The sequence below is a fragment of the Sinohyriopsis cumingii genome, chromosome 4 (genome assembly GCF_028554795.1).
Source record: "Sinohyriopsis cumingii isolate HCF-2022 chromosome 4, ASM2855479v2, whole genome shotgun sequence".
Lineage (NCBI taxonomy): Eukaryota > Metazoa > Mollusca > Bivalvia > Unionida > Unionidae > Sinohyriopsis > Sinohyriopsis cumingii.
In genome coordinates this window covers 21393722-21537900 of record NC_142964.1, presented here as the reverse complement: position 1 = coordinate 21537900, position 144179 = coordinate 21393722, and the positions used below count along the sequence as shown (strand labels likewise).

The following is a 144179-nucleotide window of genomic DNA, read 5'->3' as shown; positions in this document are numbered from 1 at the left end:
TTGGAGTACGCCACTTTGTGCTATTATTGTACAAAGATTTTAAGGTTGTAAAATTGTATAATATCAAATTGCAAAATTAGGAACACTTAATTTGTTTATTATAATCATCATCATCATCATCATCATCATTATTATTGTTGTTATTATTATTATTATTATTATTATTATTATTATTATTATTATTATTCTGATAAATAGTTTCAAAGAAGCATCATAGAGAGGATTGTACATTTTTAAACTGAACAGTATTTTTTGTAATAATATTCATGTCAATTTTCTACAATTAATAAATAATATAAAATTTAGTTCCATTTTTATAGGGTTAGACAATTTCTATTATATATACAGCAGAAAGAAAAGGAAAGGATAAGACAGCTGCATGTATGAAAACAGTTGCCACTGAGAAATTGAAATGACCAAAAGCCTGTTAGGCAAAATATGTTATACTAGGCTTGTCCAAACCAGCTTTGAGTGTGTGTTTGTGACACGCCAAAAAAGGAGTGTTTTTCGTATTTAATCAACTATCATACCTTGTTTTCATGTTTGATCATGTATCATGTTTTATATTATTGTGCATACATCTGTGTATCTTTTAACATATAAATATGACAATACAATTTTATGAAAGAAAAAGAAGGAAAATTTGCCAATAAGATATTGGAAAGGCAAATTGCTAACGCAATTAGTAACAGTACTTGCACATTTCCATAGATACAAACAAACATCCATTTTTTCTAAGATTCTGTTTCAATGATAGTTTTTACAAGGCTCACCGCTACTAAGTCTCTCATCCTCTCTCTCCGCTCTGCTTTTTATGCCTGCCTTGTATTTTGCTGTTTAATGTAATTCTTCATGACGTCCTGTGCTGAGTGTGATGTAGCTGTTCAATGTAGTTCTTCATGACGTCCTATGCTGAGTGTGATCTAGCTGTTCAGTGTAGTTCTTCATGACGTCCTGTCCTGGGTGTGATGTAGTTCTTCATAACGTCCTGTGCTGAGTGTGATGTAGCTGTTCAATGTAGCTCTTCATGACGTCCTGTGCTGAGTGTGATCTAGCTGTTCAATGTAGTTCTTCATGACGTCCTGTGCTGAGTGTGATGTAGTTCTTCATAACGTCCTCTGCTGAGTGTGATCTAGCTGTTCAATGTAGCTCTTCATGACGTCCTGTGCTGAGTGTGATCTAGATGTTCAATGTAGTTCTTCATGACGTCATGTGCTGAGTGTGATGTAGTTCTTCATGACGTCCTCTGCTGAGTGTGATTTAGCTGTTCAATGTAGTTCTTCATGGCGTCCTGTGCTGAGTGTGATGCAGTTCTTCATGACGTCCTGTGCTGGGTGTGATGTAGTTCTTCATGGCGTCCTGTGCTGAGTGTGATGTAGCTGTTCAGTGTAGTTCTTCATGACGTCCTGTGCTGGGTGTGATCTAGCTGTTCAATGTAGCTCTTCATGACGTCGGGGTTGAGTGTGATCTAGCTGTTCAATGTAGTTCTTCATGACGTCCTGTGCTAGGTGTGATGTAGTTCTTCATGGCGTCCTGTGCTGAGTGTGATCTAGGTGTTCAATGTAGTTCTTCATGACGTCCTGTGCTGGGTGTGATGTAGTTCTTCATGGCGTCCTGTGCTGAGTGTGATCTAGATGTTCTTATAGGTTACTGCATTTGTATGGGAAAATATGAACGAGTTTTGGGATGGAATACTGCACGACCTTGGGAGTGCAGTATATCCTTCCGACTGAACGAGTTCATATTTTCCCATACAAATGCACTAACCTTTTTATTATATGCTCATTTTTAATTCTACCTAAGGTTTAATTATATAAACACAATGCACTACAAGAAACAACGTAAAGGAATGTATGCCGCATTTCAAACTAAATACACAAGCGCATATTCATCATTACACAAATCAACATTATTACTGCGCACGTAACTCCGCCCAGATAAATTTGAACTTAGTCGCGCACTCGACATAACTTTCGAAAAAAAATGACGTGTCTAGTTAAAATTGAAATTTAGAGTCATATTGTGAATGAATGTGCATTGCAACCACTTTTCCATTTGATCTGGAATGAATATATTTGGGTATTTTTCTCGATTCTAGGAAATTTCGTGATTATGGACTGGATTTGTATGTGACGATTCCACATGAAATACATGAGATTTAATAAGCTAGGGAGAAGCGTGTTCACATCTGCAAATGTGTTTCTGTTTCTGTCATTGAATGTTTGAAATCATAATGTGGGAAAAATATGAAGTCTTTCAATTGCAATTATCAAAAAGACGCTATGGAATTTAATGCGTATTTCATTTTGAGTGCAGTAAGGAGGATGCAGTTGCACTTATCATCGAAATTACAGCACAATTTCGAAATGTGTAATCCAGATTAAAAACCTATGACATGGCTCATGTAATTCGGATTTGCAGAATTAAGAAAATACATTTTGAGGAAATTCAGAATGTAAAGTTAACGGGGAAAAATGAGCATATAATAAAGTGTAGTTCTTCATTACGTCCTGTGCTGAGTGTGATCTAGCTGTTCAGTGTAGTTCTTCATGACTACCTGTGCTGGGTGTAATTTAGTTCTTCATTACGTACTGTGCTGAGTGTGATCTAGCTGTTCGATGTATTTCTTCATGACGTCCTGTGCTGGGTGTGATATAGTTCTTCATGAAGTCCACAACCTGTGCTGAGTGTGATCTAGCTGTTCAATATATTTCTTCATGGCGTCCTGTGCTGGGTGTGACGTAGTTCTTCATGAAGTCTACAGCCTGTGCTGAGTGTGATCTTCACTTCAGTTTTGCTTAGATTTGAGCATTTATATGATGATTCTACTGCTTCCTCAGTGTGCTCATCATTGACAGCCAAAGCCCTTTTCCAGGATATACTCATGACTTTTGACATAACTCTAGGATCGTCTCCAAAAATGTTGTCTAGCTCTCCTTTATATTCGTATGTCTTTAGATTATTTCCACTCTTGCTTTTGTGGTCCTTCACATTTATGTAGCCTCTAATGAGTCTCCCATACCACTGAAACCTGACTAGCATAAAACCGTAGCCACTGGCATGCATACTAAGTGCTATTGTTTCCAAAACTCTGCTTCCTTGTGCTACACATTTAACTTTCTCCTTGTACTTCCTATACTCTTCTAGGAGGAAAAGTGTTGCCTCCTTACTCCAGATACCTTTGTTAGAAGTAGAAATGGTGCTGGAACTTGTTTCTGTCTGTCACGGAATGGTATAAATGTTATTCATTAAATACATGTACTCGGGTTTCGCTTTTTCGCTGTACAACGATGCCCGAGGGTGATTATGTATATGGTCTATTGTATTTCGAAATCGTGAGTACGATTCGTCCTATGCCACACGTGCAAGGTGCTTTCGATACGGCAAAACGAAACGTCTAAACGTATAAATATTTTACTGTATGTAAAGGGTCTGCACAATACTAATGGTTTTGTCAGCAAGCGGCTTGCTTAAAGGATTCGCACAACTCCAGCTGTAGGGGTAGGTAATTTTTCGGTCTTAAGTGATAACTAGTGTATTACCATATTTACCTTTGCATGTTTGTTATATAGTTTTTTTTATACAGCATAATGCGTGCATTTTTTTATTCTTGTTGCAACGTAGTACAGGATTTATATTGGTAATGTAAAGCTACATTTTTTTAAAGAATTGTTTACTATAGTCTTATCGAGCAGGGTTAGGTTTACTATTGAACCTGTCATTTTGTAATTGCCATAATAATATGATCTTTATAACTTACCATGTATGACGTCCTTACGTTATTATGTCTGTATCAAGTTTAGTACACTGTATCGGGTATATTTTCAGCTGTCTGAGGGTAGGAATATCCGGGGTGTCCGGTGTTGTCTGAGGGTAGGAATATCCGGGGTGTCCGGTGTTGTCTGAGTGGACAAACGTCCGTTTGTCCGGAGCGTTTAAGGTGCCGGAGTGTCTAATGTCAAGAGTGACTAAGGTGACCCAGCTGTAGAGCCGTCAAAGGACCAGGGTGTCCGGAGGGTCTAATATTTGGAGTGTCAGGAGGGTCTAATGTTCCGAGTGATCATAGTATTCCGAGGGTCCGGAGTCTGTGGCAGTTGTGAGATTGATTCGTAGCTGTGGAGCGGATATGGTGCACGGGTAACGGAGTGTATCTACATACATGTATTTTATTAGCTGTAGGCTAATTTTGGGTTAGTAAGACCCAGTGTATCATTCAGGACTGGACAGATAGATGGTATATCCGTTCTTGTGTTTAGCAACATAATTTCGCTACCTGAGCGAATACATTTTTACTATGAGTAAAAAGCTTACATCGTTTACTATCTGAGTGAACTATATTCATCTTTCCATTATTGAATCATTTGTGAATCATTTATCCTGTTTTTTTTTTTGTTTTGTTTTTTTTGTTACTGAACTAATTTATTCGTATTTTTATTTCCATCTTTGAATCTGTGCGTTTTATGTTAAATAAATCCAATATTTGGATTATAAATACGCACACATCTTCATAATCTACTGCTCATATAAATCACCACATTAAACCATATATATATACGTGTCGTCAAAACGTGTTCTGTTGTCAATCCGAAATATCCCACCCGGTTATCTTGTTACACTGTCTATGCCTCAATCTAACCTGGCTCTGTTAATAAACAAAATTATAATACGGCATTTACATTAAGTACAACCTTTACGAAAGTCAGCATTAAAAATGGACCATCCCAAAACATTGAATATACAGTGGGGGTTTCTTTATTAATATAAATATTTATCTTTATGCAGTGTTTTTAAAAAAATCATACCAAATACAAAACTTTGCCAAATGGTGTGACAGTCTAAAGTCAGCTAGTTTCTGTTCAATGTTCTATAGGGATTACACACTCACAAACACACAGCAAGCCATTTTGTATTCGATGTTCTACAGGGATTATATATAGATATACAGAGCAAGCAGTTTTCTGTTCAACGTTATATATATATATATATATATACACACACACAAACTCGTACACGCACCAAAAAGCAAACTATTTTGTTTTGAGCTCTCTTGGAATTGATTAGTATCATAACATACTTTCATTTTCCTCATCAGAATAAATTGACACCTATTGTAGTTTTTGCATAGTATTTTAGCTATCCAGAACAGGCGTGAGGTTATACTAACATATATGGGAGAATCAACATTTTGATCAGATTGTAAACAACGGCAATATATTACCATTTACGTTGCATAATTGTACTGATCTATATAGGATGAGTGTGCATTTTAAAGCAAAAATGAAGGAACATCTATCCTTTTAAATTAATTTAAACAAACAACACTGAAACAACATTAAAATGAAATATGTAGATGGGCATTATCATTCTGCTGCACTGTCCATCCATTTCAATGGAACTTATTTAAGCATCAACAGTAATTTCTCTGGCATTACCTATCAAATCATCAAAGATAAAATGATACTAAGAGATGCTCCTTACCCCTTTTGCACGCGTGTTCTGTCGTAGCCTGGACTATACAAATTATGCTCTGCAAGAGTGCGTCGAAGAAGCCATCTTTATTGTGTCACTGTGTTGCCTGCACCATCTCTTTAGGACTCATGGTACTATCGCAGCTTTCATAATAAACCTATGCAAACACCACGACATAAAAAAATTCAATAACTACCAATTTCTGAGTGCTCATTTTCAAAGCTATATTTATCAGTATAGAAACATCCTGGATGACAGCTTCTGTGTAGCGAAAATCATAATAGCCACGGCAATCTCTAGATCCACGTATGTTTCAACCATGTCCTTTTAATTCCACAACAAAGAGTCGAATGCTGATTAAAGTAATGATTTTTACAAATTCAGGTCTGTTAAAAAAGTGATATTCCATCAATAAAATAACGTGTCTGTGTTTTTTCTAAGCTACAACTGGCTCTCAGAAAGATTATTTTTACTAAAGGTAAAATCTTACTTTCATTGTCAACTAATATCTGTTAGTCAAACCCATATATATTATTTTTTATCTTCACCCATTTTTAGACTGGTTCCCATTTTTCCACATCATTAGTATCGGGTTTCGTATATCCACCCTTGATTTACTTGACAGAACTAGAAATGGTGTGTGTGTGTGTGTGTGTGTGTGTGATTTTTATGTAACTTTAACAATTTTTCAGACATATCGCTATGATGTCAGCGGTGTAGCAGTTTGTTGTGATGATCACCATTGAGTCATCATGCCGCAGACATGTAGCAATATGTCCCATCTAGTCACATTATCCTGACACCAGGCCGACCAGTCCTAAAACTAACTTAATGCAGAGTGCCTATTGAGGCAGCTGTTAGTATCATTTTTATAAGTCTTTGGTATGACTCAGCTGGGTTAGAACCCGCGACCTCCCGCATCCGAGGCTGACCTTAAGTAGTTCAATGCATAAGCAAACAGAGTGCATAGTTCTGCTTGTCAAAAATACATTACTGAATATTAAATTATATCGCAAGTGCAATTACAACAATAACATCAATGATACATTTAAGGCAACATCTAAGTATTTAAGCTTCATTTAAGAAAATTAGAAGAAAATAACATTAAAAAAGCAGTCTAATCAAGAGTTACCTTTTTATTATTAACTTTTATCTCTCTTCAATTTTAGACTGAAATATATTACCAGTCTTGTTATAGTATTTAATAAATGAGATAAAGGTCAAAGTGACTATCTGTATTTGCGCATATTGCTACAGAAAAGGACAGAAATTACCTAAAATTCCCCAAGAACAAACATTATTTAAAACTAAAGAAAGTAGACATAAGCCAATTTAATTACGAAATATGAAGCTTCAAAACGTTCACTGAATGAAATTGGTGGGACACAGAATAACGAGGCTTCATCACAATTAAACATGGTGATAGAGACTTACGTGAAGTAAATGTTTCAAAACAAAACTAGGAAACCAAATTGCTGACCATAATTACTCTACAAATGATAAACTGTATAACCTTTATACATCTAACTGCACAGATATTAACCAATGTGCCAAACACTCAATGTGCATAGTCAAATCTTCATACTCAACACTGCACACCCACCCCTTCTCGTTAACATTAGCCATATCTAAATCTGTGTTTAATATCCCACTTAAAGTTACTCTGAGGTTTACAAAAGGTATTAAGTTTGCTTCTTATCCACAAATAGAACCATATTTTGCATTTACAGTAATGTTAATTGTACATGCATAAGTGTAATCACTGTATTGCTGTTGAAATTTTTAGGACTTGGGTACTAATTCAGTTCCCATGCGAAAATTAGTCAATCGTATGAAAACAACCTATTAAAAAATTCAATAACTTTTAAATTCTGAGGATAATAAACAAAACAAAGATATAATAATATATAAGAAAGTGTTTAGATAGAGTTGTTTTGCTAAATATATGTATCATCCATTTAACTAATTTCAGCATTCCTGGCTTCCATAGCTTACCAGCCAACTGAAATCAATGTCAACTGAACTTTAAAACACATCTGTCTACTTCAGTCCGAACTTGAAAAAAAAAAGTATTAAAAAAAGTACGTTAAAGTAGGTGAAGTCCTGATAAAGCAAGATGACTTTATTTTATGGAAAAACAATGATATGCGCTCCTGAAAACTATGACTCCCCTGACAATCAACCGGGGAACACTGAACACAACGCCATTATTTAGGCAGTAAGTCAACGCACCCAAAAACATAAATATCAAGGTAGATGACTTTCACTATAGGTACAGGGGTTTCCATCTTACATTGTAGGACTTAGTGGGGACAGGTCCAGAACGCTGTTCCAAGTTATTTTATTCATGTTCTAAATGTGCTGCACATTTTGAATGGCCAATCGAGCTTGCCTCAAACGTATATTCCTATAGGTATCAAGGTACCAACTGTACAACCTCAGGTGGGCGGAGCTTAAGGTGTAGGGAAATTGTATTCAGATAGAAACAACACTAACTGTGATTGGTGCATTATGTAAGAGTTACATTTTCCGTTAGGCTTAAAAAAGGTGAGCCTCTTGGCAACATGTGAGATTATGTTAATTCCTATCTAGATCAAACTTTGTTACTGTTTTTATTCTTTTCAAATATATACACATACGTTTACAAATACATACACACATATCATTTACACATGCATCAAAATACACATACATACATATACGTAAACCCATGCATCTACATACACATACATATAAATCTACACATACATCTACATATACATACATGTATATACATTTAAACATGCTTCTATACATATATACATATACACATTCATCCACATTCACATATATACAAATACATATGCATCTAAATATACATACACATATGCATCTACATCCGTATATATAGATATACATATACAAATGCATCTAATTACACATATATACATATACATATACACATGCATCTACATACACACACACACACACACACACATATATATATATATATATATACATGCATCTACATACAAATATATACATATACATATACACATGCATTTACATACACATATAAACATAAACATATACACAGGCAACTACATACACATATACATATACACATGCATCTAGATACACATTTACACATATACATATCCATCTACATACACATATATACATATACATTTACACATGCATCTACATACACATATATACATATACATTTGCATCGACATACACATATAAACATATATATGTACACATCCATCTACATGCACATATACACATGCATCTACATACACATATATACATATACATTTGCATCGACATACACATATACATATACACATGTATATACGTACAAATATATACATATACACATACATCTACATACACATATAAACATATACATATGCATATGCGTCTACATACATATATAAATATATACCTATACACGTGCAGCCACATAAATATATATACATATACACATACCTCTACATGCACATATATACATATACATATACACATGCATCTGCATATAAATATATACATATAATATACATTTACACATGCATTTGCATGCACATATATACATATACACATGCATCTACATACACATATATACAAATAAATATACACCTGCACACACACACACACACACACACACACACACACACACATATATATATATATATATATATATATATATATATATATATATATATATACATGTAAACATGTATCTACATGCACATATAATATATACATATAAACATTCATCTACATACACGTATCTACATTTTAAAGTAAACATGCATCTACATACACATATATTTATATACATATAAACGTCCATCTAAATACACATTCATATGCATATACACATACATGTACAATTACATTTATACATAAACTTATACACATGCTTCTACATATACAATAATACTTATATATATACACATGGATCTATATATATACATATACACATGCATCTTCATATACTTATACACATGCATCTATATATTTGTATATATATATATATATATATATATATATATATATATATATATATATATATATATATATATATATATATATATATATATATATATATATATATCTACACCACATATATCTACACATGGAATCTTTTTTCTTTACATGTCAATATAATGTAATTTTGTTTACTATAAATTTGATATTTTCCAGAAAATTGAGTTTGACCCGAGTTTCAACTTAGAAACATAATAATAAAAACATTTGGTTTTATTTTTGAAATAGTTCCTGGCCTTGATTGAGGGTCAAGTAAACAACTTTTTCATGCAGTAAAATGATTGGTTCTTATCAAGGACATACAGGAGCTATGTGACGTTTACATGTAAACATGATCACGATATCCTCTAATTTGCAATCTATTTCGCAATTAGCCATTTCCGAAATTGCGAAATACTTAGTATTACTAGTGATGTTGTGAGAGAGAGAGAGAGAGAGAGAGAGAGAGAGAGAGAGAGAGAGAGAGAGAGAGAGAGAGAGAGTCCGAGCTTTTAAACACTTGATGTCAAGTTGGTTTTTCTGTTGTGAACAGAAATGAACTTTTGAGTTTTTGAGTTATTAGTTAATTTTTCCCAAAATTATTTGGACTCTAAAAGATTAATTGGTTTCTCTGGAAATATTATTGTATTCACACAGAATTCTAGAACAAGGACATTTATTGAAAATTTTGTTTGGCTTTCCAAGACCGGAGGATAAATTATTGTGTTTGTACAAGTAACTGTAGACGTCAACACAGTACAGGCTACAGCTTTCGTCATCGCCTTCCATCTTGGATTCAATGTACGGACTCAAACTTGAAATCATTAGAACATTTCAATATTAGGACTGCAAAAACTTTATTCGTAGATTATTCTTGTATTAATTTTAGATTTGATTCTGGAAACCGTAAGTTCTCATATTTTTCTATTTTTACATTAGTTTTCCAGGGAAATAAATTATCTGTTATATTTTCCAAAGCTTGTTGTTTTCACTCTTTCTTGTGTTACTGTTCTATCGAGCCTAAACACGTAACATAGAACATATACATACACATACACATATACGTACACAGACACATATACATACACATGTATATACTCATATACACACATATAGAGAGATAGGGATACATACACATAAACGTACACAGACACGGACATATACACATACACGTACACATAGACACGTATACATACACAAACGCATAGACAGACAAATGTACGTTCACATTCAAATACGCATATACATACACATATTCGTTTACATAGACATAAAAATATATATACATATAAACATAAACATACACATATACATACACATACACATAGACATACATATATACGTACTCATACACAATCACATTTTGTTACACATATACATATATACAGATATATACATATACGTAAACATACACATACACAGACATGCACATAAACATACACAAACAAACAGACATACAAATATTCATACACTTACACATAATCATACACTTCTACATACAAAAAGACATACACATATACGTACACATAGACATACGCACATAGATACACATATACATACACACATACATACACATAATTACACAACCACACATACGTGTACATACAAACACAAATCCATATACATAAATGCACATATACATACACATACACATATACATACACATAGACATACAAATAAAACATAGCAAACCCATATTCATGCATGTACACATACACACATGTATACACACACATATATACAGGGGCCCCGAGTGGCCGAGTGGTCTAAAGCGCTCTCCGTTACGGATCACTGCCATCTCACCTCTGTCTGCGTGGGTTCGAGTCTCGGATTCAGCCAATGTGGATATGTGAGAAAGCTTGCCAGTAGCTTCTCGTGGTTTTGTTAAAATGTGTTTTCCCGGGTTCTTCCTCCACCATTAATACTGGCCGCCATGTATAGCCTATCGTGTGCTGAAAAATGGCGTTAAACCCCATTACAACACACACACACACACACACACACACATATATATATATATATATATATATATATATATATATATATATATATATATATATATATATATATATATATATATATATACACATAATACACATACACATATGCATACACATGCACATACATATACATACACATACATATATATACATAGACATAAACATATACATAGTCATACACATATACATATACCTATAAATACATATACATACACATAAACATACATGTACATACATATGCATACACATATACATATAATTACAAATACATATACATACAAATATACATATACATACACAAACATGTACATATATACACATATACATATGAAAAATTATCATGTAAAGCAAGTGTTAAATCGCAACACGAAAGCAAACCAACACTTGCTAATAAAAGGACTGAAAATCTTAAAGATTTCCTAACTAATTCTAAATTAGAAAAAAACATCATATAAAATAGGATAATCAACTAAATGTAATAGACCTAGATGTTCGCACTGTTCATTTATTAATGAAAATACTTCTTTCAATAATAATAATATGAAAGAAACTTTTAATATACGTTGTGATACTAATTGTGCAACATTAAATGTTATTTATTTGATTACATGCAAGAAATGTGGCATCAAAGATATTGGACAAACCAGTCAACAAATATCTAAATATATGAACCAACGTAGATCAGATATTTAAAAAATGATATCGATCAATTATTTTCATCTCATGTTGCCGCACATTTTAACAAAATTTCCCATACTTTGCAAGATTTCTCCTTCCAACCTATTGTTAAAGCTGATTCTGAGATGGAACGTCTGCTAAAGAAAACCTATTAGATGCACCGTCTTAATACGGTATATCCAAAAGGTCTAAATTCAAAAGCAATATACGATATTCATTAATCCTGTTCTTGTTTTTCGCTTTTAATTATGTCCCCTGTTTACCATTAGTTAAGAATATTTTTATATTATTCTACTTTGCAGAATAACTTAATTGGTGAAAGTATAAACTAATATTCTAAAAATAAGTTGACTAATTCTTTAAAAATGAAAGTGCATTTTTGAATTAATTCTCAATATATTAGGATTAATTATTTATAAAATACTTCATAGTAGGTATTATGCACGCCATAATTTTTTATTACATAAATTGAGCTCTGATGAAATATTGAACAATCGTCAATAATATATCAAGATATTATTATCTATTTTTTTAAATGTATATACTTATTTATTTTCTATATCTTTAATAAGTGTGTATTATACATAATAAAAATATTAACAAAACTGTTTATCTCAATTTAGCTATAAATTTTATACATACACATATGCATGTAGTTACACACACAGAGACAAACACACACACACACATATATATACATAGACTTACATTCACATACATTTTCATATACATACTCATATACATTTACATACACATACAAATACATACACCTTTCATACAAATACATATACACATATGCATATATATATACATACACATACACATGTAGTTATAGTTATATATATATATATATATATATATATATATATATATATATATATATATATATATATATATATATATATATATATATATATATATATATATTTACATATACATACATGCATACACATAGACTTATACATACACATACATACTCATATACATTTATATACATATACATATAAATACACATATTCATCCAAATACATATACATATAAATATGCATATACATATATAAACATACACATATACATACACATATTCATACAAATCCACATACATGTGCATACACATATGCATACACATACATATTCATATAATTACAATTATATATACATAATCATACACATGTACATATAAATACACATACATGTACATATACATACATATACAAATACATACACATATACATGAGTACACATAAATATACATACACATACATATGCATATACATACATGTACATACACATATGCATACACATATACATAGATATACATTAACATACATATGCATATACTAACACATACGTGTACATACACATACACTCACATATCCATACACGTACACATACATATGCATGCACATACGTACACATACATACATATTCATACACATACATATACATGCACATACATATACATACACTTGTACGTACATGTTCATAAACATATACATACACATACATATACGTATACATACTTACATATGCATATACAAATACACAAAACTATACATATCCTTTTACACGTACATATATGTATATATATATATATATATATATATATATATATATATATATATATATATATATATATATATATATATATATATATATATATGCATGCATACATACACACACACAGAGTATTTATGTAACCTTACTTTTATTAAACGATATTAGATTTGAAACCAAATTTACCTAAAAACATTAACTTACGATATCATGAATATTCATGGTTTTCTTTAGTTTTGACAATCTGTTACGTCGATTGCTTTTTTCAATGGCTCCGTCGATGAGAACGCCGCCCGCATGCTATCAGCCACACCCTCGCCAATATGCGTAGTACGTTCATGGAGCATTTTAACCGGAACTACGCACTGGTGGGCTACACAACAATATTAAAAAATGTCAAGTATCTTGATGATTTAACAATATCACAGTTCAACGACGGTAATGTTGCAGAATCCTTCACGTTTACATTAACATGGTTGCTTTTCGCCGGAGATGAAATTCACTTTGAAGGATGCAGCACATCTCAGGACAGATACTTCTTATTCGTCTATGGTACTGGTGTTCATGATTAGATTACATGACGGATTCTTACGCGATGAAGATATACGAATTTGCAGACGGGATGTTGGACCAGCTGACACTGGATGTTAATATTGGTAGCTATGATGTTCCACTCGTCAACGAAGATCACTTCAGAGTGATGTTATCAAGCCCTCGTATACTGCTGGCCCTGATGTTTCTGAAATTATGAGCACAGTCACTGTTATAGGTACACAAACTGAGGTATTTCTATAGCAACCGTTATCGCAGACCTTTCTGGTAAAATAAACTACATATGGTTGTATTCGCGAATACGTGTTTATTCGAAGTTCTCGCGATGGCACAATGTAGGCTCAGTAAGATTAGTTGCTCTCAATGAAGAGCAAGGATAAAACGATTAGCATGGGCGAGTTCGAAATGGAGCTGGTGGAAATGGAAGACCACTGATGACTCAGAGTATAGGTTCGGAATCAATGCGTCAGTCACCCCCAAAAGAGGCAATTTATTTACAAGCAGAGAAAAATAGAGTAACTGCTCCACCAAGTATATCAACTTCGCTTTTGGGCGCACACGGGCGTGGGGGTGGGTCTTACCACGAGTTCGCGCGCTTACAAATCATGCATGTGATTGGAGGATGAAATCATGGAGTACAAAAGGTTTTACCTATATCAAACCTATTACTGTAAGTCGCTAATTTTAAACGGTGCGTATGTGATTTAAATTTGTAACGTAAATTTAATAATTTTTCAGTCATATCGCTGCGATGTCTGCGGTGTGACAGTTTATAATGATGTCTAGCACGGGGCATCATGCCGCAGACATGTAGCATCATGTCCAGCCCAGTCACATGATGACACCAGGCCGACCAGTACTAACATTAGCCTCTTAATGCTGAGCGCCTAGCGAGGGTAGATGTTAGTATTTTTTTTTATAAGTAAATGGTATTACTCCGCCAGGGTTCGAGCCACGACCTCACGCATCCCAGGCGGACGCTCTAACCACTAGGCCACTGGAGCGGTCTACTTTTAAATAGAGGACTTCCGTTACATAGCCCAAGTCTTCTGAGCTATAGGCACGTGCTTCCTTCCTCTTCTTGTACTGAGAAAGACTTGGTTGATTTAGGTGATACTACATTAAACTGGATTAAGGGGATGAACACAACTTGCGAGATAGTGATAATCGTGTTCCGGTTTTAAATTTAAGAGCAAAAAACAGTATCTCTCTAAATACTGAATTAACTAAAAACAATTCACAAGATACCTGAAAAACCTATTTAAGCAATTAACTTTGACGATACTTAAATGATTTCAATTAAGCTGATACTGTATTGTTTATACTGAAGGCAGTGCTACAATGAAGCTGTCAAACTATGCCACTCTAACAAATCATTTTCTCTTAGGATCTGAATTCGGATTGTATCTTATTATTAGAGACACAAATTGTACTTCGTAACAGAAAATATACAACATGATAAAGGCTCTGCGGGATGAAATCTCTCCAATCCAAAACAGTATATGAGTGAAGGTATGCACATGTACTTGTCCACACCAATTAAACGTACTGAAAAGGTGGTATTATTTAAGAAGAAAAAATGCATTTATGGGAAATTTTCCATTACATCTCTGAGACCAACTATTGGAAACAAAAACTGTGGTCTGAGGGAATGTTAGTATTTTTTTACCATTCAAATTCCGACTTCTTATAGGCTAGTAAAGAGTTATGTTCTCTGATCCGCTGCTCAAGTCTGTCCTTATGTCGTATACTGTCCACGGAGAATGTCCAGGTCTTGCTAATAAATTAAGCATTCTACCTTTAGTGGAAATACCATCATATCGTCCGCCCTGCCCAAATGTATACAGTCCCCTATGGTAGTGCAGGGTTATAAAAAAGAAAACAGAAAGCAAAGATTGCGTATACATTTTACAGGCTGATAGTACGCCATTAAAGATGGCCAATAAATGAGATGAAAATAATGAAACAGACAATGAACACATCATTACAAATGCATCAACTCTTTTGTAAGGCTAGGCTGACTAGGTGAAAAGTAAACAGTTATTTGGTATTTGCGTACAACTACATTGATTCATGAAAATGCAACACACACACACACACACACACACACACACACACACACACACACACACACACACACACACAAATTAAACCCCTGACAAATTCCTCCCAAAATTAATGCAACTTTGGGGGAGTTCTGACTCTCAGCTGTTATTTGCCATCCCTATTTTATGAGAGACATACTGGTCCTAAATCCTAAACAGAAACGCCGTCTAAATAGCTTTTGATAGCTGAATACGATAGTCTGGTCCTTTAACCTACAACTGACTTCACAAGGAAAAACAATTTGTGTGAGTGTAATGGAGGGGAGGGGGACAGAGAACCATATTTCCCACAATGACTTACGAAGGCAACAATGGTATTGTTGGAACAGGTTACAAAAGAAACAAGAGTACCCTGAAATATACATTATTTTCAAGCCCCATGTTTAACACACCTCAATGTATGCATTAGAAGGGCATGGTTGACCTGGCAAATACTGACCAATGCGTCTCAGTGACATTGACCAATGTTCATATTTTCCTTCGAGTCACATCACCTTTGTAAAACAAAGTCAATAGGCATCATCCTTACCTGAAGTACCAGCTTTCCATGAACACTAGTCAAGGTACGTGTTTAAGTTGTCATGTGAAAACAAAATTACTCTTTCACTGGTATTGACTCTGACCACCGGACCCTTGGACCTCAAATTCAACAGGATTCCTTCTCAAAAGCTAGTTTATTCCATAAACAAATTTTAATGAAGGTACGTAGTCGAGAACTAATTTATGTGCATAAACCATTGTTCATTTTTCAGTTACCTCGACCTCTGACCCCAAAAGCAATATGCCTCTTCCTTACTTCAACCGCAAACCATCCACAAAGCTTAGTCGGTTTTGTTATGTGAAACTAATGCAAATATGTGGAAACCCTTTTTCTTCTTTCGGTCAGTGGCATTGACCTGAGGTCATTTTAACCCCCAAATCAGGTCTTCTTCCTTTCGTCAAGTGTACGCCATTCGCAATAGTTGGTGAAGGCTGACATTTCATGAGAAACGTTATTGTGCAGAAATGTAAAAGATAAAAGGAAGCACAGACTGAAAATAACAATGCACCACATTTTCCTATATCACCTGCCCAATAGTGTCTTAATAATTTGAATCTTATGGCTATGCTCATCTGTGACAATATATATACTACAAAGGTCAGATGAACATTTGCTCACGTGTCACGGTCTGTCCCTAAAAATCGGACAAATCGCCATTTTCTCAATCATGGTAAAGTAGGGGTGCACAACCTTTCTCGGCCAAGGGCCAGATTGTATTTTCTAAGACCACTCAAGGGCCGCAAACACTAATTTCTTAAATATAATTACTGTTCACTAGCCAGATTTCCGTGTTGTTCTAATTTTTGCCCTGAAGGCCGGACAGAACATGTTCGCGGGCCGGATCCTGCCCGCTGGTCGGGAGTGAGAAACCCCTGTTGTAAGGTGACAAAGGTACTACAAAAATGACACCTCAATCTAGACATAACAGATAACACTGTCTAAAAGCAATGCAGACCAAATAAGTCACCAAATCTTAAAATGTTGAAAAATTCAAAACCTCAAATTAAGTCATCTACACGTGCTTACAAACGCATATGCCAAATTTCATTTGTCTATCTTTAATTGTTTTTCTACAGTGTACTAATTCTGTGTCCTAAAAAAGTCGAAGTCCATAAAAGCTCAATAATGTGCTTTAAGAAAACAGAATGGTAATCAGGACACATACCAAACTTAACCTTTTTACCAGAAAAATATCAAAATTCAAAATGTTTTAAAATCTGTTTTTAAACAAAAGTATCCAAACAAAGTGCAGCAATCGCCATAGAAACTATTCAGGTCATCTATCATATTAATAAAACCAAATTTCATCTGACTACCTCAAATGAATTTTTGCTTTATTGTGCTTAAAATCATTTTGGCAAATATAACCAAATTCAAAAGGTACAAACATCGTTAACAGATATCTGAAATACTGCTATTTGCTAAAATGGTCTGAAAATCTGACAATCAGGTCATCAATACAATGCAAACAAGCGTACCAAAACGTATGTCTTCCTAAATTAACTATTGCTTAAACACGCTTATAAGGTTTGTGTTAAAAAGTTTAAAGTCACAAAAGTTGTAAAATGTGTTAAAAATTGAAAAATAAGGTAACAGCAACCAGAAACTACAGTGTGTATTCAGGTCTTGGGATTCGCCCACAGGTATCAAAATAGCAATTTAGTCTAGTTTTGCTCAACAATTTATGAATGACCTCACGTATGAAAGTGTGACGGATAGTTGGACAGCAGAATATGCTGTATCCGGTCTCCCTCCTTTGGGGGGAGGGTAGGATAGAGATGTAATTCTTGTTTCCATACATAGTCATTTCTGTATGTAGACAGAGTTTTGGTATTTACAAACCATTGTCATTTGTTATGTACACAGTTTTTGAAAGAAGTGTTACTGTATTACTTATCAGCCTGATCCCCTGTCCATGTTGACGGTAAAGTACATATCATGTACCACAAAACTAATAATCGACAATGCAATCACTCACGGCAAGCAATCAAAAGAAATCCTACACTCAACCAATTGTACAAATTAACAAGACAGTACAGGTCTCATTATTAAAACAGCACACCATATTCATTTTGAAGAGTGTCATCATGAAAACTGTTTCTGAAAATCTTTACCATTTTATTAGGTCTCACTGAAACCTTTTACATGAGAAATTTAAATGTATATGTATTACAGAACAAAACTATCTTCACAAAACTTCATTACTTGAGTTTAAAAAAGACTAGGAACAACATAAATAAACTATTAGCTGAGTTGAAAATTGTCAAGATCATAACAACAGCAATATAAATAGCAATTTAAAATGTAAATGCAAACTTACTTCCCAAGTACATCTCAATTTAACTCTTTATCAAACATTAAAAGGCACATATGTCACTCCAAATATTATTAGTGCATGATAATTTGTTGACATGGTCTAAGCCAAAGCTTTGATTATATCCCATCCTTCCTTTTCACATCTCTCCATGATTTTTACAAACAAAACTATTAAACCAGAATCATCATCACAGCTGTGTGTCCGTGTGTGTGCTCTTAAGAACAAGCCGATGGAATGCAACTTTCCCCCTTTAGTCCTGAGGATGTATAAAACAGGACCAATAATACCTTCTGTAAGTTGTAAAATGTGAACAATGAATGCTGCAATGGTGCAGTGGATAGCATGCACAACTTGCGATTGAAAGGATGCAGAGTTTTTTTATTATTCAATCACTGGATCAGCTCCTGTCATTTTCTGTGGTGTATCCTTGGATGAGAAACTTAATTCCTACTTTCTTGGTAACCTATTTGTATTGCTGTGCCATAAACAGCATTGAATACATTAAATGCCTTCATTTGAGTGGAATACAAACTATATGTAATCAGTTTTTAAATAAATCAAAGACCTATTTTTCTATAAATTAAACTGTCAATAGCTTAGAGTATATAAACTGGGCAAAACAGATAAGGTAAAATATACATTTATCACAGGTTTGTAATTCAGTCAGCAATAAACTAAATATATAGTTACCCTTGAAATTTCAGCTTGTGCAATACTTGTCCTGTAATATCATATTCAGGCAACCAATTTTCCTTATTAACTTAAGTTCCACCATCTCTTACACAGAATCTATAACAATTTATCAAAATGTTTAAAATTCTATGTCCTATTCATTGTAGCTCAGTGAAAATTTCCAAAAGCTGACAAGAAATTATTTTCTAAGTCATTTTCATTCTAAGCTACTACATAGTGCCTACCGTATCTACTCATATACAAGTCAGACCTACCGTATCTACTCATATACAAGTTAGACCTACCGTATCTACTCATATACAAGTCAGACCTACTGTATCTACTCATATACAAGTCATATCGAACTGCAAAATACATTGATCCAGATCTTCTTTTACATGACGCACCAGCAGATGTAGGTTCATAAAGTTTGATCGGATTAATAAGTAGAACAAACAAAACAGACCCTGATCTGGCACTGCAATATGCAATGGTAGATTGGGGTCTATGTTATTTGCAGTTAGACCAAACTTATATGCAACTATATATGGTATATGTTAGCCCAATTATAAAACCAATTCTTACAAGCTGACTCACATGAAGTATCTTTTCATGAGTATCCATATGATGCTAATGAAATGATTTTGATACATTTTAGGTAAAACTGATGCACAGTTAAGATTCTATCGTGATATGGACTTTACATTACTATACGTACATGCTGTGTGATGTTGATAAGTGTTACGCCATAGTGTGGCAAAATATTTGCATGTTTTGATATGAAATCATGATGCTAATAATAGTAAGCAGTATGTGAGAGCAATTATGTTAATGCTGACAGCATATGTCCTACAGAAAGTGAGACAGGGAATGCTAATGTATGGTAGGCTGATTTACATGTTTAAAGTTCATTGGGTACAGTTAAAGGACTGTTGGTCAATATGTGGGTGTGTTTTGACATTATAAACATTTGGCAATATCTAAGAATCAAATTGATTCTATTTTATTAAACATCCCTGCAATATACAAACTCAAAATAATAAAACTGCTGATGTCATTTCCAAAACAATTCTACTTAAAGATAAGCAAGGATTAATTGAACTGCAGAAAATTAAGTGCCAAATAATTCTTAAGTAATGTGGACTTGCTTAACTAAGTTATGTATATGTGTTATGTTTGAATTTGAAAAAACAAGTTATTGTGTGCTATAAGATTTTATTTGTATGTCAATAGCTCTCAGACTAATGAATTCACAAAGCTGGCAAAAAAAACTGTATACAACTGGACCAACATTAAAATTTAGGGTGAAATTGTAAGCATATACCAGGTACTGATGATACGTTATCATGATACACAATTACTACATGAGACATATTTTGATAAAGAATAATGAGGCAAATAACTAATATTTTGCCAACCCTATGGTCAGTTTACAACAAATGTTATCCAAGAAATCATGTAGAGTATAACAACGTTATAAAATTAAAAAAAGTTCAATGGCATCATGAAAATTTCAGTCTATTTGAGGTTAACATATGAAAGTTCTGCAATTCTTGTTTTATTTTAAAATTATAGACCACCTGGGACTTGAACATGCTCAGATGTTTTGTGATTATGAATAAATGTTCTCCCTGATCCCCAATTTCCTTGTACAGCTGTTATTAGCCTCAAGTACAAAAGATGCCACAGTCAAGTTACTTTGTGCTTGCCCTTGGGAAGCAAGATATGCTTTAAGGTCACAATTTCATATTATTTAAAAAATTGCACAAAAGTACAGTGAACGGTACATAGTAAACCTGCCTTATCTTTACAAGTCCTCTATAAAGATGCTGGCAGGGTATGTTTACACTGGAGATTATTGACCAATAGGTCTCAACGACCTCAATGTTTGGTCAAGGTATTTAGTCTACAACTAAACTTTTAAATTTAATATGACAATAAACTTTGACCTTTAGACCCTGAGTCAGTATGTTTCTTTATTTCTGAAAGAAGCTATGAACAAGGTTTGGTCAAGGAACTCTATAACAAAAGTTGTAAATTATAAAAAATAACAATCCTTCTTTGGTCCCAAATGACCTTGAGCTTTGAATTTTGACCCTAAAATCAATAAGCCTCTTCCAGACCTTAGGTGCAAGTCCTCTAGAAACAATGGTCAAGGTACATAGTATACAAAGATATCATTCAAAACAATTTTTCTTTCTTCATTTAATGATGTTTACCTTTGACCTTTTAATCCCAAAATATTTGTTGAGATGTTAGTCAGCTACCATCTTTGATAAAGGTAAATGGTCGATAACTAAAATTTCCGTGCAGAAATCATTTTCTTCTTTGCAGCAGTTACCCTTGTCTTTATCCAGAAATTCAATTTACTTTCTCTTTCCCAAAGCTCAAGATATCCACAAAATTGTGGCCAGAGCTGGGATGTACAGCTATTATTTTTGTGTGGTAACCACCTTTTCCTTTCCATCACAATGAGCTTCACCTTTGAATTGAAATCAAAAGGCATCTACCTTACTACAAGAACAAGCCATCTACAAAGTTTCTTCAAGCGAGTCAGTTCGTGAGAACTGGTTTCACAATTTGGACTAAAATATACCATGTTAGTTGCTGGATATTTCTCTTATTAAATATTAAAAGTCACTTTTGAGGTTTCTTTGTATGCTTTCATCAGACAGTATATATAGCACTATGTTTGCATAAGGTTCAAAAGCATGTCAGCACAAACATGGCTATATAGTGCCACTTAAAAGCAAAGTTGCAGAAAGTACTTCTCTGCTTTCAGTCCCATTGGCAATGACTCCAAAATAAACAGGTCTTTTCCTTACCCCAAGCACAAGCCAGCCATAATGTTTGGCCCAGGTCTATGATGTAGAACAAATGTTATTGTTACAAAGAAAAAAAAATCTAATTAAAGTCAGTGACACTGAACGATAGCACCAAAATCAATAGGCTTCTTCATTAGCTCAATCAAAAGCCACCCATAAAGTCTGGTAACTGTAAATGTTGGAGACCTCAAATTATTGTACAGAACAAGCTTTTCTTCTTTCAGTCAGTGTTCCTAACATTAGAACTTTCCACCCAGATACAAGTATGGTTCTTCCTTACTCCAAGTGCAAACAATCTACAAAGCCTGGTCACTGTAGAAGGTGGACAACTCGAGTTATTGTGCTGAAACAAAATTGGTGACAGATGGATGGGCAGACATCGTATGTTCCACATTATGATGGGCATACAAAAAAATTGCAAAAGACTGTAGGTTTCTACAAAAATAATATATTCCTGACACACCTTTCCCTCAACAACTCAAGAACATTGGGGTTCCAGAAACATATTCCACACTATAAGCAAGGACGCAAGTTACTGAGGGACCTCAAAAAAATCTGCTAGACATCAGAAAACCATGGAGGGTTGGGGTGGGAACTGGACTCTTTATTACTGAATCCTCGTTTTATAATCATGTTGAGAATAATTGCCAATAAAGCACTTTTTCTAATGAAGTTGTTTGCTATTCTGTATAAATTACATTTATTTTCAAAATGTCCAACATCTGAAAGACAGTTAACATTATTCCAACTGGTTTCAGCAACCATCATGTGTGCGCGAAAATATTTGTGTATTATGTTGATGCTTTTTGTTTTCTTGATTAGTTTGGTTCCTTGAGTGGTATATAATAGTGTGTAGCTAGGAACCAGACAAACTGCTGATACACAACCAAACAAGATTCCTTTTTTCTAAAAACTAGTGACAATTATTTCAAGAGGCAATCGTCTACGTTGAAAGTCAATTTTTGTATTGTTCAGTTAGTAAAATATTGATAATGTGATTTCATTGCAAGAAATAGTGAAACTTCTTATCATCCTTGAGAATATCTCCAAGTGCCAATTCAGGAATTCTCTGAAACTCATTTCCCCCACAATGGTTTGTATCTGTGAAACAAAGCTCTTTATTTTTACAAAGTATTCATTTCACTTAGTTGCCTTGCTATCCTTGATCACAGTTATGACTGAGTAGGTTAATTTAAGGTAGTTATGTACACAATAACATTTATAATAGTATTTGATTGATGAAACAAAATGAGTTGACTCGACATATAAACGGGGCCACGAGATCTTATGCATGTAGGATTTGCATGACTTATAACTTTTCTTTTATTGCTCCTCCTTTCTTTGATTCAAAAGACATAGTTAACGTGATAATATTAAGGAGGCCAGCATTTTAATTCAATGCAAGAAAATAAATATTTCTGTTGTCAGTTATCAAAACAGTCGGCACTTAATTTGGTTATCAAAGAAACGCTCGCATAGATATTAAAGTAGATTGACACATTTTACGTTTAAATACAAGAGGACACATTGCATTTATGATGAATAAACTTAAAAGGAATGATAGAACTAAAACACAAATTTCACTTGATAAAAAAATTATTTATTTATTAAAGTAATGTCTCCACTAGGCGTTACATTTTCACTGAACAAAATTCCTTGAATATCTTAATTACAGTGTACTAAGAATGTCATTGGGAAAGAAAGTGTTAACAAATTATGACTTCTTATTAAAAGTTGATAATTTCATAACGATGATTACAATTTCCAGGTCCCATCTACCTTGTTCAACTATAACACATGCGATATATCAAAGTTTCCATTACCAATTTTGATCACAATTTTCTTCAAGTTCAACAAAGAGGGATCAAATTTTTGTTATTTTCTGGTCAAAGAAAAAAACAGGATCCATGCCTGACCCCGTGTTGTAAGCAGGTTCGCAAGTTATCAGGGCACAAATTGTTGAGGGAGTGGTGTATGTGAATTCAATACATTATAGAAGAATACAGGTTTGAAAGTGAAATAATACAACACTGCCTCTAGTATTTGTCAGTGTTACTGGATTGGAACGGTATTGCTTAAGAGACATATATGCAGGCACTAGTTGGGCATGGTTGACTTCTGATTACTGACCAATAGATCTCAATCACCTCAACCTTTGGTTCATGAAAGAGGACTTTAATTAAACTTGCTGTGCAGAAAGCACACTTTCTTACTGGGCTTACCATTAATTTGGATTCGCACCTGTATACCCGAAAAATATATAAATTTCCTTCTTCCCCCATGTGAATGCCATCTATAAAGTTTGGTCAAAAGACTTACCACAACAAAAAAGCCCTTGTGCAGAATCCATATTTCATTAAGTCACAGACACCCAGATTTGTCAGACCTCCAAATTGACAGGCCTATTCCTTACCTGCAAAAATCCTCAACAAACCTGGACCAAGGTATGTAGTCCAGAACTAAAATGGTTACACAAACAGCACTTTGTCCCCGTCCAGTCCCACTGACCTTTTCCTCTGGAACTCCAAATCAGTGTTTAGTTTTTAACAAAGTGTAAGCTACCCAGGAGGTACATGGCCAAGAACTGACTTTGTATAGAAACCATTTTCATTATTTTTAGCCAAAGTGACTTCAAGTTATGGACCATTAAACCCAAAATCAATAAGTGCCGTTCTGATCTCAAATGCAAGTCATCCACAAAGTTTTGTAATGGGTTGCTGTACAGAATGTTTTTTGAAAACCATTTTCCTTTATGGTATTTTTGACCTTCACCATTGACCTTTTAACTCCCAAATCAATAGATGTCTTCCATTTCTCAAATACAATGTTTAGTCAACGCTTGTGGCACAGAATTCTAGCAGTTCTGTGAAAATCGGTTTTCTAGCTTTGGGTCCATGTAACTTTTACCTTTGACCAATACAATAAGCAGATTTCTTCCTTGTCTCAAACAGAATAAATTCAACTTGAACTTAAGCCTTAACCTTCTGAGCCCCCAAATCAACTGGAGTCTTTATCTTGAAAGAAAATAATTTATAAAGTAATGTGTAAATTTATTTTCTTTTTTTCACAGTCCCTGTGACCTTGCCCTTGGACCTTTTAAGCTTGGAATCAACATGTTTGCCCCAAGCTACTTACGAAGTTTGGCAAAGAATGATGGGATAACTATAGTTACTGTGCAGCAACAAACAGAGAACATACATCATAACATAATGTTCTCTGCCTTTGGTGGGTTTATATAAAACCTGACAATGATTAGGATAATTTTTGTATTTACCAATCAGTCATGACAAAGTCAGATTTCACATCAGGGCCCATGATGCTTGCTTCAACTGCAAAGAGGAAAGACCCCATTCTGCTGTCAATGATGGGTTATCACACAAGGTCATTTAAAGACAAATCACACTAAAGTTTATGATGTCAAATGCTTGTCATCGAGTCAGTGGTTGAAGGACATGCTGTTATGGCCAGTGAGGTCAACAGTTTTTCAATTATAAAAGATAAAGGGGTAGCAAGTGAATTGGCAACTGGGCATTTATTTTGCAATTTTTGTTGTGCAATATACAGAAGAGCCATATAACATTATTCAGCTAGTCTGAGTTCTGATGACTATGAGAATTATAATTGTAGAATGAAGATCACTGCAAATTTTTCATAATAAAAGATGGAAAATACAGTATGACCTCTATAACGCAAGAAAGCAAGACAGTACTCTATCTATTCAAATTTCACTGATATGGTAAAACACTCAGTTCTCTTTCCTCTCCCCCAACACCATTTTCAGTTCCCACTGTTAAATATATTTTTCCTGTTTTAATTCATCAATCCATTAAAAAAGCTTCCAAGTATAAAGTAGTAAAGACATTATCCCTTGAAGGGGAGATAACTGCACCAAACAAATGATGCCCAATTACAATATTTCACTTTTATTTATTTTTAAGTCTGGTGACATATCAATTTTCTCTGGTCATTTTAATCAACTTGTTATTATCTCACTATCCTGCGGCATTTAAAAAAATTCCAGTTTCTGCATCTTTTTTAGTATTGCGCATTATATGTACTTCTTTCATAGTCCAAACTCTGCAGAAAGATAGTTTGGAATTTTTAAAATACTTTTTAATAACTATAATAATCACAAAAGTGTCATTTTAACAAAAGAGAAGTGTCAAATTAAGAAGATAAAAACTACTTTTGTCCAGATCACCATATTAAAATCTGTTTTTCTTCATTTCTCCAGCTCTTACTTCCTCCAATTGTCCTTGGGCAAATTATAGCTGGCCCATGGTATTTTGAAACAAATGTCAGTGACAGTTATTAATGCTGGGGGATTTCACAGAGCTATCAGCACACAATTCATAATTTCAAGAAAACTGCAATTTAAGATCATAATAGTGCAATTTGTCCTTAAAATTACAAGCAGAACAAATGAACGAGACTGAACTGCTGGCACCATATGCAGCAACAATTCTACCCTGTTAACAACAAGGCATGATATATACACTAACAAATATATGATGCTTCTAATGGGTAATGAGGAGAGGTTATCATGATAACAGTATGACGCGGATAAAATGGTACAGACACCTTTTCTTTTAAGCTAGTCCACAAATAAAGCTATGAAATATGGCCGATTTAAATGACTAGTTCTTTGAGAAATACAAATATCAGCCAATAGTTTCTTCATAAATACAGGACTCTATTATGAACCAACATGTACACATTAACCAGGTTTACACATTATCTTCTATATACAGTTTAAAAGTGATACATAACAATATTTTTACTAATAACATCAACAAGGGTAGAAGACGATAACATAAGCACACCTATGAAAACATTTACATAAAATGTACTTGTGAAAAAGGTATAATGATAAAAGATGAGCATGAAATATATCATTCATTCAGGACAAAACAGACAACTGCATCAAGATAAAGCAGATATTACACATGTGCTCATTTGATACGATATTTACGAAATGAGTTGAATAATGTTATTTGCCATGGACTGCTTGCAGTATGTAGCACAATGAATCATTCAACAAATGTCATAAATTTCATAACAAATTAACATGATTTCAAGATGCTATTTAACAAATAAGAATTTTGCATTACTCAAATAAAAGTGCCATGTGTTAGGCCAGTGTGGAGAACAATTTTCACGATATCATGACACTAAAATGTTTGAGCATTTTGTGATAAAAACCAGTCTTTGATACTATAATGCCACCAAAGCCATGAAAATAAAAATAGCATGTAATAATTATTTCTGACAAAAATAAGAATTTCACAGAAAGCAATGTATTGCCTGCTGTGTAAAATCAAATTATGAATACCCAGCAAAGTTACTGGAGCATGAAAACTAGGTCACTCTGATTTACTTTTGATTAACTGTACTCCAATTACATTTCATAACTATATGCAACTGTAATGTTTATGCCTATGCCAACAACAACAACAACAACAGTTTTAGAAGAATGACACCCATGTATTGTCTAGGCTTTGCAGACACGGCAAAAATGCAATAAAGAACAATTATTATTAAGAGGCATGGAATAAAGTGCATTTCAGTTAATTCCTTACTGGCATTATAGAGATCTTCTGCAGGACGTTATGTCTGTTTCTACCAGCTACCACAATGTTGTTGTAGGGTTTAACGCCATTTTTTCAGGACAAGATAGGCTATACATGGCGGCCAGTATTAATGGTGGAGGAAGAACCCGGGAAAACCCCGGAATAAACCACTGACCCACGAGAAGCTACCGACAAGCTTTCTCACATATCCACACTGACCGAGCCCGAGACTCGAACCCATGCAGACAGAGGTGAGAGCTACCACAATGAAACCCATCTATAAAAGAAACCCCAAGGGATACCATTAATCTATTTCAATGTCTTTTTGGATATTGTGGGTGAGAATGAAAGACTGCTTGCTGACCTTGTGAGCCCTACGTACTTCAGATGATACCACAATTATATCTATCAGTACAAAAACTTTAATTTATTCTCAATTTCTGAAATATGGAGTTGTATTGAAATTGCTTTTCATGGAACTGACCTATTCTAAAAACAAAATTTACAATTAAATCATGCATAAATATGTTGCATCACGATATACTGACATGTTACCAAGCAAGAATTTTACAGGGTCCTACGTATACTTAAACAGCAACCAAGAAAAGTTTAACTGTGTCCAACATGAGAGAAATATAGTGGATTATTCCAAACAACATATTTACATAGGAAGTCATGCAAGGGGTGTATAAAAATTTGTGTCTTTGTGGGCAGATGTCCTTTATAAACAGCTTAATTATGTAATATAGATGGGATTCATAGATGTTCTCTCTGCACTGGGGTTCTTTATAACCATGTCTTTTAAAACAGGTTTCACTCTCCTGAACTTTTAATAATAAATGTCCCTCATATTTTGGACTGATTACAAGAATTTCAGTCCACTGGACCAAAACAGAAACAACCAATCATCTCAGGAACAGTGTTAAAGAGTCCTAAACAGTTATTACTGGCTGTGGCCAAGTCTGTGTTTATCTTCAGTCATGAAGAACCGCCATCATCAACACCCAGAAAGGCTTAGCATTACCATCATTTTTCTCATTTAGTGATGGCAATATTTGTCCATAAAAATCACTATCTCCTTAACATATTTCATTCACATTATCTCAGACTGATTTCCTAGTATTTAAAATACTTAACCATGTCAAATACCCCTCCTTGGAAGTTTTCTAAAGAACCAGTGTTATCAAAGGTTCAAGGTAAAATTAGTTCAGATTTTCCCACGATTTCGCTCACAAGATCATTAACTCCCCTCAAGATCCTTTTTATGTCCTTACCATGGTCTGACACCCTTTCAGAAACAAACAAGCTTTACTATGTCTCTCCCTTAGGAATCCTCTGCTTCATCATGACAGGGTTCTGAAACCTCGTTATATCTGTACAGGCATGAAGCTAGGCATGCCCATCAAAACAATCAGGAATGCAACTGCCTATGCTGATAACTATTCAGATGTCTATTATCCAAGTAAAATCATCCACATTAAAAGTATTAATGGAACTTCTGATGCCATATTGGCCACCTGCTTGCTATTTATGCTGGTACATATGTGATTTTTGCATAATTATCTCCCAATTGATAAATCATGAGACCCTAAAGTAATCGCCTACCCTCCCGTTTGTTTGTACCCCCAGGTTTTTAAAAACTAAAAGCATCAGGATATAAAAAAGCAAAATGCTTTAGTCATTTCATTCATAAATTTATAATTTCTAACCAAACTGTCCCCAGGTGGCCTCTAACACTGATCTTATTTGTGTTTCAAACCAAATGGAAGCTGTCACTGCAAACAATCAGACTTCTTACTGTCCGTTTCCAGTTTCTAGGACAGCCTATTTTCAGGAAAGACTCATCTGTATCCACTATTTGCAATGCCTAGTTTTAACAATTCTAAAAAGAACTTAACAAAATAAAGAAGTAACTTTATATGCATTTTTTCTAAGGGATGTAACTCCAAAAAGTGTGTATGTGTGTGTCCTAACCATGGTGTGTGTGATTTGGATTTTTAACGTAGCTTTAACAATTTTTTTCAGTCATATCGCTAAAATGTGTGCAGTGTGGTAGTTTATAGTGATGCCTAGCACTGGGGCATCTTGTCACAGACATGTAGCATGATGTTCCACCCAGTCACGTTATACTGACACCAGGCTGACCAGTCCTAACACTAACCTCTTAATGCTGAGCGCCAAGCCAGGAAGCTGTTAGTACCATTTTTGTAACTCTCTGGTACGACTTGGCAGAGTATCGAATCCATGACCTCCTGCATCCAAGGTGGACACACTAACCACAAGGCCACCGGAGCGGTCAACTCCAAAAAGTAGGAAATTTAAGGAATTAGAGCTCATCAAACTTGGCGAACTACATTACATCTTTCGTCCTTAAAAAAAAACTTGGCCTTGCAGTGCTAATAAACCAACTTTAATTTCGTTTTAAATGTGCTGAAGATGACAGTGTACAGGCCCCCCGTGGTGACAATCAGGTTAGAAATTACAAATTTATAAATGAATGACCAAGCTTTATGCATTTTTACATCCTTCATGCTTTTAGTCTTTTTTTAAATTGGTAGCAGAGAGTACAAAAAGAGGGGAGAGTAAGTGAATACTATGAACCAACTTATTAATATTGCATTTTCTGATGAAATGAAAAAAGTCTCTTAAAAAAAAAAACATTTTTTTACTACACGATTAGAGGTTCATTTTTGGTTGGTAGTGAAAGTCGCACACATCTGGATGAAAACTAAACAAGCCATTAAACATTAAATTTACATGTGATATATAGTGTAAAGTGTCCTGCTGCCTAACCATTAGTACAGCAGATGCCCTCATAATCAGACAAGCCTAGTGCAACATGTGTCATTAAATATGTGACTACATGCTGCCCAAGACAAGACTGGGTAGTAACCCAGTGAACGTTTGAAGAAAAAAAATGGTTCATCATTTAGGTTGGAGTTTGAGGATTCATCAAATGCAAACTGCATCATTCCAAACTAGTGAACAAAACTGACTGCCAGATAGGATTCACTCCCTTCATTTTACCTCCTTCAAGCCAATACTGCAGATCCTGATCTGCCAATGCAAAGTGGTACCTCACTATAAGACACTCCAGCATAACACTACCTGATATAACACCTATATAATGACTGAATTACATTATCCAATTTTATGTATTCCAGGAGAAGATAACACATTTGTAGCTCCCCAGAACATCATTACGGTGAGGACCACTAGGCTGGTCACAGTTGGATGCTTTTTATTTATGGATAAATATAGTACATACATATTTTTCAACCCCATGCTATACTCTTACATTTAGGTGTAAAGGTACTGCATGTATTATCATACACAACCGAAGGTGACAAAAACGTAATTACTTCATCATCAATCAAGCAAGCCCTACATATGAAGCAATTAACTGGACTTTATCTATGTAAGCAAATGCATTGATTTTCCTGACAAATATACAGCATATGGTTGAGAACTAGATGACTGACTGATGAGTTATTTTGATTGTCAATTTCTTTCAGCAACTGTCTGTTATTTTGACAAATTATGATTGGTGTGCATTTCATTCATCCAAAATGAACAACCAGTCAAAACAGCAGCAATCTAATAATATGCCCTTTGAAAATTATTTGACAACTTATTTAAATGTATAAAATTTGTACTTGTGACAATATGTACAGATAAAGTGAGCATGACACTTTGAGAAATATAGGTGAGTGTCGATTTTACTGAACTATCAGGAATGTCTGGTAAATGACAATGTAGACAAAAAAAAAAAGTTTCCAAATAAACATGGCAGATATTTCAATCTTAACATGGACAAAACAAGAAAGGAAACAAGCACTATGAGCATGACCAAGTCTTCACATCATCTAAAACAATGTAAAAAAAAATCACGATCCAAACACACATTTTCTTGACTATTTCCAGTATAAAACATCTCTTTGTCTGTAGCCATTATAATCACTTTGAAATTTAGTTTCTAATGACCACTATCCCCTTCTGAAGCAGTTCCACAGAAATTTCTTTTATTTCAAGAAACAGGTCTCTCAAGAAAAAATGCTCTGGTTCCATAGTTTGAAGCTGCTCACGAAATATTTGTGTTATGACACAATATTACACAAATGAAAACCGACTCAGAACTATGAAGACGACAATCTATTTTTCCTCCTACAATGACAATGGGTCAAAATTAAAGAGTGCCACCTATAAATGATCCAGGCGGTGGTCAAGTCTGAATGAGTTTTCAGTGTCAGGGTCTGTGACCATTGTCGGATCTGTCAGCATCTGAAGTCCATCAAGATCCAGAGGATCCAGTCCAACTTTCAACACCTCATCAGACACTGAGCCAAACAACTCATTATCGAAACTGTCAGACATCCCAGACATGGCATTACCCAGCTCCTTGGCAAAGTCCTGCTTCAAGTGATCATCAGCTCCTACAAAAAATAAAAAATCAGTAGAATCATTATGGGGCTTTTGGATTTTGGTAGCTAATATAGATCAACACCTTCTATACCCTATGACTGTATTACTTGTACCTCAATTTTCACATGCAAATGCATGTGATATGAGGTATTAAAAACAAATACTAATACTAGCATAAAAGACTTGCTACGCAAAACTGTTTGGCATAAAACTTATGTTATTATTAATTATTCTGAAATATAAATGTTAACTTTTGAAGTACGATTAATACACTCTTTGGTTGCCTAAGCATTAGGCCAGTATATTATTACTGATTTTGACTATACTACATACATGAAGATTTCTTATCCCTGTGTCCAGGAAAAGAATTATTATTAACCACTATAACGTACAAAATTTTCTTCTAATAGTTTTTGTGTAGCTATATTTTATATTTGCTGTGAACAGAGATTGTGTAAAAATATTATATTATGCAAATAAAGTCGTGTATATATATATAGATATATATATATATATATATATATATATATATATATATATATATACACACACACACACACACACGCATAGTGTGAACCCGCTATAGCATGCTCCGTCATAACGGGAATCAGATATAACGCAGTCATGACGTGGCTCCTGAAATTTTATATACATGTATTTTTCTCGCACACAAAAAAAAAATCTGAAAAGTACGAAGAAAAAAATATAATGTTTACTATCATTTTGAGGAAGAGATCATGCATAAATAATACAAGACGATCGTGGAGTGGCTCCTGAAATTTTATATGTATTTTTCTCGTACATGAAAAAATAGTTTCTTCTTTTTAAAAGTATGAAAAATAATGTGTAAAATGTTTATCACATTAAGTTTTCACCAATGTCGCAAACTGCGATTTTATTTTTCTTATTGGTGGCAAAATATACCATCTGGCGATTTTTTTTATTGGCGACATTGTTGGCTGTTTAAACTTGTATATACAACCATTGGTTTGGAGTGAAGAAATTCATGGGGCATGAAAGGAAGCTGCAAACTTGATATAAAATGTACTAAAATTTATCTACTGTAACATAAACAATTTCTTTGCCCATCTTAACAGTGCATTGTTATCTCATAATCTGCTGAAGCACGAGTACTGTATGTTGTCAGATATTCACTTTTTTTTGTTTTTGACATTTCTGGTAGGAGAGATCAAATGGACGAGGCATTATCTCATAATCTATCTTTCGTTGGATTTTTGGACACTCGCTAGTAATTACTATATTTACAAAGACTGACATTTGTGTGTGGATGGTAAGAAAAATTCCTCTTCTTTCCACTCAGAATTAAATCCTTCAGAACATTTTCTCTACTAATCCTTGTCATCAGACCAGAACACCTGCGTCTCTATTGTCCATTGACCCTTTGTTAAATTACTGACGCATGAGTGAAGGCAGCATAAAAAAAAACACAAAAAAATACATCTTACTTGTTGGTTTATTCAATTGGCAGGGAGGAACAGTAACTTTATTTGACCAAACAATGGCCAATTCCTTTTTTTAAAATGTACCCAGATAAAATAATTTGCTGAAATTTCAAAGAAAACATTACCTTTGATGCACATTATGTTGTGAATATGTACTAAGCAAATGGAAAAAAAATCAGTCTCAATCATGCAATACATTTAATGTTGTCGTCAAATAAGAAACGGGCATTTGTTTGGCTCTCCAAAGCTGGCCTTTAGCGGTGACTTCAATAAAGCATGCACCTATCATCAAAGAAAGCCGACTACACTCTTCAATAAAAACAAAGAACTTTTCTTCAAAGAAGTCAATACCAAACTTAAATAAAAGTAATGGAATCTGATGGATTTTTTTTTCATTTTCCAACATGACTGGAACACATTTACTGTGCCATGAAAGTTTCCTTTTTGCTGGGAAAAAGTCTGTGCTTACAAACGCTACCAACGGTGGTTTAAAATGCAAACCATCTTTTACTGATTGGGATGTACTGAAAAGTAAATGTGCTTCATAATTCGTTACGTGATTGTGCTTTGTTTATCCACTGAATTCACCCCTATATGACCTGTGACAAAATTATTGAATATTCTAAATCTCTGTGTATCTTTTCGATGGAATTACTTGTATTGTGGATTTAGTGTATGTGATGAGATTCCCAGGCGAGTACATAGTATTGATACTCTATTCATGCTATACATAAGACATTGTATATATAAATAGTATACACATATATATACCAAGCTGTGGTTCTCTAAATAAAGTAAAATATTATATATGCCTTCTCGGTTTTCACTACAGGTGTATTTCTCATTTAATATGCATCGATTTAAGATGGTAACTGTGCCAATGAAGCATTATACCACCCGCATTTATTACCTCCCCCCAACGTTTGGGGGTACCTGCATCATTTTCTTGAGCCAACTGACTAGGTTGCTTATAACATGGTTTGGTCTATAACACGGTTGGATTCTATGGCTCCCAACTACCGTGCTTTAGCAGGGTCACATTGTATGGGCAATTTCTGAGACAGGAGCATTATTTTTAATTAGAACTGAAAAATGATATGCTATAATAAAAAACGAGACTATGTTCAGCTATAAAAGCTGGTGACCATTGTCTCAACCCATACATTTTTATCCACATTTGATGCAGATTTTGCGAGCATGGGTTTCAGTGACACCAAATGAATGAAGCCAAAGAACCCTGTCAAAAGAATCAAAGGAACGATGATTGTTTTATGCAGCCTGAAATAGGCAACCAAAAATAGGCCTCAAGAGTGGCAACAGCCAAGTCTGATGAAACAATTACCACAAATCTTAATATTGTTGGTAGCAACATTATTGCTGCCACTGTAAAGTGATATGTATTACATCCTGATGTCTGCTAAACAAAACACTACAAAATGTTAAGAAAAGAAACAGAAGTTAGTCCCCAACTTCACACCCCACCCAATAACACCTACACACATGGACTTCCGTTTTCGCAGTTTAGGCTGCCCATTTAGTTGTTGTTGTTCTGGGTTTAACATCATTTTTCTACACATGACAGGCTATGTCAGTTTATTTGGCCAAGGAAGAACCCAAGAAAAACTTAAGAACCACCGACTCGTGGGCGGCTACCAGCAACCTTTCTGACCAACACTGGCTGAGGCACTGCCCATCTAGAATGGGCAGTGTTTATTAAAATTAAAAAACTTCTTACTGAATTTCGGTCAGGCGATATAGCTACACAGTAACAACTATGGTCTAGTGCAAATAAATGGCACATACTATTTTGGAACCTTGAATTCCATCAACATTTTTAGACAAATTAGTAACCATTAATTTACTTTTCCTTGTGACAGCTGGTTATAAATCGATGCAGAGTATAAGCTGAATTAGCAAATTTGGAAATTTTCCATCCTTAAGTAACCTTTCTGGTTCGGATCATTAAATGTAACTAAAAGTACCTAACTTGTTCACACAAAGTATTTTAAATGTATTATGTACTTTTTGCGACATATAATGATGCTGACCTGAAAATTTACCGAGTTACAGATAGGAGAACACGTGCAATGCCATGTGGAATTAAACTATAATAACTTCCGGTTTTATAAATATTAAAAGTATCACTGTAAGCTATTTCTGATTACCAGCAATACAGAAATTGCATACTTATTGCTAAAATGCTTTTTCCAGTTTTTTGGGTGGAAGAGAGATAGAGAGAGAGAGGGATGCATATGTATTTCATCGCATTTTTCTTCTTGCACCTCATGATCAAAAAATAATATGGTCTCATATATGAGAGAGAGAGATTTCAGTTCTTCATGGTTTTTTCCTGTACAGAAATTTCTCATGGATTCCGTAAGGAATACTTCAGGAATCCATATGGAAGAGATATGGACTGAAAAACTTATGGAATCAAACAATTTATTCCATATCAATTCCATAAGTACTTCACAGCAAGTGAAAATTCCATATGGAATAAAGTTGATCCATAAGCACTTTTTTCCATATGGAAAGCAGGCTTATGTATTATAGTATCATGGAAACTACTCTCTGAAGAATAAATAACCTAAACTATCTGATTCAAATAGAAATATCGGTGGGAGTTAGAGTACATGTATATGTCAGTGTAGCTGATGTGGAAGGATAAGTATATACTCATATTAATTTGAAGAAACACATGTATGTCAGTTTTCTTTAATTTATTTCCACAGATGTTTAAAAACAAAGACAAAGACATGACTAAAAAAGTAGAGAAAATGTAAACATGATCAGAATATTAATATCTGGTAGTACAAGCAGAGATGAATCTTTGGATTTAGAAAATTTAGTGCAAGGTGGATTTTGGACTTGATCTGATGTTTAATCTGAAATTTATACAAGTAACCAGCAAACATTCCGTTTCATTATATGGTATGGTATTCATAATACCCATGGGTAGCCTCCTTTCCCTATTGGCAGCCTCACTAATCTAATCTGGTCTGCCAAATCTTGACTTCAAACAGATGTTTGCATGGAGTGAATGAATACAACCACAGCATATTTAATTATCATGTAAATACCATTACAAAGACATATTGATTATTACAATAATGGAAGTGGCAACAAAAACTAAAAGGAATTACTTACCTAGTGGTATTAATTGATAATGGAATATGGTACTGCACTTGTACACCAGTAAGATCAGTCATCAGGTAAGTGACAATACAGATTTACAAGTGTGAATCCTCTCTCACTCAATTGGTCATAAGTTTTATTTGATCATTAGGTGCAAGAAGAAAATTGGGATGGAATATGTCTTTGTCATGGTTATTCATATTCTAACATGTAAATTCAAACGCACGTACATGTAATCAAATTTAAACAAAGTATATTACAAACAACATATATTACTGGTGCATGCTGCTTTAGTGCAATTACACCTGATGTTAATTTTTAATACTGATGATCTTGTAATTGTTTAAAATACCCAATGTGGGATCCTATATTTTTTCATACACAATCTCTTCCCCAAAATGAAATATTTTTTACACATTTTTTATACTTTTGGAGAATTATTTTCCATACGAAAAATACTATAAAGCAATTTGGATGACATAACCCAAAATTAAGTCTATTCGGAGTATAAGATGAAGCTAAGATTTCTGGTCAAAAAGTATCATCTTATAGCCCTGCAAATACAGTATCTGCATCTCATCTCTCAGGCTATTTTTCTCCCATTTATAGTTCAACTGACTTGTTTCCTGTTATGTATGTGATTTTACATTAAGAAAGTATATGCATTATACCTGTCAAAGATATTAGTGTTTCAGTACTTTTGTCCCCAAAAATTGCAAAAATAATTTTCATGGTTCTGCAAAATCTGAAATTGTTGACATCTCATCCTGTCCATAACAAAGTACTACCATGTGAACTTAAAATTGGGTCAATGTTAACTGACCCTTAATCAGGTCTTGGAAACCTCCCACATCTGCACACAAAATTCAGACTAGTTTGATTATAAAATATTGAAAATATCTTGCTTACAAGCAAACACCCTTTTCCAAGAACAATGTTTTATCTTGCGACTGAAAATTAGCTCCAGGGCATCAGAACCTAATGAGGACTTGGAACCGAATCAACGCATCAAATATAGCATTAATTTGAGTGCTAGAACTTGGGCTGAGGTCAAACTAAAAATGCAAACAACACAACAATTCACTACATATGAGGGTACAAATATTTTTGAAAACAGCAAAGAACACAATATAAGAAACAGATGGACTATAAAAAATCAGTAGAAAAACTTGTGTGGCAAATGTACAAATCTATATTTGTATCTGATGGTGGCATAAAACATCCTTTCTCTGCAGAAAACCAAATAATAACCTCTACAGTAAAGTAAATAACGGGAAAAATTACGTAGCATTCAGGCTGTACACAACATCTTATTTAACTGTGCGTTTTACATCACTGTCCATGTACAGATGGAACCAACTTGACACTAGAGTTCCTTAATCAAATGCAGCTTAAATATCCATTCAGACAAAGTCTGGTTCAATAGTACCAAACATATTTTGCTTACATGCTCAGTATGATTAACTGACAGCAGAAAAAGATAGACAGCACAATGTCAATATACATGACTGTCTCTCCATCACACTTAGCTTGTAAATAAATAAATGATAGATAGGTAAACAGACAGCACAATGTAATTGTCTTCCTCCTTCAAAAAGAGTTGGGCAGAGACAGAAAGAGAGAGAGGACCATGTGTACATACCAGTGAACACAATGTCTGGAATTTTGCTGTTAGGAGTCAATGGAGGTTGCTGCTGTTGCTGTGAAGACTGCTGCACCATGTTCATTATGTGCTGAGACTGTGAGGAGTTGTAGTCAAGAGAGTGGGAGTAAAACTGATGTTGATGCTGCTGTTGATGAAACTCTTGACTGCCTGCCATGCCATGCATGTTTGCCTGAGAGTAGCTGAGACTCGAGTTGCTGTTGGTATAGATACTATTACTGAAGGAACCAGAATCACCACTCGATACTTGATTATCCTGGAGCTGTAACAGGAGGGAACAATTTGTAGTGTTACTGAGGTAACAACCTAATGCTTGGGAACCGATTTTCTTTTACGATTTAAGTAACCTCATTTAGGAGGGTAGGTATGCATCAATGTCAACATTACTGACTTGTTTTAGCTATAGCACTATATGGTACATAAGACGATGTCATTGTGTGGACCCTGATCATCATGCAATATTGAGGTTCCACTGTAACAGCAACAAGTAAGTATTATATCATTTAGTTTTAAACCCCTGAACTACATTTAAATTTCAGTAATACCATAATTGTTGATCTTGCATAGCTGAATTTGTCAGCTGAATTTTGTGGAAGGCTGATGATCTCATAACTGGCAAATAAAAAAACAAACACACACATTACACACCCTCACTGAAGAGCAGAAGACTTCTGTGGAATGGAAACTGTATGGTCACTTTCTGAGCGACAGCAAATGGGCCCAGTGAGAAAATGCCTTAGCTCTGGCTGGCAAATGAGTGAAGATAAATGGAGGAGAAAGCAGTGTAACAGTGCCAAAAATACTGCTTTCATCACATCATCCAAAGACAAAAGAGTTTGATAGGTCTAAGAGGCAGCAATTGCTTGAACCTTATGGGCATTATTTTCATGAAAGACTCGTCCCTATCAGTAAGCGACTTGTAATCTCCCTTGAACCTCATGGGCATTATTTTCATGAAAGACTGGTCCCTATCAGTAAGCGACTGGTAATCTCCCTTGAACCTCATGGGCATTATTTTCACGAAAGACTGGTCCCAATCAGTAAGAGACTTGTAATCTCCCTTGAACCTCATGGGCATTATTTTCATGAAAGACTGGTCCCTATCAGTAAGTGACTGGTAATCTCCCTTGAAACTCATGGGCATTAGTTTCATGAAAGACTGGTCCCTATCAGTAAGGGACTGGTAATCTCCCTTGATAGTCAATGCAATCCACCTAGAAATGGTGGAAGCTGAAATATCAGCTGAACCTTTAATGGGGAGGAAAAGATGTGTCTTACCTTCTTTGTCTGTACAAAGGCTGCCAAGAAAAAACATTTACTCCTCATTGGATATAAAAATTTATCTTGGTCTTCCCCAACACAGACATTATTAAAACAAACATAATTATAAAGCAACAGATGGGCAAAGTTCTAAGTTAAAGACAAGTCACAACTCTCAAAAGTTAATGAACAGAATCAATATTAAAATGCAATAGATCAGGTCTATGTAAAAAAGGGGCCACAACTCTGTTTAATCTCTCAAAACTGAATGAACAGACTCGAAATTAAAATGCCATATATGGAGCAATGTCAAAATGGGGCCATAACTTTGCCATTTTGCTGAAAAATGGTGACAGAATGAGATGGAATGGACAGACATGGGTAACACTAAATGGTCCCTCAGATATGAGGGAGTTGGTGGAGGGGGTGCCTATAGAAAGTTTATAAAATATTTTTCTCAGGGCTAAAGCTTCATTTTTATCAGCTACAATTATCAGCATGGAAATGATGCAGATATCTACACCAGTTTCCTTGGTTGGTTTTAGGCCAGACCATTTATATGTCACCTGTCAGACCTTGCTCTGTTATGTTTGTTTTGTAATGACTATCGAAACCATTCAACCACATATTCTAAAACTGATAAACAGTCAAATTAGTTTACTGCTAACATCTGCATATATAAAATGAGACAGAAAGAGAGAAAAAAAGAGCAAGAAAATAGGCCAATGCCATCATTGCCATACAAGTGATACCCATATTTTACCATCCTTCTCTAGGTTAGACAGTTATATGTCTGCTGACTCGGCTATCTTAATTTTGCTGGAAAAACTCACCATACTGAATTGTTCAAACTGATGCTGTAAGGCGTTTGTTTGCTGTTGCTGCAGCTGGTATGAATCTAACTCAAACACTGAATTATTCCAGGTGGAAGGTGGCAAGCCTGGTGACTGTGATGGGGAGTAAGATGGCTGCGACAGAGGTGATGTTGGAGACTGACACCCTGTGTCTGATATATTATTCCTATACTGTGACATTGATGGCTGAAACAAAGGAAAAACGTTAGTTCCCAAACGTCTCCACAAAAATTAAAATAAATAGTGACAAAGGAAAGTTTTCACAAATAAAAAAGGATTTTATAAACTATATGTGATGATAAATATTCATACATTCTAACAGATTAATGTAATGTGTCCCCTGATGATGAATTCACAAGCATCTCTCTCTCTCCCTGATACTAGAACTAAAGATTTTGTCAAAACAAATTGCTGTTGTTGTTGTTTTTGTGGGGTTTAACACCATATTTCAGCACACGATAGGCTATGCATGGCGGCCAGTATTAATGGTGGAGGAAGAACCCCAGAAAAACCCCGGGAAGAACCACTGACCCACGAGAAGTTACTGGCAAGCTTTCTCACATACCCACATTGGCCGAATCCTAGACTCGAACCCACGCAGACAGAGGTGAGATGGCAGTGATTCGTAACGGAGAGCGCTTTAGACCACTCGGCCACTCGGGGCCCCAAAAACAAATTGTTCATTATAAATGCAGAGATGTATGTTACAAGGGTTCCACCGATTTTCTTATCTAACATATGTCCATTGAATGATGACCAGCAAAACTTTAACATGCAATACTGCCACTCTTGATGCTATCACTGCTACAAAATAGACAGCTATGTGAGACCATTTGTTACTGCCAGTAAGTCAATAATCACTATAAATTCTTGATGAATCTTCGGTCTTAAATCTATTAGCAATGTGTTCACATACCAGGGATGTGACCATTATATGCCAGAAATAGCACCACTATATGCCAGGGATGTTACCACTATATACCAGGGATATCACCACTATATGCCAGTGATGTGACCACTATATGCCAGTGATGTGACCACTATATGCAAGGGATGTTACCACTATATGCCAGGGATGTTACCACTAATATGATGCAATAAAAGGGTGAAGTTTTAACTCAACGTCAAATGATATCAATATCGTTTTTGTGTAATGCAGAGTCTTCTACCATATTTTATCTCAGTCTGTTTAATCCATCAAAAGTGTATGGACAATAAATTCATAAATGTTTTCCAAAAACTGTATGCATGTATGTATTATGTATGAATGCATCTAAAAGAACTAACAGATTGTCACATTAATAATAAGGTTAAAAAAAAAATTTTAAATATGTAAAGATGAGGTACTTGAAGAAGAAAAAAATCAGGAAGATAAAGCCTTTCAAAATCAACATACAGGATCAAAGATAAACGGTAATGCTAAAATAATTCTGTAAAAACTATATAAAGTACAAGTTAAGGTAAAAAGAACCCTTAATATTATTTAATTATGTGGTCAAAATTTCTTATCTAACCCACATTACCTTGGAGTCAAAGTACTTTCTAGTATTACATCCTCAGTTTTTTAAGTTCACATCAAAAACACTTCTGTCTATTGGGGTGGAAATGAATACAATTGACACAAATGTGTTCCTGTCAGTGGTCACTGGCAAGGTATACACTGTGGTTGAGATTCACCCTTCTGGAGATATACACCGAGTCCAGTATGTGTTGTATACTTGATGGCACAGAAAGAGAGAAAAAAAGAGCAAGAAAATAGGCTAATGACTGGAGCTGTCAGTCCACATATTCTGCCAAGTATACAGAACATGCCAACTTGTTCATGTTTAAAGAAAGTACATGTATATGGAATATTCCATTCTGAAATGGGTGACTACTGGGCAGATTTGGCTGCTTTATCTGCCTATTTTTCCTCTTTACACCAAGGTGACTAGGCAATCAATATTACCAGAAAATAGTGAAAAACAAACTGTACATAGATCCATAAAATCCTTCAAAATGTTCTCAGCTGAATAAAATTTGTAATGGAAGTGACATATGGGGAACTGCAGACAGACATTGATGGGGTGGGGGTATTGAAGATGTGTTAAAAGGTAGTCATCATTTTTTTTTGTCCTTATATAATGCAATTTAGCAGCCAAGTTGGGCAGATAATTAATGGCCAATAAACAAGAGACCCAAGTGGAATAATGGTCAATAAATATGAGACCATAGTGGATGGTATCTTCCTAGTGGTCAAATGCAAGAGATGCTGGTCAAGAATTATTGGTCAGTAAAATGCTTTCTGTAGAAATTTTTTCCAATGTTGTTGACTTTATACAACGGTTGTTTCAAGGTTCTTTTATTTTTAGGATCTTTACACAAGCTGAAAGCACATCAATACCATTTGCACAATAATGGAAGACCTTTATGCCGGGATGCTTTCCGTCAAGGATGGTCTACTTCTTTAGAAGTTTTTTTTATAAAAATAAAGTTTAAATATTTTTGTATATCTGATGAATGTTGGGTGTTTTTGAGATGTTTAAAGAATTTTTCATTTTACTGAATAGCAGCCATGTCTTGTAGAGATCACACAGACACACATACACAGACACTCATATGACTAGATACCCACCTTCAGGGGCCATAGAAAAAAAAAAATTTTAGGTAAATAAATGTCAACCCTCAAACTATTACCATCAAAGTTGCACCAACAGTTAAGCAAAACAAAGCAATATCACAGTGCACTCTGAAAGTTTTGTTAATAAACAATGTAATCCAAAGTAAAATCCAATTTATTATTCAGAAAAACTGAACTCTAATAAATGAATTAAAGAACAAATATTCATCATCATGCCACACAGCCATACTTTGTATGCACTGTATGCGTCAACCACACAGCAGAAAAGCTGGAAAAAAATTCACTGTATTCAAGATGCATTATCATTAAAAGCCATTCTACAGCAACAATTTAAGAAAGGCTAATCCATAAGCTGGGCATAAAGGTACCAGTCCTTCCTCACTGATAAATCTACAACATGGCAAACATGAATGAGAGTTTGTTATTTATATTTCAGTAAATAACCCAGTAATTCATGTATAACAAGCACTCAACCAAATACAAGGCAAATCAAGCCTGCAGATATGATCTATACTGTTTACATAAAGTCATGGGGAAAATGATCAGTGTATACCTTGATCTTCAGTCATGGGGAAAATGATCAGTGTACACCTTGATCTTCAGCCATGGACAAAATGAACAGTGTACACTTCGATCTTCAGTCATGGGCAAAATGATCAGTGTACACCTCGATCTTCAGTCCTGGGGAAAATTAACAGTGTACACCTCAATCTTTGGTCATGGGGAAAATGAACAATGTACACCTCAATCTTCAGTCATGGGCAAAATGAAGTGTGTAGACCCTGATCTTTTGAAGCATTAGTCAAAAAATAAATCTGGGTCTATCCTATATGATATTGTGTGCACCATTACATGGCTGATGATGGCAATGGAAATGCTTTATTGTTGTTGTTGTTGTTGTTGTTGTTTTGGGGCTTAACGCCATTTTTCAGCACACGATAGGCTATGCATGGCGGCCAGTATTAATGGTGGAGGAAGAACCCGGGAAAACCCCGGAAAGAACCACCGACCCACGAGAAGCTACTGGCAAGCTTTCTCACATACCCACTGCTTTATTGTAAATATGTTTGTAGCATTAGGGTCATCGGCTTGGAATGCTGTAGTGGTAAAGAAGTCAGCTAGAATTAGGTAAGCTCCAAGTTTAATTCCCTGTCTTTTTGTCCACACTGTAACCACTGTCATGTCAGAGTAAGATACATTATTACATCAACTTAGAAGTTAAACTTGCATGGTGCCCATGCTTTTTTAAAGATAAATTTCCAGGTCATTTCGAGGCTTTTTCCAGGACGCAAATGAATTTTTTCAAGGTTCACATATGACCATTTCTGAATGGAATTAAAGAATATTTTAGCTTATAAAACATGCAGTTTTGAAAAAAATGTAAATGAAAGATGTTTCTATTTCGAGACTGACAGAACATCCAAGTCTGTAAAGAAGATCATGCACTAAACCACAAAATGTATCACATGAAACAAGTTCGATTACTGTACATTCCTGTAAAGTGGCATATGTGTGTGTTTTAGAATTTTTCATGTAGCTTTAACAATTTTGCAGTCATATCGCTAAGATGTCTGCAGTGTGGCAGTTTATAGTGATGTCTAGCACTGGGGCATCATGTCACAGGCATGAAGCACGATGTCCCACCCAGTCACATTATCCTGACACCAGGCCAACCAGTCCTAATACTTACCGCTTAATGCTGAGCTACTAGCACCATTATTGTAAGTCTTTGGTATGACTTGGTTGGGATTCGAACCCAGGTCCTCCAGCATCCGAGGCGGATGCTCTGACCACTAGGCCAACAGGGCAGTTCAATGTACAGAATAAAAGTTCTAACTTTACTTGGCTGACCTGCACTATGTTGGTATGAGGAAACAACAACAACATAATAATAATAATAATAATAATGCTTTATTTATAGAGGGTGACTCATTAGTCAAGGAGTGAACATAAATTACATTTGTTTCTTTTCAAACATTTAATTTTAAACAGATCAGAATAATCAGTTGTAAATCAAGATAACAGTCTATATGCAGGTTATACAAAATAAAATAAATTTCCCATCAAAGAATGAAAAAAAACCCAGTAAATGTAAAGTATTAGAATCTTATCTTGTTAAAAAAAGGTTTAAACCCTGAATTAATCGTCTCAGTAAAACCCAAAACAAGATTTTTAAAAGAAGCTAAGCTCCTTAAGATGATTTGGTAAAATCCATGATTTAAAAAATCATTCACAAAAAGGGTTGATTAAATTCCGACAAGAAGACCTTCAACCATATATACTAATATATAAAAAAGGACTAATTTTCTGTAAAATGTCTGCTTGTAGAGCGATAAACCAGTCCCAAAAACCTGTATTGATACTCACAGGAGCTTGTATTGTTTTGTAATATTCAATATAAGGGATGTCAATCTCCCATTTCTCCTGCAACTTCAATAATATTTGAAACAAATGCTTCAAGCTACATGTCAGTGTAAAAGTTTAGCACCAAAGTTCAGTTCAGAGATTCAACATTCTCAACTACAAGTGTGACTTAAAATGAACGTCAGTCCATTTTCTGATTCCAAATATTCCCACCACATTTTTCCCATTCGGATATCTAGGTTGAAATGTAAGGTCAGATAAATTGCCTATAAAAACATTGGAATTTGACACCACGGTGCTGTAACAGCTTATGGTAGTAGTTTACCAGTGGGCCTAACAAATTTAAATGATGTTACATCAAGTCATACCTGCATGAAATCAATAGGAAAAATGATTTATTTCTCAGAAATGGCAAGTATTCGTTATGTCTTTAATCCGCAGACAGACTAGACAAAACTAAGCACAGATGAAACCTTCCCCAATATTCACCATTTACATTACTAGTCACATGACTACGACATCAGAAATCCAATAGTCATGTGATATTAGAGCAAACACCTAATGTTGTTGTACAAAAATTCAGATATATTAAATGAAAGTCGGATACCTTTTGTAAAAACTAGGAACAACATATAGTTCTCAAAATATTTATTTCAAGAACAATGACCAGAAACTTGTCACTGTAGCCGCAATCTGGACAGTCATATTCATCAAGCATAGAGCACATGTCAAACCCGTTAGTCACGTCACAAATCCAGTGTAGTTGTTTTCGGAATAAATATATAAAGAATTTTTGTGTTCTTTCGTTTTGTGTTCTTTATTATTACAGACAGTATATGACTTTCATTTAATTTTTTTTTTCTACAAGATTTGAAACGGGTTATTATTGATATCACACGACTACTGGATCTATGATGTCAGGAACATGTGGGATGCAAAATTTGTGTACTTGTGCGATTAGGCCTAGCAGTGCAAATCACGATTACCAGATCAAATTTCATCAACAGTGTAGTTTCATCTCGTCTTTCTGAAGATTAATTCATTAAGCCTTGGAGGCTCTGTATTTTTGTAGTGCAACTAGAACGTCCAGATTATTTGTTATCACTGTAGAGCTATATCTGTCAACTTTTTTGTAATACCACCCACTTTGGTTTATGTTAAATGACCTTGATGCTGCAGAGCTCTGAAATAGGGTACAGCCTCATCAAACCTACAGGCAGGATTTGGGCTGAATAAGTTAACCAAGTTTTTGTAATTTTCTTAGAAACTGTCAAAGAATAGCTATTTTTGTGATGGTGTAAGCTAATAAAAGTTTGCGATATATACGATACCAATAGTATTATTATGGGCAATTTGGGGTTTCCTTACATCTGTAGGTCGGGAGCCCCAAGTGGCCGAGTGATCTAAAGCGCTCTCCGTTACGGATCACTGCCATCTCACCTCTGTCTGCATGGGTTCGAGTCTCAGATTCAGCCAATGTGGGTATGTGAGAAAGCTTGCCAGTAGATTCTCGTGGGTCAGTGTTTCTTTCTGGGGGTTTTCCTGGGTTCTTCCTCCACCATTAATACTGGCCGCCATGTATAGCCTATCGTGTGCTGAAAAATGGCGTTAAACCCTACAACAACAACAACAAATCTATTTCATCATTTGTGCATCAGTATTGCACATAAATTAGTTACCGAAAAATGAAGAAAAAAAAATTAACAAGAATTCATTGGGTCCAAAAAAATTATTTAAAAACAACACAAAGGACAACACGACAATATTTGCCTTTTGTGACATACTTCACACTTTTCAAAATTTAAAAAAAATCAGTTATCTTCTGTGTGCTACCCCTTTATTTCTCTGCTATGATGCAAAATCTCCCCAATTTCTCACCTGCACAATCTTTACAGGTCAACATTTTGGTTTTGTGGCAATATTAAAAGATTCTATTGCTTCCTGTGCAGAGCGGGAAAAGGTGGTGCAACATCTGAATCAGTATTACTCTGCAGCCTTTTCATTACTACAGTTGGAATAATCTTCCATTGCATTTATTTTTTGTTTGTTACAGAATACAAAATTTCTTCTTTTGACATATATTCGGCGTTGGAACAGTCACTGTCAGAACAAATGAAACCAGGTTTGATTGATTAAATAAAATGGATTCAATTTGTGACATAATAGCGACCACAAGAGCCTATGCAGGTAGGATTTGCATGCCTTTTAACAATTTTATTGTACCTCCCTTGCTTGATTTGATACAAAAGACATTTCTTAAGGTAATAAAATAGCACAGGTATCTTTCAATTGATTTTTACAATGCAACAAACACTCTAAGATGAAGATCAAAACACAGACACTTAATTAGGTTCTCTCAAAAAGTGCTCATGGGTTTCAACATGATGGCTGAATGACACATTTGATGTTGTAATAGAGAACATGCCATTATTATACTGCTTACATTAAAACAATTAGAAGATTAAAACAAGTGTTTCACTCACAAAAGACATAACTAATTGGTATTTATTTCTTTGAATGTTGCCACTTGTTAGCATTTACAAGAATTCTCCTTGATTGCTATTTTGCCATACATTTCCAATATATCCAATATAACCAAACAAAATATCTGATCTCTTATTAAAACGTATTTCATGACACTAACCTTTTACGCACTGACTGCCATTTTTAGATAATAAAATAAGTGATATATCAAGGTTTTATTTACCAATTCTGATCAAAAAATTTTCACATTTAACACATAGGGGCCAATTTGTTTATATCTTCTTTTTTTTAAAAATGGAATCCACCCCAGACACAGTGTTATAAGCAGGTTTGATGATTATCAGGGTACAAGTTATCATGGGAGAGGTGTATATTGTGAAAATTTATCCAAATATCCTCAATTGTTTAAATAAATTAAAAAAACAGCTTAAATCCAAGCAAGTCACTAAATTGCATTTTACCTAGTTGTAACCTTGACCTTGAAACAGGAGATGAGGTTGTGGTGTGTAATATGCCATCTAGTGAAAAGTACAGCCGAAACAGGATTTCAGGTCAGTGTTACTGCATTTTCTGACATTGACCTTTGACCTGGGTATTTGATTATGGCACATGATGATGCATAATTTGGTAATCTCTCCAAGATGTGCAAAGTTATGTGATAGACAATAAAATGTTAAAGGACACGGACATGCATTAACTCCTTAAGACAATGTGCCCAAATAAAGGTAGGCAAATAAAAAGACATCTTTCATTTTTTTACTCCCATCATGAGCACCAAATGGTATTATTTAATAAGCACAGAAGAAAAATCATCCAAAAAAAGAAGAAAAAAGGCCAAAATGACGTTTACAATATAGCATTCCAGAGAACAATATGTGATCTGGTATGACCATCATAACAAAATGAGAAGTGGAATTCAATGATGTGATATTTGAAATATCAACTAAATTATTCATACATATTGCAAATGTGCACATGAAAATGAACTTGAAATCTTCTTAAAATCATATTATTCAAGAGTAAACATATCAAGAAAACCAGATTTTTAAAATTTTTTTTAGAAAAAGTGCTATAATTCTTTTCTCAAGAAACCACTAATAAAAGTAAAACCCATCTAAATCTGTCTAATGTATCCCATCATCTTATCCCATTATTAGTATAATATCAGTACATATATCATTTATATTTTGGAGGGAAGTTTTAGAATGTTCAGTTTTTATGTGCTGAAATTCATATATAAATAGACCTTTCTGAACACTAGATGATGCCACCTTCAACAGGCTATTAAAAGGTCTTTCAAAAACAAATAGACAATCAAATACAAAAAGTAAGGGAGGAAATGTCAATAGATTTTAAGTCTGTAAAGTTTTATTCTGCAATACTAACCTCAGAACCATTTTGATCACAAGGGGAGGTTACACACACCTGGGGTACTGTTCTGCCATTATGAAGAGGCGAGGTTGATTGCTGTGGTGATTGTGGCTGCTGATGCTGGTGATGCTGATGCTGGTGTATGTGATTATTATGATCAGATGGGGAGGAGCTACCCCCTCCCATGCTGCCTGTGGGATGTGGGGGCACTACCCCCGGGGTTCTGTGTCGCTGTTGTTGCTGTCTTAGGTACAACATATACTGCTGACGAATACTGGGATCCATAGACAATCTACTGGGGTCTATGTGTGACACCTACACAGCAACAAGGAGCAAACAAATAGCAAATAATACATACACAAAATAAAATATACAAAACGTCTACAGAAGTCCAAGCTGTAGGTCTGGGAACATTTGCGGGAGAAAAAAAATGATATTTTGCATAGATGATCAACAGCACTGTCTATATAATAGATATATTTTTTATTTTATTTTGGAAAATTGCATTCAAAATAATTCCCTCAAAATTGAATGACTGAATGATAAGTTGATTATCACCTAAATAAAACCAAATCTTTCTGCAATGTCAATATTCCCAGACCTTCCATCCATAGGGCTCTAAAAACCATATTTATGTCTACAATAATGTGCATCAAACTGAGATCAGGCTTCAAACGCATAGTGCATAAGTAGATTATGGATCCATGTTGCTGGTTGAAATTGCAAGATTAAACAAGGTGTATACAAACCTCAACAGGAGTGCATTTGGAAAAGCCAACAATATACATATTGTGTCACATAGTCGGATAGCTACGACAGCCAACCCAGACTGGTTTACACTGGATTTGAACCTGTTATCCACTGGCAGTCTAAGATCACAAGTAAACCACCATGTGGAAGCATGAAATATTACAGTTTGAGCAGTGTAGGTTGGAAACAAAGTTGTAATAGTTTTAAAGATACAAAATAATCAAACAACTCAAAAAAGAAACTTCACATGACATAGATTTGATCGCAGTTACTTAGTTTTGGTGTGGCTGATTTTGGGTGAAATGGATTAAACAAAATTTGAGGGTATAATGTATGAACAAATAATCTAGTTAAGGAATACATAAACCAATAAAAATGAATGAACAAAAACACGCATAGTATAAATTCCCCTTGCAACTACTCTGCAAGGTAAGACACATAGTAGACCCTGAACTACTGATGCATTATGCAAATGTATGCTGGGCATGGGTTATGCAAGAATACAAAATAAAAACAGTTACTGTACTAATTATTTAAGCTCACAGATATCAAGATAAATACAGAAAACTGCTTAGCTCCAAGGTGGCAGAAAGAACAAGTTTGAAATGGTGCCAGATTTGAAATAAAGCATTCAACTGGCACTCTTCATTTGAAAAAGTGCTCCAATGGTGTGATTATAAGCCAAGCTCATAATACAGTGGGGTATCATTTACATGGCCTATTTTATAATATTTGCATGAAAAACCAAGTAAATAACCCTGAATTTCTTTGCTTTAGGATTCTCCTCTGATGCTTCTGAACATACTCTAACATCACACAAGCTGAAATTTAAACAACAGTAAAGTCTTCAGACTTTGCAAAGGTTTCAGTTTTCCAGTCATTTCTTCCGAGGTTGACAATGTTCCTCCTCTTTGAATTCTTCGTAAAATGATTCACTACTGTTAGATTTTCATCTTGGCTTTTTGGGATTTACAAAATTGTTCACTAGGGTCATCACCTCCAGCATCATTTTTGCTGCCTTCACAATAATAGCACAATACCTGGGTAAAATCAGTTCTAGGTCATTCCACATCTACATCACAGCAAAACTTGCTACCCTAACAAATGATAAATGGCATTACATCAAAGCTACATCATGTGACTGGAAGCTTAGCAAAACTGCCAAGATTATGCAATGTTCTTTTAGTGAAAAATGTTTCCTATTTTTATTGAGATTTACAATTAGGTAGTAAGACAAAATTATGTTTAACCTCCCAAGCAACACATATGATGTAAATATACAGTGTACACAATCATTTCTGAATGATCGAAAGTTTTGCTGCATATGGGATTTGGGAGAATGGGTGAAAACAGGAAGCCTGATCAATGTAACCAGTGCAACGGAATGGATATGGTCCATTTTTATAAATAAAATTACTGTATAATCCATGTATTTAATAACTGGCTGTATCAAATAAGGGGTTAAAAAAACAAACATGATGTTCACAATTTCTAGCACCACTTCTGGGATATTAAATTTCTTCTTTTGCAAACCATTTTGGATAAATCTGCTAGGGCATGAGCCTGCTGAAACGTTGATCATGATGGGTATATCAAAATGACTGGGCAGTAACATATTTATGTGCCATACCAAATGAGTTCTCGTCCCTGCTCCCTGACTCGGAACCTAACATGTATGTTATAGTATCATTACATACCTCTTTGTTACACTTTCCAAATATTTTGCCCTACATGTGATAATGGAACTAAAATCAAACCGAGATTAACAAAAGTACCAAAGCATATCTATGTGTGAATGTAAGCAATATTCCCTAGACAGCTCCAGTCTGGGAATGCAGCATGGAAATAAGTACCAAATATCAATATCAAACACAAAATCAACCAAGCAGAGATTAAATGAGTAGAAATACAGAAGAAAAGTACACAGGACTCGAGATGCACCTTTACCAAACTGGTCAACCATGTAAGATTAAATGGGTAGAAATACAGAACAAAAGCACACAGGATTTACACCTTTATCAAACTGATCAACCATGTAAGATTAAATGGGTAGTAATACAGTACAAACAGCACACAGGACTCGAGTTACACCTTTACCAAACTGGTCAACCATGCATGATTAAATGGGTAGAAATACAGAACAAAAACACACAGGACTCGAGCTGCACCTTTACCAAACTGGTCAACCATATAAGATTAAATGGTTAGAAATACAGAACAAAAGCACACAGGATTTACACCTTTATCAAACTGATCAACCATGTAAGATTAAATGGGTAGTAATACAGTACAAACAGCACACAGGACTCGAGTTACACCTTTACCAAACTGGTCAACCATGCATGATTAAATGGGTAGAAATACAGAACAAAAACACACAGGACTCGAGCTGCACCTTGATCAAACTGGTCAACCATATAAGACTGGGTAGTAATACAGTACAAACAGCACACAGGACTTGAGTTGCACCTTTATCAAACTAGTCAACCATATAAGACTGGGTAGTAATACAGTACAAACAGCACACAGGACTTGAGTTGCACCTTTATCAAACTGGTCAACCATATAAGACTGGGTAGTAATACAGTACAAACAGCACACAGGACTTGAGTTGCACCTTTATCAAACTGGTCAACCATATAAGACTGGGTAGTAATACAGTACAAACAGCACACAGGACTTGAGTTGCACCTTTATCAAACTAGTCAACCATATAAGACTGGGTAGTAATACAGTACAAACAGCACACAGGACTCAAGTTGTACCTTTATCAAACTGGTCAACCATATAAGACTGGGTAGTAATACAGTACAAAAAGCACACAGGACTTGAGTTGCACCTTTATCAAACTGGTCAACCATATAAGACTGGGTAGTAATACAGTACAAACAGCACACAGGACTCAAGTTGCACCTTTATCAAACTGGTCAACCATATAAGACTGGGTAGTAATACAGTACAAACAGCACACAGGACTCAAGTTGCACCTTTATCAAACTGGTCAACCATATAAGACTGGGTAGTAATACAGTACAAACAGCACACAGGACTTGAGTTGCACCTTTATCAAACTGGTCAACCATATAAGACTGGGTAGTAATACAGTACAAACAGCACACAGGACTCAAGTTACACCTTTATCAAACTGGTCAACCATATAAGACTGGGTAGTAATACAGTACAAACAGCACACAGGACTCAAGTTGCACCTTTATCAAACTGGTCAACCATATAAGACTGGGTAGTAATACAGTACAAACAGCACACAAGACTTGAGTTGCACCTTTATCAAACCAGTAATTCATATAAGATTACATGGGTAGTAGTGCAGTACAAACAGCACACAGGACTTGAGTTACACTTGAAATAGCAATTTCTACACAAGTACATGTTTGTGCATTAAGTAAACTAATAACAAAAGTTACATTCTTACTTCAAGCACAAAACTTAAAAATCATTAATATTTCACATTCCAATTATTGTAAAACTGATTGAATTCCACATGGGCATAGTCACTGATAAATACAATGTATCCTGACTTAACAGACACCCTCATATAACAGACATCTGTTCAAAGTTTTCAAAGCAAGTGTTCTGCAGAACCCACTTTGTTTTTTCATCAGCATCCATGAAATGATGTACTCCCCCCACCCCATTTTGTATCTGACAAAACTTGGACAAGGACACTGCTGCCAGCAGAAACATGAAACCCAAGTCTGGACACATTTATGTTAGTGAGATAAAAACTTGAAATGGCTGAGTGTTATGACATATCAACATACTGTGCAGCAGTATTTACTTAGTGACCTATGGTTGTTTGCGGTTTTCTGGAACCATCTTAATACCTGTGAGCTATAAACGAAAGTCAATATATACCTGTACAACGACAATATGCAAACTGCATGAATATGGAAAAATATATCCCATCATAAAAAGACAAAAAAACTACAGTTTACAACATTCAGAACAAGGCAACTAGATAAATTCAGCCTTTATAAACCAAAATGAAAATAAAACCACAAATAAAATCATCAAATGAATGCAGTGTCAGCTATTTTAAAGAGTTAAAAGAAATCATTTGTAAATCACTGACTGTTATGTACTAAAATGAAGCACAATCATGCTAGAGATCAAAGAGTAGACACCTATAATAATATTCTGGGGAAATTACATGACATAATGACATCAATGAGCAAAAAATGATCCCAAAACAGACAGTAGACATATTTTGGTTTTTGTAATTAAAAAATGCTACAATAATGACTGCTTAGTTTAAAAAGCATGGCTAAATATTAAACTAAAATCTGCACTGTTGTCTACTTTTAACTTGATCACAAGGCCTGGAGGAATTATTGGCAGTCAAAGTAGAAGTCACATGATATTAAAGGTCATTAGTTAATAATGAATAAAAGTTTTATGACAATGTATGAAGTCATGTGACACAGAACACATCAAAGACACTGGGAAGAGACACTTGACAACCAAAATGGCTGACAGTTATTACACTTATGCACAACGATCGAGACTGTAGCAGTTTGGCACAGTACCAGTAATTTCCTGGAATGAAGAGTTACCTCTTCTTTTTGGACCCAGCGTCTTTGCAATATACTTCTTTGGAACTGAGAAAATGCCAAGTGGAATCTTGTATATATCTTTTTCTTAACCTCATGTACACCAATAATTTCATGCACATATAGTAGAATTTCTGACTACTTAAAAACAAGAAAGTTTTTTAAATGTAAATTATGCTTCTACAAAGACAACACACCTAATCACATTATTATTAGGAATATAAGCCTGCTACTTCCTGAATCCAGCCCTCCTAAAATGATGTAAAGTGTCTTTTCTGTCATATAGACTAAGGCAGCAACTTATGCCCATTACCTCCCTTGCCACCAACAGGTGTCAGTAGTTTCATGTTCACTGATATACCAATGAGGATGCTCACATGCAGGGAGGATGAGAAGATTTTAATGTTATGTGATCAGACATGACATTCTCAGAGAAACATATTTAAATATCACCTTTCTCCTTCAAATACATTCTCCAATCACACAATGTTGTGAGAAAAGGTAACAGGAGGAGGGAATACTGGGCATCCTACCTAAAACCTGGGCACCCAACCTAAAACTTTGGCATCCTTTCAGGGAAGATAGGCTGGATTCCCTATACGAAAGATGACCTGCTCTCCTGACGTTAAAGCAATGCAGCCAGCCGACAGTTATGTAATCTGTGATAACTATACTCAGCGAAGACGATTACTCGATTTTTCTTTTCAACAAATTTTTTACAGACAAATCCAGCAAAAGCACTAAGGAGGCCATTTGGATTTAAATTGGGTCTGGTGATCAGTAATTGGACCCACCAGATTCAATTTTGTTTCTATGAAGTTAAATCCCTGGATAAAAACCGAAAAGGTTGACTCTGCATGCCAGCCAACAGTTCTGTTATGTCTCAGATCAAAACATAAATTTCTAATACAAGCCTGACTGAGATCATTCTAATTTCACAAGCTAAAATCTTCTTAAGGCGACTGTAACCTTTTTGAGACTTCAAAGAATGCAGAGCATATAAGACCCACTTAGCCACAATATGAATTGAGGGGGACATCATTTTTCCCTGACATTCACTGGGAGAAAGTCATTTTCTTGTACCCCAACTTTTCTCTGTGAGCTTGAGGGTTATGCTTGAGGGTTCAGACAGGGTCTTGCATGGTTCCTTCTCTCAACATCTCTATCAAAGTGAGAGAGTGTATAACAAATCTGACAGCCCCACGATGGCTATTATTGGCTACAAAGCCTAGTTGTATCTATCTAAATTGAAATAGTTTGGGTTCACTGAAAGGGTATGTAACTTGATCACACTAAATGCCAAGGCTAAAGCTATTAGGATAATGCTTTGTATAGCTTCAGCAAAGTTCTGGCCAAAGCTACAATTTATCTGAACTGAACCATATGTAAACCCACAAAGTCAAAGTTGGCTAGGAGGTCTGAGATCTTCCATAATGCTTGAATTTTCATGGAGCGTTAGTCTTTGATGGTAACTGGAGCCAACTTTTTCTCCTCAGAGTTGGAAAAAGAACCTGCTTGCTGTCAGATTAAGGCACTCAAAGGGCAATGTTGTTGACTATGTACCAGTCTCTATATACATGTCATTGTTCCTCATAAGCCTTCACAGTGGAGGGTCTTCACGTTTACAAAATTCTTTCCATAAATAAAGGATTAAATTCTTGCGAGTTCAGTTCCTGTTGGGAATGGATTCTACAGATTTGACAATCCTTACCATGCAAACATGAAGTTATATCAACTTGAGACTGGCGATAAACTCCATACCCTGACAGACAAATCACTAGGATGGATGAAGTTGGACTTGTCCCAGTTCACTAGAAAACCTGAGATCACTCAAAAGGGATCGGAGATTGTTTCTGCCCCTGACAAAAATGGAACTTACCATATGTTTCTAGAGGATTTTTTTCCAAATGTACCAATGTAGCTGTGAATGAAATCCACTTAACAGGGTGACAATGCAGTACAGGATTTTTGTAAGGACTCATGTTTAGACTAAAAGAAAGAACTGATAAATATTCCCTTAGCATACAAAACAACCAGGAATCTGACATTATGCATTGGTCAGGTCAACAATGAAACAAACTTGTCCCTTCTGATCAAGAGACAAATCAATCATGCCATCTCCATCTTGAATTTTGGCAAAACAATACTGTGTTCATCAGCCCAAGCCTACCGTTGTCATTGGCCTTTTGTACTTGGAAGAGCCTGAAATACAGCCCCCCTCCCAGATTGAGATTTTCGAACAAACTTCACCACCCAGTTGTTGATTAATAACCAATCTGCTGCACAATTTCATCTTCCCCCCTCTATATGATTGCCTCCTAAACTGGTTATTGTCTCCTGACATTTGTTTGGGATTGAAACTGATTCTTGCTCATGAACAATCCCGTTTCTTCAACTATGAGTCATGCCTACAAGGTACAGACTGACTGCTGGGTTTAAATGACTATGGAGGGTGGGCAGTTCTGGAGCTGCCATCTCCTAACCTCCTCAATCTTGCCTCCAAAGAGTAAACAAAAGATCCTTACTGTCAGGGCATGATGCACTGTGAATGGCATGAAACATTTACATGCATCAAATTGTACTTATCACCAGAGGCAGTGAGTACATTTACCATGCAATGATGAGTGGCCCTATCAATGACTCTTGCAATTCTGATCAACTCCCAAGCATGCTCATCCCCTGATTATCTGGACAGCTGGAAAGGTGCTAAGGATTCCAAGTCCTAAATCAAAGACATAGCTATGATATTACATATCAGCTTCGATGTGGCATGAAATATATTTTTATCAATTCTGTAGAAAACTGGAACAAACACGTTGACAGCCACCAAACATTTGTCCAAGGCAAGCAGTTCATTCTGTGAGGTATCCAAGTACATTTCGTACCAGTGCGATGAAAATGTTACTGTTACTTGGCATTCTGAAAAGTGGTTTCTCTGACCTTTGAGGACTAGGGAAGCAGACTTAAGGACCAAGTCTCATCCTGATTGTCTACATCTATTGAGGCACTGGAATTTTTTCTAACTCATTCCTTGGATCTGAGTACCTCAGCTCTTCAAAATTATCAATATGACCCCTTGTGTATTATCATGGTCTAAGGTCTGCCTCCATTTCTACAAAAAAATATACCCTGAGCATGGATGAGGCAATTCCGTCATCCCTATACCTGTCATGGTACCATCTGGGGGAGTAAGCCATTAACATATGGTTAGTTGCGTCCATAAGAAAATCTGTCATACCAGTACAGTTGTAATGCAAAATGGAAGAACACACTTCCATGCTGCCAAAATTATCTACCGATGTTGGAGATGGACAAATAGACAAAAACTGCCCTGAATTAACTGCTTGTCCCATCCAGGCAATGCATCTCTATTGGAACAATAGAGTAAAAATCTGTGAGGACAGCAAAACTGCAACTCATTGCTCCTCCACTTCTGCTGATATGATGGCAGCCAATGGCTGTATACATCTCACCTTAGATTAACACAACATCCTGCACTAGGCTTGCAAATGTTTTAACATCAAGGTGAATACCCAACACATCTGTGATATTTCCCCCCTCCTTCTTCATTTTTGACACTCTTCCACAGAACTGTTGACCGGGTATCTTCTGACCACATGGTGCATATAACAGCTGGCAAGGCACGTATCATATGTATCCTCATTTGCCTTGTATTTCTTAGTGTCCTCATTTTTCTTGAATTTCTTAATGTATCCTCATTTGCTTTGAACGTCTTAGTGTCCTCACTTGCCTTGAATTATTGTCCTCATTTGCCTTGAATTATTGTCCTCATTTGCCTTGAAGTACTTACACTAAGGACACTTCATCATCATGTTTCACTGAAACAAGAAAAATTACACACAAAAAAGCCCCAAGTGATAACTCAGTGAGTTAAGAACTTGCAAAAACAACACGTTACTAACCCAGTGCACATACAAAAGGCAGTGAGCATGAAAACATGAATCACAACATGGGTAAGCAATGAGCAAGAGTTATTGCCCTTTGTCTAGATGATAGAGTCAGAAAATATTATTTTCGTCTTTTTAGGATGGCTGGATACAAGAGGAAGTAGAACTTATATTCATAACATTAATGTGATCAGGGAATACATTTCAAGGAGAGATGGAAAAAAATTAAGTTTTAAAAGGAGTTTCAAAAACATTCCTGTACATTTTTATTTTTTCTAATTTTTTTCTTCTAAATTTGTATATAGCTTAAAGGACATTATCGATCTAATATTGTATAAAACATATACAACAGAAAATTCCTTTAAAGAAAAGCACAGTACATCTAGATATAGATTTTTATGGTTTCATACAAAACGAGCAATGACAGACTTGTATTTCAACACTTTCCAAGAAAACAATTTATGTCTTAACAACAACTGTGACCCCGAGACATGAATACCTTACCAGTATCTGATAAACTGAACCTGACTGGTTGGCTTAGAGACAGACAAACATCAGCAATGCTACATATACCAACCCTTTTTGTGGCTAGGAATAAAGATAACTTTATAGCCTATTAGAAACTTTACCAAAATTAATCAGTTATTTGTCTATGTACACCTGTCAGGAGATATACAAGATAAACATGAACGAGACTCTGTGATGAGAACATTGTTATCAATTTGTCAATGAAGCATGGCAGGAAAAAAATGATATTTTGAAATAATGAATAGCACAAGCATTAAAAACTGAAACTCATTTTATTTCTAGAATAAGTCAACTGCTGGGATTGAACTATATGAAATAGTGAAGACATATCATGCAATGTAGAAATGTCTGGTCCTAAGTGTTAAAAAAAACTAGTATAAAAGATTCTGCCAATGACAAGCAAAGAAAGCAGGCCTTGTAAATATTATGAAGAGTGGGTGTGGACTTGACATCAGAACAAGTTGTATTTAATATGCAAGAAGTCAATGGTTTGGATTTTAGTTCCACAATGAAATAAAAACTAACAAAAACCTAAATAAAACTCATCATGACAAGTTCATAACCAGTCAAAAATGTTACCATCCCCTGTCTCGATTTTCCACTAAAATCTGCTCAACAAAAAATATTTCTAAAAAAGCAGGGCATATTATTGCACATGGTTCTATCAGTGACATACCGGAGGTGAGCATGGCATCCGCATGGTCTGGTTTGGACTGCCAGATAGTACTAATGGACTTGGCCCGCTGTTGTTGGGTCTCCGCCTCTGTACTGGGCTCTGTGGGCCTCCGGAGGTGTGCTGGGATTGAACCATATTCATGTGATTTATATGGTGAGCAGAGGTGGGGGAGAGTCCTGCTGGACTCCCTTTTGTTGTGTAGTTCTGGTCTTCCATGTCAATAGGAGTGGTCAGAGGGGAGGGGAACTGTAAGATTGTCAGGTCAGGCAGTGAGCCACCAGTGTTGTTAGAAATTGGTATATGCATTTGTGGGGGACAGCCTTGGTCTCCACCTGACCCACTTTGAGATATGTGACTGAAAAAAGAAAAAGAAAAAAGTTAAAATCACATCATTCATGCTAAAGAAAAGTCCATGCAATTGATGGCAATCAAGTCAGCAGAAGTACAGTCATGCTCTACATATGACATGACACAAATCCATTATTTTATCATGTGGGCCATGCTATATTTTTGGTAAATGAAAAAATATGGTTGTAAGGACTCTATCCAAAGTCCTGTATTAAAATTCCGAGATTATTAATTTCTTGTTCACATTAGATAAGGTTAAGAAATTCTGGGAAATAAATTTTAGAACACTTTTCAAAACCAATTTCTCAAAAAGCAAAAGCAAGCCATATTTCAAATCTCAAGCAGAAGGCATATTCAAAATGAGATATCAACACTCATCTTGACATGATTTAGATTTTTGGATACTGACAAACTGACATAATCTAGCAATCAAGATTGTGCTACTCTAATAAAAATAATCAGCTTCAACAGAGATCTCAGAAACGCTTATTACACGTATTTGGATGCCAATTTTTGATCTGGGACGCAGAAAGTCACTGAGGCAGTAGTCCTCCGTAGGCATGTAATAGGTGTGTGTCAAAATTCAAAGACTTGCCAGTCCTGCTTCAGCCACCAGCTTTGTGGGAAAATGTGTTGATCAATTAGTTGTGCTTATATTTACAATGATGAATTCAGTGACTGAAAGACCCCTTGATGTATATACATGTTGCCATTATAAGAGTACATAAAAAAGAACATGATGCAATAGTGGGCAGCAAGTTCAAAGGCTTTGACTGGCGGCCGGGTCGGATATGTACTGATATTTACAGTGGTTGAATTCAGACGCAGAAAGACCCAGAGATGTACATGTGATCATTTATAAAAGTACATCAAATAAACAACTTTAGCTTTCTTTATTGTGTTCATTTCTGAATGTAAACTTCGCTTTCTTCTGTTAGGAAAGCGAAAACGACTTCACCCTGTGATTATTTAAGAGGTACATTGACCGACAATATCATATTTTTTTTAAATGCCCCTCGCCTTAGTCCGGTTAGTTCTAGTGTTGTAGCGAAATGCATTCATCAAAGCATCAGCAGCTAGGCCTAGTTTTTATATCAATTACGTTGACAAACAAACTCTTGCCCATTCACAAGCATTATGTTTTGATAGCTGATTGACCATTAACCCTTTTCCGAGTAAGGTAGCAATTATCAATTTCCTGCATGCTATCCTTTGATGATGAAACATACAAACTTGTGTTTTAATATCAGAATCGGTGATCTGGATATATATTAACTGCCTTTTATACAATATTTCATCATAAAATTAGTTTGAAACTGTAAGTGAACCAGTAGGCCTAACGGGAAATAATGGCGGACTTCACTAAGTCTGGGATGTACCAGTTTATTAGATTGTCAGTATTCTTAAATCATCGGGCAAATATATTCAGAAAAAATATACAAATCATTGAAACCAAGCATATGTATTATTTTATTAAAGATTTAACTTTAAAATGCAAATTATGTAGGTCAGAAACGTAAGGGACAATGCATGTTGTGGAATTCACGAGATGCGCTCTAAGGTCTAAGCTGTTTTCTGACTTGACAAGTATTTGCAAAAAAATACGGGAAAAAACAGCAAATCAGATACTATTGCCTAAAATTACTACAAATACGTACACAAATCTATTGCCTAAAATTACTACAAATATGTACACAAATAAATAATCCATAAATCTGCGATCCTGTCAATGGACAGTTCTAATGAAGCTATATTATAGTGAGTGATTACATTACGAAAATCTGTCCATCTAAAAATAGATGCACTCACGTCTGTGTTGATTCTGTAGGAAAGAAGGGAATGCAACTTTTGATGGTGGGACTCCTATTTTTACCAAAATGGGAGTCCAGGACTCCTAGTTTTAAAATCCTAGCGATACCAAATTCAAAATCTTCTACAATATTTTTCTTCTGAATCAAACCTTAAATAAGTTGGAAATATTGCATATAATCCATAGTTTATAAAGACCTAGATAATTTTTAAAAAAATGAGTTTTCAATGACTAACAAATGTTTTCAAGGAATATTCTGACACAGAAATTTACCCTTTCTCATATGTGTCTTTGTTAACTACCAGTGTCATATGTCATTTAACCCACCAAATTTTATCCCGTTTTATTGTTTTTATTCATTATATTTGGGCAATATGTAAATTTCAAAAATTATACAGGTACAGAGTTTAAATGTTTCATACACCCACATATTAATTAAAAGAAGTTTTGGCAAAATTAAAGTTTTTCAACAAATTAAAGGGGTTTTCCAAGGACAGGACCAACTTTTATTACATTCAAGGAGTTTTTCAAGGCTACCCTCTCCAATTCTTTGATGAATATTAAGTTTACCAAGAAAAACAATTTTCAATTCACTCAACAATCTTCAAAATCTAGGTGTGCTCATCTTCAAATATATTGTCCATTCTTCAGAAATGATGACTACATGATTCGTCAAGTCATCAAATCTAAAACAGGAATGAGATTGCTGAACCCAATAAACTCTGAGCATGCCTTTCCATCAGATCTTTTGTATGCAGTTTTTGAAAAAAGTTCCTCTCATAAAAAACATCATTAATAATGTTATGAATAAACCATGTAAATGCAAATGTCCAAACATTTTCATAAAGAAATAAAATAATGCAAGTTCCAATTCCATTCACCAGTACTAGTAATTATCATTGAACATAAGCATATATATAAACAAAATTCAAGCTTTATGAGTAAAACAGTTAAAAGTTTAATAAATATTTCATATGAACAAACATGAAAAGAAAAAACTTATTTTTTTGGCAACATATTTGAAATGTTATTTAATATTACATCATTCCATATTAGGTATGAAGAATGTCACAGAAAACATGAGAGAAAATGTGGTTGTGGTTGGTACAGAGAACATGAGAGAAAATGCATTTCTGTATCATTGTGGCTGGTACAGAGAACATGAGAGAAAATGCATTTCTGTATCATTGTGGCTGGTACAGAGAACATGAGAGAAAATGCATTTCTGTATCATTGTGGCTGGTACAGAGAACATGAGAGAAAATACATTTCTGTATCATTGTGGCTGGTACAGAGAACATGAGAGAAAATGTATTTCTGTACTTTAGTAGCACATGATTCTAATATTTATGTTTCGGAGAACATAAATAGTAAATATCCATCAATTTACTCTTTAGACTTTTGGAATTTTAAAAGAAAAATCAGTTGTCAACCAAAAAATGAAGAAACTGACTTGCACAAGTTGATGAAATAAATGTTTCATTATCTGATAGTAGTTTTATTCTTTGTTTACATATTTTATATGCATTACATTTTATTCTATGTCCATATCTTTTTATATGTATCATAGTTTCATTCTATATTTATATATTTTTATATGTATCATAGTCTTATTCTATGCTTATATGCTTTTATATGTATTGTAGTAAAGCCAAAGAAAAACCATCTCCTTTCAAGTTTGTTGAGAAAACCAGATTTCTTATTTAATACTGAACACACAAGTAATATAGATATGAAATCCTTGGAACACATCTTAACCCTGGTAATGATGTGTTATTTTGCATAACCTTGTTATTATGCTGATTTGTGTATACTGACCCATTTACATATGCTGATTTGTGTACACTGACCCATCTACATATGTTGATTTGTGTACAATGATCCATCTACATATGCTGATTTGTGTATACTGTCCCATCTACATATGCTGATTTGTGTATACTGCCCCATCTACATATGCTGATTTGTGTATACTGCCCCATCTACATATGCTGATTTGTGTATACTGCCCTGTCTACATATGCTGATTTGTGTATACTGCCCCATCTACATATGCTGATTTGTGTACACTGACCCATCTACATATGTTGATTTGTGTACAATGATCCATCTACATATGCTGATTTGTGTATACTGTCCCATCTACATATGCTGATTTGTGTATACTGCCCCATCTACATATGCTGATTTGTGTATACTGCCCCATCTACATATGCTAATTTGTGTATACTGCCCCGTCTACATATGCTGATTTGTGTATACTGCCTCATCTACATGTGCTGATTTGTGTATACTGCCCCATCTACATGAACTGATTTGTGTATACTGCCCCATCTACATATGCTGATTTGTGTACAATAACTCATCTACATATGCTGATTTGTGTATACTGCCCCATCTACATGTGCTGAATTGCTTCAGAACACTATGGACATTTTGAGCTGATTCCATACAAGTGCTTCAAATGAGTATTTCTAGTCAAATTGGTGTGAAATTGAAAAAAAATGATGCATATATGCATGCAAATTGCTAAAACAAAAATATATTTTGAGGAAATGATGTGTTCATTGTTATCATAGCAATCAAATTGAGGAAATGGGTGGAAAAGCATTTGTTAACAATAAATAAAACATAATACTTTTCCAATAAATATGGTTATTCAAAATGAGGATAGTTAATTTTTTGTCCACATATCACTTTTATCCGCAGCTCATTACTGTTAGGCCTGCTAGGTAATTAAAATTTTAGTTTCAAACATGTTCATACATTTCAATTTTATAATATTTAGATGATGCTATTTTTCTGCAGTCTTCTTAATCACACATAGTCTCCATATAAAATATAACTGTATTAACTTATTTATACTTCATTGATAAGGAAACAATAGTAATCATACCAAAAGTGATAATTATAAAATTTATGTTCACCGTACTGTTACAAAGTATTAAAAGACTGTTTTCAAAAAAATTGTTGTTATCCAACTAAAAAGTGCATTTAGAACTCAATGTGATCAACCTGTTTTAATTAAATAAGTAAATTACTAAGTATTATATATGTATATTAAGTTTTTGTGTTAAGAAAAAACTGTTATGCAATGAAGTCAAACTAAGAGAGTATAACATAAAAGCAATCTTTTTTGCTGCAATTACTTTTGCTAGCAAGAATAAATACAAATATCTCCATACATATGACAAATGTAATAACTGACACAAAATTCATCTGCAGTTTTATCATCAACTGCAGTAAACTCGCTTTTTCATCACATCATGTAGAAATGAAACAAAACAAATATTTTCCAAACATTGGGATTTTATTCAGTGTTTCACAGTGATCTCCATGTTCATATTAAACAACATTTTAGCTCTGCCAGCTCCACTACAGAATCTTCTGTACATCTTTTAACTTTCCATTGCTATCTATTAACATGCAACTCAATGTATTTGTATTGGACATGTTATGCTCATTTTTCATTCAATACCTTTTATAATTAATGCTTTCTTTAATACATGATGAAAACAAAGTTTTCGAAAAACTATCTCTGCAGCTGCAGTTGTTTTACAATGCTATTTTTAATACAATGCTTTTTTAAATACATTTTTTAATGTTCAATTTCGAGCACAAATGTCAACTTAATCGACATATTAAGTTCTAAACTATTCTGCATTAATATTTCTAATCATCAGGAACAAAAATATTATATTATCACAGCCATTAGTTTGGGTCTTCTGTTGTCACAATAGAGTGATGTGCTATTTTTCGGTTACATATGATTCGGTTACATATGATATGAAACAACAGCTTAGAACTGTCTATACCAAACCGAGTAAGCTCTTGGACCTTTATGGCCAAGTAATGCTGAAATACATAACAGTATAAACAGTAAGATGCGAATTTGCAACACAGGATGGGTGCTACTGTGTCCAATAAACAAGTGGCAATGGTTGTCAGATATTCTTTCAGTGGAACTAAAGATACAAAAAGATGCCTGAAAATCACTATAATCCAAAGTACTGGCATTTACTTAATTCTTTCTCACTGATTATTAATCGACAATCAATAATTGTGAGATTTTCAATGATTATGCTTACTTGCAACTACCAAAAGTATTTTAATTAAAATAGATCTCAGGCAGATACGATCGTTGATCTGGTAAACTATAAATAATTACTATTCAAGAAACTTTCTGCGTATTGTGATCTTACTATTCATCTGTATGTTATTTTAATGCACTTAGATAAAATTACAGCTCTATTTTTCAAGGCGATAAACAGGAAAAACCACAGACAGACAACTTAACAATTCAACCTTGCTAAACTGCAGGTAGATTTTAAATATAAATACATACATATACATAATATGAATTTGTGTGCATATCAAAGTTTGAAATAAAACATTTTATGAAACACTTTTTCTCCAACAGTTCCTCATGTGGAATTGGTGGAAATCATGTACATGCAAATTTTTAAAATGGCACAGGTCTGAAAATTAAACAATAGGTGATTTATCATCATGAATACTTTGCCAAAGTTAAGCAGTTGTTCTTACAGAAAATAATTTTGTAAATGAAAGTAGTGCATTGATTATCTAATTATTTAAGTAGTAGTATGACCAGTTAGTTATGTCAGTATTTAACATTAATGAAATTCTTGCAAATACTTTACAAATCAAACTTTCAAGTCAGATATTATTATTTTTTATTATTTAGTCTCAATTTGCTTTTGAAATCTTCATATATCAGTTTGGATTAAAGTGTGTGATTTAGATTTTTAAAGTAGCTTTAACAATTTTAGTCATATCACTATGATGTCTGCAGTATGACAGTTTATCATGATGTCCAGAAGCGGGGCACCATGCTGCAGACATGTAGCATCATGCCCCACCCATTCACATTATCCTGACACCAGGCCAACCATTCTTAACACTAACCTCTTAATGCTGAGCACCAAAGCAAGGCAGCTGCTAGTAGCATTTTTAGAAGTCTCTGGTATGACTCGGCTGGGGTTTGAACATGTAACCTCCTGCATCCAAGGTGGACACTCTAAACACTTAAGCCACTGGAGAGGTCAGTTTAGATTCAACAATTCTTTAACTTTAAAGTTTATGTGTATTTTGTACTCAATTTCAATTGTGGATCATGAATGTTTCAAATGTAATTTTATTAGTGTAAACATTTATATTACTATGTTTTATGTAGCTGCATAGTTTGTAAACATTTAAGTAAAATCAAACATTAAAAAAATATATAATCAGCTTTTTATGTTCATTGGCCCAAGTCTGAAACTAGCTCTGTAAATACTAAACAAACAAAAAACAAACAAAAAAATTATAATGTTGTTTCTGCTGGAAAAGTGACACCTACATCTTGGGGCCCCAAGTGGCCGAGTGGTCTAAAGTGCTGTCCGTTACGGATCACTGCCATCTCACCTCCGTCTGTGCCGGTTCGAGTCTCAGATTCAGCCAATGTGGGTATGTGAGAAAGCTTGCCAGTAGCTTCTCGTGGCTCGGTGGTTCTTTCCGGGGTTTTCCCGGGTTCTTCCTCCACCATTAATACTGGCCGCCATGTATAGCCTATCATGTGCTGAAAAATGGCGTTAAACCCCACAACAACAACAACAACAACGACACCTACATCTTGCCATGTTAATGCAGGTGAGAAAACATGTAAATGAGACAAAAAAGCTAAACACAAATTGATTATATGTTGATTGCTCAGAGATTGTGACTTTCAGACAATACAATTTGGGTTCATTGTCATTTTCCATAATCTTACTTTCTGGACAGATTTGTTGCCTGGTTTTTAATGGTACTTCCAATACATTATTGGCTATATCCAGTCTGGAAATGGGACTTAAGTGCCTTTCCATACAATAAACCAAGGTATCCAAACAGAGATGACCTGGGCAGGAAGCAAACCCATAAACTCTGAAAATGACTGTTATTTCAACTCAGTGACTTCAGGCAAAGAAAAATAAAGTTCTAATGAAAGAATGAAAAATTTCATTTATCTGCTATTCCAAACCAAATTTTCCATTTAATTGCCATTCCAAACCAAATTTTCCATGTGCTCTATCAAACATACTTAGCAAAATCATCTACTGTATAATATTTATGACCAGCTAATAAATTCAATACTCACTTCATGTTGGGCATCTCGCACGACCTTGGCCTTGAAGTTGTCATCTGCAACAAGGACAATAGTGAAGTTATCTTGAATATGAAGGGGTGTTGAAATATATATAAACACATACAGTGTGACCCAGCTATAGCACACTTTGTTATAGCACATGGTCGTGGTGTGGCTTCTGAAATTTCATTTACATCTATTTATCGAGTACACAAAATAAAAATCTTTCTTAAAAGTACGAAAAAACTCTAAAAGTTTATTATCATTTTGGGGAAGATATCGCATATGAATAATACAAGATGATTGTGGCATGGCTCCTGAAATTATTTATATATTTTTCTTGTATACGAAAAAAGTTTTTTTCTTCTTAAAAGTACAAAAAATAACGTGTAAGAAGTTTATTCTGGGATCGCATAAGGTTTTGCCAATGTCACAAACTTAGAATTTTTTTTCCTTATTGGTGACAATTTTTTTCCTTATTGGTGGCGATTTTTTTTTAACTGGCAACATTGTTGGCTGTTTAAACTTGCATATGCAACCATTGGTTTGGAGTGGAGAAATTCAGAGGCCCCATAAAAGGAAGCTGCAAACTGGATATAAAATGCACTGAAATTTATCTATTGCTACATAAACAAATTATTTATCCATATTGACAAACCATCTAAACAGTGCACTGTTATATCATAATTGACTTGTCTTGACATGTAGCATGAGTACTGTATGTTGTAAGATAACCGCTTTTTGTTGTTGAAAATCCTGGAAACGGAGATCAACCGGATGAGGTATTATCTCGTAATCTATCTTTCGTTGGATTTTCGGCCACTCACTAGTAATTAATATATTTACATAGACTGAGATTTGTATGTGGATGATAAGTAAAATTCCTCTTCTTTTCACTCAGGATTAAATCCTTCAGAACACTCACATTTTCTGCAATAATCCCTGTCATCAGACCACCTGCGTCTTTATCGTATGTTGACCCTTTGTTTAATTTCTGAAGCATGTGTGGAAGACAGCATCGAGCTGCTACCACAAATGTAAAACAAAAAAAACACATCTTACTTATTGGTTTATTCAACATCCAGTAACTAGAATAGACCAAACGAATGCCAATTCCTTTTTAAAAATGTACCCAGATAAAATAGTTTGCTGAAATTTTACACGAAACAGACTACCTCTGAAGCACCAATTGTTATGAAAATGTACTCAGCAGATTGAAAAAAATTCAGTCTCAATCTTACAATACAATTATTTGATGTTGCTGCCACAACAAGAAATGGGCATTTGTTGGGTTCTCCAAAGCTGTCCTTAAGCGGTGACTTCAATAACGCAGCCGACTACAATCTTCAATAAAAACAAAGAACTTTTCTTCAAAGGAAATCAGTATCAAACTTAAAAGTAATGGAATCGGATGGATTTTTACATTTTACTACGTGACTCGAGCACGTTTACTGTGCTGTGAAAGTTTCATATTTGCAGGGAAAAAGTTTATGCTTAAGAACGCTACCAACAGCAGCTTAAAATGAAAACCAACTTTTACAGACTTGGGATGTACTGAAAAGTAAATGTGCTTCGTCATTCGTTATGTGATTGTGCTATGTTTTTCCACTGAATTCAGACCAATATCATCTGTGACAAAATTATTGAATATTTTAAATCTGTGTGTGTGCATATTTTCGATGGAATCACCTGTATTGTGGATTCAATGTATATGATGAGATTCGCAGTGAGTACACAGTGTTGATACTCTATTTATGCTATACATTAGATATGTATATATAAACATTATTCACGTATATGTACCAATTCGTGGTTCTCTAAATAAAGTAAACTATTATATATGCCTTCTCTGTTTTTCACTACAAGTATATTTCTCATTTAATATGCATCGATTTAAGATAACTGTACCAATGAAGCACGTATTTTACCACCCGCATTTATTACATACCCTCCCCCAGCAAATATTTTGGGGTACATGCATCATTTTCAGCTAAATGACTGGTTGCTTATAACACGGTTCGGTCTATAACATGCTTGGGTTCTATGGCTCCCAACTACTGTGTTATAGTGGGGTCACACTGTGTGTGTGTGTGTGTGTGTGTGTGTGTATATATATATATATATATATATACATACACACACACATACTGTTAGAATAAATCCACAATGATAATAGTTAAATTGTATAACATCTGACAATCAATATTCAATATAAGGCAAGGTTTAGAGGAAATCTCCATGTTTTTCATCTGCATTATGTATATTTAATTTATATCTAATTTAATTTAATTGTTTGTTTGTTTGTTAGTTTTCATTTTCTTTTTCCATTACATGCTCTTGTAATATAACTTTATTTACTGGATTTGACATTTTCCAGAAATTTAGTTTGACCCAATTCTTTTTCGTACACACCTAATAATAGAAACTTTGTATCTAATGCTGACCTAGTTCTTAACCTTGATTTAGAATCAGTAAGAGCTGATGTAAACAACATATTTTATTATTTTTTTATTCTTCCTCAGAGTAAAATCATTGGTTGTATTCAAGGAGGCCATACTGTGAGTACACGATGTTAGGCATGTGAAAAGCTTCTATGTTGTTCTAAAAGGGTGGTCATGTGACCCTCATAGGGAATCTGTTTTGCATCTTATATTAGTGAATAACTGTTTTTTTATAAAGAATTTAGTCAGTCGGGCTTTAAACCAGTGACACTTAAAGGTGTTTTGTTGTGACCAATTTGATTTGAATTTCTAATTTTTCTTGAAATTATTTGGATTCTAAGAGATTATTTTTCCCTGGAAATATTTGTGCTCTAAATTAATTCTTGGACAAAGACAGCTATATAAATTTACACATCGTTAAAAAAATGGAATATTATTTTCTGTGATTCAACTAAGAACTGTCGACACATCAATATGACGCTAACCACAGCATACATCATCGCCTTCCATTTTGGATTTCATCAGGATTCGAACTCAGTTTCATTATGACTTATTATTACTAGGACTTCTATTTTTTAATTCTTGTATTATTCTTGGATTAATTTTAGATTTGATTTGTAGAACAGTAAGAACTTTTTCTCATTTTTACCTTGTTTTTCTAGGGAAATAAATTATTTGTTAAATTTTACAAAGCTTGTTGTCTTCACTCTTTTTTTTGTTGCGTTTTGCAAGAGCCTAAATGTAACAGTATGTGACAAGTATTAATGCTGCAGACACTTCTGATTATAGAATGATGCTCTTTTAAATCAATGTCCAAGCATAAAAAGGCAAGATAATAAACATTTGTCTTAAAACTGTGTCAAAAGACAAACAGTAAAATGCTAACAAAGAACATAAACAGTAAAATGCCATTTAACTGTAATCAATCAAACAGATGAAAATCAACAGTAAAATGCCATTTAACTGTAATCAATCAAACAGATGAACATAAACAGTAAAATGCCATTTAACTATAACCAAAATGAACATAAACACTAAAAGCTATTCAACCAATCAAAGAGAGGAACATAAGAAGTAAAATCACTTTTAACTGTAACGAATCAAAGAGAACAGTGTGTGAGTGTGATTTGGATTTTAATGTAGCTTTTAACAATTTTTCAGTCATATCGCTATGATGTCTGCAGTGTGGCAGTTTACAGTGATCCCTGGCACTGAGGCATCATGTTGCAGACATGTAGCATGATGTCCCACCTAGTCACATTATCCTGACACCAGGCAGACCAGTCTCAACACTAACCTCTTAATGCTAAGTGCCAAGCAAGGTAGCTGTTAGTATCATTTTTGTAAGTCTTTGGTATGACTTGACTGGGGATCGAACCCATGACCTCCCGCACAGAGGCAGACACTCTAACCACTAGGCCACCAGAGCAGTATAAAGAGAACAGTAAAATTCCATTTAACTGTAACCAATGAGAGAGAAGAATAGTAAAATGATACTTAACTGTAACCAATGTGTAACTAATTTTACACAAAAAGAGAGAAATCATCAAAATCTGTGTATGTGTGTGTCTACATACATATAGGATATTATATGCAAATTATTTGGCAAAAACAAGTTTTTCACCTTATGCTGGGTCGAAAACCAGGGTACACATTATAAATTGGTGCATGTGTATAACAATGCTGTACGTGACAAGAGAACTTTCTGAGTAAAAACTCTTTTACTTCTTTGAGTCATTCTAATCCTAACCTCTGACCTTTTTACACCAAGATCATTTGCAAAGTATGGTCAAGTAATCTCTGCTAACCTGGCATATACATTATTGCTGTTGTTGTTGTTGTTGTTGTAGGGTTTAACGCCATTTTTCAGCACACGATAGGCTATACATGGCGGCCAGTATTAATGGTGGAGGAAGAACCCGGGAAAACCCCGGAAAGAACCACCAACCCACGAGAAGCTACCGGCAAGCTTTCTCACATACCCACATTAGCTGAATCCGAGACTCGAACCCACGTAGACAGAGGTGAGATGGCAGTGATCCGTAACGGAAAGCGCTTTAGACCACTCGGGGCCCCATACATTATTGCATGTAAGCAGTTAATTGTTCTCGGTTCCCTTGATCTTTCATCTTTTGACCCCAAAATTGCGAGGCTTTTGATTTGCAAAAAAATTTGGAAACAGGCAGACAGACAACATCCTAACATAATGGGTGAATGAAAATTAAAAAGCAAAATTCTTACACATACTGCCTATTCATGGTACTGAATTAGAATTAGATTTATTAGAAATAGATGCATCGCAAAGGACCCACTCAATACAATCTGCTCAGTAGGGACTTAAACAGGAACTTATGTTGTGGGGAGAAAAAAAGTTAAGAAATGAGATTTATGGGTCACGACTTCTCTTAATGATGGCATAGAATGTGTAAATTCAACTCATTTAATCTCATCAATAAAACATAAATCTGATTGAAATCAAATATTCCTGAGTAAAGTTACACTGCAGAATAAAAGTCTGGCTGACTAACAATCAGGAGCCACAACTTTCAATGATGTTGCAGAATACTTAAAATTAAACACATCTCATCAATATAAAGTTTCATGCAAATCTGGTTGAAAACCAACAATCATTGGTCAAGTGAAGCTGCAGAGAAGTCAGGGAGACAAAATATCAGAGGCCACAACTCCCATGCATAATGTCCTGGAATGCTACAAATCAAGCTCATTCAAGGTCTGGTAAAGGTGCATGCCAAATATGGTTGAAATTTTTAAAAACCTTGTAATTTTGAGGAAAATAAAGTCAGAATGAGAACAATCAGGCAACACAAATACTGTAACTGATATTGTAGAATGGTGAAAATTGAAACTCGTTCATTGGAATAAAAATGCATGCCATTTCTGGCTGAAATTCAACATACATTGGTAATGCAGAAACCAGTCACGAGGCATACAGGCATCATAACTCCTTTATATGTGGTTAAATGCTGCAAAATCAAACTCATTCAAGTTTTCATCAATAGCGACCTGTATTCTAAATCTTGTTTTTAATCCAACAATCCTTGGCAAAGATGTAGAAACAAAGGCAGTGAGAGCAGGCAACCAAGAGCCATAACTACTGCAAAAGACGATGCTGAAGGAAGAAAATGAAAATATTACATGATCAAATCAGCATAAAGCTGACCAATAATTCTGGTCAAAATCCAACAATTTTCCAGTAAATTTATCTTGCGAAAGACTGTTTAGCTTGGTGGTTTTTGACAATGTGAATACTATAGAGCCATGCCAACATATTTGAGCAGGTCCCTAACAAAATCAGGTTTGCCTGGTAATCTGAAAAGAAACCATGTCATCATTTTCAAGAAGAACATTAGCTTAATATAAATGTACATGCATACTTTTTTAGGATCCCAGGAATACTGTTTCATCATGTCATTTTCTCCCACCACTTCCTGTACTGAAAAACAAAACAGAAAAATATTAAATGCATAAAAGTTTGCTTCACTACAGTGTGAAATATTCCTCACCCACTCACAGTCCTGTACAGGAGATATATAACATTATGTACAATGTTTTCTACTTGCAGTGTGCATTGTGTGAGAGCTTCTTTCTAAGCCAAAACAATTATAATAAACAACACAACCTCCATTAATCAGCCATCAAATGGGATGGTAAAATTTTGGCTGAGGGCTATTCCATTTAAACAAACATGGTACCCATGGAAGGCAGTTTTACAAACAAATATGCCAGGATACCATGATTTCATAGAGTTCATACTAAAATGAAAAGAAAATTCTAAATTGCATCTATGAGTGAGTAACCCACACCAAAGGTCCATTCCCTGGGTCCTTGGTATATTTTACTGGAACAGCCCTGATAAGAGAAGTGGCTGCTCAAGAAAGGTGAAAAATGTAGATATAATTAAGGATCATCCAACACTAGGTGAACATGAAAAGTTTTAGCTTAAGGTAGGTCACTGAAAGTCACTGTAAATAGTTGCAGAAATTTAATGTAATAGGTCAACCATTACTGAAAGTCACTGTAGATACCTGAATAAACTTATTGTGCTATTTACTTGATTTTAAAACTATAGCTTATCAGAGCTGATAAACTATCTGGACACACTTACCAAATATTCAATGTTTGTTTGTTCTAATGGTTAATACTAACAAAATGCACGGACCCAGATCTGCCAGCACATTATACAAAGGTAGAGATTGTTCCATGCAACTGGCAATAGGGATGACATGGGAGTATACATGGTAATTCATTGCTGATGTTTCTTTTCTCTATTGTATCATAATCATTTTATCTGCTTTTGCGATCTTTTTCTGCAACAGCGATCTATAGAAAAAAGGGCTTGCACCTCTCCCACAAAATTTCTGGAAAACTATATGTATTTTGCTAAATTTATAGAAAGAAAATGCAACTTTAAAGGATTTATATAAAATATGTGGATAGTTCCAGCACCCATGTGTAATGGCACAATAATCTAGGAAAGATTATATTCTGCCAAAACAATTTTAGTAAAGTGCCTTCCCTGGTGACACATCATGCTGGCTGATCAAGCGTTGTCTGGGTTGTGACAAGGCAATTAGAGTCAAGTGCCTTCCAGGGTAACTTCACGGTGGCTGACCCACCCTGTTCTGGGTTGAACCAACACTTTTATGGTCGTAAGACTGGCATGGTAATCATTTTGGGCTAATGACAAAAATGTGAAAACTATAAATATGGGGATGTGGTACTAATTCATAACATGATTTGTTAAGACAGTTATTTACATATCAGTTAATGAACAAAATTATTTTCCTTCAGTAATTACTAAATACAGACCATTGGTGACCAGTATGCAGTTACGATCTAACATTTTCTCTTGAATACAAGTCATTTACATTTTGTCGAACAAGCTCAGATATTGAATGGGAGTGGGACAACTACTCAAGAGTGGGTTATCTCCCTTTACAATCAGATGTACACCACTGCCACAACACTCTAACTTTGAATGGTAAAATACCATATGGAGAAAACATTACTTGTACATAATTTTATTATCTTTAAACAAGGTCTACTTTATATGTATCTTACTTTGATCTTTTCTATAGCAAAGATCTGGCACAGAATTTAATGATCTTGCATACAATAAAGACAGGTTCTAAAATGTCATGTCCTGAGTGACAATATCATCTGTTAATCTATATCATCTCTATGTCTGGCTTGTACAAACATTTAACCAAGAATCTTAATATTGACACAGTTGCTATGGGTGGCCTTGCAATTTGCTAATGCAGGCCTTGCAATGAAACAAAAATAAAACTTACCAATGATTTTGCCAATTTGAATATTTTTTCATCACAGCCAAGTTTCTGTATTAATACACTGTTTAGTATTTAATTCTTTACAGTTTGTTTAACCAATATTTTTCACCAAATGCAATTATTTTGCAAGATTAACAACTGTTTCTCTGACAATAAGAAATTTGCAAAGTAAAGGTTAACACCTTTGTAGGAATCACAAACTGTCTGCCATGTTAAAGATATTACATAAATAATTTAACACTTTTGTAAATTCAAACATTTGCCAGTCAAGTAAGAATGAAGAATTAGAACCTGAGAGCAAATTTAAACATACATCGCCTGTGTTGAGGAGGTGTGGTGGGGCTTTGCATTGGTTCTCCAGGCCCTGGGCCCATTGTACTGGTGTGCAGTGCCGAGTCAGAGTTTGTCCTGTAAAAAGTCAATAATACTGTTTATACAATATCAATTAAACAAATTAAAAAACCAATTATCTACCGACTTCTATTACCTAGAAAGAAACACTATCAAATAAACACTACTGTAATTGAAAATATGAACTACTGATTCCAATCTGAAATGGAATAATCATGGTCAGCACATTATATGACAAGGACATGTATATTGTGCAACAGATCAGCATGTAGCTATGATATTATAAGAGATCAGTTTACTCTACTCAACAAATTTCAAACAAATCAATCAGAAAATTATCAGAAACTTGAATGTAAACCTTAATTTCAAAAACTGTTAGACTGTTGTGTGTTTGTGTGCATATATATATATATATATATATATATATATATATATATATATATATATATATATATATATATATACACACATACATACACATACATACATATACACACAAACACAACATTTAATTTATTTTTAGATGCTTGCTAGATGAGCGGTAAGTATGATCATGTTCAATTTGAACAGAGTTCAAATCCAACAAGGTGTAACAATTCTATTTTTTTCATGTGCTATTTTACTTATTTTACTTTGATCTGGGAAGGAGAATTATTTTACTGTATATATTTTCTTTGCAAATATTTATAAAACACAGCAAAACATATATGGCAAACTGATGGCATTGTGTGATTCCTGCAAGAAATCTGCTATACATGTACCTCAATCTGTTGTACATAATGCTAGCAAATATGTTTGAGCATAAAATAAAAATAATATTTCTTGCTGCACGTGAATAATGAATACATTTCATCTCCTGATTATATCTCCCGCAGAAGTCGGGAACTGTCAATAAGATGCAATCCACTGATGCACCTGACCTGGGACATGCACATATGACAATATCCGCCAGGACATCAGAGTGGTGTAGGAGGAGTGCATTCAGCAAGAAAGTCAGCTAAATATTACATAATAAAAATTAGCTTTACTTCCCCCCATTCCCCACTTAATTATAATAGCCTCAGTAACTTATCTGTACCAATTTTGCAGCTGAATTTGTCAGTTAGTTGGGTAGACTGATGCTGTCACTATAACTCATTAAAAATGAGACAAATAGTATGTACTCACTATTGAGGGAGCGGTCCATGTTACAGAATATTGGCGTCTCTTCGGGCCACATGGTGCTTGTGGCAATAACGGAAAAGAATAAATGACTGCTTTGTAGTGCTAATGAGCAGAGGTAAAAGGGGAAGGTATTATGGTAATACCAAAATGCTGCCATCTTGATGTCCACTAAGCATAAGTGATTATGGAAGGCCATGGGGCACCAATGGCTGGAAACTCTCAAGCTTCTATTTTCATTAAGGAGACCCCTGAAGTCTCTGCTTCAAATGGCACAGCCCTTCGAAGGTCTTTACTGTGGTTATGTAAGGCCTTTGCTCTGCTTCAAATGACACAGCCCTTGGAAGGTCTTTACTGTGGTTATGTAAGGCCTTTGCTCTGCTTCAAATGACACAGCCTTGGAAGGTCTTTACTGTGGTTATGTAAGGTCTCTGCTATGCTTTAAATGGCACATCCCTTGGAAGGTCTTTACTGTGGTTATGTAAGACCTTTGCTCTGCTTCAAATGGCACAGCCCTTGGAAGGTCTTTACTGTGGTTATGTAAGCCCTTTGCTCTGCTTCAAATGGCACAGCCCTTGGAATGTCTTTACTGTGGTTATATAAGGCCTTTGACAAGTCCAATAAATTTCACCGATAATGCCACTGTGACAGAAAGTGCATGTCAGATTGGTTGGCCAGGTTCCAGCACATGTTATAAGGTCAGCCATATCCAATGAAGCCTCTTCTCAGCATACTAAACAAGAAGAGGTCAGCATGTGAAGCTATGGTGATGAGTACACTGACTTTCTGTTCCATGGCTTAGAGTGTTTTTTATGAGAAGGCATGCCCAGCCTCCAGCTGAAATACCACTTTCAACAAAAAAGCATTCAACTGGGGAGGTTTATTACCACAACTTGGGGAATTTATCCAGTAACTGGCAGCTGAAGAGACCAGGAATCTCAATGTAAAGGGATGGATGGACCTGTCTTGAAGTTGCCAAGTAAAATATTGGCCCGCCAGGAACCTCTAGAGATTTCCTTGGTAGCAGAGCAATGAGAAAGGATCAAAATGTCCGGTTTAGGTTGTGCCACTTAAATCTTTTCCAAATCTTCTTGGACTGCACCAGATGATTTTGGGTACAAGTCCTGGGGTAAGAGACAGTAGACTTTGCTTACCATCTTCTCAAAGGACCAGATGTTATCTTCCTCATCAAACTAAGAGGAAGGAGTGGTCCTGACAAGTGGCGTTAGTGATGACCTTGAACTTGCTGGAGTCAATGAGGCTAAAGAGGACATCATCACCATCATCTATCTGCCCCACATAATCTGACACCTCTAGCTGTCAAGGTTTATGTCACCTGGTGAGGAGGTGATGGTGGAACATGAACCACATCATCACCTATATGGTGGCCTGGGTCCAGTAGCCTATTTGGGCACAATGGACCAATGACCCTGAGGTGGAAGGCACCATATCCCATAAGGATTTGTTTGGACAAGTGGTTGGGGAATACTGATAGAATCCCCTTCCCTATTTGGCGCTAGGCAGGAAGACTCCCAATCTTGTACAGGATGATGGAGTGGGTGAGAGGAGAAACTCAGTTCATATCCTGTTCCCATACCGTGAGCCACTGAACAATAACAGGAGAATATTTATCCTCAACTAATTCATCACTCAGGAGGGTGTCGTGCTGATCCTTTCCATAAGGAGAAGCATGACACACTACCCTTGAAGTGTTGTGAGAGATGCACCACCTCCTGTATCAGAGGAAGAAAAACAACGATGCTCTCATAATAAATGATCAAAAACTGGAGGCAGCTACATGCTGCCCTGAACATGAAGAATCTGCCTTCTTTTCAGTGGAAGGCAACTGACTCCTTGAACCATTCAGTCACTCCTTTTAAAGTGGTCTTACAGGTTGCTAAAAATGTTAGTCTCAAAATTCTCTGAACCGCTCATCCAAGCTGAAGAACAAAGCCTCTTGCAGAGTCTTGGGAGACCTGCGACAGAAAAACCTGATGAAGGGAGGAAAGTTTCAGCAATATTCCAGGTTTCAGAAGGCCATAATTTGCAAAGTGTACAAAGATTTTTATTTTTTTGGTTCACACATGCAGCATTAGATGCCTCCCAGGCTGTCATGGCATTATTCTAAAGCTAATAAATTTTAATGTCATGCATACTCACCTGGTTATATGCAATACATACTAGGTACACACCTGAGTATGAATGAGGTAAAGATATAACCTTCTATTGATGAAACAATTGTAGACAATAACAGTTGTGAAGCAAGAGTGCAAACATGATTAATACAGAACATACTGAACAACAATAACAACAACAAAGGTTCTCCAATCTTATGTCAATCTAGTTTTTTAGATACAGAAAGGAATACACTAGCCTCCGACTGCCCTTTTATGTTCAGCAGATTATGTTGTTATTCATTAGCACAATGACTTACCTGTACCTTAGTTGTATATTGAACAGTAGGAGAGTTGACCTATATCTCTATAAGGTGGGATACACAAGACAATTCTCATGTCCCATAAAGAACTGACTTCTAAAAGGAAGAAAATATTAGCAGCATATAAATTAAATCATGGCATAGATAGTGTAATGCCAAGATTCAAACTGACCGTGGAAGGGAGCCTGCTGATGCAATAAACACTTGCTATGGGATGCTCTAAGCATAAAACCCATACAGCATGACCTCCTCGAAAAAGATGGCCATTCTATAAATGTCCCATGCCTGGTGCACGGGTTGCTTGCATCATGCTGACAATTTTCTGCTCTGCAGAAAGATGTATTTACAGCAAACAGGCGGGGGGGGGGGCACAAAAAAGAAAAGCTGTGCGTAAGCGACAGAAGTGAATGGTGCTATTAAAAGCACATTTAAAGAGCCTGCAAAGAACTACTTACATTCCAAGGATTCACTCAAAACAAGCAAAGTTTCTCTTTATTTTCTGCCAAAATGTGTTGGTTACCTAGTCAATTTCCTTCGCAATGTTGGCGTACTTGCTATTATTGTTTTGCTGTATTTTGTATACATTCACACAGAAAATATAAGCAACATAATTCTCTTTTTTAATTCAACATAAAACTTGTGTAAATAAATTGAAGAAAGAAAATTGAGATCCTAGTGGGATTCAAACATGAGTCTCTGGTGTTATAGGACTAAATGTCACCACTTCACCATGTGATTGACAACAAGACATGAAATTCTTTGGTCATAATAGTATTTATGTCTACTGATAAAACTGATAATTCACCCCACTAATACAAGGACTTGGATAAATAGAAGAATGAATGAAATATATAAAACCAGCACATTTGTCTCCCCTGTTGCACTGCAGAATGTTTGTAGCACAAAAACCATCATAATATTAAACCTATAAATAAAATTGTTCATTTGTGCTAAAAAAAAAATGAATAATATTTCTCACTGAAAATTTGCAGCTGAAATGAAAACTATGATAATGAATAATAATGACAACCCATTCCTGCATGATCAGACACCAATTTAATAACACCATTCAGCACATGCTATACTTGTCCTCCATCCAGCCAACATGCTACAGCAATGTATGAATGCAAGTCCCAGTATAACATATAGCAAACAGATACGGTAGTCAAGCTTGTTAATTATAAGCAACAATTTCTAATCCACCTTTTTGCAAGATTTAATCCGGTTGAGTGCCAGTATACCTGGCTGTACAGTGTGCAACATGTGCTTTAGGTACTTCTTGATCAATTCTTAGGAACTGAATATTCAGAATAAATGCAACAACCACCACCACCACCCCACTTCTCAAACAAAGGGGGAAATTTTCATAAATTAAGGGACATTTAAAGAAGTAACAATGGTAGAGCTTGCAAACATGATGTATGAATTTTTGCACATTTGGTTGATGTTTTCAAAAACCAATATTTAAGAAATATGCCTGAATACACTGCATTCTGGAATAGATCCTCCTGAAATTTTTAAACAGTAATTTATTTCATTTCTTTGCTTGCCTATATACAAGGACTGTAAAACAGCACACATACCCAATTTCTATTTACACTAAAGACCAATTAGAATCCACTGTCACATGATGCGCCAGCAAAACTGAGTCTATGTTATTTGTCTGCCTAATGATTTAAACGGAACAGCATAGATGACCCTGATCAACTGGCACATCATGGAAATGCACATCTGAGTCTATATTCACAGATCCGAGTTCACAATTAGATAATATGATGCAGTGATTACCAGTGATGATACTTCAACTTTGAATTTTGATCTATTATTTGTCCATGGTACTGTTTTGTTCATATTTGAGAATGAAAAACACCATAAATAATAAAATCCTGCGAATTTAATTTCAAGAAACCCAGGTCATTTGGTAACAAAGGGTCTGGTCTACACTGTTTGAATGCTATGGCAACAAAGAGCCTGGCCTAAACTGTGGGGGCATTATGGAAAGAACTATAGCTCAGGGCAAGTCTAGCCTAAAGGTGGGAATGGAACGATAAATATTGCAGGAAGATATATTTTTTGTAAGTGATAGTGAAAGTAGTGTAAAATTGTTATCTTATTAAACAATGATTTCGTAAAACAAGAAGAACTACACTTTAAATGACGCCAAAACTAAAAAGTATGGCTTTTATTCTATGAAAGTGAAATCTACTTCCATTGTTAGATTCCCACTTCCAGTTACATGTATGTTGAATATTATAGCCATTATTCTGTGCCAAAAGGTCAATGTGGATCCATTGTTTAGATGTCAGTAAAATCTAGTTAAAGACACTGAATTACAACAAATCATACCTCTTGTACAGTGAAACATAACAAAGGATCAAACTATCACATACCCATGTTAAATGTACAACATCAAAGTCCCTGATTCAAAACAATGCTCGAGATATCAACATGCTGCATACGATTCCTATTCATAAAAACCACATCTTTCTCAAAGATTTCTTGTCATTCCACCTAGGGTTAATAAAACAAATCTGTGCCATATAATGTTTTTTATTGTCATACAAAACCTGATACAATATCAAAGCACATATATAAACAGCTAATATGTGTATTGTTTTGAAAGACTTCTCCACTTTTTGCATGATGTATGTATGTGTGTGTGTATATATATATATATATATATATATATATATATATATATATATATATATATATATATATATATATATATATATATATATATATTATATAACAAAATTATCTATATAATGGTTAATCATTTCATGAGTAAATTCATCCATATTTTTGCCTGCAAGATTCTCAAGGGGTCTGCAGAACAATGTTTTGCCTTTTTCACATGACCATTAGCAGTGTGTTGTTCCTTGTATTTAATGGCATGCAGAAGCAGTCTGCCCTCCTTACAGTACATCCAGTAGCCCTGGCAAGACCCCTACTGCTCTGAAACTGCCCATTTTCCCTAACAATGCCCACCTTACTGCTCTGAAATTAATCCAGTTGCCCTATCATCTAGTAGCCCTGGCAAGACCCCTACTGCTTTGAAACTGCCCATTTTCCCTAACAATGCCCCCCCCCTACTGCTCTGAAATTAATCCCGTTGCCCTATCAATGAAGAATACTGCTCTGAAACTACACCAGTTGCCCTGATAATGATACTGCCCTTCTACAAATGTAAACATGAAATTTTAACATCCTTCATAAAGTCAACATTTCATGGATACAAATTTCTTCCTTAAGACATCATGCATTGCTGCTTGAACAAATGGATGGAATTTATACATGTGCCAATGTTCAATGGCAAAAAAGATTACTGCCCAACCATGAAAAAGATTTGCCCTTGAAAAAGGCTCCATCCTGCCTCAAGTATCCTCATATATGGACTACACTGTGCCGTATTTTGATGGACAATGGACTGCCTACATGGTGGATTTGTATTGTATCCGATTTGCACAAACTTTCACACAAAATTGTACATCAGAATCTTAATACTAATGTCTTATCATATATAAGGTATTTAAACAAATCAGCTTCATACAGTATGCAGCAGAACCTTACATGATGGATACCTCCCAATGACACCTAAAACTACATCTAGCCATTATAATGTCTCCCTTAGAAGTCATATTACAGTTAAATTGACCTCCCTCAACAGCCACTTCCATTAAAAACTCAACTGTTTAATCAGAAAGGCCAGTGGCATCAAAGGTTTTGTTTTTGTTTTTTATTTTTTAATTGTTATAGAAAAGTATTTTCTTTACGGTCTGCACATCAGCTGCATTCAATATGCCTCAAAATACCAAACAGCTTTCAATACACCTAAAAATACCCAACAGGTGTAATCTTACAAAACAAAGAATTTCTCACAGCCAAGTTTATGACAGGAGCTGAATTTTTTCTTACTGAGTCTAACACTCAGTCATAAATGTGCAAGCTGCAAGGCACATCAAAAATAATATTCCTGTACATAAAACAAAATATGAAATACTTTCAGTCAACTTGTAACTTGATACATTTTATCATATACAGCAAAAACCATTTACAATGAAACCGGACTTTGCAAAGTATAAAAATACTATGCAATACATGGCAAGGTCCCTTCCATTCATGTAACATTTCAATTTTGTTGTGTAGCAATAGACCTTCAAGTTGATAAGAGTCATTAAACAGATTTTTTACTACACTGAAGTTCACTTTGATCTGGTTCTCTGTGAAAGGCTGACAGCAAATAAAACAGTTCTACAGCTTGTTTTGATACTTCCTGTGGCAAGAGGAGTTGATGTTAACTCTGCCTAATATCAGTTTCAGTCATTTCAATGTATCTTTCTTTAGAGTTTGCTTAAAATATAAATGTTACCTTAAACAAAAAAGATATAAAGCATTAAGCCAAAATAAAATGTGTTTCTGGTCTGACGACTACCCCGGTTTCTCACTGCCAACCCGATCACTTTTTTCTCCCAAGGTTAACAAGAAGAAAAATAACTAAAAATTGTATTAAATAAATATGTTTTTTAAAAAAAATATTTTAAGAAACCTGCCAAACCTAATTTTAAAGCCAGTACAATATTAAAGACATATATATTTTGCCCTTAGGAGAATTCATCTTGGTAAAAATTACACTGTACATATTCAAAACAGCCAATGAGCATATTTCCAGAATGGAATTTTCAACAGTGTCTGGTAATACATGTTCAAATGTACTAAACTTCACTTTAGGTGAAATAAAATAAGGTACCAAGCAACAAGTCGAAAGGAAAACAAAGGCCATGGGTAGAAGCATAAAGTAGGATAGAAAAATAGCAAGGTACACAAGTTTGGGGAAAGCACTCAGCTCCCATTTCCTTGGCATGATATAAACAATGATATGATGAAAGTGATTTTTAAATACCTACCAACCACGTCTTTGCTAGCCATGGCTCCAATATGTTCACCCTATCTACATCTTGGTGGATCGAGCAGATATTTTAGTGCTTTGTCCTAGTGACATCTATTAGATTTCATGAGTTGCCTCCCTTAGTATGTAATTCCAAGTAACCAATAACATGTACAGGTAATAGCGGTGCATTGTATCTCAACCAAAAATGGTGCAGATATTTGACTTATACCAGAGAGAAGCCGTTACAGGTGTATTTAAGTGATTCGTTGTTGTTGTTGTTTTAGGGTTTAACACCATTTTTCAGCACAGGATATGCTATACATGGTGGCCAGTATAACTGGTGGAGGAAGAACCCTGGAAAACCCTGGGAAGAACCACCGACCCATGAGAAGCTAATGGCGGGCTTTCTCACATACTCAAATTAGCCAAACCGGAGACTTGAACCCACGCAGAGAGAGGTGAAATGGCAGTGATCCAGAACAGTGAGCACTTTTAGACCACTCAGCCACTCAGGGCCTAACATATTAGTCTGAATTTATTATTTAAGTGAAAGGTATTTGTACAAACATGAACCGGTAGTGGAAAACTGTTTATTTATGAGCCCATTCAAGTTGTGTGTTCCCTTGGTCTCACTCATATAGAAACAGTGTTCAAATTTGAACTTAATTTTATTGGATGTGGTGGCCTGCCACCGCATCCAATGAAATTCACAGATACAAAGCACAAAAATATCTGCTCAATCTGGCAAGATGTGAATAGGGTTAATATATTGGAACCTTAGAATGCGAAGACGAACCAACCATTACCTTAAAATGACTAATACTAGGACCTGATAACGCATGTGCTCCATGATAAATCTACAGTTTTCTTAGTGTTTTTAGTTTGTTTTTTTCTTGAAGGAGACCTGCACATTTACACCAAAAAAATCCACACCTACAAGAGTAAGAAATGTTGTTATGTGCTAGTATTAATCAAAACAGTATCTATTAAGTATCTAAACAATTATTTTGTTTGTATCAAATGTTTACGAATTACAGACAAAATACCATCCAAAGATTTTTATTGGCCACTTGGATGAATCTTTTACTTGCAGAATTTCCTCAATTCCCTTGACAGTATAGTCTGCTAAAATTAATCCAAGTCTGTTGCACCAAAAGCCATCAGGAAATTCCACCATAAAACTCATTAACCAATGATCTGGGTGCATGTGTAAGCCATTTATTTTTATGACCTCACAACGTATCAATTCAGCTGACCTGACAGTCAAATGCTGGAATAATCAGAGCAAAGATAATAAATATCATGTGTGTTCATGTGCATCTATATATATATATATATATATATATATATATATATACATACACATATATACATATATATACATATATATAGCATTTGAAGGTCAATGTTTTATGTTACATATGGACCAAACTGACGCACAAGTTTTGTTGGCAAGTTGTGAAAATCTGACTTGACCTGATTTTAAATGCAAATGCTATCATGCCAAATTTGGTATAAATCAATAGTAAAATTATAGACTTGGGGCAACGGGCCAGAGTGACAAACCAATTTTAATGATTCAGCACTTATCTGTCACTATTGCACAACTTTGTTATTCCAGAATGGATATACCATTTTTCATATAAGAGTTTATCATTCCAAGGATGAACCTCAATAAAGAGGAAAGAATCAAGAACACGACATATACCCAGCATGCTACCTAAATCACTAGTGGATGTGCTGTAGTCTTCAGATTTTTTCAGGACAATACTACTGGCACACTGGAACAGGGTGACGGGTATCTGGCAACATTCAAATTAGTTTTAACAACCACCCCCCTCCAAAAAAACAATATTTTGTTCTCAGTAATATGTTACCTGTCAGTATAGCATACATGCAGCTAAATCAGTGCAGTTGGAGACTGATGGCCTCAACAACTGGAATATTCACCCTTACTCTAGGAATGTCCACAACTGCAAGTTAGAATCTTATACCTTCAGGTAATTTTTGTGCCACAAATATGGGTCTGAAAGAATATATACCTTCACTCTAATGTGTCATGGAATGAAGGCAGAAGGAAAAGAAGGCCATGTGTGATCATCAGAGCTTGGCCTACATAACATCTTCCAATGGTGGAGGAGGAAGGCCATGTGTGAATCATCAGAGCTTGGCCTACATAACATCTTCCAATGATGGAGGAGGAAGGCCATGTGTGATCATCAGAGCTTGGCCTTCATAACATCTTCCAATGATGGAGGAGGAAGGCCATGTGTGAATCATCAGAGCTTGGCCTAAATAACATCTTCCAATGATGGAGGAGGCCCATGAGATAGCAGTGGCTCAGACATTGTGGGCCTTAATCCTCATGGAAGAATGATGCCTATCAACCAGGGACTGATAAAGTCTCTTGAAAGCTCAAAAATCCACCTAGAAAAAGTGAATACTGAAATGGATACTGAAATGTCAACACAACCCTTAAATGAGAGGAAAAGATGCTTCCTAGCTTTTCCTTTTTTCTTGAATTGCACAAATAGAATTTTAATTTTCTAACTAGCCATAAACGATGATCCAGATCATTCCTAACAAAGATATGACTAAGACTGGGGACAGGAAGTGGTGCTACCAAAAGTAGCTTGTTTTTGGCCAAGAACCTGGTTGGCATAGTGAGCCAATTAAAAATTGCCTTTGAACCTTAGTAAACCTTCATCAATAAAAAGAGAGCATGAAGTTAACTCTTTGTCTCATGGCTACTAAGGAGTGCAAGAAATTGATCTTGAGGGTAATATTCTCAAAGGAAGCTTCACCCAAAGGCTCAAAGGGAATATGGTTCAAGACCACTGACACACAAGATGTTCCATTAAGGCATAAGTGAAGGACACACTTGTCTCTGCAGGTCAAAATACCCTCCAAGGTCAGTAATGTGAGCATCAAAACCAAAACCCATGCCTTTAGAAACTTGTTAGATAGGGCTGCCCTTGAACCATTGATAGCAGAAACTGAGCATTATTTTTGTCCAAAAACAGAAGAAAATCAGCCACTGTGTTCAAAGAAAGGACTGCTAACTTTAATTCCCTTCCTACTGCACCCATAACAAAAGATTCTCCACTAGACCATGGACACTAAGCATCTCCTGACTTGAAAGATGCACTCTGCAGCATCCTCATAAACTTGTCCATCTGAGAAGAGCCAAACATCAAGGTGGAGAATCTGTGGGCTGCTGTAAAGGAATGAAGGTATGGGTGAATATTCAAGTTTTTGAGGCCATCAGCCTCCAACCGCATTGGCAAATTTAGTTATACAATACTGTCAGGTAACATATTAAAGACATTAAAATGCTGTGTAGGGAGTCACATACTGGTGCAGTGCACACTCTGCGCTGACTACTTTGCCTTCCTTAGACAGACTGTCCACTACAATAGTCTTCCTGCCACGGATGTAACAAACTTAGGCCATGATCCCCATGGAGGCTTCCATGCAAATGAGGTTCCAAACCTCTACAAAAAGAAAATGGACATATTTGCCTTGTTGTTGAGGTATGATACTACCAATGTGACTTCATACCACATCGTCATACCCCTATAAGGCTCATTACAAGATTGTTCATGTCGAATATTCATTCCTCTAGGGACCACAAACCCTGAAGAATACTAATGGCTCCAAGTGAGTGCCCAAATCTGAGCTACTGGGGGTGGGGGAATGTGTGGTTTCCAGTTCTTCAAGAGAAAAACAGGAGAGTCTTCCAAGTGAATCCAAGGTCTACCATGGAGTTCAAGGTCTCAGAGAAGAGACATATAGGTGAGCCAACATAACCAATTTATGGCTGCTCATCACATCCAACTTTGCAAAGGTCCTGTCCACTTTGTTCTGTGGGACACAGACCAATCCCGAGTGTGTAAGGAATTTCATCCCCCAAAATCCATAGGTGGGACAAGCTCTAATTCTCTCGACTGGGTAAACAAGCTAAGCAGGATGAGTAGGGACCAGCAAGAGGACAGATCATGACATAGAGATTGTAAGTGGTCATTGTCAGGGTTCATACTGAACTCTAAATGATAAAGTCAAAGGCTTTTCCCAAACTTTCAAAGACCACAAACAGAGATTTCCAAGACCTATTTTCACTAACATTTTGTATACAGGTTATATGAGAAAACAACGAATGCAAAATACTACGATACTGTTTAATGATGAAATTTAAACTATAACTAATTTCCAAAAATTGCTTTATAATGATCTGGAAGATAGGTTAACATTCATTGTTATTTCATAAATAATTTACTTTTGCATCAGATTTAATACAAAATATATTGTTCTCTTAACCGACATCAGCACTGCCTTAAATGCATTATTAGAGTTGCTGTTTTTTCTCTTCAATCATTTTGGAAAGAGAAGCCACCGCTGTCATCTTTTGCTCTGCTCTTCTCCTAAGAGCATTTGACTCTGTGACAAGCACAATGAGTCCTTTTAACTCTGCTTCTTCTGCCTTCTGAACAGAGGAAGCATGTAGGCTGGCAATGTCAGCTTCAAGACACAGCTGTTTGGCTTTAAGTTCTTCCACTTTATCCATGGCTAACTCCTGTTTCTTTCCTTTTCTGATTTTCTCATAATCCTCCTTTGCTTTCTTCTTACCCAGATAGGCATGGTACTTATGTCTTGCAGAGGAGGCATGTCATCATTTCATTGCTAATGATGATTTCCAAAGGTCCACCTGTTATCTCATTGTGTCAATGATTAGCCATTGAGCTCTGGGGCTTTCTCTACTGAGGTTCTCAACAGATACCTGTTTGTTGACAGAAAATCCTCTCTCCACTGTTGACTGCCCATTTGACAACAACAACATTTTCTGGAGAACATTCCAAAGTTCAACATATTTTTTTCTTTTGGAAAGATGGAATAAAACACTTCATCAAGGCTGTCATCTGTTCTATGAAGCATTTCAAGGCATGATTGTCTGATTGATAACTTCATCCACTAAATTTCCACACTGAGTCAACATTAAATCACATTGGGGCTCTACTTCTCTTCCTGCCTCACACATAACTATGAGGACCCTACAGAGTTTTGCTTCTCCCTTTTCCTTATCTGACAATGTACAAAACACCTTTCAGTTACATGTTTTATCCTTTTTCAGCCATTCCTTGTATTTCTCTTGTTCAAGCCAGATATCATTGAAAGAGCAAAGACCCAGCATTTTTAAACATGAAGTTCTGCTTATCAGTATAATTTCCCACGTGGCTTTGTTCATAGCCTCAAGAACAGCTCCCAAACCAGCACTCACAACAGCTATATCAAAGATCTGCTTTTGAAACACAAAGCTAATTGAGTAAATGGTGGTACAACATCCACTGGCATTTGCATGGAGGAAATAAATCTAATAAAAGTTAGTAGTTTTAGAATTAATTTCTCATTTTAATTTTAGCTTCTGGAAATACACAAGTGTTTTCCGTGACAAGTAAATAGCATGTAATGCCTCAGAGAAAGAAAACCAACAAGTATCATGGAAATTGTTCAGTGAAAACTCCATTCTGATAAGACTGAAACATTGTTAAAAATCATGATCACACACAAACATCACACTCACATACTCCTCTTTGAAGTAGAATTTTGACTTGTATCCCTTTAACCTTGGCTTACTTGTTCAAGACCTATTAGAAACAATGAGAGGCAGTAGTCTGGGCTGAGATCACTCATCTCTCTGGCTTCTAACTAGCAGCAAAATGCAAGAGCAGTTAGCTAAGAAGTATATTTTCTGTTGAAATTTCTCCATTACTGTTGATTCCATATGTTACAAATACAAACAGGGGGCCCTGAGTGGTCGAGTGGTCTAAAGCGCCAACCGTTACGTATCACTGCCAAATCACCTCTGTCTGCATGGGTTCAAGTCTTGGATTTGGCCAATGTGGGTATATGAGAAAGCTTGCTAGTAGCTTCTCATGGGTCGGTGGTTCTTTCCAGGTTCTTCCTCCACCATTTATACTGGCAATGTATAGCCTATCCTGTGCTGAAAAATGGCATTAAACCCTACAACAACAAAAAATACAAATCATTCCAGATTTCTAAAATTGTTGTATCTTTATCCATGTCTGATTGCACATCAGCAACATCTGTCCAAAAGTGAAATACCCCTATGACATGATACATTCTATTCAATACTGAAAGTCCCTTATGACATGATATATTTTGTCTAATACTGAAAGCCCCCTATGACAGGATACATTCTGTCCAAGACTGAAAGTCCCCCTATGGCAGGATACATTCTGTCCAAAACTGAAAGCCCCCCCCACCCCATGACAGGACACATCTGTCCAATAATGGAAGCCCCCTATGGCAGGATACATTCTGTCAAATCATTTTTTTGTTTTAAAAGTTCTGTAAAGGTTTTTTCTACATTTAGTAAAGAAAATTATATTTGATAGCAGAACAGCATCATCTGTATGTCCGCTAGGCATTCAAGTCAGGACACTTTATGTCAAATATCATCGAATTCTGTTATAGGGTTATTCATCAGAAGTTTGTCAAGGTTCTTTCTATTTTTAATAACATCAGCCATATTGGTTGATTAGCATAATTTGCATAAATTTCAACGATCTTCATGCCAGGAACATTCTGTCGAAGTTTTGTAAAATTGAATTCAGCAGTTTTGGAAAGGAAATAAGGTTTTCTATTTGCTGTACCAGCAGCCATATTGAAAGGCATACTCAATTTCACAAATTGTAAAGATTGTCATACCTGAATGTTTCCTCTCACATTTTATCAAATTCTGTTCAGAAGGTTAAAAAAAAGGTAATTATAAGGGTTTTTATATTTTTATTAACTGAAGCTATATAAATGTATGATGGTTGATTGGCATCACTTATAAGCAAAAAAGGTTTAATGGTCTATAGGATGCAGTCTGTCAAATCTGATCCAACCCTGTTCACAGAGTGAGGAGACAATCATTTAAGGATTTTCAGGTTTTCAGTAATAACAGCTATATGTGATGGTTGACTGACCCCATGTATATGAACCTGAAAGACCCTTATGCCATCTGTGCCAAGTTTGGTTGAAACTAGCCAGGTTTTATTTTTTTTTAATTGTACTGACAGACAATGGTTTTTCTATTTTTGGTAATATGTTGCAGCTGTATTTTTTTTTGTGAATTAATACCATATGTACAAACTTGATATGTATTTATGCCAGGATGTTTGCTGTCAAATTGTTCAAAAACTGTTCAACAGTTTTAGAGATGTTTTAAGTCTAATTTTAATAGTAGTGGCAGATGGGCATGTTTTGTACAATTTTAAAGGTTGTCATGCAAGGATGTTCTGTGCTAAGTTTAGGGGAAGATAATCAGAATAGCAATTGCTGACAGTCATCAGTTGCCAAAGATGCATGATGGAAAAAGGGTCATATCATAAGCTCACCTGGTTTTACAGTCACACGAACTACACAGAGTTTTAGATTTTTTTTTGTTTGATTTTGAATTGTTAACACAGCTTTCAGGCATATCACTAGGGCATCATGCGGCAGACATGTAGCATGATGTCCCACCCAGTCACATTATATCCTGACACCAGGCCGACCAGTCCTAACATTAACCTCATAATGCTGAGCGCCAAGCGAGGCAGCTGTTAGTACCATTTTTGTAAGTTTTTGGTATGACTCGGCCGGGGATCAACCCCATGACCTCACGTATCCAAGGCGGATGCTCTAACCACTAGGCCACCAGAGCGGTCAAGAGTTTTAGTAAAGAGTAGACTGCCTGCCATAGGTTTCAAGTGATCTGTCCAAGCCAAAAATTATACCAGTAGGCTAGCAGTAACTGGAATCTTCAAAGTTAACTTCTACTGAGTCTAATGCAAGATTCTGAATCCTTCTGCAGATGCTATCCCCTCTGCAGCAGAATTATGGCATCATGATTAATGGTGAATGAAAATCGTACATAGAACTGCAACGTTTCTGGTGCAGGACAAGGTGGATTGTTATAAATTCTGGAGAAATCATTAATTGCACATCTCAAAATGAAACACATTGACAGTAAATTAACTACATTAAAGCATGCATAATGTATAGGGACACTGAACAAACTGTATTTCATCATGTATGATGTGAAGGAACAGTAATCATGTAATTCAACATAAATTAACTGTAAGCATTATAATGCACAGGCACAGTAAATTAACTGTATTTAAGAATGTATGTATTCCAAACTGCATGTATAATGTCTCCCAAGCTGCATGTATGTGTCCCAAGCTGTCACATTACAGAATGATATACCCTCGCAAAACCAGTAAGTTGTAGCAATAAATTTGCAAAATGTTGGACTGGGCTTACTATCAAATAAAGATATTCTAGATAAATGTTTTTATCATAAACTTGAAAATATAGGCAGTGAGGCTGAGGTGGACTCAACATGAAGCATGTCTTAATCATGTCGTATATATGGTTAAGATACTGTACACCTGCAATCTTAACAGCTAACACTGACCTACTGTACCAATGCATTCGGGGATAGAAGACATAAATCCATCCTGCTGGCTGATGTACATACATGAGCTTCATATATATTCTCTAAAAGATATATTACAATAATAACACCTGATTAAGAAAATTTCTGACATAACTAAATTGGATTTGATGAAAACTTTCAAAACATATGAAAACTACCTGTAAATATTACATATCTGACTGAAATGCAGGGGTGGAAATATTGCCACATTTACTTATTTGTGTAATGCACACACAACTTTAAATAGCACTGAGCAACCATCGCTCGATGAACCAGATCAGGGTTTATGCTGTTCAGTTAAAATTATAATCATATGCAGAACAGAGTTGACCCAGAGCTATTGGTGCTTTTTGAACAAAATGGATCTGCAGACCTACCAACCCTCGCGAGTCTGTCTCAGTAAGTAAGCTGACAAGATTCACTAGTTTTCAGGAAGGTGTAACAAACATAACTGCTATTGTAATGTTGGAAAATGTAATTAAAAGTTCAGTAATAAAAAAATGCAGCAATGATAAACATGTTCAATTGAAAAGTTTGTAAAGAATGTGCAGACTTTATTTACCACTAGTACAGTTGCAGAAACTTTAGTTCCAAACCCTATGCAACTAAATGGCTTGTTGCAGACCCTCAATTTGATGTAATTCTTAGAAATTCTTTTTCCATTTCACATCACGATGGCAATCATATCTCCTGCCACAAGACATACTCAAACTGGCATGTGGTGTCCAATAAAAGTAACTGTGTCCCTTCCAGCTTTTATTCACAAGAATCTGAATATTCCTTTTTCAGTCTTCTGTGTTGGTTATTTACACTTTTCAAAAGGCTTATTTTCCCTTTCATCTAACATGCATCGTTTTCTGGACGCCATTTAAAAAAAAAAAATCTATAATCATCAGTTTGATCATGAACAAACAGGTGCAGTTTAAAGCCTCTGGAGTGCTGCTGTAAAGTTAATCTGGTTCCCTGACCAATTTCACCAATTCTAATATGAACCCAGAACCAAATCAAACTCGGATGAACCAATAATCTGGATTTTTCAGCAACAATCATTTTACCATAGTTTTTGCTTTTATGCCGTGAGTCTGTATTTTAAGGGCAATTTTCCCCAAGACGTATGACAAAATCATAAGGGTTGGCAGGTCTGGGATTTGTTCTCAAGGTATTCCCATTGAATGTGCAAAAATACACAAGTAAATAATGTGATCCGTGTACATGAGCAATTGGCTATACAAGGTGACAGATACGAGTCCGATGCTGAATGATTACTATAAGTGTCATTCCAACAAGCTTATATCTAGAATGAAAGAGAATGCTATATTCCACAGGCTGTGATGAGTAGTACGGAAATAACCATAACAGATGCTGCTGTTGCTGCTGCTGCAAAGTCTTAAAATAAAAGTCAGACTCACCGAGAAAGAGAAGACACACCATTAAGGTGACGAAATAACCTGAAAAGTGCATTTTGTCAAAGAATGTTAGCATTAAAATAAGCCATGTAATGTGAAGATAATTAGCTACTCTACAAATTAAAGTATGTTACCTTGTGATATACATGTATGTCAATGTTATCTACATCACGTGAGTTACAAGTAACATGCATGGGCTAATACTGTTCAGTGTTATAAACCTTCATTTTGCTTTTTTCTATAAACACACTTATTTTGCATAAATGAAAGGAACACCCACATATCCCCTGATAATGCTTGGATGAAGTTTCAACTTGAGAAAAAAACATATAAGCCAAGCTTAATCTCATGAAAGTAACTTTACTTCATGAAATAATTAATGCTGGTCTACAACTGAGCTCTATAAAATCATGTACAATTCAGGTCCAAATGCAAACATTGACCTTGACCTCTCATTCAAGGACACATGAACTGCTTAAATTTCTATCACCTAAATTTGAATACGATATGGCTTCTAACCATTTAGTGATGAATTATCTCTGCAGAATAATGGGTCATATTATGTGTGTGTGTGTGTGTGTGATTTGGATTTTTAACATAGCTTTAACAATTCTTCAGCCATATCGCTAGAATGTCTGCAGTGTGGCAGTTTATGGTGATGACTAGCAATGAGGCACCATGCTGCACACATGCATCACCATGTCCCACACAGTCACATCATCATGACAGCAGGCCGACCAGTCATAACACTAAACTCTTAATGCTGAGCGCCAAGCAATCAAAGTATATCAGGAACAGGTAAAAAAACACATAAAATGACAAAACTATAGTACCAAGTTGGTGCTTGCATTTCCCAAGTACTGCTAGTTGCCAAAGTTTGCTCTGAAAAACGTAATATGTATGAGCATAGTTTAACAGAAAATGGCTCTAATATGGACTCCTGCATATTAAAAAAGCTGCCTATTAAACTTTTATCATCAAGCATTATTAAACTCTATTTTCTTCCATAACTCCCCTCTTCCCCTCCTTTTCTTTCCTTTAAAAGTAATATCAGTGTTATTCTTTGCTGAATTATATGTGTATTTATGTTGTTTAGTAAGGAAATGAAGTCCTTACATCATTTAATCAACTGCATAAATACATAACACTACCAGACTTAAGCCACTTTAAAGAAAATATTTGCTGGAAACAACAAGCCTCAAAGCATTCAATTGCCAATGAGCTTATATTAAAATCACTCACCATCAAATGTTATCATCTTTGGAGATCTTTGTTGGCTGCTGATAATGTGCTAGACTGATAAATCAACCTCTCAAATCTGTGCTGATAATGATAGACAATACGTGGATCTGATGTCACATGTTCATTAAAATGTGCAATTTTGCTGCATGCAAATCATTTCAGAACAACCCTGTGTATACTTTAGACAAATACCGGTAATTGGTAACAGTCATATCTAGCGCAAAATTTAAAATGGCTACAGAACAGATGGTTATGATTTTCCACGTGGATTTACAAGTCACCAAACAGAATCTGCTCCAGAAATATAATGTACATGTCACCAAAAGAACTTTTCAGCTGATGGTAGCCCCAAAGCCATAAAAAAATACCAGTAAGTGCATAAAATTTATACTGATGTGTGCAGACAAAAGTTGCTGCAAATAACTGCAGCTTTCAATAAATAGGTGATATCAGCCCACAACCCAAGGGTGAGGGGCTTATTTATCAACCTGATAATGCGCCAGCACAGACAGTAGATAAAGTAGTTACTACTTGTTCACACCTTTCTTGATTCCATGCCTATGTAAAAGTTCTGTCACATAATCATCATTGCTTTTCACTTCACCGCCATAATCATTGCTCTATTATTACTATTACCTGGAAACAATTATTTTATATACTGTTTCACTTTGTCAGTTTTCCATCTTACAAAACAAAGTAAGCATGCAATGTATTTCTTATTTTATGATTGTGTGTGTGATATATTAGGTCTATCCACAGACATTAAACTTTTTCTAATCCTATCTGAACAGCTAAAATAACATGCCAAATCAAAAGGTAGTAAATGCAGATTCCTCTTATACCAAACATGAAAAGAAGAAAGCAGTTCCTGATCAACAATTTCTTTCTTCCGCTGCCAAAAGATACCCGCCAAGATAGAATGCCTCGGTGTGTCTTTGGGAAAAGCAACAAGGTCCCAAGATCGAAGAATTATGTGGTACTGCCAATACGTTAAAGTGCCCTTAAAACTAGGAATGGGAAATGGTCAGAATTTCATAATCAATAATCAGTTCCACTTGACCAACTGAAAAATCAATTATAATCTGTTCCTAAGAGCAAATTTTAAATTTTGTTTGTTGTACAGTTATATTTTTGCTGAAGAGTTCAAGATATTAATAATGTACAGGAGTAATCTATTTTACTGACATTTATACTTTAACCTGATAAAAAAATTACATTTTCTTCTATCATGTTATTTTTGTTCTACAACTTTGACAAATGAAAGCAAATTTTTAATGCAGATCAGTCTTATGTAACTGAATGCAATGCCCCAAAAACTCTTTCATTCAAATGTAATGTGTCAATAATTTAAAGTATAGAAGGACATATTTTTTTTAGGTTTGTCATTATTTATAAATAGTGCAAAGAATTTTACCTTTAAACTAAAAGAAATCATGAAAATGTGTTAAAATGTATTATTTCAATAATTTAAATCATGTAATAATATGTTCCAAATTATGAAAGTTTGCAACTACGGAATGTGTTATGGTTTTATAGTTGTAAGTTGTGAAGGGAATAAATTCAGATCAACTTAAATGAATTGGAAGCCCTATTTAGCTTACCATTTAGACAGGAGTTTTACTAACCTTTGTGTTTTGCATGCATCTAAAAGTAGTTCTCTCCCTTTACACAGAATTAATTATGGAGTTTCTCAATCGATTATCTTATTGGTTTGCTCAACCAACTGAAAATCGATTATAATCGATAATCGGAACAACACTAATCAAAATAAACAAAAACTCTAGTCTTTAATGCTTAGAGTAATTGCATTCGCATTTGTACATGAGGTTGATTTCATAAAAAGGCTTTCCTTTTCATTATTATAAATGATAAGAATCATAAATTAAGACCCAAATTGAGTTCCTTGCTACACATCATTGTGTTACCTTAAGAAAAATTATTTTATTCTTTCTTGTCTCATTGTATCTATTTTTTTATTTATCAGATTTTAATTCACAAACAACTATCATTGATTCAGACATGACCATCTCTGAAGATCACCCTTTTATTCTTCAATTCTAAGGGGGGAGACTTCAAGATCTATTTTTCACTTTTTGTTTGCTTTTCCACAACCTTCCTGGTGAATTTACCATATATACTCAATGAATAGGCAAGTCGCATTGCTAAGATTCAGATCTGATGCCGGTAGATTTGGGTCTCGGCAGTTTGTTAGGAGTATTCAGTAAAACAAACACTACAGACCCTGATCTGCCTGTGCATTACACAATGGCACATCAGCATCTATTGTTTGCAGCTGAACTTGACTTGTAAGCAAATATTTACGGTAATTAATATGTGATTTATCTCCTGGCAACATTGATCCAATGAATCTATATTTTCCCCTAAAATTATAAGCTTTGAAGTCCAACTGAGAATCTAAAAATAAATCGAGCAATTATTAAAATAATGATGTTTGGTCCGTAACACCTGCAGTGCAGTGTATAATCAAACAAGCAAATTTCAACAATGATCTCAATATATTTTGCTGATTTGTTTAAATATATTTATTGAGATGGCTCATAGCTTTTATATCATTCACTAAATGTCTTATCTTATAATGTATCCATCAAACCAGCACTAGGTGTGCCATGCATGTGACCAACTTTTTTTCTCAATACAACTGTAAATGTGGTATGGGGCTGTTATTTTTTGCAAAAATGTGGCAATAGGAAAAAAAAGCTTGAGGAGCCAAGTGACAAAATTTTTTTTCATGATCAATGTGCATACTTTGTAAATTATGTTTCAAAAAGGAGGGGAAGTTAAAAACTAATTAAAAAAATGTATAAAAATTTTTCAAGTAATAATAATAATAATGCTTTATTTACAGAGGGTGAATCATTAGTCAAGTTGGGTTTACAACAAAACATGGGTATTTTACAAAGTGACTGGAGTCTAGTTTTTTCTCACAAGTGAGGAATTTCCTTTCAGGAATGCGGCAGATACCAGCCATCTAATTTACAAATGTTTATCACATTCAATATTTATCCTTTGTTCCATTTTGGTCCAAACTGTACATTAGCCATTTTGATTGGTCAGTATTGGTCCCTACGTTAAATGCAACTCTCCCTATTCAATATTAGCCCATACACAGCTTAACTGTCAAAAAGAAAATGCTTTACCTGATTAACTTCTGCAAGTTTTGTGAGTGAAAGCAAGTCATGAATCATGTAAAGTCCAATAAAACTGCAAACTGCATAAACAGATCTATTATTGCATAATATTTCAGCGGATCTGGGTCTATGCCTATTTTTTAAAGTATTCAGTAGAACAAAAAGATCCTGATCTGCTGGCACATTAAGAGATGGCAGATCCGAGTCTATGCTGTTTGCAGTAGGACCCAACTTAAAAGCGAGGATATACAGTACAAATTGCACTAAGAAGAATGACCGTATTTGTCCATGTATATTATGCACCCACATCAATCTGCAGAAGCCCATATCCTTTGTCACATAACGCAACAGATCAGGGTCAAAGATATTGGATAATCTTGTTTAACCGGACTCTCACATGACTCTGAGATATCTGCTAAATATGGCATAAAAGAAATGTAGTTTCACATCCAACATCAGAATGAGGCTTTCCAAAAGTTTAGAAAAGTTATTGACATGTAGTAACACAGAAAAGGGGAGAGTTTCAATTGTTGATTTGGACATGCCTCCTGTGCTGAATATCTGTTTACAAAGCAATATTGATAAACATAATTTTAAGCCTTTCCAAATTTACGTTCATTTTAATGTTCACATAGGCACTGAATCGTGGAAAATTTCAGAGAGGAAGAGGTGTCTTTGTAGTTTCACTTCAACAAAGTTTTACTAAAACACTTTCTTTCGACAACTGAGTTTAATAAAGAATTCATTAAAGTGTAAGTCATACATGTCATGCAGACATTAGGAACTATTTCAGCCATAGGCACATTTTTTAAAATCTGATTACATATACCACTAATTCAGTGTATTTCATGCTTCAAGATCGCCATTTCTTTGAAGATTATTAGGGTATATGAACATTCTGAGAAATATATAAAATGAAAACCAATCTTAAAGCACATCATATATTATGAAAAGGTCAACCAGATTGGATGCCTGGCCATGATGTCAAAATGAAAACAACATACTGGAAAAATTTGAACTATCTCCTGCAATGGTAATGATTGCACTTCATGTCTGCTTTTCTTGACCCAGTTTAGTGCCAGATCACCACAAGAGACCATAGAGACCAATAAATTTTCATCTAAATTTTGTGAAGACAACTCAAGTGCTGATCCCTCGATGATCAGGAATGAAAAGATACTGAAAAACTACTTTAGTATTACATTTTAGATAAACAATTAATATCTGAGATTAGTAAAGGCATGCACATGACCATGATGATTCAACTACATGCCCTTATTTGGCGGAGATCTCGCATTGCCATGTACAAAGTCTGGTTAAACAAGATTACACTGTTGGGCTCACAAAGTACAGACCTGGGTGTTGGTGCAAGATCCGATGGCAGTTAGCAGTTAGAAGTTGTTGGCACATAACAGAAAAGCAAATACACTAATTCTCTGAATGCTATGGAAAGAAGTCTGCAATAATGCTGAAAAATGGTCTGCAATGTTAAATAACAAAGCAGTTTCTTGGTAAACAAACGATACATAAAAACATTTCCACAAAGCTCATTTCATCACATGATCTACCACTGGTTAATAGTACCATGTGTACTAGATATGTGAACTGCCAGGGATTTTTCTCAAAGGATTGTGAATTCTACCTGTGTACATCTAATTATGGGAAAATGTAATGAATTGGAAGCAGATAGCGGAGATTAGAAAATCCACATGATTTGGGAAGCAGGATGGCACAGTGGCTGGAATATCGTTTCATAACCAGACGAGCGTGGGTTCAAATCCTGCCCACACCAGGCCAGGCCAGCAGTGTGAGAGGTCAAAATGCCAGGAAATTTACTCTAAATGTCTTGGTATTGTATAACTTTCAATCAAACAAAGAAAACAACATAATCTGTATGATTTCGAAATATGTTACAACAGGACTGGAACCCATTCACACTGGGACTGGGAGCCATTTACACTGGGATCGGAACCCATTTATGATGAAATTGGGACCCATTTATATTAAGATTAGGACCTACTTCTTTGTGCTCCTGATGACCTAAAAAAAAGTCCCTGACTGCTGATTTTCCTGGAGGACACTAACACTTTCAGTTGGCCATGGAGAAGACCTGCTGAATTATTTGAATTGGAAACATTCTTTTCATATCAGAAATTAGTAAATGGCAAAACTTGATGATCAGTGACCATGACATCTGAGATCTAATTGTAGCTATCTTACAAAGGATGCAAGGAACTTGACAAGAAGAATAAAGCAAAGGAGTGAACCTCTATACAGTATAATGTCAAAAACCTGCCTGCGCACAAAATTCAACTTGCACTGAAATTTAACAAACGTTTCTGTAATTTCGTTCTAAGAAAGGTTATGTTAAAAAATAAAATTATTTATTATTCTGCTGTCTTTAATGTCACTATTGCAAAATTTAAATTATATTAGAGGACTTGAGATTTGTAATCCTTGTGACAAGTCTGCTGAGTGAGAAAAAGAACCAGTAACCAACTTTCATGCCTCTATCTCGAAGAGCACAAGAGCAAAAGCAGAAACAGGGAAAAATGTATCAATGACATTGACCTTGATGATAGTGAAACTGAAAGTGTGATGAGATGCTTAAAATTCATACTTGTGACATCGAGCTTTAAGAGAGGACCCCAAATGTGGTTTGTAAAACTTTCTAATCATTATATACAGGCATACCAAGTTTCATTCCTTAATTTCAAATGGTTTAAAAGTGCAGAATCGAGAGTTTGTGGGGAAACTTAAAATACTAATTGCATTGTCTGTATGCACAAGGTTAAAATTGGCATGTAATAACAAGGCTGGCTATATGATGCTAATTAAAATTGAAGTTGGAGCCGTGGTGTCTCAGTTATTAGCACGACTGTCTCAGAATTTAATGGTTCACATTCTGATGTAACCACCAGATAAGCCACTACAGCGTGTCCTTGGGCAAGGCAACTTATTTGAATGGACTCGGCACTATATAAACTACTTATGTTGCTGTTACAAAACCAATACAAAACAAAGTTAAATTCTAAAGATGAAAAGATATAAAAAAATGCAACAAAAGAAAAGCAACTTCAGCTGTTTAGGAAGATAAACCCTTCCAAATAAACAAAACCATGTAATACAAAGAAAAAGATATTAAAAAGATCAAGATGTCACAATTTTGCAAATGGTATATACTATTACAGATGAGGTAAACAAAAAGACCAATAAAGAAACAATGTTTGTTAAATAAACCACATTCCCTCAAGAAAACCCAAACCGAAAATGTTGAACAATGACCTTGACTTTGATTATAGGACCCACTGGCACACAAAGCAGCTTTTCATTGTGATAATTATCTTTCATTAATTAATCAACTTTAAAGTTATAAAGCAGAAACAAAAAAGGTAGAGATGAATATAGTTTTATGTATGAATACATTTTAACCCTTTCTTCACTATGTCACTTTGCAGGCATAGAGTTCTAAACACTAAGTAACTTTAGAGTTCTAAAGCAAAACGACTTGTGGATTTTGAAATAGCATAAGTTTGCCAATTTTAAAGATATCTGGTTTGATTAGGTATCAAAATAAAGGTTAAAAGACAAAACTTGTATGACTAATTCACTAAAAGTTACATATCTATTGTAACTGTTAAAATACAGGTACAAGCAAGTAACACTTACCTGCTATTATTGCATAGACGGTACTTCTCCAGGAGCCACTTACTATGATCATATGACAAAAATTGGCTAAAAAAATCATGGTTGACTGGAAAGAAATTTACCCACAATTCCCAATAAACTGATGCAAGTCAAGCAAGAAAACCACCTTCAGGGTTAAGTTCTCAAAGGAAGCTTCACCCAAAGGGTCATTAAGAGACAAGACATGACACACGATAGATTCTTTTTAAACATTTGAGAGTAAAACACTGGTCTCTGCAGCTCAAAAATAACTGATCAGGTCTGCTAAGTGAGAATCTGCTCAATGGTTGGATTTTTGAAAACTGATTGAGAAGATTATTAAACCATGATCGCTGGGACCACGTAGGGGTAATCAAAATGAGCTGGAGCCACATAGGGGTAATCAAAATGAGCTGTGCAGTGGAGTGCCCAACTTTGTGTAGAACCTGTGGTTTCATCATGAAAGGTGGGAAAGCATAAGCAAACAGATGACCCCACTTCAGGCTGAAAGGAACAACTGCTCAGGCTCTCTGATCAGGGACTGACTAAACACAGAAAGGGAAGCCTGTTGTTGAACTTGGTGGAAAACAATTTCAGCTAAGGACTAGCCCAAAGTTGGACCAAGAAGTCGGATATACATGTAGATAAGTGGAGTGACCATTCCATCAGGACTATCTTCCCTTTCTTTAACTGATTGTCTACCAAAGTATTTTACCTGCTGGGAACAAGATAAACTCGGGGTGATTCTCTCTGAAGCTGCAATACAGTTCTAGGAGGCATATAATTTAGTACTGCTATTATGCAGGGCATCTCATCCTGCTCAACCCACTTTAGATTTTACAACAGATAATTCATGTGGAAGAATGGTGACCGGCATTGTTGCCAGACAAAAATCCCACTCTTCACATACCAGTTTCATTGAAAAAAAAAAAAAATCTGCCAATTATAAATAAAAGGAAACACCAAAACAACCAACTGTCCAAAATCAAATGTGGAATGAATACTGTGTTTAAAGTTATGAATTTGTGTTACAGTAAGACAAAACACAAAACTAAAATGTATCAATGGTGATCTGTTATGTGAATATACTGTATGATGGTCATGTGACTTTTATAATTTGAGATTTGAAATGACTTAAATCACTTTGTTGGATCACTTACATCTCTGAAAAATGGTAACTCTTGGCTACATGGGTCAATCAGCAAATGATGTCTTTCTTAAAAATGATGAATAATGCAAAAGCTGCATCTAGTATTTTGGGAATAAACAAGCGTATACATTTTGCACTAAGTACTGTTCTGTACACTATATTATAGTACCAGTCACTCAGTAAACTCTAGGTGCCCCATGAATTATTTAAGCTTTTATTTAACTTTATTTTATTTCTTGTTATAAAAATCAGAAAATATACCCATGCAAAAAAATTACATAAAATAATCATTGTAGTTTGTAAGTTTACTGACATAGTAAATGAACAAGGGCTGGTCACTGCTGTGTGCAGTACTGCAAAATTGCCAATTTTGTCTCAATTTGTTTCTTTTTGTAAGTGTTGGAACACTGAAAATTATATAATTTTTAAACAGCTATACATTTTGGGACACAATAAAGAAAAATTATGTTGTAATGTCCGAAGACTTTGAGTCATTACAGCGGGATGGAGTGAGCTGTAATTTTGCCAAGTTTGGCAGAAGGCTGTCTGGTTTGTATGGACCAGTCACAAGACAGATTAGTCTGAGGGACTGGCCAGTAGCCATCTTGTATGATAGAAAGGACCCAGATATCGATCATTATGCCAGACCAAGCCTGTGAAAAGAATGAGGTAGCACAGCTTTGAAGAATTCAGCTGATGAACCCTCGGGGTCATCATGAAGATTTTGTTTCTTCAGATCGTGACCATTAACCAGTTTCAAACAGCCAGGAGTGGAAGCAAGGGACCTGTGTTGTAAACAGCCAGGAGTGTATGTAAGGGACCTATGTTTTAAACAGCCAGGAGTGGATGCAAGGGACCTGTTGGTTTCACAAATCCCATGCAGCTATAGAGGGAATGAGCCCTCCAAAGTGAGTTTTCACCTCCAGGGGACAGCTATCAGTAGGTTTTTTGCTGTGCTCCAGTAAGCCTATGGACAGAGGTGGAGAAGCTCTACTAACAAAGCCATGGGCAAGGACAATGCATGCCAAGATGTTCTGCCACTGCTTCTAACAAACAATGAACAAGTATTAGCAAGATTCATCTTTCATTTTTTCAGCTGGCCATGCAAGGCTACTAAATGAGGTTAGCATTTAAGACCATGGTTGCTAGTGAGCTAGCATTTTGCTCTAATTCACTAGAAGGCAAGCCCAAGTCCCACTTGAACTGCACCACTTGAGCCTCTAAGGTGGGCAGTATACTATGTCAAGAAGGTGTATGGACTTTGTAGCGAAAAAGCAGCTTCCTAGAATCACAACATGGGGGGTGGAGAGATCATACCGTATGTTGATTGACAAAATCATGACCCTTGCAAAACCTTTGAGGCGGAAACAAGAGTTTGACAGTTTACCCCCAGAAACTTTTCTGATGAAGGTTTGGGTCAGGTCACTGGGCATGAGGCCAGCCAGAGGCCGCAAGACCAGCTCTCTTCCTCATATGCCTCCTTAACCAACAGGTGAGAGGGGGACAGGTGATCCAGTGAAACTGGTGACAGGAAAATCATAAATAGAAAAGCAGAAAATGTTTCAAGACAGATCAAGTTCTGAAATTCTATTCTCCATTTCTGGAAAAGAACTAAATGTACAAATGCAATAGCCAACCAGTTAAAAAAGCCAAGAATTTGTTCAGTTTCAAATAAATATACAATGGTTTGTTGGTATTGGGTTTAAGGCCATTTTTCAACACGTGATGCATGGCTGCAAGCATATCTGGTGGAGGAAAAGCCAGGGGTCAACCCTGAGAAGGACCATCAACCCACAGGAATCACTGACTAGCTTTCCCACATACCCACAATGGCAGAGTCAAGATTCAAACCCATGCAGACAGGGGTGAGATGTCAGTGATCTATTAAAGGTAAGTGCCTAAGACCAGAGGCCTCAAATCTACAATGGAAAGCAAACCTGAGATACAGGTCTCTAAAACTGACAAGTTCTAAACTTCAGCATTATATGTGACTGAAAACATAAAATAGAAATAAAATCGGCAATTTTCCTTTGACTTTCTAACAAAATATTACAATGCACAAACTTAGTTCTGATCATCACAAATGTTACAAATTGTTGAAAGTAGCCATACTTGTGCACAATGTCATATTTAGAATGTTCTTCATAAAGGTTTTATTCTCACAAGCACTATGCATATCAAGAAAATACATTTGCATAAAACTTTTCATGTGTGTGTGTGTGGGGGGGGTGATTTGGATTTTAACACTGCTTTAACACTTTTTCGGTCCTATCGAATTGATTCTGCAAAGTGACAGTTTATAGTGATGTCTAGCATTGTGGCATCATGCCGCAGACATGAAGTATCATGCTGTCCCACCCAGACACATAATCCTGACACCAGGCCGACCAGTCCAAAAGCTAACATGTTAATGCTGAGCGCTTAGCAGGGCAGCTGCTGCGGCCAATTTTATAAATATCGGGTATGTCTCAGTGGTGGTTTGAACATGCGACCTCTCTTTTCATACAAATGCCCTAATGTTTTAGCTTAAAATGCTGACATTATCCAAATGTCATTCAATATGTACATCAATCAGATACCTTTCATGTTTCTGCACAATAACCTCAGTTTTACAAAGTCTACCTTGATCAAATATTGTAGATGGTTTGCACCTGGGGTAAGAAAGAAGCATATTGATTTTGGAGTCAAAAGATTAAAGGCCCAGTGACTGAAGGAATAAAAATGGTTTCCATACAATAACTTTAGCTCTTAGATTAAACTTTATGGATGGCTTGCACTTGGAGTAAAGAAGCCTACTGATGAAAAGATCAAAGGTCAAGATCACTGTGGCTGGAAAATTAAAAATGGTTCTGCACAAAATCTTCAGTTCCTGAGCAAGTACATTCACGAAAGTTAAGAGAGAGCTTACACTTTGGGTAAGAAAGATGCCAATTATTTTTAAGTCCAAGGGTCAAAGTTCAAGTAGACCAAGAAGAAAAATTATTGTCTTGTACATAACTACAAGTCTAGACTAATCATTTTGAGGTTAAAAGGTAAGAACATTGTTACTCAAAGAAAAAAGTTTTGCAGAAATTTAATTCAAGAGTTTTTTCCCTTTGGAGATGTCCTGCATTTGTGTAAGAAAGAAACCTTTAAATTTTCAGTCTAAATGTCAGTGGTCAATGTTATAGAAGTATAATGATAAAATAATGGTTTCTGCAGAGAAAGTTTACTAAATAATGCATACCTGGACCACTAGACTTTAAAAATATAATAATTTAGCAACAATACATCTAAATTCTGGCTGCTAGATATTTTAATCTGTAGCTAAATATAAGAAACGAATATTTCTAGGTCCAATTAATATTACTATCTTGGATCACTGACAATGTATATGTTATCGTGTTAAATTTGCAACTCACCTTCTCCAGCTGGTATCTGGCGGTGGGGAGAGGTATGTAGACCCGTATGGTGAACAATCTGCCTGAGTCTGAGTTAAGGAACATATTCATATGCTGTGAATCAGAACACATTTTAGCATCATTACAGTTTTTTTAAGTGAGTCATCTACAAACAAATTTTAAAAATGGAAAACCAAAACTTATAAAGGGAAAACTTTGATCTGCCTTTGCTAATCAGGTACACAAAATTCTCATGAAATCAAACAAATTCTATGATTTAATTGTTTTGTGTATTAATTTCAGGTTTTTGTCTTTTAAAAAATGTTTGTCATGAATTAGGGAAAAGGACCTAATGTTTCTATGGAAGGATGACTTTTAACTGACACGTTTGTGCAAGATCCCTAACATTTCTGCTAAAGGATCATTGTTACCTGACCTATGTTTTTATTGATTCAGAAGTATCACTATTAACTGGATTTTTTTAATTCATGGCTTGTAGTAACTACATGAAAATCCATGAAAACTGGTAAATGTTGGTACCCTTATGAAAAATGGTAAATTCCCTAAATGCACATGATGGCAGACCCAGATCTACCAGCAAATTTGTGACACTGTTCACAGATATAAAAAAGTGTATGATGGTATAGGTAGACAATGGTCTAACAGCACATTGTGAGATGCTGTTCATAGATACACAGTATCTGATAGCAGATGTAGACCCACAAGCATATTATGTAATCCTGTTCTGTAATATAGACAAGTAAATAACATTTCCACTGTAGTTAATATTCCCAACTTCAGAAATTAAATGAAATTATATATATATATATATATATATATATATATATATATATATATATATATATATATATATATATATATATATATATATATATAGAGAGAGAGAGAGAGAGAGAGAGATATATATATATATATATATATATATATATATATATATATATATATATATTCCTTTCTGTAAAAAATATTTGGTAAAGTTGTTTCACGTTTTTCAGATATTTATTATCAGCAGCAATAATTTACAATGGATCAGAATCATCTGAATAATCTTCAAGTCCTAAGAGGCACACTGCTTTCATTTTCAAGGCCTAAGAGGCACACTGCTTTCATTTTCAAGCCCTAAGAGGCACACTGCTTTTCTTTTCAAGTCCTAAGTGACACACTGCTTTCAATTTCAAGTCCTAAGAGGCACACTGCTTTCATTTTCAAGTCCTAAGAGGTGCACTGCTTTCATTTTCAAGTCCTAAGAGGCACACTGCTTTCATTTTCATGTCCTAAGAGGCACACTGCTTTCATTTTCAAGCCCTAAGAGGCACACTGCTTTCATTTTCAAGTCCTAAGAGGCACACTGCTTTCATTTTCAAGTCCTAAGAGGCACACTGCTTTTCAAGTCCTAAGTGGCACACTGCTTTCATTTTCAAGTCCTAAGTGACACACTACTTTCAATTTCAAGTCCTAAGAGACACACTGCTTTCATTTTCAAGTCCTAAGAGGCACACTGCTTTCATTTTCAAGTCCTAAGAGGCACACTGCTTTCATTTTCAAGTCCTAAGAGGAACACTGCTTTCATTTTCAAGCCCTAAGAGGCACACTGCTTTCATTTTCAAGTCCTAAGAGGCACACTGCTTTCATTTTCAAGCCTTAAGAGGCACACTGCTTTCATTTTCAAGTCCTAGGAGGCACACTACTTTCATTTTCAAGTCCTAAGAGGTGCACTGCTTTCATTTTCAAGTCCTAAGAGGTGCACTGCTTTCATTTTCAAGTCCTAAGAGGCACACTGCTTTCATTTTCAAGTCCTAAGAGGCACACTGCTTTTCTTTTCAAGTCCTAAGTGACACACTGCTTTCATTTTCAAGTCCTAAGAGGCACACTGCTTTCATTTTCAAGTCCTAAGAGGCACACTGCTTTCATTTTCAAGTCCTAAGAGGCACACTGCTTTCATTTTCAAGTCCTAAGATGAACACTGCTTTCATTTTAAAGTCCTAAGAGGTGCACTGCTTTCATTTTCAAGTCCTAAGATGAACACTGCTTTCATTTTCAAGCCCTAAGAGGCACACTGCTTTCATTTTTCAAGGCCTAAGAGGCACACTGCTTTCATTTTCAAGCCCTAAGAGGCACACTGCTTTTCTTTTCAAGTCCTAAGAGGCACACTGCTTTCATTTTCAAGTCCTAAGAGGTGCACTGCTTTCATTTTCAAGCCCTAAGAGGCACAATGCTTTCATTTTTCAAGGCCTAAGAGGCACACTGCTTTCATTTTCAAGCCCTAAGAGGCACACTGCTTTTCTTTTCAAGTCCTAAGAGGAACACTGCTTTCATTTTCAAGTCCTAAGAGGCACACTGCTTTCATTTTCAAGCCCTAAGAGGCACACTGCTTTCATTTTCAAGTCCTAAGAGGCACACTGCTTTCATTTTCAAGCTTTAAGAGGCACACTGCTTTCATTTTCAAGTCCTAAGATGAACACTGCTTTCATTTTAAAGTCCTAAGAAGCGCACTGCTTTCATTTTCAAGTCCTAAGAGGCGCACTGCTTTCATTTTCAAGTCCTAAGAGGCGCACAGCTTTCATTTTCAAGTTCTAAGAGGCACACTGCTTTCATTTTCAAGTCCTAAGAGGCACATTGCTTTCATTTTCAAGCCCTAAGAGGCACACTGCTTTCATTTTCAAGGCCTAAGAGGCACACTGCTTTTCTTTTCAAGTCCTAAGAGGCACACTGCTTTCATTTTCAAGTTCTAAGAGGCACATTGCTTTCATTTTCAAGGCCTAAGAGGCACACTGCTTTCATTTTCAAGGCCTAAGAGGCACACTGCTTTCATTTTCAAGCCCTAAGAGGCACACTGCTTTTCTTTTCAAGTCCTAAGTGACACACTGCTTTCAATTTCAAGTCCTAAGAGGCACACTGCTTTCATTTTCAAGTCCTAAGAGGTGCACTGCTTTCATTTTCAAGTCCTAAGAGGCACACTGCTTTCATTTTCATGTCCTAAGAGGCACACTGCTTTCATTTTCAAGCCCTAAGAGGCACACTGCTTTCATTTTCAAGTCCTAAGAGGCACACTGCTTTCATTTTCAAGTCCTAAGAGGCACACTGCTTTTCAAGTCCTAAGTGGCACACTGCTTTCATTTTCAAGTCCTAAGTGACACACTACTTTCAATTTCAAGTCCTAAGAGGCACACTGCTTTCATTTTCAAGTCCTAAGAGGCACACTGCTTTTCTTTTCAAGTCCTAAGTGACACACTGCTTTCATTTTCAAGCCCTAAGAGGCACACTGCTTTCATTTTCAAGTCCTAAGAGGCACACTGCTTTCATTTTCAAGCCTTAAGAGGCACACTGCTTTCATTTTCAAGTCCTAGGAGGCACACTACTTTCATTTTCAAGTCCTAAGAGGTGCACTGCTTTCATTTTCAAGTCCTAAGAGGTGCACTGCTTTCATTTTCAAGTCCTAAGAGCCACACTGCTTTCATTTTCAAGTCCTAAGAGGCACACTGCTTTTCTTTTCAAGTCCTAAGTGACACACTGCTTTCATTTTCAAGTCCTAAGAGGCACACTGCTTTCATTTTCAAGTCCTAAGAGGCACACTGCTTTCATTTTCAAGTCCTAAGAGGCACACTGCTTTCATTTTCAAGTCCTAAGATGAACACTGCTTTCATTTTAAAGTCCTAAGAGGTGCACTGCTTTCATTTTCAAGTCCTAAGATGAACACTGCTTTCATTTTAAAGTCCTAAGAGGTGCACTGTTTTCATTTTCAAGTCCTAAGAGGCACACTGCTTTCATTTTCAAGTCCTAAGAGGTGCACTGCTTTCATTTTCAAGCCCTAAGAGGCACACTGCTTTCATTTTTCAAGGCCTAAGAGGCACACTGCTTTCATTTTCAAGCCCTAAGAGGCACACTGCTTTTCTTTTCAAGTCCTAAGAGGCGCACAGCTTTCATTTTCAAGTTCTAAGAGGCACACTGCTTTCATTTTCAAGTCCTAAGAGGTGCACTGCTTTCATTTTCAAGCCCTAAGAGGCACAATGCTTTCATTTTTCAAGGCCTAAGAGGCACACTGCTTTCATTTTCAAGCCCTAAGAGGCACACTGCTTTTCTTTTCAAGTCCTAAGAGGAACACTGCTTTCATTTTCAAGTCCTAAGAGGCACACTGCTTTCATTTTCAAGCCCTAAGAGGCACACTGCTTTCATTTTCAAGTCCTAAGAGGCACACTGCTTTCATTTTCAAGCTTTAAGAGGCACACTGCTTTCATTTTCAAGTCCTAAGATGAACACTGCTTTCATTTTCAAGTCCTAAGAGGCGCACTGCTTTCATTTTCAAGTCCTAAGAGGCACATTGCTTTCATTTTCAAGCCCTAAGAGGCACACTGCTTTCATTTTCAAGGCCTAAGAGGCACACTGCTTTTCTTTTCAAGTCCTAAGAGGCACACTGCTTTCATTTTCAAGTTCTAAGAGGCACATTGCTTTCATTTTCAAGGCCTAAGAGGCACACTGCTTTCATTTTCAAGGCCTAAGAGGCACACTGCTTTCATTTAAAAGTCCTAAGAGGCAAACTGCTTTCATTTTCAAGGCCTAAGAGGCACACTGCTTTCATTTTCAAGACCTAAGAGGTACACTTGTTACATATATTTTATTTAATTTATATTTGATCTAGTTTAATTGTAAGTTTTAAAATCTTTTTATTTTAATTTCATTATATGTCAAATTAATGTAATTTAGTTTACAAGGAATTTGATATTTTCCAGAGAATTAGTTTGACCACCGAACTTTGTATCTTAAGCTGACCTAGTTCCTAGCCTTGATTGAGAGTTGAGTAAACAATTTTTTGTTAATTCATTTTTAATGTGTAAATGATAATAGTGAAATCAAGGCTGTACTGGACTATGTGCCATTAGACTTGTTGATACCTTCTAAACCATTCTAGAATGTGATCACGTGACCCTCATCCGGGAATCTGTTTTGTGTCTCGAGTTACTATATAACCTATGTTTACAGAGAAATTAGGCAGTTTGGCTTTTACACTGGAAAGTGTGTGCTTGTGACCAGTTGGAGTTATGTTTTAATTTTTATTCAAATTATGTGGATTCTAAAGGATAATTCTTTATCCTGGTAATACCTGAGTGCTCGTACAGAATTCTTGGACAAAGACATTTATTTAAATTTTATTCGGAAATTCAAAAACTGGAATATTATTGTCTGTGAAATAACAAATAACTGTTAATGCTACAGCACCATAAAGGCTACAGTATACATCGTCTTCCATTTTGGATTTTTAGTTGGGACTCGAACTTGAATTCATTAGAATGTTTCATTACTAGAGCTTCTAAAACTTAATTTGCGGATTATTCTTGGAATATGTTTTGGATCTGATTCTTAAAACCTTAAGTTTTTATTTTTCATTTTTAAAGAGTTTTCCAGGAAATAATTTGTTAAATTTTTCAAGGCATTATGTCTTTCACTCTTTCTTTTGTTACTGTTTATTAAAGCCTAAACACATAATATAAGACACTGCTTTCCTTTTCAAACCCTGAGAGGCAAACTACTTTCCTTTTCAAGTCCTAAGAGGCACAGCGCTTTCCTTTTCAAGCCCTAAGAGGCACACTGCTTTCCTTTTGAAGGCCTAAGAGACACGCTGCTTTTCATTTCAAGCCCTGAGGGGCACACAGCTGTTCTTTTCAAGCTCTAAGAGGCATATTGCTTTTCCTTTCAAGCCCTAAGAGGCACACTGCTTTTCTTTTCAAGCCCTAAGAGGCACATTGCTTTTCCTTTCAAGCTCTAAGAGGCACACTCTTTCTCTTTTCAAACCCTGAGAGACACACTGCTTTTCTTTTCAAGCTCTGAGAGACACAATGCTTTTCTTTTCAAGCCCTGAGAGACACACTGCTTTTCTTTTCAAGTCATGAGAGACACACTGCTTTTCCTTTCAAGCCATGAGAGGCACAAAGTTTCCAGAAAAGGGCCTACTTGCATATCTGTCTTAATTAAAAACTATAAAGACAAAATATAAATTTTGAAAAAATTTGAGTAATGGTAATGAATAAACAACATGGCATGGATATATGTGATACCATATAAATGACAGAAGTTCCAGGCACTTTAAAATGGCAATACATGTATTAACAATGGTTAAATTTTCATTTTAGAAAACACCAAACCTGCTTCCAAATATTTAATTATTTTTATTGTGGTAATGTTTTTAGAAATAATTCTATGCAGATATAGTTTTGTATACCTCAGTTTTAAAAGAAATATATTCTTCTTGGAGCAAAATCAATATTAGAGAAAAACAATTACTTGCAAAGAATCATGTATCATGCAATTCGGGTCAAGTATTACATTGCTATACATAGGTTTATGCTAGCCTTTAATTGTACATTTCCTCCACCAATATTTCTATTCATGCTTTTATACTTTGCCTTCAGTTAAAAATTACAAATTATTCATTGTAATCACTATGTTGTATTATTTTGTTCACTTTATAGATTGTTCTGCTGAAATTAACACATCCATTCTAAAATGAATTATTTTTATCCCGTCTGCATACTTTTGCAAGGGGATAAATTCTGTTAAAGGATGTGATTCACAATAGTGAATACCATGGGTTACATCCCCTGCATTTGAGAAGATAGGTGTGTTAAAACAATCTTGCACATAATATAAATCATTAATATAAGTGGCTCTCTCATAATTGAACTCATATGAAATCTTGATCATATACTGTTCATACTTGCTTGTAAGAAGAATCCAACTGCAAACAGCACAGACCCAGATCTGCCATCACATAATGCACCAGCAGATCTGGATCTATGCTGTTTGTTAGAAGTAGTCAGTAGAACAAAAAACAGAGACCCTGATCCACTGGCAGATCAGGATCTTTGTTGATTTTGTAGCCAATCAGAAATATGACCTCTAGAGTGATAATGAGCTCAGCCAATCAGAAATATGGCTTCTAGAGTGGTAACGAGCTCAGCCAATCAGAAATATGGCCAATACAGTGATAACAAGCTCAGCCAATCAGAAATATGACCTCCAGAGTGGTAATGAGCTCAGCCAATCAGAAATATGTCCTCTAGAGTGGAAAGAAGCTCACCCAAATAGATACAATACAACCTCATTAATATTGGTGGATTTCATTATCAAATTCTGTATGATCATAAACCATTTTCCATGTCTTATAAGTACCACTTCTAAAATGGTAGCAAGATCCGACAATCTGATGAAATAACTTATCGTTAACATGCAACTATTACCAAACCTGTCAGAGATAATTATAGTAAGCACATAATGCAAGACTGGTCATAACTGGACAAGAAATGTGGACTCCTGTGTGGTAACAAGCTCAGACAATTGGATGCAAGACCACTCGTTAATATGCAGGATCTAGCTCATTATCAGAAAGCCTGATGATATAAGCACATAATACAAGTTTAAACAAACAGATATTGCATGCATAGTAACATGCTTATGTGCATATTCACCATTAATATAATATTAACTAATACACATCAATTTCATTCATATTTAACACCAAGGTACTGATGATATCAACCTTTATTACATGCTTGAAACAAATTGCATGATAAAATGGCCCCTCTAACAAGCAAATGTTGACATACGCAGACAATGGACATATCCAATTAATAAAAAACTGCTACTGTTTGAGGTCATAAGACTGTAATAAACTACATCAAGCTCCAAGTCAAAATGAGCAATAACACATTTCAGTGGAACTCTGGTATCTGTTGAAAACTGCATCTCCAATTATGACCATGTGCATATTAGATGATGAGCATAATATATACCAAATATTTATGTAAATATAAACAATTGCAGAATTAAATATAAAAAAATTGCAGGACCACTTACTTTTAAATAATTCTATCACATACTGCATGTCATGCACGACCAAAAATTCTAATTCATCAATACGAAAATCTTCAAATGATAACCATAACATGTACATAGTTTTATGGTGAAACACTGAAAATTAAGACTAGTTGTGTTTACAATTACAATGTGACCCCACTATAGCATACTCTGCTATAAAACAAATTCAGATATAACACGATTTTGGATTGGCTCCCAAATTTTCAGCTAAAGGACTTTGTTGGTTATAACATAATTCGGTCTATAACATGGTTGGGTTCTTTGGACCCCTACCTCCATGTTACAGCTACAAAACACAGTATGTCAGTATGTGAACTGTCAATATGCACATCTTTAGTTGTGCTAAGAATGTTGTTGTTGTTGTTGTTGTTGCGGGTTTAACGCCATTTTTCAGCACGCGATAGGCTATGTATGGCGGCCAGTATTAATGGTAGAGGAAGAACCCGGGAAAACGCCGGGAAGAACCACCTACCCACGAGAAGCTACTGACAAGCTTTCTCACATACCCACACTGGTCGAATCCTAGACTCGAACCTACGCAGACAGATGTGAGATGGCAGTGATCCATAACGGAGAGTGCTTTAGACCACTCAACCACTCAGGGCCCCAGTTGTGCTAACAAGATATGTGAATAAATGATTTGTCAATATGCACAACGTCAGATGACTGTAACATTTTTTTAAGTTTCATGGCAATCCACTGAAATCTATGACACTAGTTGTGTTCAGAAAATTTGCTCACATTTTGCAAACAGCTGAAAGTCCAAATCTGCATTATATCATATACAATTTGTGGAGGCACAGATTTTTCAGTCGGTGTATTTTCTGGTGATGACCATAATATTGACAAACTTTCATAGCAATCCATCACAAGTGGCCCAAATAGGCCTGATATTTTGCACCTGTCTTGCAGAACTTAGGATTCCACTGACCCACTAAGAACTGCAACTTTAGTTATTTCACCCAATTTTAGTTTCTGGTCATCTGCAAACAATTATAGTAAGGTTTCATATCATGAACATGCCCATTTTTCTTTGTACAATTATGACAATGCCATCGATGTTATAGAGAGATGGCACTGTACTGTATAAATTCACTGTGTTTAAAATGGTGTCAATCTGGTAGAGCAACGATCAATTTATCATTTAAGAAAATGCATGTACTTCTGAATTATGAATGAAACTTTAAAAGGATACTCTAGTCTTTTCAATAGGAAAGGCCCTCCTTAGAGGTCCAATTTGCTGTCTACCACGGTCCCTTGGGTGCATCCTGTCTGTACGAACCTGAACATTTCCTCTACTCATACTCTCCAACTGAAGGGCCATCTGAAATGGAAATATGTACTCTGTATTTTTATATATATATAATTCAGGTAAATATTATTTACTGTGGACTGCAGCGGATCTATTTTCTATTTTCTAGTAAGGACTTATTTTGAACTCAAGTAGCAGACCTGTCAACCCTGATGAGTCCATCTCAGTAAGGCAGTTTATTTCTTTCCCATAAGATTGACCAGTTTTCAGAAAGGTGTAACAAAATATCAGTAAAGGCTATTGTAAAGCTGGAAAACGTAATTAAAAGATTGATGCATCGACAATAAACATTATGTTCAATTGAAAAGTTTGTCAAGTTCACACAGACTTTATTTGCCATTAGTACAGTTGCACAAACGTTAGTTCCAAACCCTATGCAACTCAATGGCTCACTATCTCTCAACTTGACGTAATTCTTGGAAATTCTTTTCCATTTCACATGATGACTGCAATCATATCTCCCACCTTGAGACATACTCTAATTGGCATGTGATGTCCAATAAACATAATTGTGTCATTTCCAGCCTTTATTCACAAGAATCTGAATACTCATTTTTATTCTTCTGTGTTGATTATTAACACTTTTCTGTAAGCTTATTTTCCCTTTCGTCTTAAACGTGCATCACATTCTGGATGCCATTTTTAAAAATTTTATAACCAACAGTTTGATCATGCAGACACTTCACATGAACAAATAGGAGCAGTTTAAAGCATCTGGGTTGCTGCTGTAAAGTTAGTCTCTTTCCCTGACTAATTTCACTAATTCTAAGATGAAGCCCAGATCCAAAAAAAACATGGATGAACCAATTATCTGGATTTTTGGCAATGATCATTTTTCTGTAGTTTTTGCTTGTATGTAGTAAGTCTGTATTTTAAGCTTAATTTTCGTAAGACTCATGGCAAAACTGTAAGAGTTGGCAGGTCTGAAGTAGATATATATTCTACCAAGGACTGACTTTTGATTCCAGTAGACATATTTTCTACCAAGGACCGACTTCTGACTCCAGTAGATATATTTTCTATCAAAGACTGACTTTTAACTCCATTAGAGTTTTTTCTACTAAGTAATGACTTTTGACACCAGTAATATTTCTGCAAAGAATTTACTGAGGATGCCAGTAGATCTATTTTTACTAAGGATTTACTGAGGACTTCAATAGATCTATTTTTCCTTAGGACTGACTTCTGACTCCAGTAAATCTATTTCTACAAAGAATTTACTGAGGATGCCAGTAGATTAATTTTTCCTAAGGACTGACTTTTGACTCCAGTAAATCTGTTTCTATTAAGGATTTACTGTGGACTCCAGTGGATCATACCTGTCATATTCCCAGACAGTGTTTGTGAGTTATTGATTTTTTTGAGCTCCCAAGGGGGGGGGGACAATGCATATGATCAAAAAAGTGCCAAATGTGATCGGCTAGTCAAAAATTGGAATAATATGAGATCTGAACATTTATTCCAGGGATAACCAATCTTGTCTGAACTTTAGACTTTTTAAACAATTTAATTTCTACCAGGCTTTGTGGAAAATGTATTTAATATGTGCCTGCCAAGTGACATCAATGGAGAATATATTGCCCAGATGTTTGTGCTCTGGAATTTGTTTTCTTTCAGAGTGAGATCCATCCCATTCTGCCAGCAATCTAGAGAGAATTGAACTTCGTGAATTATGCTTTTTAAAAAGGAAATCAAACAATAACATAATGCAATATGAAATGTGGTTTTCTGAGAATTAATTCAGTATTGATGCCTTAACAATGGTTACTTCCTTTTCTTTAACAGTTGGAAGTCTGGTTTAGGAACTTCCAAATAAGTACACAAAATCTGAAGTACCAGAACACAAAACTATAATGGCAGACTCACTTTCAAAAACAGGCACATTTCAAGATTGAAACTTCACAATTTAGCTTGTTAATTCAAGAAATTTATTCCAAACAGTATCTGCAGCAAACGATCCAAGAACCCCCAAGAATAATTTGAAATCACAGAGTTGTCATGTTGGTGAGTAAACTTAAGAGTGTGTTGTATTTTGCCAGTTTATGGGAATGCAGTTTGGCGGAAGTGTACTGTTTCACTTTTATGATTTAAATATGTCAAAAGGTCACTCTGTAATGTTGCTTCACACAATCATTGAGATGACAACTTTGCAGATCATTATTAATTACTGCTGTGCCTGACAAACTGCAGTCATTGATGCAGTGTTGTCAGTTATCAACAATAGGGTCATGAGATTATAAATTTACACACACGCTTGTTCCGTTATTCTTATGGTATTTTTTTCTTCTTGCAAATTCAACAAATTGTCCATAGGTCACTGCATCTAATTCTTTTGATTCTCAAAGATGGCACTTATTATACTTCAGAATGTCTCAGGGCATCAAGTTTCAATGGATTTTTGTTTAAAGATCTAATGTACCATTCATTTGACGTGTCGTAGCCCTTTAAAAATGGCTGGTAAAACTAAAATTCAGTAGCTCTTTAAAGGATGGTCTTGAATAACAGACATTTCTCAGACCTGATGAGTGATTTTTGAATGTTGAACTAAAAATGAAATGGTTTTGCAAAAAGGTAAATAGTCATCTTTTTTTCCTGGTTACACAGTACATGTGGCTCTATTCTATTTCATTCAATGATACATGAATCATACCAGAAGCAGGGGTAGATGCAGAATTTAATTTTGAGAGGATTTGTTTCAAAAAGGTGTGTGTATATATATATATATATATATATATATATATATATATATATATATGTAATTTTTAAAAACAGCCTATGGACCTACAGTAACTGTAAAACCAGGGCAATAGGAAACATTTTTTTGTCTCAATATCATGACATGGTCAACATAGGTTTTGTGGACTCGAACACAAAGAAAACTTATCTTGAACAAAACTGGGCACCAGACAAAGACTGAACAGTCATGTGACAGTTTGTGTATCACTTCCTTTATAAAACAGGCATTTTGTACAAAAGTTTAATCTGCATAATTAAATTGCAGAATTGCACAACTGGAAACATAGGAATAAATGATTACAAAAATTTTAACACGTAATGGAAATGGGAAAAAATTTACTTTAGAAGAAAAAGTAAAAGTTTTAAGAATTCTTGCAAAATAAATTGATTTTTGAACAACTCAAATAAAAAATATTGTCACAGGTAAGGAGTGTATTCTGCAGAAGTGGTAAAATGGAGTTAAAATGAAAGACAGCAATTCTAAAGTGTTAAGCGATGTTTGTATCAAGACTGAAATGACAATTTTTAATGATTTTGCACTGCATATGCCAAATATACCCCACTCACATTTTACGCTTACAAATCAAGAACTATTAATCTATGTTCATTAGAAACATGTCTATTATTAAGACAAGAAACTTTAAATAATTAATGTCACTTTTACATAACGTTATTAAATATGTTAAAGTTACATGTAGTTTTCTTACCACATACACATAAATATACTTCTCACAAGCACCTCCTTTCTGGAAAGGCTACACATCTTATATGGACACTTTTCCAGTGCAGAAGTTGCCATACAAGAGGGATCCACTGTACATGTACAGTACAAATAGTATTGCATTTTGTTTTTGCAAGATCTTTTTCAATTATATTCTTTTTAAATTATATCTGGACTACTGCTTTCAAAAATTACTTCAAAGTGGGGCATCAAAGCAGTGGAAATAAAAGGAAAATTTGATAATTCAATAACCAGTACAAAAAGAACTAGTTATTACTTGATTACTAAATTGCTGTAATCTGGAGAGCTGATGCCGGGTGTGTGATGTCTTTTGAGATTTAAGCAATAAAAGGAATCAAATGTGGGCCATGGTGAATTCATTTTAAATCTTTGATTAAAAATTAGCCACCTTTAGCAGAGGTGAGACAAAATGATTGATCAAAAAAAGGTTTTGGCAGAATCACTTAGGAAATATTTATATTTTTTGTCAGGTTTAATTGCAAAAAGGTTGTTCAAGATGTTTCAAGTTAAACTGTAATAAAATAATAATTGACCTGTTCCATGCTCATGCTGCATGTACATGTGGCACTTTCATTAGATGGTAAAACTTACTGATTTGTCCATTTTTTCTTCACGATAAATGTATATAGTTTGTTTTTTTAAATTTTATTACTATTGTTTGAGTTATGGCTATAATCATAACAACATATACTGTTCGCTAAATGTTAGGTACAAAATCATCTACATCAGCAAGACATAAACAATCTGAAAAATAATCTAATTTAGGCATAACATTTCTCGAGGTTACAATGTTTTAAAATCTGTGTCCCTTTTTAAAAGTTATAAACGAATGCAAAACTGATAATGGATCACAGATGATCTCCAAGTAGTCCATCTCTGTGTTGAATTTTATAATATATCACGAATATTATGGCAATCTTTAATGAATATATGACTACTGTGAACATATGATAATTGTTCTTAATCTATTTAATTTTAGAAATATTCACCAAACTTTCAAGTCATTAATATGGAATAAATCCCTTTGTAGGATCAATTATATCAATGAAAAGGTACTTGTTTGTAATCACCTGAGTGCATCATATAAAATACTGGTAAATCAAATATTAATGGACCAAAAGCTAAAATGTGATCTGGAAAAATAAGGAATGGTAAAAGATAAAAACACAACATAAAGATTAGGTAATGAAGTAGAATCAGTTCATATTTTTTTAGGAACAAACAACATGCTCTGTATAAGTACAGTACATACAAAATGGCCTGTGAATTGTGAACTCTTTGTTTTCATTTATTTCATGTTGGAAAAATCATAAAATATATGCAGATATAAATTCACACTAAAAAAAGATAAAAATTATAATATAAAAGGCAGTCCTATTAGTTTATAACAATTTACTGACATGATACCTTTGGTACATCTGCTTATAACTTTGCCAAGTACATCTTCAAAGCATGATATTACCAGTAGTTACATTACACTGACATAATCCATATTTATGTAAAAGCAGAATTTACAAGACCAAGGTTGCACTTCCAGTTAAAAGTATTGACTTTTACACCCAAAACTACAAAGTCAATCTACAATGGACTTGTAATACCAGCAAATTCAATCTATAATGAACCTCTGAAACATGCACTTTTATACCAAAAAGCACAGTATCTGCAAAGTTAATCTGTAACGGACCTCTAATACCTGCAAAGTCAATCTACAATGGACTTCCAATACCTGCAAAGTCAATCTACAATGGACTTCCAATACCTGCAAAGTCAATCTACAATGGGCTTCCAATACCTGTAAAGTCAATCTGCAATGGACTTCCAATACCTGTAAAGTCAATCTGCAATGGATGTCTAATACATGCAAAGAACTCACTTTTTCTTATAAATGTAATTAAGTTAACAGAGGACATGGATAGCTCCACCAGCATGGTATATGACATCATAATTCAAAGTGCAAGGGTTCAACATTTACGCTAAAACCCACTGAACCTGGTTCGTAAACATGTTTAGGAAAAGTACAAGTTTTCTTGTAGCAAGTCCACTGGACTAGTGGTGGGGGGGGGACGGGGAAGTGGGGGCAATAAGAAATGATGCAGCATATTAGGAGAAAACTAATGAAATAACAAAACTGATATCTCGTATTGAAGAACAATCAACATTCCTGGTTATCAAGTACTGGATACAACAAATCCAACACCAACATCGCCTCAACAACTTACTGGGCTTGCAAACTTTCATAAACTTGCTTAGGAATTAATGAGATATCTGTCAACAGCATCTACACTGAAGTTAAATTAATTATGATGGAAAGAGAGACAACAAGTACTGCACATAATACAACTCTAAGGCATGTCTAATTTTCATCAACTAAATGGCAGAGACCAGGGCTCCTGAAATTATGATGGCTCCCATTGTACATTTTTCCTGTAAATTATTGTGGTTAACAAGAGTTATCAAAATTATTTTAAAAACATTTCACGAGTTCTATACAGCTACAAAGAATTTAAAAATACAGATAAAGTCAATTTGAATATTGCATTATTTCTGATTCTGCTGCTTCAGTTTAACTATCGTCTTTCTGTTCTATACTAGTTCTCTATCAAAATATCTACTTGTACAAATGACATCTTTAAGAAAAAAACTGGCCTTTTTTACTACAGTAAAAACTGCTATGAGTGACCTCTGCTATGAACAACCACCTCTAATTTCCGCCCACAACTGTAATGCACGGATCGATTTTATTATATATACACACTTTTATGAGCGACCACCTGCTGAATGTGACCAGGGACCGTAATGTCTTGGAAAACTATGCATTTCGACACTGCTATGAACGCCCGCATCGCAAAAACAAGGATAAGAGTTAATCTCTGTATGTCATCTTGAATGAAGCCATTAACTTTTGCCTCAAAGTCTGTTTCTGGATGAGATAATTGTTTCTTTTTATTTCACTGATTGTTAGATATGCAATGCACATGTATAGATTTTTTCATATTTTCCTACAACTGAGCCAAGACCGTCTTTCCTTTTGATATTACAATTGGGCACTAATTATTTTAACACCTAGAATCTTAATAATGGACGAACCTCCAGCTAAAAAGAGACAAATTTTAAGGCTGGAGAAAATAATTATTGTAATTGAAAGAAGTGAAAAGAGCAGACCACTTGCAAAAAGGCAGTTTAAACATCGGTAAACAAATTTAGGCTGTTATAAAGGAAAACAAGTAATTCAGAAATGATTTCATATGATAAAATATGTGGTCTTAAATGCAAATGTGATTTCATGCTTAATGATAGAAGTACATCTTTATTGCTATATAATTTTGTTTTTAGATTAATGCATACAATATTTCAGCAAGACCTATTAATAAAGAATAGAATATATGTACAGTGATTGTGGTTATTTTTCTTTAAATTGTTCTGAAACTGGATCTTGGAAACTGGTCTTTTTGTACAAATCTGCTATGAGAGACCACCTCTCTAGACAGACCGCTTTTTGTTGGCAGAAAGGGTGGTCTCTCAAAAAAGGTTTTACTGTAGCAGACTTGTATCACTGATAACTGATGGACAGTACTAGTAAAGTCAGATGGCAAAAGTGATTTAATTGCTTGGGTCCTTTAATGAGTGCTGGAGGAAGACAATAAAGGTTACTTGTTGATAGTTTTCGGTTTAACTAAAGCCTAGGCAACGCTTAGTCTGATCTCTCCTAAAAGGTCAGTTAGCTCAGCTGGTTGAGATCAGACTTGTAATCCAAGGGTTACAGGTTCAATACATGCCCAGGCTAGTCTGGGTCAGCTGACCCAGTGTGTTGACGGGAAAGGAACATCCCTGTAGCTTGCATTCCATACATATGATAGATATAAAAATAATAATGTGTTGAAAGTGCATTAACAAAAAAAATAATTTATATCTTAATAAATGATCTGTAATAAAACACTACCAGTATTGTAGAATGCATGGTGTATGGGACTGACAATGATTATGGTAATGGCAAAATAAGGTCAACATCCAGATCAGGCCTGCGACCAGGTTTTATATGGTATTTTACATCGCTTTTCAAGCCCGTGCCCTGGAGGAATTTGCCCATGCTTTGAACAGATGCTGAGGCAATCCTTTACTTCAAGTTTTTTTTTCTCCATTTGTTGGGTATTTGTGTGTGATTTAGATTTTTAATGTAGCTTTAACAATTTTTCAGTCATATCACTACCATTTCTGCAGTGTGGCAATTTATAGTGATGTCTTGCACTCGGGGCATCATGCTGCAGACATGTAGCATGATGTCCCAACCAGTCACATTATCCTGACACCAGGCTAACCAGTCCTAACACTAATCTCTTAATGCTGAGCGCCAAGTGAGGCAGCTGTTAATACCATTTTTGTAGGTCTTTGGTATGATTGAGCCGGGGTTCAAGCCCACGGCCTCCTGCTTCCGAGGCAGATGCTTTAACCACAAGGCCATTTATTGGAGTGATGGCAAATAAATATCTTTACCGATATGATCCTTGAAATTTACTGTATTACTGTTTACTAAGGAATCAAGTTGTCCTTCTCTACCCCAATTAATCAAGCAGAGACCAGTATACACCTCAAGCAGTTAGGTTGTAACAAGCTTAGTTGGCTATATCTGTACTGATCAGACGAAGAAACAATCTGTGAAAGCAGTCAACTCTGAACTTTACTTTGTTACAGTATTTATATGACACTTTAATGTACAAAGAAATCTAAAAAAAAACATTGATATAATCACATCTGTGAAATCCACGACTGAAACCTAGTGACTCAAAGTATCTATCCATCTGAAACTTTGTTCTGTCAGTCATATCCAGCAATAGGGAATTCATGACCACTGGTAGAGACAAATAAGGAATCCTTAACAAAGAAAGTTCTTGACATAATAACAATGCTTTCACACAGAAACTCACACCTCGTTGGACACAAAGATGAGATGCTGGAACATGCTTGTTCGTCTAAGATTAACTCTCGTTGTTGGGGCACATGATCCATCAATGTCTGATAATGTGTACTTGGCTTTAAGGTAAAAATGATTAAAACAATTAAACTAAAGACATCCAAAATGTCTTTGTAATATCCCATTGCTGACTTGGTGAGGTCATCTGTATACGTGAAATTAAATTAGCAGAAAATGACAATGTCAACTGTGGAAAACTGTGAACAGGTACCTGGATACTCTGGTACATGCCCATTGATAATAACCCAGGTAATAAAATGGGCAACCGAGCACACATTAAATTTTTTTAAAAACGTTATTTCCAAGCTCAGAACAAAAACATCAGGAGAGACAAAATTCAGATAAAAAAGATACCAGGAGAGCGCAAAATACAGAATAATGAGTGCAGTTCATGGCTCATATTGTGTGACTATTGGCAAATGCATATTTATCCAGTGTAGACCTCTATCTGATTTCCTTATTTTCTATTTATAGTAACTGTACAAGAAATAGTTCCAAGAAAAGAGAAAGGATTCTTAAATGTGAAACCACACATCACCGATTCATTACATTTTGATACACACATACACAGCAGACCAGTCTAAATTGAAGAAAAAAAAGAAGCAGGGGAATTTTGTTAAACTTGGAATATGTTGCATCACGAAAGTAAAATTCAATAGCACTTTACAATTTTTGAAAGAAGAATTTGAAGGTATGTACTGGCAGCCTCCCTTAAGACGTGTAGCACTTTCGACAGAGCAACGTAAAAACGATCATCTTCTACCAGCTATATCATCATTGTTAGATGAACCACCAATATTACAATTTATGCTGAAATAAAGTTCATTTCTTGCTCTTGTTAACTGTTTGTTTGGTTTGTTGATAAAAATAAGAGAATGAACAGTAATTTTCATCTAAAAAAAAACACAGTTTCATTGTTGGGCACGATTCGGTCAGCTGAGCACCTCGCAGTGAAAGCAAGAAATATTGCCTTCGCTAGGGAAATTCCATTTAAACTCTGAAGTCACCGGGTCAACACCTAAAAATAGCACCACATGGTAGAGCAGGGAACGGCCTTTATTTTCATATAAGTTTGAAATATGTATGTTTAAATTAACTTTTCTTGGTAAGCATTCAAAAAATAGGTTCATTTTTCTGGCTAAATATCTCGGCCATTTTTTAAAATTGATATATGATACCTATATGCACTGGAAAGCCCAATTTTCGCTGAATTTAATGATATGCATGGCTTTGAGATCTTATTAAAGGCAGCCAATCGCAAGCGTGTAAACCGCAAGGTCATATTCAAATATCTCTAGTCACGCCCTGTGAGGTGATTCCGAATGAAATGGCTGACCTCTCATCTACAGGTGGTCCAGATTTTGGTCTCATTTGTGAGAAATTGCAAAGCACATTGGTAAGTATTGTTTTTCTTGCTTTTCCAAACATTTATGAATATTTTTATGTATTTCTTTTATTTTAATTTTAATGGATTAAATAAGATATTCTTCGATAAAATGCGTGTATACTGCAACAGGAAGTTCACAATTACCGTATGTTAACCTATCTTGTATTCCAAGACTGCGAGACTGATTTAATTTTAATAAATAGCAATTACCTATAATTGATTCGATGAATTAGTAAAATGAGTGAATAATTAATCATTCTGGTCATAAGTATTTTGTTTTTTTGCTCATTACCTCACAGTTATTGGACGTTTATAAACCGGAAGTAGGTTTCTGTTACGATGTATTTCTCTTTTCTGTTGTTTTCATCCAAATATTTTTCTTAGTCGAAGTTTTGTTGTTATTTTTAGTTGGTCTCTCTGGGAAATCAACACTTTTATACTGTTATCATACACAAATAGTAATTAATCTCTGTATGTCTGTCTCTCTCTTTGCTATAAAAATAAATAAAAAACACATTTCCATCCTCCCAATCTAGCAATCAATCATTCAATGTCATGATTTGGTATTATGTATAAATATATCAAAACGTTTTTTGGTAAAGTAAAATAAAACAAAATATGCTCACAAAGTTAAACATTTAAAATTCTACCACCTGAAGATCTCAATCTAGAATATACACAAAAAAAATATTAAAAGTTTGATAATTTTTGTTTACAATGTTTAAGTTTCAAACTGTGGAAGAAAAAATATCAGTTTCCCAAATCTTGCACTGATACAGGTCTTATAAATTATTAACTGTGCTGTTTTGCACTTTTACAGAGAATGAAGACTTCCACCGTATGTCTACATGGTTGATTAAAAAGGGCAAAGGAGAAAAATAGCCCTTGAGCATCAAGAGCAAGATGTCATCACCTTCAAGTTTTTTGATCCAGCTCCATCAGCTTAAAAGTAAATTTCCGGTCACTTATGATCAAATTAAATAACTTTATGAAACAATTTGCTCATCCTCATGTCAAGATAATTTTAGGCATACAAATTTGCAGAAGGAGATACATCATGCGCTGACAGCTGCTGCAGAAGCAAATTTAGAATCAATTTCTGAATCAGATGTTTTGTTGTTTCTTAAAGTTTTCCTGCAGTATTTGTTTTATTGAGATTTTGATATTATGCAAAGCTGACTGGGGATTTTCCAAACAGACATGACCTTTTGATATTGAATTTGTTATATAACATGAATTTTTATATTTCAATAAAATTTTGTTATTGGTTGTGCAGATTTTACATTTTTGTGTGGTTGTATGTTGACAACATGTAAGTTCTGCCCAGGGGGTAGGGAGATGGGTTTTTTTTAATTCTTTTAAATCCACGGAATATAGAACCATTAGATAGATTACAGCAATCTGAACACAATACACCTTAAATTTTAAAAATTGATAAATAAATGGCCAAGATATTGAATTTTTAATATTTGCAGCTGTATTTGCCGCTGACCAGTTTAGTGAAGATCGTTAATTTGGGGGGGTCTGCTACATTGTTATTTCCGATAATTGAGTTCCCCAAAAAATTGAGCAATGTCTCTGTATAGAATGTAACAGATCTGGAAAGTTCCAGACTTAAACTGCAATTAGTTTCGATAAGATCAACTACTTAATTTGGCCATTTATGCAGTTTGACAAATTTAAAGAAAATCTCTGCATTTTATAAAGAATATTTTTACCCATAACTTTTGAACCAGACGAGGTAGACATGTAATCCTTGTTTTGTTCTTTTAGTTTTATAAAGATCTATCTATTGGTTATAAAATCCACACAGAATTTCTAAGTTGAAATTTTGGCTGCCAGTACATATTGAAGGTGATGTTCTGCAGCATTCATCATTCATCAGGACCATTCAGTTAAAGTTAGACATGTAGACTAGTTAAAAGTGAGTGTTATACCTTAATAATTTCTCAATTTGTTTTGTGTCTATACTTTTGGATATGGAGTATGAAGAGTACAAGGGGAACAACACCCAGATTGCACAGATTGTAGTGGAGGTAGTAAACAGGAAAACTTACATTATGTTGGTTTTGTTTAATATTATCTAATTCCCAAATAACACACACACAAACTGGTTAAAATTTGAAGACAAACTTCAATGTCAAATTGGGGATATTACTTAACAGTGTAAATCAAATTTGCATATAAACTCTATCAAATTTATTTTCAATCAGTGAAATCCTCCACAAGTTATTGAGGAAAATGGAATCCAAAATGCTGAGGAAAACTTTAAAAATTCCAAGCAACAACTGTAACTTTTGCAAAATAAATGCAACTAATTAAATTTGACCTATGTTTCATGAATAATAACATCTCAAACTAAATATGGATATAAGTGACAACTTTCTTAAAAAGAGAAAATGAATTCCTAATTCAATTACATGGACTGGACCTCTGTCAAATTTTGACATATTTATATGAAAACTGAACCTGACAATTTTTTCAAACAAAAAGCCTGAATGGAATCCATCAAAACTTGTGGACTGGAAACGGAACCATAAAAGTGCAACATCTCCAATTTTGATGGGAATATGGGCAAAAGCTAAATGCTAACCCTGTCAGATGGTGGCTTTAAAAGTCCAACAAGAGTTGCTATTTTTTAATTTCAACCCTAATTTTATGTATACATCTTGTTCAATGTCTAAACAGTATGATATCTCAAGTTTTCTATCATGTAAAGCTATTATTTTCAAGTTTACATCGATGGATTAATGAGAAATGTGCATCACTGATGGTAATCACAAATTTGCACCATTCATTGTAAGCAGTTCTATTTTGAAATTAATAGTTTCAAAGAAGATAAACAACATTCACTAAAAGAAAAGTATAACTAGTTCCCAACTTTATATAATAAAATGTGGAGAGTTATTTGAATCTATCAGTTTAAGATAACCTGTCCCCACTAAGTTGCATTGCTGAGGCCATTTCTTATTGGTAAAATACCTTATAAAATGTATACCATGAATGTATTTGCCACATTATTTAACAGACACTGTTAATCATTTCTAGAAACAAAATATTGGTATAGCACATTGTTACATTTGTGCAAATTAATATACCACTTTTCTGTTTAGTTATATGACATCTGTATTCCATAGTTAACATTGAAAACTGATTCACTTTTACAGTGAAGAGATATGCAGACCACAAGGCTCAAAACATTAATATTGTTCACCCTGAAAAATACCATCCAACCTGTTCAAATGTGAAAATAAAGTATGAATTGCAATGATTTGACCATATTCTTCACTTGTTCATGTATTATGTCACATTTTATATATTTTAACAGAATATTTGATTATTACATAACAAACACAAAACAGACCTAATCCTTTAATTCTTTAAATTTTAGCTTAAATACAGTTATGGCTGGTCCCTTTAAATCTGGTCCTCAACAATGTATAATACATACACATATAGCCAAAACATAATTCTTTCATAAACCCCAACCCCTTTTACAATAATGGCTATTGCTGGGGAATTTCAGTTAATAGAAACACTAAAATATGCTCAAAAACTAAAATACACAATTGTTTACATGATTTAGGTGTATATATTGGTGTATACCCCTATAATATGATTTATAATTGTTTTAATAATAATAATAATAAGCCAAAGAAACTTTGATTTAAGCAATAGAAATTCTCTACTTTTTGCCAATATGTCATACAGGCTTACTTGGTTTAGCTCTATTGGATAGGTATAATAAATCATAAATCAGTCAGAACTTAAAATATAAAAGTGAGATTATGACTGTGATAATCCAAAATTTGTATTTACAAAATTTTTATGGAAATATCATTACCTTATGTGTTTTGAAGTAAATAAAGGCATAACTGACACAAAAAACAAGCTCAAAGCTGTCCAATCAAATACAACCAAGTAACTTCATTACATGAAAAGAGCTGTAAATACAATTTTTTAAATAATTCCTACAAAAATCACTTAAATCAAATTTTATTTTGCTTGTTTATCATTATTCAAAAAATATAAATCAGTACATTTATCTTTATGAGTACTGAGGTAAAAATATTAGCATTTCTGTGCTTCTAGTAACCCAGGGAATTTTGATTTAGAATATGTCAAGATGATGCCAAGTCTAACTAGTCATACCAACAATATAATTCAAGGCTTTTGAATAATCTGTGTACTTTTTCGTATTCATAGCCCGCAAGACAAATAGTTTTTGCTGAAATTTTGATCCAGGATGTGCAATACATTTTCCTTAAAGTACAATGACTGAAAGGGAGGTAACTCTAATCATGACAGTGCACTTCAGTTCATAGATTGATTTTATGAATTCGTCAACATTTACATTCTAGAACAATAATTAAACGCTTTAATATATTCCATTAAACGCGAGAATTTCTATCGCTATACATAACTGGATTAAAAATCGATGTATTTAGGAATTTTTAATAAAATATTGGCCAGCAATGTCAAGGCTGTATGTCCCATTTACCTGCAAGTCGATCCCAGAGCTAGCGGCTGTGGTGATTTGGTTCACATTAGGGAGCGATCCGCCTCCTCTGTATTGACCCATGATATTCTGCTGTATATGCAGATGCTGCGACTGTTTGGCCTGAAAGAGGGAAAGATGAAATGAGAGATACAACTGACAGAAACGTACAACAAGATAGTAATGTCAAATTTACGAGCACTCGTTCCGATACATTCCCACGAATAATCTGTAATAAACACGCAAGATAGATGGTTATCTCATTACCCTAGTGGCTGCAGAGACATCACGCAATATTGCCTCAAACGCTGCCGTTTCCTCTGCCTGCTTCTGAGTGTGAAGAGCAATTTTTTCACTAAACTTCCGAGGGTTCGCCATGATGCTTCAAAACGACAGACTTGTTATGATTTTGGCAACGCAGGGGGTCCTTGTTACATATAACCAATCAGATTCCTCCATTGTGGTCATGTGACGTAACTATAGATGGCAGCACCTGAAGCACCTGCTAATCATTCTACAGCGTGTCTCGGTGTTTGATGAACCTGACCCAGTTAGTATTAGCAAGTACAACACGCATTACTCGCAAACAAAAAACATGTTATCCTCTAAGTCATTAATTTAGCGTGGTAGCTATTTAACATGAATTAAAATACGTGGCACAATAACCGACGTTTCATGATATTTATTATGATTTCTAGTATTAGCTGTCCTGGAAACATACATGTCTCAGGTTTTCCACATAGCTAAATCTGCAGATTGGCTGGCAAAAAGAACGAGCAATTATTGTATGCCTGCTTGCATTTTATTTTCATTAATATATCGGTAGTTACTTAGTTTTTCATATGCCATTCAGGTATTCACTTTGTCACTGATTTCACTAATTTATTGATGATTTCACTAATTTATTGATCTCTAGTTTATTCCTTTCTCTCACTTTCTCATTTGTAGAATTCCTTTCTTCATCAGTTCATTCATTCACTTGTTAGTTAATTCATTAGTTCATTTTTTAAATTTTAGTCCTTCGTCAGTTCATTCATTAATTCATCAAGGTATTATTTCACTCCTTTATTTATTCGTTAGCTCGGTCACTTACATTGCTCCTGTAATATCTCTTTTTCAGTCTTCTTTCCCATTCTTTTATACACTCGTCCATGTGGTAAATAATTTATTCATATCTCATACTCATTCATCCATTCATTTACTTGGTTTTATTATCGTCATTATTTTCTCTTTTTTTTTTTTGCGAAACTGACTATTTTAGTTATTTGCCTGACTTAAAGCATGTATATATATGCTTTCGTCCATTCTGTATGTTGGTCCTTTTTACCTAATTGTTTTAGCACGACACATACTGTTGCTTTTGAATTTGTTTGTTGTTCGGAGTGGGGACAGTAGTTTCTATTTTCTGCATTTACCACCGAAAATACTATTATTATTATTATTATTATTATTGAATGTCTTCCAAACTACCGTGTATAACTTATCTTCTTCCGTATTAATCTTCAGCACACCATGGAAGGTCTAATAAGCGATATATGTTTTCTGTGAGTGCGAGTGAAACGCGAAACTGTAAATTTGAGGTGATAAATAATACGTTTATTTATGTGCCCTTTTTCTAACTCGAATATCGCCTTCTTAGATCATATAAAGCGACTAAATGAGACAGGAGCTGCGGTGACTAAGTGGTTAGCATGCCACACTCGCGACCGAAAGGGTGCTGGTTCGAATCCTACGATCGGTTCTGGCCAGGTCGAATCCTGTGATGTGTCTTTGGGCAAGGCACTTTTTTCCAACTGTCTCTGCGCTAAATAGCATATTTGTGTTGTTATACCATAAACAGCAAACCAATCATGAATCCCCGTATGCAATTGGTATGACTTATAGTTAACTTTGTGGAATGTGTACCGTCATAATGTCATTGTTGTCAAGATAAAAGGGGGGGGGGACAAATGCTTGAAAACTCATCCATTAATAATAGTAAGAAGAAGAAAAATATTCTTTGTTTATTCTTTGTCTAACGAGGATAACACATTTAATCATGAAATCCCCATCTGCACATGGTCCTCGGGTTTTTTAAATGCTATTGATGATACTGTTACAGACAAGTTGCCTACATTCGAGAATCTGTTGATGAAAATCGAAAGTGCTCATTCTCAAAACAACAATTTACTAGCTACACTATTGGTATAATAGAGAAAAAACAGTAAACATAAAAACACAGTTACTCAACAAAACGATAAATATTTAGTGGACTTGAGAAAATTAAGCAAGGTTCAGAAGGGAAACCAAGGCGCTCCTGAAAATCGTAGGATGAGTCGCAGCCTTACAAAGGATCACATATACTTAACACACTCATATACGGTAATAAATAAGAATAACACGACATCTGTTTTTGTTGGGGTTAGGGGGTTAGGGTATTTTTAAATTCCTAAAATCGTCTAAAGTTTGAGTTGGTTCTAATATGTTTCAGGACATTCTATTTGATTTGTCTACTGCCTTGGCATACGTAACAAGTGTCAAACATATGATTAAAGATCATACATATAAAGACAAAACTACGTGGTTTTTTTCCAAATGTGCGAAAATAATTCGTTTGATAAGCGTAGGAACATCTCGAGGCCGTAATGCCTACGCCGTATCAAACGAGTTCTTCTCCAACTCGGAACAAAACACCTATGTGGATTGTATTTATTGCATATCCCCTTTTTAGGCACACAATCTTTTCTTTTTTGTTTAATGTATAGTTTTAGCAATGTGAATTATGTATTTAGAATTTTATGAAATATACTGAACAACCTCTGAATAATCACCATATGTCCTACGTAACCTTGGTTCGGCATAGATACATACTGTGCAGTTTTGCCAGTCTGACTGCTTTAACGAGATGGTGATTTACTCTTTGGCTTTGAATGTTTAAAATATTTTTGTATGGGATATATTAATGGATTTAAACAGCAGTCATAGGCAAGTGGATTTTCCCCTACTAATGAAACATATGTTTTGGACCAGTACTTGATCATTTCTTCATACACCATACTTACTGAATACACACGCTCTATTTCCAAGCAAATTTCGTGCAACTCGCACAGAATGACTACTTAGATACATTCAGTATTATAGAGAAGATCATTATTTTACAGTAATTTCAAATTATCTATTTGTTTATTATCATTACAAAAAAGTATTGATGCACTGAACTAAAAGTGATCATTTAAGCATATATTTGAGACAAAACGACGATTCAGTCTCTTTCTAATACGTGGACTAGAGTTTTAAGAATTATTTAGATATTTTTAACAAAAAAATTCTAAACAATATTGTTCTATTTTCTTCTATTTATTTTCTACTTAAACAGTAGCAAGAATTTAAAATGTAACCAAACATACAATTCCCAGCACGTGTCCCAGTAATGAAAATGTATTAATTATCAACATCATTTTAATAAGATGTAATTCTTCTAAATGTGTGTCATATTCAAAACAGCTGATGCTCTCGGTAGTACGTCTACCTTTAAGATGCAAATGTTTGTCACTTGAATCCGCAGATTTACTAAACAAATTCGATTTCTCTCTACGTTTAATAGACGTTGTCGCTCCACTTAAACTTTCTATTAAACGAATCTAATTCCGTACATCATATTTCAGAATAAATGATGCTGAAATGAATTTTAAATAAGTTTGGTATTTTAGATGATTTGCATTGTGGAGTGTCTCTTTTGGAAAAGAGTGGGTAAAGGTTTCTGCAACCGTTGGGCGATTTTCTAACTATACTTTGAATCATGACATCTAAGAACTCGTTATCAAACATCCTATCCGAGATATTGTTGTCCAGCTAAACTAATTCTAACTTCTTGGCCTAGATACCAGGAAATGCAGTAAACTGCTCGTCGCTGCTTACGGTACTCATTCATTATCCCCAACGGTAAAAGTGTATATTTTCACCAAATATGACTACATTTATTAAAATTACAAACGTGTGTTGCCATTTTAAAATAATTTAAAATGTATAGCAATTAATATTACAAGTTGTAAAAGTAGCTCCAGGCTGGGTGTGCAATACGGAAATGTTATGTTTGCGATACGGAATCACAGACTGAACATCTGTATCGCACGCTAGATCAGCCATGTAAGATTAAATGGGTACGTAATAAAATTATATTTGTAATATCCGGCATTAATTTGCGACAGATTCAGTCATTTTGCAAAGAAAAGTTAATTCGTTGAGCTATATCATTGTCATGAATAACAAAAACACGACGATCTACTGTTAAATATAAATAGCATAAAGATGATTCCGCAAGTTTCTTACTGACGGAAACTACTGGTGTACCGGTAAAATGAAAAACTACCATGGTACGTACCATAGGAAAAGAATATATATATATATATATATATATATATATATATATATATATATATATATATATATATATATATATATATATATATATATATATATATATATATATATATATATATATATATATATATATATATATATATATGTATATATATATGTATATATATATGTATATATATATATATATATATATGTATATATATATATATATATATATATATATATATATATATATATATATATATATATATATATATATATATATATATATATATGAGAGGGGTTACAAATATACACCAGTCAGAACGTAATTGTGGTCCATGGATTCAACAGGAGAATTGTCGATACTGTTTGGCTAAAATAAATATTTGATACAAATAATTCTGTCATACATGCTAGTTAATTTTTTAATTCGTGCATCACGGACATTCGAACCCAGGTCTGCGGGTAAACGGCACCCATCGCCTTGCCTGCACCCCCTAGTCCATATACCATCACCACTAAGCACACATCACCGAAGATGATTCTGCAAAGTGGATGGTATATGCACTCTTCAGTAGCAGACACACTTGCGTGTCGACCTTGTAATTAATTCTCATCTAACTACACAGTCATTCCAGATTCCACAACACAAATCAAGATGTATAGAATTAAGTTTAGAGCATCACAAACATACACCAAACTGAACGAAAAGTGTTATCCCTGGATTCTAAAAGAGAATGGTTCATACTATTAGGCAGTATTAATATTTGATACAAATAATATCATACAGATTTGGAGAGTATTTAATTCGTACTGAACGGAGGTTCGAACCCATGCATGCAGGTAAACCGGTTTGGCTGTGTAGCTTCTTGAAAATTAATTACTAGATCGGCATACGAGTGTATCGGTTAAACACGAATGCATTTGTAGCATCATATTTGGTGACGTGTCCTTAATCGTGCGTATACATGGACTGGTGCGTGCGATATATACCTGGAGAAAAACATCTCCTTTGAAATAAAAATTAGATTACTTTCTTATGTCTGATGATATTCTTATGAATCAGCTGACACATGTATATTGATAATTATACTATTCTTGTCAATACAGCTGATGCACGTATATTGTCAGATGTGGTATTTTTATCAATACAGCTAATGCACGTATATTGTCAGATGTAGTATTTTTATCAATACAGCTGATTCATATACAAATTGCCAAATTTGATGTTCTTATTAATATAGTTTATGCATGTATATTGCCAAATGTGATATCTTTTTTATCAATACAGATGATGTATGAATATTGCCAAATGTAATATTCTTATTAATACAACCAAATATTTCCCAGAATGACATAATATTTTCTTTAGCGTGTTTTTTAATATTAAAATGAGACACTAAGGATTACTGTTTTGAAGTTAAATGAGAAACCGTAAAAGCTAGAATAAATTGAATTGAAATATTCGAAACTTATACTTGATATCTGACTAAACAAATTGCCAAATTTGAAAATTTTAGAAACAAAGCAAAATTTTGAGTAATCTCAGAAAAATAATACAAAGGTGTTATATTCAGATCCATTGTTTAAAGGAGAGAGAGAGAATGTGTGTGTGTGTGTGTGTGTGTGTGTGTGTGTGTGTGTGTGTAGTGTAGTGTGTTTGTAGTATGTGTGTGCGTGTGTGTATTTCTTTGTTTGCTCTCAAATATAATATCCATCACGCCAACAAATATTATCAATAACACCACCTAAACCATATAACACCCCATACACTCACTATCCTAAGCGCCTTGATGTTAGTGTAGAATGTAAACGAAGGGGATGTTGTTGTTATTGTTGTTGTTATAGGGTTTAACGCCATTTTCAGCACAAGATAGGCTATACATGGCGGCCAGTATTAATGGTGGAGGAAGAACCCGGGAAAACCCCTGAAAGAACCATCGACCCACGAGACGCTACCGGCAAGCTTTCTCACATATCCACATTTGCCCAACCCGAGACTCGAACCTACGCAGACAGAGGTGAAATGGCAGTGATCCGTGACGTAGAGCGCTTTAGACCACTCAGCCACTCGGGGCCCCACGAAGGAGATGAAATCTCACACACATACTATGCAGTACACCATCTGTACAATCCAATACCTACACGCACATTCCAAACTCCTTGTACTGCCACACCTACTATCAGAAGTTAGGAGTAGTGTGTAAACGAAGATGAAATCGCACAAAGATAATTTCCAAACATACCTATATCATCCGACAACCCATACACACAATCCAAACACACCTTGTGTTGTGTCTAAACTCCCATACCACTATCAGGAGATAGGGGTATTATGTAGAAAAAGGAGATGAAATCTCACAAACATTATCACAGACACTTATACCATCCAACACCCCATACACACTATCCAAAACCTTTATTGCTAGCGTAGAGTTTAAAAGAAGGAGCAATCTCACATACTATCCTTCACTCCGTCTATACCACCCAACAACAACAACAACAACAACAACACACACACATACAAACACACCAGAACGCTTTCTGTAGTTTCTACAAACGAACTATCAGCACAAACTGGGAAGCGTTTTGAAACAAACTACATGTACTGCAACAAATATACTATTCATCACATAACCTCTAAAATCAAGACCCCATACAGACAAATCAAAAGACATTGTGTAGTGTCCGCAATCCTTATCATCATACGAAAACGTTATCTTTTAAAAAAGAGAGGAATCACACAAACATAATATCCATTACACCACATACACTATTCAATATCGAATAAACAATATCCCAAATCCCCTTACTCCATTATGATGGAATGGTGTGCATGTGTGTTTATACTTACTATAAACAATCAAGACAAAGAGCCACTTACTTTTCTTTGGTGTATTCCTGTTATGAAAATCACAATGAAATTTTCACAACACATCATTAAAGTTCATTTTTTTTGTTTGTATTCTTTCACGCTTTATCTTTCCATTGTGCATTGGGGATCAGTCAATTTAAGCAAAGCTGAGAAGATGGCCAGTAGAGTCATGGAAGAGGAAGTGGACAAGATCAAAGCTACCTGTGCAAAGGAGTGGAAAGGAAAAAGAGAAAACGAAGAAACGGAAGACTTTTACAGGCTATATGAAAACGGGATGAAAGTCCAAGAAACGTTTCGAAGGATGGTCATCCAGACTGGATACTAGAGGATGAAAAGAAGAAGAAGATGAATTTCATCAAAAAATAAGAAGGTTGTGGAAGAATTGGAGGAAATAGAAGAAGAATAAACCAACGTCCCTTTTCAGAGCCCCTCAATTGCCTTGAAAAATATACTCATTGCCATATTTTTTCTCTTTATCTTGTATAATTATTCGCTTGCTTGTGTGTGTCAATGTTTTGTTTGTCCCCATCAACTCCTTTGTCCCTATAAAACCATTTTGTCCCTATAAACTTCATGACGTCAACAATGTTAAATTCCAATTTGAAGCAATAGTGTCATTCTCATGTTAAATTCCCGAATTCGCCTATAGTGTCATTTTTTGTCTATAGTGTCAAATAACACTACTGGGCGTACAATTTTTACGAGCTGTTTGAAACATACAGTTTTTACGAGATGTCTAAAGCAGACATTTTTTGTTAGCTGTCTGAAGCATACACCTTTTATGACCTGTCTAAAGCAAACCGTTTTCACGCGCTGTCTGAACCATAAAGTTTGTACGAGCTATTTGAAGCATACAGTTTTTACTGTCTAACGGAAACACATTCTGTGGCATCACCTTGCCAAAGTCCCTTAGTTTTAAATCTCCTATCGGAGAAACCATCACTCAAACCGTTAAAAGTGGGCATTTATTACACGCGCAAGACAAATCGAACGAAGGAAAAGTGGCGTGGTATATGATATGCATATAATATATGAAAATTATTACATTAACATTAGACATTTCGAGGAATAAAACTGTGTTCGTCTTAAGCGAAAGCTCATCTTAATCGCTGTGACATTCATGTATATCTAGAGGAGTTATGTTGGGGATTTCCAAATGTGTTTGACTGTAAGCGCAAATTTGATTCATCCTCGTTAATATTAAATGGAGCAGGCTGTTCAGCAGTGTACCATAGTATTATCCAGACCAACCAGTGGACTCAGTACTTGATACTTTGTAATTAGCAACATCATATTCACGGAATTCTTTCTGCTGATTGTACGTGTACATTTTTCTTTGTTTCGTTTCTTTTTTATGTTTTGGGGCGGGGACAGAGGGCATGATTTTATTGACTTTCGGTGTGAGGTTTGCATCAATTATTTTTATTTCCCTTTTTATTATGTCGTAGACCGGTGGTTGTTTGTGGCCTCTGACCTGCCTTTATGACACCTACAAACTACATTATCCCCATCCACCTACCTACATATTAGATTACCCACAATGTTAAGAGTCTTGACACTTACAAAAGTAACAGTAAAAAAAAGTGAAGAAAACAAGCTTCGTTAGATTTAACAAATATTTTCCACCTAGAATACCATGTGAAAAATGAAAAAAATGAACTCACGAGTTTATGGCTCAAATCCAAAAATCATCCAAGAATTAAAAAATTAAAGTCCTAGTAATAAAAAGTCCTGAATGAAAATGAGTTCGAATCTCGATGAAATCAAAAATGGAAGACGATGCCGTCTGTTGTAACCTGAGAAGTGCTGCAGTATCAACATCCTCTTGTTGAATCACAGAAAATATTATTCCATTTTTTTAATTCTGTATAAATTTCGATTAAAATCCTTGTCCAGAAAATATTATTCCATTTTTTGAATTCTGTATAAATTTCGATTAAAATCATTGTCCAAGAATTGATTTAGAGCACTAGTATTTACAGGCCAAAGAATCACTTGAATTAAAAATAATTTGAGGAAAATAAAATAATTAGCCCAAACTAGACACAACATAAAAAACTTGATTTTTCAAGTGTTAAGGCAGACTGACTATTCTTTCTGAATACATCAGTAATAAGTCTAACTAAGACGCAAAACATATTCCCGGATAGGGGTCAACCTTCTAGAAATGGAAGTTTGTTACACGATAATTATCACGTCGTCCAGGCAAGGCCTTGACTTAGTTTAACAATTCTTACTCTGAGAAAGAATTTTAAAAATATAATAAACAAAGTTGTTTACTAAAACTGTCACTGGTTCTGAATCAAGATCAGAAACTAGATACAGTGTTTCTATTATTAGGTGTTTACCAACGAAAATTAAAAAATGTCAGGTAAAACAGAACTGAACTTAATTAAATTATATATATATATATATATATATATATATATATATATATATATATATATATATAACACCACCCACCCGCCTACACATTAGATTATCATGTCCCAACCATTCCTGCTTTATCCAGCTTACCCGCTTTGAGGAATGAAAATTGACACATCTACTCAGTTATCGTAATTTACAGAGTTGTTGTTTTGTTGGGGGTTGTTGTTGGCGTGTGTTTGAAATTTCAGTTTATTTACTCGTTTTCATGCGTTGGGGTGTGTTTGACGCTAATTATAGAACTGTACTGACCTGTTTGGTTTCATGCGCTAAATCAAGTGGCCAATCCAAGAACAATATTCAAGCTGATTTTCTTTTTAAATATACAAATCAAAGAAAGAAATTAATAGTCACTCGTGAATGCCAACGGCTGAGTCAACTGCAATGCCTTTGACAGTGCCATTAATTTGGAGTCAGCATATACTCGAACTGACGCTACAGAGGCGGTACGTGAGTCACGTGAAAAGGAGTAACGTTTAACTTCATTTCTTTCTTACTTTGAATATTTGGTTATTGGCTAGTAAATATACGTCTGTAAATACATATTTGCAATTAAACATAAATAAACTCATCACATCATCAGCTTATCTCATATTACTGTACCAAAGAGAAATGGTTTAATTAAAATATTAGATAATCTATTCAGATGATACCACCCATTCATTTTGATATAAGGATTATGTTTTTGCACATTCCCAGAATGGAGTTCCTAAAGGATTAGTACTTATACACAAAGATCACACATTAGTTTGATTTACAAATATTTTCTGTAAAAATAAAAACAACGATTTGTTGTCAACATTTTGTTTGAAACAAAATAAGTCCGGGGCACTTAGTCACGTTCTGTAGCAGAGTCAAAGTTTGGCTTGGTTTGGGATGGGTGGATGGGGAGGCGTTAATAATATATTTTCAACACATGACATGCTATACATGGTGGCCATTATAGATCGTTGGCGGAAGAACATGGTAAGGCCCCAGAAAGAACCACCGACCCACGGGATGCTAGTGGCAAACTTTCTTACTTGATCGAGCTGAGACTCGAACTGACGCGACATAGTTAATATGTGTGAGTGATGTGTAAAGCGTACTTTGGAGCTATGCCATCGTCTCTCGTAGACGGACGGATGCCAAGAAGATGTGTAAAGCGAGTACCTTAGACCCTTTCGATCACCAGAACACCCAGGAATAAAGTACTTGTCCCATTCATTCTCCTCTAGATCACTGAGTTTCACCTTTCTGTTTCAAGACGGTTCTTAAGTGTTACAAACTATATATAGTTTTGTTAAATTTAAATGTCTTGCAATCAATTAAATTGAAAGAACTGGTTATATTTCAAGATGCATTGAAGACGCGAACACATTTCCTCGTGTAGACTGCATTGACCTAAACCATTACAGATATATCAGTTAAGTTGGACAGTTGACGTCACAAAGTAAGCTCATAAACTTGTATATATATATATATATATATATATATATATATATATATATATATATATATATATATATATATATATATATATATATATATGCTATGAATAAGTAAGCATTTTGTGTATATTGGAGTGATTTCCCTTATCAGCCGTGACGACAAACAAGGAATTGGGACCTCCATAGATATAATAATATTGGGTATTTTATGAAAGGTCTTTCTTTGATAAATCGATTATACAATATTTTGAAAATGTGTAGTCAATTAGCAGTTCTATAATGTACCTTTAATTCTATTCAAAAACACGTACTTTTTGTTATTTTATACATTTTAATAGTAGAGGATACATTTTTTCCACCATAAATGTATAGCACTATTTTGTTTTTGTTTTAATTTAAAAAAGAGGAAAAAGTCCAAATAGCAACACTAGAATGCATGTATTTTTATTTATTTATCCTTTCGTAAATATAGGCATAACCTTAAGGCAACTCGAATGACATTAGTTTAGCTAGAGTTTTATTTATTCGAGCTAAAACAACTGTAAAGTCTACATTTCACACACAAAACGGGTAGTCCCTTAATTAGGCTTTTTCATAGTTTATAGTAAATTTGCATTATCTACTTGTTGATATTCTTTGTTATTGCTGTTGTTATTTCCTACATCAGTTGTTAAAGTCTTAAATTGAAAGCTAAAAGAAAAAGAAGTGGTCTCGTGATAAAAGGGAATGCGAGAACGTGGAATTCACATAATTAGAATACCGAGATTAAGTAATTTTTGGTACAGACATAATGTGATCACTTTTAATTTATCCAGTTTTCAGTGTTATAATGTATTGTATCGACTTTGATATTTTGACATCTATTTTTGGTTTCGAATCTAATAATGGGATCAAAGTTAGCATAGTGACATATAGTTAATACATTGTATTTGATTATTTAATACAGCTATGTTTTTAGTGTTAATGATTTGATTTATTCACTTTTAGTGCATACAAACGTTTAGGACACACTGTACTAACTGTATGGAAAAATGGGAACCAGTCTGGAAATGGGTGAAGATAATATATATATATATATATATATATATATATATATATATATATATATATATATATATATATATATATATATGTGTGTGTGTGTGTGTGTGTGTATAGCTAGTCATGATTGGTTGACAATGTAAGTTAGTTTTTACAAAAAAGAATCTTTTATCAGCTGATCTTAGTTGTAACTTAAATAGAGACGTTGTTTTACTGATGAAATTTCAGTCTTTAAACAATCTTGAGCATGGAACACTCATTACTGACATTAGTACCTGACACTTTGGTGCGGCATTGAAAGCACATATGGGTCCAGAAAATGTCGCGGCTCATATCCTTTTCTCTACACAGAAGCTGTCATCCAGGTTTATACCAATAAATGTAGGTTTGATCATGAGCACTCAGAAACTTAATGTTATTGAATTTTTAATATAATTGTGTTTGCATAGGTTTACTATGGGAACTGAATTAGTACCGTGAGTCCTTTAGTCAACCTTGATTTAGGACATCATTTCCGAGCTTTATCTAACACATAGAAAGGTCTGCGTAGATGGATTCCCCACATTTCTAAAGTATACTTTTTTCTTTAAAATAATGCTTTATTATTGTAAGTATAATTTTAATGTCAACCTGGATATCTAACATTATTTTCTCATTAGATCCGTGAAATGATATACAAAAATGTCTCCCCATATATAGCAGATTTTAAAATGTAATTCCTTGAAAGAAAAGCAGATCACCCTTTTATAAAATGCTGTAATCATTTTTGATATTGAAGGTTTGCTGATTAATAGCAAGCATATTTAATA

General features: G+C 35.0%; 1 protein-coding gene across 3 annotated transcripts; it reads right to left on the bottom strand.

Moving 5' to 3' along the window:
* Positions 1-24308: 24308 nt before the first annotated feature.
* Positions 24309-131665, bottom strand: LOC149800790 (CREB-regulated transcription coactivator 1-like). Of its 3 annotated transcripts, XM_089954776.1 has the most exons (13): positions 131524-131665; positions 131260-131379; positions 116808-116936; positions 107744-107805; positions 95139-95177; positions 76718-76812; positions 74488-74546; positions 68664-68707; positions 60370-60724; positions 49952-50251; positions 41077-41283; positions 38963-39245; positions 24309-32733 (listed from the first exon to the last, which is right to left on the bottom strand). In XM_089954776.1, the coding sequence occupies exons 1-13, from the start codon at positions 131632-131634 to the stop codon at positions 32501-32503; spliced, it is 2037 nt and encodes a 678-aa protein (XP_089810902.1). In that variant the 5' UTR covers positions 131635-131665; the 3' UTR covers positions 24309-32500. The 3 variants fall into 3 exon arrangements, with proteins under 3 accessions (XP_089810902.1, XP_089810905.1, XP_089810903.1); XM_089954779.1 differs by lacking the exon at positions 49952-50251; XM_089954777.1 differs by lacking the exon at positions 95139-95177.
* Positions 131666-144179: the final 12514 nt, after the last annotated feature.

Excerpts from the sequence above, each read along its gene's own strand:
- LOC149800790 (XM_089954776.1), bottom strand. The coding sequence starts at position 131,634 with ATGGCGAACCCTCGGAAGTTTAGTGAAAAAATTGCTCTTCACACTCAG. Across the intron at positions 60,725-68,663 it reads TGCGAGATGCCCAACATGAA|TCACATATCTCAAAGTGGGT; the intron begins GTGAGTATTGAA and ends TTCTTTTTTCAG. Across the intron at positions 32,734-38,962 it reads TCCAGACATTGTGTTCACTG|GAGCTGATGATCACTTGAAG; the intron begins GTATGTACACAT and ends TATTTTTTGTAG.